Source organism: Pelophylax lessonae, assembly GCF_965119305.1.
Source record: "Pelophylax lessonae genome assembly, chromosome: 5".
Lineage (NCBI taxonomy): Eukaryota > Metazoa > Chordata > Amphibia > Anura > Ranidae > Pelophylax > Pelophylax lessonae.
Window position 1 is genome coordinate 394047866 of NC_138772.1, and position 144179 is coordinate 394192044.

General features: G+C 41.1%; 1 pseudogene across 1 annotated transcript; it reads left to right on the forward strand.

The window, feature by feature from the left end:
• Positions 1 to 29278: 29278 nt before the first annotated feature.
• On the forward strand, positions 29279 to 113805 carry LOC309556533 (annotated as a pseudogene). Its single transcript has 5 exons — positions 29279 to 29561; positions 84610 to 84795; positions 93842 to 93962; positions 110832 to 111014; positions 113202 to 113805. The product of its transcript is annotated as an uncharacterized misc_RNA (transcript).
• The last annotated feature ends 30374 nt before the right edge of the window (positions 113806 to 144179 follow it).

Sequence of the window (144179 nt, forward strand, 5' to 3'; positions counted from 1 at the left end):
GTTCCAAAAACATTTACTAATCTTTTCTGCAAAAAGAACATTTCTAAATATATTTTATTTTAAGACAGCATATAGTTTTTGTTTTTAGAAGCCTTTTTTTTCTAGGTTTTTGTACTCATAAAAAGTCTTTGCTTGTGAACTTGATAAATTCCAATAATGTAATTGAAAGTTTCTAACATCAGAATTTCACACATCAAAACAAAAATCTGTGTACCATAAAATACAATAAAATCCAGCACAGTCAATTGCGTAAAAGAAGTTTATTAAAGTTGAAGGCACTGTTTGCTGAAGTTATAACAATATTAGTTCTGAGCTGCCTAGCAGGGCAAATTCCCAGTTGTAATTATTTAAAATATCACATTCCAGTTGCTCGGACAATAATTGATTTATAGAAATGTGAGATCAGAGATCAAACTTAGGTTTGCTAGTAAATTAAGTTAAATCAATCATTGTGTTTTTAATAAATATTTATTTTTAGATGATTTAGAGAGAAAGGTTTGTCACTGGATTTATATTAAAATACATTTACCATGCATTGTACATTTCTTTCATTATGTATTAAAAATCATCTAATGCATGAAAGCATTTATGATATAACCTAATTTAAGGAAATGCCCAACTTATATGAACTGTCGATATCTATTAGTCATTTAAAGTGTTAATAAACCTAAGACCCTGCATTCACTATATCTGGTTTCTCACAGTACACAGAACATGGAAATGCAATATTTTTAGTAAATACAAACTGCCAAATACCTTTTCTCATCTGCAGTTAGAGCAGTCTTGTGACTTCTATCAGTGTCTGGTAAAAGCTTGTAGGAAGAGTTTTCATTCCCCCATGATTGTTCTATGAGGTTGCAGGACCCCTGACCCTCTGTCTGGACAGTGCTAATTGGCCCTGTGCTGATCACATGCACTCTCCCAAGGAAAAAAAAAATCTCTAGCAATAAACACCAAACTGAGCATGCGCAGCTTGTCACCCAGCCTCTGTACTATCCCAAGATGGTTTGGGGGCTGTGGAAGCAGGGGAGGATCAGACATCAGGGGGGACAGGATTAAACAGCCTTTTTGCACAATGCAGAGAATTAACCCCTTAGGTTCCACAGTGAGTATAACAAGCATGCTTTACTGCATATACAGACTGATTTTACTGTTGTGGGTTTAGTAACGCTTTAAGGAATTAATTTATTTTTCACCCCTTCAGGCCATAGGGTAAAGACAGAGCTCTGAATATAACCTACCAAAACTGTACAAAATCTGTGATTAAAGACAGATAAAACTGTAGATGAACATCAATTTACATGTGCTAGGACAGCATATCCATGTGGCCATGTGGTGAGTGAGCATTTTTATTATTTACTAAATATCACTATAGGTGCCATCCGCTTTGTTGGGGAAGGTGTAAGTAACTCCACTGTGACAGTATATTGTTACAATGGACATAAGGGGACACAATTATACATGTTGGAAGGATATAGTCACTGTGTTTTTGATCTTCACTGTATGCATATAGACATTGTATCTCTACACAAGTATCCATAATACACATATTTTTCACGTTTGTTTCAGCGCAGCATTTTTATTTTTCACAAATTGAGATAGCACTGACTGTTTTAACTGTATTTGATTTTTCTTTTAGAGCTCTGAATATGTTTTCTCTACTATTAATCTACCCAATTCAAGCTGCTTAATAGGCAGCTCAAAAAGGGGTATCTATCTATCTATCTATCTATCTATCTATCTATCTATCTATCTATCTATCTATCTATCTATCTATCTATCTATCTATCTATCTATCTATCTATCTATCTATCTATCTATCTATCTATCTATCTATCTATCTATCTGTCTGTCTGTCTGTCTGTCTGTCTGTCTGTCTGTCTGTCTGTCTGTCTGTCTGTCTGTCTGTCTGTCTGTCTGTCTATCTATCTGTCTGTCTGTCTGTCTGTCTATCTCTGGAATTTTCTTGCTTGTCTTGTCTGTAGTTATACCGTATTTACAATTTAGGATTATATTTGTTATAATCATCTTTATTGTTATATACTGTATATGACCCTACATTTGATTTGTTATATGTATTTCATATTTATTTTTGCTGTTGTAGCTTCATTTCATTTCTATATTATAATTATTATTATTGTTCAACTTTATAGGTTCTTCCTTTATGTTTTTTTGCTTCTAGCTATCTATCTTTTTCTGAAATTTTAAAGATTAGCTGGTGGCAGATGGCAGGTCTCCTTAACAGGAGAGAAGAGGAGACAGCACCGCACAACAAACCAATGTACCAATAGTCAGCTTAGGAAGAGAGTGACTAGGTTGTGCAGGTTCTGTGTGCACTTTCTGTAATGCCCACTTTCCTCCTGAGTTGTAAGTCAGAAATTCATCTCCTTTGATCAGTGTTATCAGATAGCTAGGTGGGTAAGCAGGGCTACCTATCTGACACCACTGCTCTGCAACCTCTTCATGGATTTAAATGGTGACAAGTGCTATGTGCACAGGATCCCCTGGGGGGTTAACACATTTTTTCATCTGGTGATACTTTATTTGACTGATTTGTATACATTATTTTTAAACAGTTAGGTTGGAGGTTTAAAACAGATCGATAAGGTAGAGGGATCAAACCTGTCTACTTGTGAAAATAAAATAAAAATATTGGTTCTATGACAAAAAATATGTTGTTGGGATATTTGCACTATTTATGGAAGATGCCCTCCCAGCTATTTATAGACCTGTGGTTGCCAGCCTTAAGCGTGTGAAGGAGGTAAAAAGACTTACTACACTGAAATCCTCCTCTGAACCACGCTTTCACTATTTTCTATTTTAAATTGCCAGAATATACCAGTTGATGAGAAACAATCAAACATCCAAAAGCGTATCTTTACAAATCTGGTCTGGGTATGATGGAGGTGGTTTTATTCATATATGTGTATATGTTTTGTGTAAATAAAGTGAAATGATATAATGATTTGGCTATATATATTTCTGTATATATTTTTGTATTACATGTATATGTTGATTTAGGACCCATCCTATATTTGTAGTCCACAACTAGTGAACGTTTGTTTTTTTTATGAGCAAGTTAGATGGTCTTCGACTCCCCTAATCTCCTCCTTAAGATCAGATACTGCCATTGAGAGGGCATTCTTTATACCCGAGGCTATAGATTGAAGATCAGTTATTTTCGGCATCTGGGGTATTCGTTCTACCATAGCTTCCCAGTGGGTGAAAGCCCAGAAGGTAACCCAGCCTGGGAGTTCAGCGGTTGTGTATGGAAGATCCCAGGCAAGTTACTTCCAAGTTGGGAATTGGGGGGTCCTGGAGGAATGAAGGTAACTTTTAATCTTCCCCATAGCTGAATATGAAGTGACAAAAAGCAAAAGGAATTTCCTGAGAACAGTAGAGCTCTTGCTTCAAGTGGCCATCTTGCTTTGGCAGCAAACCACGCCACTATGTCCTTCTCTTATCTCAGTGCTAATCCCTCTATCCCTAGCTGCTGCTTTAATGTGCTCCCCAAATTAGCACTAAACTTAATACAAACAGGAAAATGAAAAAGCAGCTCCAACAACAAAGTGTTGTACAATTAAACAGTTTACTCTTCATAAATATATCATAAGTGCCTTAAAGTGACATGTGCTCAGAGGGCTAAATGTGTTGATTATATATCATACAATAAAAATCACAGTCCACAAAACATAACTGGAAAAGTCTCACTACAATATTTTGGATTATGATATTGTAACGTAGATTTCGAGTTACTTGAACAAATGGCTGTTGTGGGTCCTATTCAAATTGGGACTTGGGTGCAAATAAATTAAAGTAGACTTCATCTTTAAAATATTTTTTAAGTCCTCTAGGGGACCAATTATATGGTCGAGTAGCACATGGGTCTATTCTTATCTGTTCTGTGATTGCTTAGCAGTGCGGTTAGATAGCTCAGCCCACCAACAGCTGTCCAACAACACTGCTAGCAAGGAGACAAATACTTACTGAGGGAGGATTGATAGCACTTATCTCTGGCATCAGACACCTACTGGAGTTGAACGCCATCATTTAGTACAGTGGGTGTTGGGTTCAGCTCCATTCACAATGCAAGGACTCAAAATGGCTGTGAATATTTAATTGCTGGTGGAGCTGTGTTGTTCATCAGCTAGATGACAGATCTACTGCTATTGTAAGCACAAAGACATGATACTGTGCAGTGACGTGTCAATATTCTGTCTCTGCCATCAGGCCAAATGCAGAGTAATCTAGACGGTCAGCTGCTAGTAAACATCTATGCATTGCCATGGCCCATGGGTTTGCAGCAAGAAGAAGAGGGGAGAAGCGCTCTAAGTGCAGACAATTTATTGCAGATAACAAGGCAGGTGATATACACTCACTAGACATGAAGACTGAAAAGCTGTATGTGTCAAAGCAATCCTGCAGCCATCCTCTGGAGGGTGTCCTCTGGTCACAGGAAGCCGTATGCAGTACTGTCACTGGCGGTGGGAGGGAAGAAAGCCGGCTGTCTCCCACAACATCAGCGGTGAGCGGTCAAGCGGCTCGGATCTGCGGTTCCGTGTTGCGAGTGATGGATGGATGGAGGCACTCTCACCCACAGGGATGGTGGGATCTGTCCCTGTGGGTGAGAGTGCCTCCATCCATCACTCGCAACACGGAACCGCAGATCCGAGCCGCTTGACCGCTCACCGCTGATGTTGTGGGAGACAGCCGGCTTTCTTCCCTCCCACCGCCAGTGACAGTACTGCATACGGCTTCCTGTGACCAGAGGACACCCTCCAGAGGATGGCTGCAGGATTGCTTTGACACATACAGCTTTTCAGTCTTCATGTCTAGTGAGTGTATATCACCTGCCTTGTTATCTGCAATAAATTGTCTGCACTTAGAGCGCTTCTCCCCTCTTCTTTTTGTCTATACAGATTCTTCCTCCTCATCTGTGGAAGAGCAGCTCAGTGCCCACGGACTTTATCCCTTTTAGGATCATCAACCTATTTATGCTATCCCATTGTCCCCTATTGTATGGTACCATTTTATGCCTATGTCTATTTGCAGCTACAACCTTTTTTATTGCCTGTGTTTTTTTTTTTTCTTTTTTTTTTTCCTTCCCTCCCCTCCCCCCCCTCCCTGGATTCAGCTGCTTATTAGTTCTGTTCATCCACCCTTCATATGCTGGAGGTCTTCGTAGCGCTCTGTGTTTTGTTTTTCATGGGTTTGCAGCAGTTCCTGTCACATGCTCCTCCCTTCAATAAAGAAGGCTCGCCCTTCCAAATGCATAGGATGGGATAATAACAGCACTGTAGTAGTGTGAGAATTAATAACCCCTGAATATGAGAGCCGACCTCCAGGGGATTCATACAGATGGAATATCTGTTCAAATATGCCTATAGTAAAGATTTGGCTGTAAGTACAATGATTTTTGTACAATAAAAATATCAGTGATACTATTCAAAGAAGGGTGCTCGTGTTTGCATTATAACACTATTTTAACTGGTGAAGAAGTGGCTAACCGTGTCCATCACAGAGTAGCATAGAAAGGAAGGCATGTAGTGTGAGTCCTCTATGGATATCCAGTGCTGACATCCAGGCTTGGAGAAAGGAATGAATGAAAATACTTTAAACTCTGGCTGTGAGTAAAGCAAAGCAGAAGAGGATAACATATGAATGACAGTGAAATATCTGCTGTGGATACAAAAGTATACTTTTTAATACAAGATTGCTCCCAACAAGAACTTTTAGAATTACTGATTAGATTAACTGATTCTGCCATTTTGTGGTTTTATACAGTATAGTTTAAGCCATGCCTTTGCACTTCCTGTTTGCAAGATTATTGTGCTCCCTCTGCTATCTGCAGCTGTTCTTATCTCCACTACCACTCATTACCAACCTTTGGCTTATTCTTTAGCTATGCTTCTGCTTGTTCCCAATCTGCAACCGCTTGTTACTCACCTTTGGCTTGTTTACTGATTATGGTTCTGCTTGATCCCTAACTTCTATATCTGCTTCTGGACCCCAGCTTGCTCACCTCTTGGTGAGGCATTCTTGACCTGGTCCTAACATGCAGCAAAACCCATCTCCACCATCAGGAGCTCTGGTGGATACCAAGGTACCAGGTCATCTGCCAGGGTGACCTGCTTGTGTACTTATCCAGCTGGTCGGTGGGAGCCTTTGTATTGCTATTGCTACCGGTTTCCAAGCCTGACCCCTGACTATGACACTCTGAGTGAGAGGGAGAGAACAATGTATTTTTCTCTATATCACTGCAGTGTTGATTTCCGGTTTTACAAATGGTTGTGGATGGTCCGATTCAAATTGGTTCTGGAGCACAAATAGATAATACTGAGAATGTGCTCACTACAATATTTGATGTGTTTTTCAAGAAATAAATAACACTGTAATATTGATTTTAAAATGTAAAAATAGCTGTTGAAGGTCCTATGCAAATTGGGGTTCTCCTTAGTCTGCCTGTAAAGTGGTGCACCGGTACCATGTATAGAATCGGCTGCAGCAAAACTGAAATTTAAATTTCAAGCAATACAAAATATTTTAAAAAATGGCAGCCCCCCATCCATACCATGCCAACATTTTAAAAAAAGGTATGGAGTCCCCCCAAAATCCATACCAGACCTTAATCTGAGCATGCAGCCCAACAAGTCAGGAAAGGGGCGAAAAGAGCAAGCGCCCCCCTCTCCTGAACCATACCAGGCCCCATATCCTCAACATGGGTGGGTACTTTGGGGTGGGGGGCAGATTGATGGAGATAAGGGCCTCTTCCCAGCAACCCTGGGCTGTTGTGGAGGTCTGGGGGCATGGAGCTTATCAGAATCTGGAAGCCCCCTATAACAAGGAGGCCCCCAGATCCTGTTTCCTCCCTGTGAATGAGTATAGGGTACATTGTAACCTTACTCATTCACCAAAAAGAAACAAAAACACACACACAGTTTTTGACAATTCTATTATTAAAAATAAAAAAACAATGTCCCCTGATATAGATCCATCATCAATCACGATGCCTGTTGCACCGCCGAACCCGAAAAAAGAAAAAAAAAAGAAATGCTCCACCCACAATAAAGGCTAACTGCCACGTGCCTGCTCTGCCATCTGACAGTTTTTAAAAAAGGAAAGGGCAGAGCCACCTATTGAGTTGTCCAGTCCGAACCACTGACCATAGTTAGCATAGTGTACTGTAATCTATGTTTCACTATAATTCATGCCTGTTCTTTACTTGTGAAATTGCAACCTATAAAATCGGCTTGGATAACATGTAATTATTTATAAAAGTACAGACTTTCTCATAATTTAGAGCAATTTGAACATTAGAATTCCATACTACACCATTAAAATCATCAAAAGTGATGGATCAAAGATGATGGTTTTAATGCTGTAGTATGGAATTCTAATGCTCTGGAGTAGCAATTCCTGTATGTTTTTGGGCTCTACAACAGTGGCGGCTGGTGCTCAAAATTTTTTTGGGGGGGGGGGGGCGCAAACAGAAAAAAGTAATAGGCATTGCTTCGCGGTAAAAAATTGCGTGACTTTGACAAGTGTGAAAGGGGCCTTCGGTAATCAAGGTATAAAAATATGTAGCAGAAAACAAATTGGCCTAACATGTTAAAAAAATTTAGATTTTTAATTTTTTTTGGGGGAATGTCATATAGCAGAAAGTGAAAAATATTGTTTTTTTTTTTTTTCAAAATTGTCGCTCTCTTTTTTGTTTATAGCGCAAAAATTAAAAATCACAAAGGTGATCAAATACCACCAGAAAGCTCTATTTGTGGGAAAAAAAGGACGTACATTTAATTTGGGTACAGCGTCACACGACCGTGCAATTGTCCGTTAAACTAACACAGTGCCGAATCGCAAAATAGGGCCTGGTCAGAAAAAGGGCAAATCTTTCCGGGCCTAAAGTGGTTAAAGTGTATTTAAACATTAACAATACATTTCTCTTATTTGCTCCTCTAAAAATACAATTAAAAGCATTTTATTTTGTTGGGCAAAAAATAATAATTAATAAACTGTTCATGCAGCCAGGAATCTTGTGAGCTGATAGCTTTATGACCTTTCTGGACTGTTATCAGTTAGTATTGTTCCCTGTTATCCCCATGAACGACAAAACACCTCCCCCTGTTATGAAGAAGAGAAGGAGGCCTTACCTCCACTCACATATTTTAAAGAAACAATTTTTTTTTTTTGTAAATGAGGTCCTATTAATTGGATGCATTTAAAATGTATGTGATTTTACCTTTTACATTCTCTTTAAATGCCTCCAAATAGTAAAAGAGGAAGTCTGATTTAGAAGGAGTTCTACTTTTTTTGTTTTGGGTAAAAAAAATAGTTTCATTAAAATATGTGAGTGGAGGTAAGGCCTGGGGGTGTAATAAAACTTTGGTGCTCAGTTAGATGGTGAAAAAAATTCTGATGCTCAGTTGGGGGTTGCTCCTTCTCTTCTTCATAACAGGGGGAGGTATTTTGTAGTTCATGGGGATTACAATGCTAACTGATAACAGACCAGAAATCTCATAGTCATGTAATGGCCCATACTGGAAGGATTGAGCAGGAGTGGTAAAAAACTCCTGCTAAATCCTTCCAGTATGGGCCATTACATGATCCATTCCCTCCCTTCCCTGGCAAACTGGTGATGGGGAGTTGCCAAGTTGCACTCACCTTTTGTTTGTGTTTGCAGAACTGGATCAACTGGGCTGAGGGCTCCCTCCTGCTCTCTTGCTGTCCTGGCTGGCTGGCTGCCCTGGCTGGTAGCGCTACATACAACCGCACTGTGGCTAAACCGCAGTGCACTGTTTATTAGGGATAGAAGAGTGAATAGGCAGGGGAAGGAGGGGGGTGGAGTCTGGGTAGTAAGAATATGTGTTAAAAAGCAAAGTGAATGACTGTAAGGAAAGTGTTTAGGCTGCATTTTAGGGACAGGACAGTTAGTAGAGGACTAAACTTGGATGGAAAGGGTGTCAGTCAAAGGCTGTGTGGAATGGCCAGAGCTGAGAGCAGAAGCTGCAGGACTGCAATGTAAATTTATGGAGGGGACAGCTAGAAGAAGGTGAAGAGTTAATGTGAACAGGAGAGAGGAGAACATCAATCATTGCTTACTTACGATTGTGCAGACTGCTGGAAGTGAGATGAGATGGACAAAGTGAAAGTGACCAACTACCAAGACTGAAGTGACCTGGTCAGGAAGGAGAACGAGCCGACAGGGGGGAGGGGAGCTTGAAAGGAGAGGAGTGAATAAGGGTGCAGAAGAGATAAGACAGAGTTGAAGTTGCTGGAACGAAGGAGCAGGGGAATTGATTCATTGTGCAGTAACAGGAGGGAGCATGACAGTCACTCCTGTCAGCAGAAGAAGCAGCAGAAGCTCCCAGTGCACCCCCCCCATCACAGATTTGGACACCGCCCAGGCTCTGGGGTGAGGCACAGTCAGGCGGCGAGAAGCAGAGAGAGTGACGCCCGGCCCAGGCTGGACCAATCACAGGATGGCAATCATGAGTGGGAGTGTTCAGGGGTGCATCGTTCTGCGCCCCAAGGACTCTCTAAAAGGCCGCCAATCACTGCAAAACCCCCACTCCTCCCATAGCCAGCAATGTGTCCGGTGCCCTGCTGGCAAATTAACCACTCTACAACCGCTCACAGTAATACTACTGCGGCAGAGTGGTTCGTTATCGTCCAGCCACGTAGTATTAACGTGATTGGACACTCCCCCTTCTGGGCGGCGCTTGCGCGCCGCCGGAGGCTCGCTCCCGCTGTTTTCATTCACAGCGGGAGTCGGGCCAGGGGAGGAGCAGCGGCGATCGCCGCTGCTCTTACCCGATCGTCGGGGATCGAGTCTGGAGATCCGCCCGCTGTGTGTAAACACAGCGGGCGGATCTCCATAGTGACAGGGAGTGACAGATCAGACTGTTCAGCATAGCTGGACATCCGATCTGTCCATGACTCACACAGTCACCTCCCCCACTACACGTCAGTAAGCACCAGGCATACATTAACCCCTCCCTCTCCAATAAAATTAACCCCTTCCCTGCCAGTGTCATTTTTACAGTAACAGTGCATATTTATAGCACTGATTACTGCAGTAATGTCACTGGTACCCCCAAAAGTGTCAAAAATGTCAGTCAGGGGTCCGGTCTGTCCGCCGCAATGTCGCAGTCCCGCAAAAAAAATCGCAGATCGCCGCCATTATGCGTTAAAAAAAAAACACCAAAAATGACAGAAATCTTTCCCTTTGTTAGTAAACGCAATAACTTTTGCGCAAACCAATCAAAATACGCTTATTGCGATTTTTTTTACCAAACATATGTAGCATAAAACAAATTGGCCAAAAATTTTTAAAAAAATTGGTTTTTACATCTTTTTTGGGGGGAATTTCATATAAAAAATGTTAAAAATATTGTTATTTTTTCAAAATAAACGCTATTTTTGTTTATAGCGCAAAAAGTAAAAATCGCACAGGTGATCAAATACCACCAGAAGAAAGCTCTGTTTGTGGGAAAAAAAGGACGTAAATTTCGTTTGGATACGGCGTCGCACGACCGCGCAATTGTCAGTTGAAGTCGCACAGCGCCGAATCGCAAAAAGTGGCCTGGACAGAAGACAGCAAAATCCTCCGGTGGTAAAGTGGTTAAAGATACACTTTTTTTATGCTGAATTTTACGGTGACTTACCTTGCGGGGGGGGTGGTGCCCCTGCGCCCCCTATTGACCAGCTGCCACTGCTCTACACATTTATGAAAACTTTGTTCTTTTATAAATAAATGCTATACTATATGCAACTTTTTGTGGCTCCATGTAGTTAGAGCTCTCCCCATACAGTGCTGAGGTGCTTAATGATTGCCCCTAATGGTGATGGTGGCTTGAAAGCATTGGAGGAGTAGTGGAGCTGAGTAATTATTTTTACATGTGTACTGTTTGCTACTTCATTATGAAGCCTAGAAGTTGGTAAGTGTTTAGCAGTGGCGGAACGGTGTCACACATGGTGTAACAGAATCCATGTTGGTGGAAGATATACATGGACATAGTTTTTGATTCAAAGTAGACTTTATTTTCACTACATATGCAAATGCTTAGTAACGCGTTTATTATATTACTTTGTTTTCCTCATTGCTACAAAGGTGTTTATTTACACTGCAAAAAGCATACTAATTATTGTTTAGGTTGCTTTCTTTCCTTGAGTCTGCACAATATTATTATTCTGATTGTTGAAATAATCAGCTGTAATTTGTATTTTTAGTTTGTAATTGATTTTGTTTTGTGCAAACAATGTTATTTACTTTTTTTTATTAATACATTTTAATTAAGTTTCATGTTTCCAACAATACAAAGAGAATATGGAGTTATAACAGAATAACTACTAGTCAGTGATATCCATAAGAGACAATACTGCCACACAGGACAGTAGATGATTCTCAGATAACAATACAAGTCTGTGTGGAGTAAATATAAAACACCATCTAGATAGTTATTCCCTAGAGCTAAAAATCAGACAATAACTCAATGACTACACCAGTCTGTCAACGGATTCCTTATTTTTGTCAAAAGGTTCACATTTACCAGCTCTGATGGATTAGAACCGCTTAAAGGAGTAATTCAATTTGGCTAAGGTTATAACTTCTGATTTATTAGGAGCTTAGGAAGCCTTCCAGTGTCTAGCTATCACTGTTCTCGCTGGCAAAAGAACATGGACAATCACTGTTCGAGATGGTGAGGGAATTTCATCAATTTGTAGATTCAAAATTGCTAGAGCAGGATTAGGCTGTAGAAAGACACGAGTAATGTCAGATATTAATTTGAATATTTCTCTCCAAAAACAAGAGAGATTTTTGCAGGCCCAAAAACTATGATATGGATTACCTATCGGTCCTCATCCACTCCAACAAAAGGTGAGAGAAATGGGGTGAGAATTTGGACAGTTGTTGAGGGGTGAGCCACTATCGCGTTACTAATTTTTTTAGCAATTCCCACTGATTTACGCAATGGGAGACTTTATATAATGTATGTACCCAAAGGCCATAAGCCATTGAGAGGGAGTAAAAGAGAGCTGAAGGTCTGTTTCCTATTTAAGGGGTGGGTTGGTTTTCACAAACACCATCCTCTGTTGAAGTTGTAAAAGAGGGTGATTCCTCTGGTTTTTGTAGAAGCAGAGGAAAAAAATGTCCCCTATAGGAAGAGGGTGCTTACATAAAAATGTTTCTATACGAATATATTTAAAGTCATCAGCTTTAGAAAACCCATATTCTTTTTGTGTCTTTTAACGTTGTGCCATTTAAAAGCTCATCTATTCACCTCACTCCAAGTTCTACAAGTATCAAAACACATACAGCGACAAAGAGCCCATATTCACCACAGAGTCCCCCCTATATATTTGGTACATTAGCATAATAGCCTGTCCATATGAGGCAGGCAATCCCAAAGAAGATAATCCCAAATATTCCCCTTAGCCAGCTAAGGGGAATATTACCTATGACACTTGTCTTATAAAGTACCCTGGATTCGCTTGGGATTGCCTGCCTCATATGGACAGCCTATTATGCAAAGGTAGCAAATATATAGGGGGAAACGCTGTGTTGACTATGGGCTCTTTGTTGCTGTATGTGTTTTAATACTGATGCCTTCCCTACTTTATTCTCCCCTTATATCCATCTATACTAGGCTCAATTACCATCGCTACAGAATGTGAGAGTAACGTCCCCACAATATGAATATATTGAGCTGTATGCTAGCTATTGATATCTAAAGGATTAATGGAATGCTATAGTGGATTCCTATCGGTATAGCTATTTCAGTCTGGAGCTGTTTCCATCTATTGGCCTCGGGTATCTGCTGTTCAACGCATGTGGTCGGTCTGGTCTCCGATGTAGTGGGGTCAGTGCATGTTAATAACATTTAGGATAAAAGGATGTAAAAATGTATGCTTGCACATACAGTATATGCATAATATTTGATTAATGTAATTTTTGGTTATGATTTGAATTTGTTTTTGTATATACTTTTGTAGAAATATCGGTCTGTTTTGGTCTCTCTGGCCCTGAGGAAGCCTTGCTGTGAAACGCGTCGGCTTGCTGGGGTCCCCTAGACCAGTGGTCCCCAACCCTGGCCCTCAGGGCCCACTAACAGGCCAGGTTTGCAAGATAACTGATATACATCCCAGGTGATATAATTTGCTGCTTAGTGATTGCAGTACTCTAGTCTGCATCTCTCCAAGGTAATACTTAAAATCTGGTCTGTTAGTGGGCCCTGAGGACCGGAGTTGAGGACCACTGCCCTAGACCATGCAATATAGAGACCACTACCATCTATTGATACAGTATCGGCACTCCCAATTCGGAGCATATTTGTACACATGCAGTTTTTTCTTGTGTGCTCTTTTTAACCACTTGCCCACTGGCCACTTAAACCCCCTTCCTAACCAGACCAATTTTCAGCTTTCAGTGCTCTCACATTTTGAATCACAATTACTCAGTCATGCAACACTGTCCCTATATGAAATTTTCGTCCTTTTTTTCACACAAACAGATATTTCTTTTGGTGGTATTTAATCATAATTGGGTTTTTTATTTTTTGCACTATAAATGAAAATTTTGTAAAAAAAATGTAATTTTCTTCATTTCGGTTTTAAATTTTGCAAATTTAGTCATTTTTCTTCATAAGTTTTGGCCAAAATTTATACTGCTACATATCTTTAGTAAAAATAACCCAAATAAGTATACATTTTTTGGTCTTTGTGAAGGCTATAGAGTCTACAAGCTATGGTACCAATCATTGAAAATTGATCACACCTGATGTACTGACGGCCTATCTCATTTCTTGAGACCCTAACAAGTCAGGACAGTACAAATAACCCCAAATGACCCCTTTTTGGAAAGTAGACATTCCAGGGTATTTAGTAAGAGGCATGATGAGTTTTTTGAAGTTGTAATTTTTTTCCCACAATTCTTTGCAAAATGAAGATTTAAAAAAATATATATATATATATTTTTCACAAAATGGTCATATTACTAAGTTATTTCTCACACACTGTACGGGCATACTTGCAACTACACCCCAAAATACATTCTGCTACTCCTCCTGAGTATGGCGATACCACATATGTGAGACTTTTCCACAGCCTGACCAAATACAGAGGCCCAACATGCAAGGAGCACCGTCATTTCCTGACTTCCCATTACAATTTTGTGAAGCACTGTTGGGCACTGATAAGCATTGTAGTGGCACTGATGTGGCATGGATGTGGCATGGATGTGGCCCAGATAAGCAGTGACGTGGCATGGATGTGGCACTGACGAGCACTGACGTGGCATGGATGTGGCACTGACGAGCACTGACGTGGCATGGATGGAGCACTGATGAGCACTGACGTGGGATGGATGTGGCACTGATGAGCACTGATGTGGCATGGATTAGCCCTGACATGGCATGGATGTGGCACAGTGGAGCACTGACGTGGCATGGGTGAGGCACAGATGAGCACCCTGACGGGGCATGGATGTGGCACAGATGAGCACTGACATGGCACAGATGTGGCATTGATGTGGCATGGGTGTGGCATGGATGAGCACTGACGTGGCATGGATGTGGCAAGGATGAGCACTGACGTGGCATTGATGTAGCACTGACGTGGCATGGGTGTGGCACAGATGAGCACTGACGTGGCATGGATGTGGCACTGATGAGCACTGATGTGGCATGGATTAGCCCTGACGTGGCATGGATGTGGCACGGATGAGCACTGACGTGGCATGGATGCGGCACAGATGAGCACCCTGACGTGGCATGGATGTGGCACAGATGAGCACTGACATTGCATGGATGTGGAACGGATGTGGCACTGACGTGGCATGGATGAGCACTGATGTGGCATGGATGTGGCATGGATGAGCACTGACATGGCATTGATGTGGTACTGACGTGGCATGGATGGGGCACTGACATGGCATGGATGTGGCACGGATGAGCACTGATGTGGCATGGATGAGCACTGATGTGGCATGGTTGTGGCGTGGATGAGCACTGACGTGGCATTGATGTGGCACTGATGACCACTGACGTGGCACGGATGAGCACTGAAGTGGCATTGGTGTGGCACGGATGAGCACTGACGTGGCATGGATGTGGCACGGATGAGCACTGACATGGCATGGATGTGGCACGGATGAGCACTGACATGGCACAGATGGGCACTGATGTAGGATGGATGAGCACTGAGGTGGCATGGGCGGGCACAGATGTGGCATGGATGTGGCACAGATGAGGCATGGATGAGCATAGATGTGGCATGGATGAGCACTGAGGTGGCATGGGTGGCACGGATGATGCATGTATGGGGCACAGATTAGGCATGGATGGGGCACAGATTAGGCATAGATGGGGCACGGATGAGGCACTGATGGGGCAAAGATGGGGCACAGGTGAGGCACTGATGGGGCACAGATGAGGCACTTATGTGGCACAGATGAGACACTTATGGGGCACAGATGAGGCACTGATGGGGCACTGATGAGGCACTGATGGGGCACTGATGAGGCACTGATGGGGCACTAATGGGGCACAGATGAGGCAGAGGAGGCGTGCAGCTGCAGTTTCTCTCCTCTCCTCGCACGCTGTACCGATTGCTGGGTACAGCGTGCGAGGAGAGGAGAGAAAGGAACCGGACATGAGCCGGTTTGTTGTGAAGTGATCGCTCTGTCATTGGACGGAGCGATCACGTGGTAAAGGACCGCTCTCATTGGCCCTTTACTACGATCTGCGATGCGTCGGGTCCCCGGGACCCAGCGAGCACGGACACTCGCATGTGCGCGCCTCAGGGGGCGCGCGGGAGCGCGATTCTGGGAGGACCTCCATGTACGCCCTCCCAGAACTAGAAGACCTTACTGCAGCCATATTTTTACAATGGGCCGGTCGGGGAGCGGTTAATATATGTCTATGTGATTTCTTTTTGTTTCAATAAAACATGTATTTTATGCAATAATTGCGTTAGAGTTGTGGTCCTCCCCTTCCCATTGGCCTCCATAAAGCCCCATCTTTTTCTTTCCTTTTTTTGATACAATATATGAATAGGGGTATGGGCCATCTATCACGGTAAATTTTTTTCTTAATTGGGGTTGATTCAACCCCTTTTCCCAACTACGGTGCATACAGACCAGGCCAGATTTGTTAAGGGAGAGAGAAGTGCAGGATAACACACTAACCACTTAAGCCCCGGAAGAAGCAAATATTCCAGCTTTCCTTTCTCTGTTGATGCGGAGAAGGCTTTTGATAGTGTTGGTTGACCAAACATTGGTGCAAATAGGGCTTAGTCCGATTTTGTTGCGTAAAATTCCAGCAAGAACCAAGTACCAAAATATGGATCAATGGTTCCCTTAACCCTGAGTTTTTCCATTCAAAATGATACCCATCAGGGACGTCCATTATCTCCCCTCCTGTTTATCCTAGTAATGGAACATCTATAGATGGACAAACAGGAGGTGAAACTTGCAGTATTTGCAGATAATCTGTTACTCTGTGTCACCAATCCAACCAAATATGTCTAGGCCTTCTATCTTGCTCGAGCTCCAGCATTATAGGTCCTTGAGCAATTTAAAGCTAAATTTATCTAAATCAGAAATTCTCAATTGTCTCTTTTACCACATCAAGTTTAGGTCCTTAGGAAACATTTCCTATTCAAGTTTTGCTCTTCTGCGCTCAAATATTTGGGCATAAGAATCCCATCTCAAAGAACTCAATTACACATGGAAAATGATTACCCTCTTACGCAGCACACATTACAAAACCTTAAAAAGTATGATCGTGTCCTATATTCTGGGTTTGGGAGGATTATTATCCTGGACATAGTAACTAGTTTTCTTTATCTCTTCCAAACTATACCTATTGTGGATCCCCCGTTCTTTTCTTTTTTGTTGTTACTTTTCAATCTTCTTTTACACAGTTTATTTGGGGTGGCAAAAGACATAGATTACATAGAATGATTTTAAATTTTCCTAAAGCAAAGGTAGGTGTAGGTGCACCAGATCTCTATTATTACCACACTGCAGCAATCTTAGCCAGGTTGGTGAACTGGTTCCATCACACCCATTTTAAGCAATGGGTTTCTATAGAGCAGTCAATTACTCCCCATGATCTTCAAGCACTTCCCTTGATAGATTCTTCTTTCTGTTCTGTGGCCCACCCTCATCTTTACCCTTCATTACATCTCATTATTATGCATCTGGGATAAATTGCATCATCACTGGGACTCTCTTCTAAAGTGGGCCTGATGACTCCCTTGTTTGGTAATCCACAGTTCCCTTCTGCGATGGTTTGGATACACTTTTTGTCTGTGTTAGAGTGTTTTGCGTACCTTTTAGATTAATTTAATAATCTTTATAATTCCTTTGTCCAGAATATAGGTTGCTGTATTACCTCCTTTTGCACTAAGTGCTCAATTTTTACTGTGTTATTATCTTCAGTAGAGTGCAGGATAGAGATAAGGGGTCTAACAGACCCCTGATTTCTCTTTGAAGAGAATCTGTCATTGTAAAAATATATCACATAGGAGGTAGGATAGCAATAAAGTTATTAAAAGTAATACATTTATGTAAAAAAAAATAATAATAATTAAAGTGACATGTAAAAAAAAAAAAAATCAAAAAGTCAGATGTGGACAAAATTGACTGTGCTACAAGCGTTCAAAGTCACTGTACATGCTAGGATGAGACCAATAATTTTAGGGCTGTAATTCAAGGTTATTCAAGGTTAACTATAAAATCTGAAGGGATTTTAAAGTGTCACCAATAGTTAAAGTGGTTCTAAAGGCTCAAGGTTTTTTGCCTTTATGCATTCTAAGCATTAAGGTAAAAAACCTTCTCTGTGCAGCAGCCCCCCCCACCCCCATAATACTAGCCTGGGCCCCATCTCGATCCAGCGATGTGCACATGAGCTTCAGCTCTTCGGGGACTGTCCCTCCTCATTGGTTGGAATAGCAGCTCGGGAATGAGCCTGCTTGGGTGCACCCATTGTAAGCTGCTTGCTCTGGGGACAATTGGCAGGAGGGAGGGGCCAAGAGCACCAGCGAGAGACCTGAGAAGAGGAGGATGACATGTTTGTTATTTGTTTTTTTTTCTAAAGAATGCCTTTAATATCACTTCAATTTTTGGGTACTAAAGTTTATTGCTGTATTAGTTTTAGGGTTTAGTGTGTTGGTATTTATTTAGTTAACACAACCTCATCTTTCATTATTTACCAAAAATGGGTAATTTATTGTGTCTGTGTGCACTAAAATGAACTTAGTGTATTTTTTTTACTGCTAATATGCAACTGTTTCATTAAAATCATGTGATATACAAAAATGGAATTACCACCATTTTATTTTTCAGGGTCTCCGCTTTTGGAAAATATAAAATGTTTGGGTATTAGACATTTCGTAATTCGTTTCGTCACAAATCGAAAACTCTGCCAAAATTTTCATTATTTGGAGATTCGGATGTATCCGAATCAAAATAGTAAGTCATTTTTAAGGAATCCCAAATAAATGATAGTGAAATATTAAATTAATTTGTATTCATTCATTTTTTTCTGACCTTTTGTTAACGCTTGAAGTATCTGAAATAACGTAACAACATAACAAATGATCCAAATTGATTTGTATCCATTTATTTTTTATGTTGCATTAACATTTTTTATTATTATAAAAAATGCACTACGTATGAAATGGAAACATATTGCAATAAATACAGTAAGGTATAACAGGGTAATAAGATGATGATTCCCACTTTTTGAGTTTGGGTTGGAGCAAGGTAAATAAGATAAAATAAGATAAAGATAAGATAAAATAAGAAATTAATCAGAAATCAATTTTATTCCATTCGTTGTGTTATGAGGCGGAGATTCTGATGGATCCACCTCCATCCAAACCAGAATGCATAAGTAATCCCCCGAAATAACAAATGAAATCCTTAAAACAAATATAGCCATATATATCTTCCAAAATAACTTCCAAAATACGAATCTATTTGATACAACAAATATACAAAACAAATCTGAATATACGAAAACAAATCCGAACATATACAAAACAGATTTTGAAAACAACTCATACTGGCCATACACTATGCAAAAAATTGTTCAAACGTATTTTCTAAAAACGAACACTCGCCCGTGAGAGCAAACGATTGTGCCATCATGTAATGACCGATAAATCATTTAATAAACATAAATTATTCCGTTTTTTGTTTGTTTTTTTCACATATACCCAGTGCAAACAGTTTGGACAAGAAACACATTAACCTTTCAGTTTATCATTAGTTCGGCAAAAATTTCCAAACTTCAAATTTCAAAGACGTCACAACGGATTACTGATTTGTGCCCATTAACTGGCCAAAAACCAACAAACTGCCCAAATGACCGAATTTCGGACAATTTTTTGCATAGCGTATGGCCAGCATTAAGCACTTTTCGAACAGCCGTCGCAGACGTAGCAGTCGTGTGTAACGCGTCTACTGTCCTACCTTGCTGTACCTTGTACCACTTATGTGAATAAAGAACTTTTCTTCATTGGATTCCGTGGTGGTGTGCAACCATTTTCTTCTTTCATATACAGTATATAATGTATACATTTGCCACAAAAGTTATATTGTATTTGAATTTTATTAAAAATGACCTTTCTGCAGTGCTGTCATTTTCTGTAAAATGCAAGATGGTGTCCACATGGTGTACAGAACTTCTCTCAGATATGTAATTTCCTGCTTGTGTGATTGGCTTACAAATTTTTCCAGAAGTCTGCACCAAGATCCAAAATCAAAAAACAATGTGAAACAGTACATTGAATATTGCAAAAAGTCCCAATAAAGTGCAAGAAAAAATGTGCAAATAATGCAAATCCAGTGCAATCCAAAAAAGTGCCCGTGCTGTAATAATCAATGAAGTGTCTGTGCTCGACTTTCACCAACTAATGGATGGCAGCTCACCTCAAGTTCTGACCCTTGTTTTAACAATGGGTCAGAACTAACAGTTCACTTACACGGGATAGATTCCAATAGACAATCAGCAATAAACACTCCAGATGATGACGTTCTCCCAGTCATGGCCTAATAAAGATCAATCCCAGGGAAAATATAAGAAGAGAGGGCACAATCTAATGTTCTCTGTATAAATATTTATTAACAACGATAGAAGGAAATAAACTCACATATGCTAGCACAATCAGCTTTGCAGACTGTGTCAGGTGATCTGTGTTGTGATAACCAACAGCAGAATTGCATACGGTAGCAGGCTCCACTCCTATACACATTGAGTCATCCTCAATCCTCAAGGGACCTTTATTGGGACTTTTTGCAATATTCAGTGTACTGTTTCACATTGTTTTTGGATTAATTGATATCATTTTATCACTTGTTGCACTTTAGATATAGATTTTATATAGGCGGCACAGCACTTTTTTTGTTATTATATTTGTTTAGTATATGTAATAAAAACATATTTGGTGATAGTAGCCACTTTTTCACATTTATTTTAGTACACACATCAATATTGATTGGAGTTTTCTTAATCACTAGAATAATTATTTGGTTGTGCTGATTTATATTTGCTATTTACAGTACAGCAGTAAAGCCAGTTCAGCAGCTTTCTGGATTCAAGGAGATACTTATAGGAACTGAAAGAGTACTTTCTATCAACATACCCAAAGGCTACAGATAGGAAAGTAAGGTGCAATACTTTACATCAGCTTAGAGTCAGCGCAAAGCAGCCAAGAGAACCCCAATATCTCTAGCTTGGGTCAAGAGCTTTTGTTGTTATTCTAACTGCACCATCCCTCCCATGGTTGGATAACGCAGTTGGAGCTAGTTCATAGGTCCTCAATTGTGTTTGTTTGAAGTTTTTAAGTTTGGGTATCTCATGTTACCCTAAACTCCATCAAAGTTCAACCTTTTTCAAATAAACAATCAAAACCAAATTGCCTAGACTAATTACGGTCCTGCTAAAGAGAGCATGACAAATTCCTGTTGCCTGGCTGTGTGGGGGAAAAGCCCAAAATCAAGTGGTCCTTCCAGGGGTCATGTTACATTTGCATCACCAACAAGCACCAGAGACCTCTGGATAGAATCTGGGGAGGATTTCTGGAGATTTCTACCATATGTTTAGGATTAGTCTTTTGGAATCGGGCTAATGGAATATTTTAAATAAAAATGTAGTATTTTATGTGAGTGGGTGAGTATAAGATCAAACTGTAAGTATTTTTACCATTGAGTGAGAAATGCCACTTTCTTGATGCTGGGATAGAGGGGTGTGGATGTTTATCAGAGTGTGTCGGAAAGTGGCTCTGGTCAATACACATTGTTTCAAAGGGTGAGAGTCTTTTGACCATGGCCATAGGGGTAAGCAAACATATCAAATAGGTTTGAACTTGTAGGGGTTTCCATAAGGTCAGTTGATGGAGGCCTGAATTTACCCTCAGGGAAGAGATTGAGGGCTAAAGACTGGACGTGAGGAAGTAAGAGGTCTGGAATAAATTGTTCTCCATTAGGGTTCAAATTGGGTCATCTAGGGAGCATAGAAGGAAGGCAGGGTTGACCAAAGTGGGGATCAAAGAAAAAGAGGATGGGGATATATTGTATGTCTAGAACACTTGGGAGCAGAGCAGTGCAAAAGGTTAAATAGTTAGATGACAGCCACAACTGACCAATGCGGTCTAATTAATGCAAAGCTAAAAGTTATATTTGAAAGTGTAATTAAAAGTTATGGAGAAGACTATAGAAAAATCATTTTAAAAAATTACAAATTATAAATAAAAATAAAAGTGTATTGTTTTCGAGAAGATAAGTAGAACTATTGTAAAGACTGGTTCCATTGTATGTAAACACTTTTACAAAGCCACAATTAGAAAGGGAGAGACCAGGCAGGCTTTTAATTAAGAAATCAAAATAATAGTGTATTTTATTGGTGACAAAATCCTGTCAATTCCCAGATGTGATGTGTACCATGTAAACATCTTTAGTAGTGTTAGTGAATAACACCGGATAGATTTTAGCTGCACGCTGAGTCAGTGCAATCAAAATTAGTGTATTATCTCACTGAAAAAGGACAGAATATGTTTATTACATGACCACTACTGGAACTGCCTTAGTAGGCTGTCATTTAATAGGTGTGACAGTACAAGGCTCTGTCATTGGGGAATTGATTAAAAATAAACAGGGTTTTGCAGAGTGCAGGACTAAGGAGCATTTATTTTGAGTGTCCAGGTTTTGGTATTCCTGGATGGGGCTCCATAGTTTGGAGATTCCATAGTGTCTTGGGCGGGACAGAATCTCCACCCAGTGTCCGAGCTTTGTGGAGGATCAACAGGGTGTGTGCCCAGATGCATACAGCACTTATAATGAAGGCTTGGGAATACCTTAGGGCTCCACTGGAGGTCTCATCCAGGAGTCAGAAAGGCTGCCTGGGGCAGCCAGAGCATGATTGTCTGAAAGATAATGGTCTGAGGACTAAGGCCAGAGGAGCTGTGTGCATTAGAGTGAAGAACTTGTGGTCTGGGGGACCAGTAAAAGGTACTGCTAAAGAGCGTAGCCAGGTTGGCTAGCATTTTTGTTTGTATTTTTGCTGGAGAAGAATCCCTGTGTGGGAAGCCTTATGTTTTATGGACTTACCATTTTCATTTTAATAAAAGTGGGTTACTAGGCCCTTAAAACACAGTTCTGTTTGACTTGGACTACACTAAACAACACATCTACCACTGAGCTAAACATCCTCCATATCACATAGGATATAATTATATATATATATATATATATATATATATATATATATATATATATATTATAATCAAGAAATCCAGAAGTAGTGCACATTTATGTAAACACTTTTACTAGACTACAGTTTTGTTTCAGTAGGCATGTTTATTCAATAAAAAAGTGTATTCTTTCAAATAAAAAAAAGACACACAAATAGTGTCTAGTCTCAATGCACACTGTGTAAGCAACTTAAGTAGATAACAGTTCAACACAACAGGCAAAAAATCAAAATATGAGTGTAATTATTCAAAGAAAAACAGAAATATTGTGTAGGCTTGATTCAGACAATTAAAACGGCTTTGTAGGCCACAGTTTGAGAGGGGTCTGGGAGTTTTAGACAATAAATCCAAATGATAGTTTATTATTTCACAAAAAAAGACTTACATATTGTGTATAGTGTTTAATCAGGAGAGGCAACAGACTGATTTTATTTCAAATACTTACAGTAGAGGGTATCTATTTAAATTTTAAAAAGTCAACAAAATATCTTTGCGATTCCATGCACAATATTTAGGCATTCTGAACAGGACACACGCAAACCAGCTTTAATCAAAGCATCAACACTATATTCTATTTATTTCAATGGCAGCAAGCCCCTAAACAGATGTAATGCCTATTTGCACACTACTGAAACACTTGCACTTGCAAGTTGAAAGATGCCCCCACCAGCCATTTTTTTATCAAGAAATCAATATTACAGTGCAAAAGTTGCAGAAAAAGCACCTAAACGATTGTCCTGTCTGTATGCCCAGTATTTATTCATTGTACTGGGCACCATTATAGACAAACCCCCCATATACCATTTTAAAATCAGGAATTCTGCATTAGAATTATAATTTATCTTCAGAAAACAGTCCCTAAAACATTAATGCCTATGTGCCCACAGTACTGAATCATTTGTACTAAGCCCTATTGTGAACAGATGCCCAAACATCAATTGTAATATCTAGAAACCAACATTAGAGTGTCATTTATTTATAGATACAAATATATATATATATATATATATATATTTCAATGTCTACTTAGGCAGTATTGAAACACTTATATTACACACAATTTAGAACAGAACCCACTACGGACATTTTTAAACATAGAAATCAAAATTACAATGCACACTATGTATGCAATTTTTGTAACCCATTTGCAAAGGTAGAGAGAAATCAGACGGCTTTTTATTAGAACTAAAAATGAAAGCAGAAAGTGAAAAGTATGGCCAGTAGTCCAAAATGGACACCCAATACTTGTGCTCATCATTTTGATGAAGTATTCATAAGGTTTTAGAACATACAAATACTAAAGTCTAAACAAACTGCCTGCAGGTGCATGGCCCACTCTCTAAAGACTCTTCATGCCATCCAGGCCGCGGTGACATTCCCCAGAGTGGCTGGGTCCCTGCTCTCAGCTAAAGGCTCCCAAGAGAAATAGCTCCTCCCCGTACCAGGCTATCTATGTCCTCACCCAGCATGCTTCTCTCTCCCAGCCAGTTGGAACTTGTAGTCTGCAGCAACACTGGCTCAGATGTAAATCCTGGCTCTCAGGACCCCATTTCCCATGATCCCCTGCTTTCAGTAGTGGACACTTTCTCTCTGCCTTCAGGAAATGATGACACAATGCCCAGGCTGAATACTAGAGCTAACCAAGCTCACTGAAGCCATTGTTAAACAATGTCCCATGATGACACAGGCAAGTTAGCCAGCTACTGGCTACAATCCTATATCCATCCAATAAGTCCATTAATCAAGGCAGATGGGATTTAACCGTTTAAATTTCGATGGAACCCAATAGAGTAATTATCATCTCACCAGAGAAGCAAAAAAGGCAAAAGTTGAAATACACTTTAACCTTTTCGCTGCCAGTCCTTGTGCTCCACTTTTAAACTTAGCCGGCCAGGCCATTTGTGCAATTTTGCCTCTGCTTTTTTAATTTTTCCCTTACAGCTTTCAAAGTTTGGTAAAGACCCCCCCCCCCCCAAACCATATATTTTATGAAAGCAAGCACATGACCAGTAGAATACAAATAAGGTACTACTGATTTTTAGGGCACAATGATATTTGGGCAAATGTTTATCAAAACAATATTTTTGCTAAAAATACACTAAAAGCATTATTAGAAGATAAAAACACAACACATTTTACACAATTCCTGCTAAATATAAAAGCTAACCTGTATTGAGTTAATAAATAACCCCTATTTGTAAATTTTAGATAGCTTTTTTTTGCGAAATGGTGAAAATCGAACATACGCAAAAATGGAAATATTCAAATTTCTCAAAAAATCTAGAGGTTTTCATTGTTCTCTTACAGCTTTCAGACTTTGTTTAGGACCCCCCCCCCCCCCCCAACCATATTTTTTCTAAAAGCACATGACCTGTACAGGAAAAAGAAGGTGCTACTGATGTTAACGCCCTGCGATATTTGTACAAGTGTTTATCAAAACGATATATTCGCTGAAAATTCTCTAAATTCAGTTTTAGCAGATATAAACACAGCAAATTTTACAAAATTCCTGCTAAAGTCCTACTAAATATAAAAGCTTAACCTGTATTGAGTTAATAAATACCAAATATTTGTATATTTTTAATTGTGCCTTTTTGAGAAATAGTGAAAATCGGACATACACAAAAAAATTCGCAAAAAATCTGGAGGTTTTCCTTTTTCACTTACAGCTTTCAAAGTTTATAAAAAACCACCAAACCATATATTTTCTGAAAGCACATGTCCAGTAGAATAAAAAGAAGGTGCTACTGATTTTTAAGGCACCGCAATGGTTTATCAAACCAATATTTTTGCTAAAAATACACTAAAATCCATGATAGTGGAGCCATACGTGGTGCGAATTCAGCCATACAGTTTGTATTGCCGAGTTTGATACACACAGACATTGTGTGTTGGTGCATGACCCCGAATGCAGACAGTGTGAGATCAGGGACATGCACTCAGGCCTACATGGATGTCAAATTGGGAGCAACGGCTCTGTTTGTGCAGTTGCTACATCCCAAATGACATCAAAGGGACTGCCTGCACAGGGATGCATGGAACACCTGTGCATTCCTGAAAAGGTACGCTGTGTATGCCTGGTGTGAACCAGGCCTTAGGCCCCTTTCACACAAGCAGACCGATTGGGTCTGCCTGTTGGTTTTTTTCAGACCACCCATTGTTTTCTATGGTGAGGATGATGTAAATGGACATGTGTCCATTTAAACCTGCCTGCATCTGATCTAGTCCACTAAAAACAGATGGATGGGGATCCCATGCCCCATCCATCTAGCAGATCAGATCGGATGGAAATTGACAGGTGACCCGTTTCCATCCGAAGGCCTTCGAGAGAACAGCGGTTGTGTCCGTGTCTGTTCTGCATCAGCGGAGTGGGCATGGACATGCCATCTGCCTTCACAGCGGGGATATATATTTTTTTGTGAGATATCAATGGTCTAAACCGACCCTCATATCAATTTTTTTTTAAACAGAGAAAGTGACTTAAGAAAGTCCCTTTCTCTGCAGCACTTTACATGAATGAATAAGGAGTCTGTACAGAGACTCCTTATCCATTCATAAACTGACAGTCTGACATAGTAAACTCTCGGTTTATGCTCAGAGCATATCAGCTGAGCTGTCAGTGGACACCGGTAACGATGGCTGCCTTGGTCCACTGCACTACAGGGGGGGGCTGGTAAACACATGTTTACCAAGCCCCCTCACATCCCAGCACCCCCCAGATAGCAGCTGGAGGGAAAGGGAGGGATGCCGCTGGGGGGATGGATGGATGGGGGGTGCAGGGGCTGGTAGGGGTGGATTGACCTGCCGGGGAGACATTCTGTGATCCCCCCAAGTCCCAGCAGCACCTGAAGCTGGCGGGAGTGGCTGAGGAGTAATGCCGGCTTCTAAAGGTAGCTGTAGAGGATCGGGTTTGGGGGAAGTGGATCGGGTATGGGTGGGGATGAAGGGGATAGGACAGAAGGGTAGAGGAGTAGTCTTAGGTGGCAGGGAGCGGAGGGGGGTGGAAAGGCAGGGGACAGGGAAGCGGGATTATAGAATTGTTCAGCAGAGTCTGGCCAGCAGCAAGCAGTACTGTAGGTCAGTACCCGTATGAACCTGGCAGTGAAAAGGTTAAGCCTAAATTTTCATAGGCACCCCCATTTTTAAATCTACAATTCAACAACACAAACATCAAGAGAAAAAGCAAACAAAAGATTGTTGTATCTATGTTCCTATAGTTATTACATTTTTACTTAAAGGGTAACTCCACTTTCGTGGGAAAAAAAAAGCAAATAAAGAAAAATAATATACCGTATACAATTGCGACACATCATGTTGTAATTGAATGTTATTAAACAATTATCTTTTCCTGGGAGGGGGGTGTGGTGACTGCCGTTCTGAATGGCCACTTAAAGCTCTATCTCCACAGTCTGCACAGGGAAAACGGCCCACACGACAATCCCAGCGAACCCTTGTTGCTACCACCATAACCCAGAACACCTAAGGGACAAACCAAAACTGAAGAAACTCTCCGGTTTCTTCACGCCAATCTGGAGGGGTCTTTAACAAAATGGCAGCTGGAGTCAATTACTTCTGCACGGTGACGGTCCTCTAGTGGCAGCCACCTTTTTATACCCCCAGACACCCGCAGACTGGACCCATGGAAAATGGTGGAGAATCCTGCATTGCCCTGTGCCAGCAGCCCAGTAAAATCAAAGCCTCGGTGAGATCCTCAGACAGAGGACAATGCTGAGCCATGCATGGAGGTGGGTGAAACATAAAATAGCACACCTACAAATGACCCAATTGCCTCATTCCCCACAGTAGGACAGCCCATGTCTGATATGCTAATGAAAGACATGCTATTGTCCCTACGCTCATTGCTACAAGCAGATATGCTCTCCTGCTTCCAAAAATGCAATGCTGACATCCAAGATTTAGGAAAAAGAGTAAACAATCTGGAAGATTTAATGGGAGCCTGTATAGATTCCTACAACAATACGGTTGATGCGCACATGTCTCTTTCAGATGACATCTCTTGGCTGAAATCAAATGTGGCACATTTGGAAGACCGCTCTAGATGCAACAATTTAAAACTTTGGTACAACCGACGCAGCTCCTCCTACACTACACCACGGTCTTGACTACAGACAGCCGCGGACAGCGGCATCTAGAGGCTATTGTGTACTCTACTAACTGTAAGCGCATTTACCTATAATAAAATCTTGGTTTTTGGGATAATGCACTATGTTTGGCTTCCTTTCTTGTTCCCCATGTGGATACACCTTGGATGCTGAATTGAGTACTTGTGCCAGGAGTCTCTTCTCACCACTGTTAGCACAGGATAATCAGAGAATATATATTCCAAAGCTCTACATATCCATCATCTGGTAAGAGGCTTCTGTGATATATATCAGGTGAAGATGGCTCACATATACCCTCACCTGTGGTGAATTAAGAGGCTTCATTTGGATTGATCGTTTTTCATGCCCTTAATACATTTAATTTTGGTAAGAAGTAAATCTGGAAAGGTGGTGGGAATTGTCACATCCCTTGCCAATATCACTTCATCATTATTGTCACCAGTTCACACTTCTTGGACACTCACCCATTAGAAATTTGAATTGAAATTTCGGAATTTTTTGTCACCATACACTTGATTGTGGACAATTTGATTGGAATTCCGGATTTTTTTTATTTTTTTTACCGTGCACCTGATTGTGGGCAACTGATTATATATGTCACCATAATTGATTTTTGCACCTTTGTACTATTTGTATTATTTGCATATATTTATGTTGATATATTTGCACATCACATCATTTTTGTAGCACACCAAACTTTTTTCATTAACACAAGGACTTACCTTTCATCTTCTCTGCTGAATTCTCCACAAAAAAGAGCCGTTCTAATCGCTTTCAAGAACTCAAATTTCAGCTTCACACATCTGTAACAGATGAAGGAGGCAGATACGTGATTCTGGTTTGCACGATTAATGCCGTCATCTACACTATCGTGGGAGTTTACGCCCCTAACTCCAAACAGGCTGAATTTTTTTCAAAAGTTCTTCAAATGCGTTTCCAATCATAAACAGGGCAACCTGATAACTTGTGGAGATATGAACTCAGTAGTTGGTCCCCTCTTAAGGGCCATACAGACTATAAGATTTTCTGAAGACTTTTTCCTTCAGATTTACCTTTTCTATGTAGTTCAAGGGCCTGCCAGATTGCATACAAATTGAAAGTGTTTAGGTTTGACCTCATATTATATGGTTTTGGTAAATCTAAAGGAAAAAGTCTTCAGAAAATCTTTTAGTGTGTATGGCCCATTAGACTCAACCTCTAACAGGGCACATTGTCCATCTCCCTTATCTAACCTTCTTTCAAGTGAAGATTCCTATGATACATGGAGATGCTTACCACACCTCCGAAAGAGACTATACATACCATTCTCCAAGGTTCAACTCATATTCACGTATTGACCTGTGTTTGGTAGACAAGCGGTTGCTACAACAGATCTCTTCTTCCGAAATTGCTGACATTACATGGACCATGCTCCTATCTCCGTCACAATTTTGGAATTAGATTTCCTGCTTCCTACATTGCTGTGGAGATGTAACAACAATCTTGTCAAAGATAAACCCACAAATGAGTTGCTCACTCAACATCTCCGCAATTATTTCCTTGTTAATTACACTCATGTCGCTAAAATTTTTACCCTTTGGAATGCACACAAAAGCGTATTTATGTGGCATCTTAACCTAAAAGGTGCCCAAGCCAAGCGAGCCCATTCTGCAAACTACATCGCTTGTTATCTGACTTTAGAAGGTAAGAACAAATCCCACCCTGACCCAAGTACTGCATCTATTCTCGCCAAGCTATGCTTGGAACTTCGCTCTCATTTACAAGAAAAACATGAGCATATACTTTAGCAACTTAAACTTCGCTTTTATTCCATGCATAACAAAGCAGGGAAATACTTAGCCCCCCGTCTGAAATCCCGCAGAAGAAAAAATCCCAAATTCCACACTTTTTCCATCCCTTCACACAACAGAAACGATCTAACCCCAAACACATAGAGGATGCGTTAGCAGACTATTAAATAAATAAGAGGATCAATGCGCTACCCAGAGGGGTTTGATAGGAGTAAATCAATTCCAAGATATCAAATAAATAAAAAAAAAAATGTAGAAAAAGCTGCCAATCTAAATCGGTGTCCCCACCGTGAATTGGTACGTGTATGGTGTGAAAAATCGGCGCTAATTCAAATCATAAATAAATGTGATACACTCTGTGACAATAACGATGTCCACCACTGTGGATAGTGCTCTATATGATAAAACCTGATGCAAAAATGTCGAAGTAAAATCAATCCTCAATGTAAAACTGTAAAAGCGAGCCTATACACAAAAGATCTTCAGTGGATGACTCTGAAAAGACTGTGCATAAATAAAGTCCTCAAAAAAATAGTGTGTCAATCCCAAGGAAATATATATATATATATATATATATATATATATATATATATATATATATAATGCAATCACAAAAGCAATGCAATAGATGAAAAAGGGTGATGATCAATATAATCGTTGATGACCGATATGTGATGAAAAAATTCCTAAAAATATTTCATAAAACAATTCATAAAAAAAGTTGTGTATAAAAATATAAGTGTCTGAGAAAATCCCACAGTGTCCAATATACAATCAAAGATGAATGAAATAAATCTTCAAAGGATCAACCAATCGTAAAATATAACATCAATAATCTGGATATCGATCCAATCTCCAACAAACAGGTGTGTAGTGGCCGCTTACCTCCCATACACACTATCTGCACATGTGTGTAATCCAAACAAGCCGATTGCTTTCCTTTGAACTGGGCTTCCGACCTCTCTCCTCTCTTGCAGGCATGTAATCACTGATGTTCACAGTACATCGATCTCCCAATCCAGTAACGATCTTCAGCTGCACAATATGCTCACTCCAAGCAGTTCCGCCTCATAGGATATAAAATGAGACGCTCATGGTGCAGTAACTTTAAAACCAGTTTAATTACAATAAAAGATACACTTACAATCAAATAGCAACAAACGAGCAAAAGCAATACACTGTAGAACCTCCGGCTACGGCCGTAAACACGGAGGTGACGTCACCCGGCTCTTCCCGACGCGTGTTGCGTCACTACCCACGTGACTTTATCAAGGGATATACCGGGGAATACCCCAATTATCCAACGCTGGTTACCCCTGCAGGGGTGCCGCTCTCCGGTGAGTGCGGGCTACTTAGGAAGGGGAGCACGGGATCCCCCCACCCAGCACCCACATCCTGATCCAACACTGGGAAGCACACCCTCCATTCATGAAATTTCCTTTGGCACTTTTTTACTATATTGCATGATTTTGGACTTTTTAATTGAGCATAATTTATGGACTTTTTTTCACTTATAATACGGACTATTTAAGTATTTATTCTACCACCAGAAATTAATTTATTTATTCCTGGGATCTCTATTATTGTATAATTCTGGATCTTCTTTATGTTGCACTTGGCACATTATATATATTTTATAACTAATTTTATTTTGACGTTGTTTACATATCATATTTCACTTGGATATCCATTATTGCACTGGATTGGGAGACTTCTCCACTTTTAGTATTGTATTTACTTTTGATGATAATCACAGCACTTTGCACTTGGTATCATTCATTACTTGTTTTACTTGGATATCCACACTTATTAATTTAATCACCACCGCCACCTAGTGTTCACACCATTTATTACCAAAGTCACTTTGTCTTAGTCTTAAGACATTGTTTACAGTTTTATTCATTCACACTTGTTCACTTTTTTTATTATTTTTTTTTTTTTTATTATTGTATTTATTAACCATTTATTAGTGCTATTAATTAATGAATTGTTGGTTAATTTATTGAGATTCACATTTCATACTGTGGCTTAATACCATTGGGTATATTTAAGGACCATTGCCTATATTATTTATATACTTATCATCTACATATACCTAGATTTGTGAGACACGCCATTGTATATATTTTCTATAGTTCTTATTTTTCTGGCAGCGCCAATTACCCTACCACTTTTCTCATTATCTTAATGCTGACATACCCCCAAACCTCGCTCCTAAAAACTCACTAAATCCTAACAGACTTTAGTAGAATATCTTATTATAAAGTCAACTATTCCAAATCTCTAATAATGAATCTAAACATCCCTAATGCCATTGTAACTACATTAAAAAGAGCTTGAAAGAAGAAAAACCCCAATAATGGGATTTATATAGTGCTTGCTAATACTACTCTGGGATAGGCAATTACTTGTCTATACCCTAGATAGTAAATATAGGTCATCAAAAGTGGTGTAGATAAATAAAATAAATAATGTGTATGCCAAGTGAATGTGTTAAATAATTTGCACAATAAATATAGTATAGATAAACTACACAAAAATATATTCCACAATATTATTCGCAGTAAAAGTTTGCACAAAATGTACACAGTAGATACTATTGTGTAATAAAGTGCATAATAGTGCCAATAGATAAATGAGGATTAAAAGATGTGCCAAGGAATGTCCAAATACAAAGTTCATAGGTGACTTTAGTGCATGTATAAAATTCGGTGCCAAATAAATAAAGTGCAGGTGCTTGGTGCGAATCCTCCAGTAGTCCAACTGCTGGTACTTGGGCATGATAGAATGGGATTAAAGGGGGTGTGCACTCACCAGATGTAGTGGGTCTTAACTACCATATGGCAAAAAGACCTTCAGGGCTTTATGGCCTCCTGCGCCTGGAAGAGGTATCTGCTGGGCCTTGTAGTCCCTCTGTGGTCCGGAATCCCTCTCCTGGATATCGATCCTCAGGGTCCGTTTTTAGGGAAAAATAAAGCGCTCCAGATAGTGCAGTACCATTAATAAGTAGCCTTTATTAAGTAAAACTTATCGCACAGTACAAAAAATGTAAAAATTAAAGGTTGCGCCTGCTGAGAATGGTGCCTATGAGTGGAGAGCGGTATCTACCGGCTTGCGTTCCACCAGGCTCCCAGAGCGTGCAGCGTGCGTTCCACCTGACGCACGTTTCGTCAGAGCGTGTGACGTCCCATTGCGTCGGCTATGATTGTTCCACCTTTTGCAGGCTTGGGGAAACAGGAGTTTTGGTTCCATTTCTTCCCCTGAGACAACACCCGCCCACAGGTGTCTGTCCATGTCTCTCATTAGCCGCCCCACGTGGCATTAGGCGTGGAGCTCACCCCACCTCCTTGGGGGTACATAGGGGAGGTTTTTGCACCAGGAATGGCAGACTCACTCAGTCACCTAGGAGAATCATCCCACACCACTGGCTTCACATTTGTATGCCTTGGGAGACTTCCACTCACTCTGGTATATTCGTTTATTCCCTATGGATTTCACACTTTACTACCCCTATATATCTCTCACTCTTTCTTGACTTTTTTTTGCCACACTCTCTATTGGTAATATGGTTTTGTTTTCCTCCACTTCCCTGGCCTCCATCTGTTTCACTATACATCTTTGATCTTTTTATCTCTTGCTCCATACTCCTGCTTGTGCTCTGCTATATGTATATTACACAATTACCTCCTTTACTCCATTACTATATATAGTAGATGACCTTATTTCATTATTTTTAAATATTCTTATATACGCATATACACCTATATTTGTTACAGCAAACCGCTATGGAGCACAAGGGATATCTTCCCACATTCGATATATCACACTTATCTGCCACATGTCCCCCCTTGGAGGCTGTCAGTTTGTTCCACTCCTTCAACTCCCGGATAAGGCGTTTGCGGCCGCTACCTGGGGGTTGCACGGGTCTCTCATCCCGGCTCAGCCTTTAGGCTACATTCACACCTGAGCGTAGCGTTTTTCGCGCGTTTTTTACCGCGATTTTACCGCGATTTTTGCGGCGATTTTTACCGCGATTTTACCGCGATTTTTACCGCGATTTTTGTGCAGGCGTTTTTAGATTGAATAGAGATCAATGGAAAACGCCTGTAATCTGCCCAAAAAGAAGCTCATGTACTTTTTTGAGCGTTGGGCGTTTTGTATACAGCTTCAAAACGCTCAGATGTGAACAGAGGCCATTGAAATGAATAGGATTTGTCTTGTTGGGCATTTTGAGAGCTGATCCTAGAGCAGAAAAACGCCCCAAAAACGCCCCAAAACGCCTACATGTGAACGGAGCCTTAGGTCCATTTTTAAATAAAATGTTATGATTACTGCATTGTATTTTGATACTATGTTGTATTAGATTTATAGACCAAATACGCATCTGCTTTTGAAGAAGTGAGTCAAATCTCACAAAATGCATTGAGCCTCAAGATGTTTATGTACCAATGTGCAATGTATACTGTTATGGACCTATATGTATACTTTTTTGTATTTTTGCTGTTTGATCCTGTCTACTGTGTATTGTATGACAAAATAAAATGCAGTATTTATGACCTATGGTACCCACCTTATTTTAAGTCCCTTGGGCGTTTTTCTTTTCTTTTTATGTACGAATAGGGATGGAGGTGTGTTACCTATAAAGCAGTCTCAGACCCTGCTCTCTTTTTCGCAGGGTGGTAATAGATCCAGTGGAGCTGAGTACAGAGTGGGCGAAGCTGAACTGACTGACCGGAGCAGCGAGAGCCGAACATCCCCTGTGACACAGGAGCAGGAGGGGGAGATACTTCGCCTGGGTGACCGGATAATCACAAGTGGACACTGCTGTGTGAAAGAGTGCCTGGTGACATCCAAAATCGCATGTATAAACCTGCATCCATTACACACTGACCGCAGATAGGATTTCATACACATCATTTCTATGGAATTACAAATATCACACTGAAGAGTGATAAGAGCTCCAACTGCCGGCGAAGATTCCGCAAGGCCTTGCTAGGACAGGAACTTGAGTACTCACAGTTCTTAAAGGGGACCTGTAATAATATTAGAAGCTTATTAAGTGAAGATAAGAAATTGCTAGTTCTGATTCTAGAAGAGATTCAGCAGTGTTCAAGGATAATATATATAGCAATAGCTTGACAGTTAGAGTTGATAATTCAGTCAGTCACCATTATTCATTGAATATAACACCTTTTTTGCTAAGCACCTATTTCCACAGTGTCAGTCCCTTGAACTCCATCGTGATTTCTGGGGTGCAACTGATTGACACTGCAATATTAGTTATTACTGAACCCTATTTGTTATTAATAAGTTTGATTGGTTTACCTTTTGCTTCAGTAAACAATAAGAATCGTATCTCCATTGTGTCAGTGTATTTTTGGAGATTACCACTGAAATGTCTGAACTTACAGTGCCCAGCGGGTCAGATACTTCTCAGGGTCAATGCAAAACCAAGAACGTGCTGCGCTAGACCATAAATACAGCCAGGTCCATAAATATTGGGACATCGACACAATTCTAATCTTTTTGGCTCTATACACCACCACAATAGATTTGAAATGAAACAAACAAGATGTGCTTTAATTGCAGACTTTCAGCTTTAATTTGAGGGTATTTACATCCAAATCAGGTGAAAGGTGTAGGAATTACAACAGTTTGTATATGTGCCTCCCACTTTTTAAGGGACCAAAAGTAATCAGACAATTGACTGCTCAGCTGTTCCATGGCCAGGTGTGTGTTCTTCCCAAATGATCCCATTTACAAGGAGCAGATAAAAGATCCAGAGTTAATTTCAAGTGTGCTATTTGTATTTGGAATATGTTGCTGTCAACTCTCAATATGAGATCCAAAGAGCTGTCACTATCAGTGAAGCAAGCCATCATGAGGCTGGAAAAAACAAAGCAAACCCATGAGAGAGATAGCAAAAACATTAGGTGTGGCCAAATCAAGTGTTTGGAACATCCTTAAAAAGAAAGAACGCACCGGTGAGCTCAGCAACACCAAAAGACCCAGAAGACCACGGAAAACAACTGTGGTGGATGACTGAAGTATGTGTAAGTGTGTCAAAGTCAACAATCAAGAGAAGACTTCACCAGAGTGAATACAGAGGGTTCACCACAAGATGTAAATCATTGGTAAACCTTAAAAACAGCAAGGCCAGATTAGAGTTTGCCAAACAACGGCAAAAAAGCCTTCACAGTTCTGGAACAACATCCTATGGACAGATGAGACCAAGATCAACTTGTACCAGAGTGATGGGAAGATAAGAGTATGGAGAAGGAAAGGAACTGCTCATGATCCAAAGCAAACCACCTGATCAGTGAAGCATGGTGGGGGGTAGTGTCATGGCGTGGGTGGGCATGTATGGCTGCCAATGGAACTGGTTCTCTTGTATTTTTTGATGATGTGACTGCTGACAAAAGCAGCAGAATGAATTATGAAGTGTTTCGGGCAATATTATCTGCTAATATTCAGCCAAATGCTTCAGAACTCATTGGACGGCGCTTTACAGTACAGATGGACAATGACCCGAAGCATACTGCGAAAGCAACCAAAGAGTTTTTTAAGGGAAAGAAGTGGAATGTTATGCAATGGCCAAGTCAATCACCTGACCTGAATCTGATTGAGCATGCATTTCACTTGCTGAAGACAAAACTGAAGGGAAAATGCCCCAAGAACAAGCTGGAACTGAAGACAGTTGCAGTAGAGGCCTGGCAGAGCATCACTAGGGAGGAAACCCAGCATCTGGTGATTTCTATGCGTTCTAGACTTCAGGCTGTAATTGGCTGCAAAGGATTTGCAACCAAGTGTTAAAAAGTGAAAGTTTGATTTATGATTGTTAATCTGTCCCATTACTTTTGGTCCCTTAAAAAGTGGGAGGCACATATACAAACTGTCTGCAGTTAAAGCACATCTTGTTTGTTTCATTTCAAATCCATTGTGGTGGTGTATAGAGCCAAAAAGATTAGAATTGTGTTGATGTCCCAATATTTATGGACCTGAGTGTAAGTGCCAAATAAATTCACAAATCAAATCTGAGAGTACAAAACTGAAATGCTGAAATCCCAATACGCCAATCACCTCTGTGAGGGTGCTCCAATCCACCACCACTAAATTAAAGCCTCTCACCTTAATTTCTGACCCAGGAATAACCCAGGGTCAAATGTAGTAGTCCCCCACAGGGGTTTAATGGATGGTCGGCAGGGTCTCACAAGGGGACATCCGGGATCCAATGGCACTTACACCCACACATAAATGACCAGGTAGGGAGAAAAGGAAGAAAGATCTAATGCTCTCCGCTGGGTTAATATTAAGCAATTTATTATAGCAAATACACTTACAAGAAGAGCACTCAATAGTGCAAATACAACAGCGGTTTCCGTGGATAGGGAGAGGATGTGACGTCGGCAGCTAGGCTCCGCCCCCCTGTACGCATTACGTCGGCGCTCAGGGCGATGACTTCTTGTTGGGATTCCGTTGAACCCGTGACCAGTCACATCCCAGGCGGTAGCCCTGCTTACTAGGCTACCGTCCTTTCTGGACATTACTCCCTGAAGCCTATTATTCAACCCTAGTCTTGCAAGCCTTGCACATCACCCTTGATTCCCCACACCTGGTACTTCCCTATATAAGTCCAGCCCCTTGCACTCCAGCTTGCTGATTATTGAGCTCCTGAGCCAGGTCATTTTGCCATCAAATGTCCCAATAAGATTCTAAGAACTATTGCCGTCACGGAGCTAAAGGAGCAATCACAGACTCCAACCCGCCAGCAGCCCCTGAAGATAACAACACGGCGGCTCATGGATCCCACTTCATCGTCCCCATCCTCATCGACATCGAGGGGCGACAACTCCCCTGTTCTGCTATGTTAGACTCCGGGGCGGGAGGCAACTTCATGTACCTAATCTTCGCCCGCGAAAAGAACATTCCACTGACAATCAAGGCAGCCCCCCTTGATCTGGAAACCGTCGACGGATCCCCACTCTCCTAAGGGCCGGCCACTCACGAGACCATCGAACTACAACTCCTTATAGAACCCGTTCACCACGAGAAGATCCACTTCTCGCTGATCACCTCCCCGAAGTTCCCGGTGATCTTGGGCATCCCATGGTTGGCCACCCACAACCCCTCGCTGGACTGGGAAACCCGCTGCATACGGTTTCCGTCCGAGTTCTGCTCGCTAAATTGCTCCCACAAATCCGTCCTTCCACCCGAAGACACCACCATCTTCAAACTAACCATCAAGGATCTGCTACCCCCTCAATACCGCGAGTTTTCAGGATGTCTGCGACAAGAAAAACGCAGACAAGCTGCCACCACACCGCCCCCACGACTGCCCTATAGAGCTGTTGCCCGTGGCCGAAATACCCTTTGGCAGTATCTACCCCCTCTCAGAGCCTGAACTCAAGGCCTTGAAAGAGTACCCGGACAAGGACCTAAGGAAGAGGTTCATCTGGCCCTCTACCTCCCCCGCAGGAGCCCCCTTTTTCTTCGTAGAAAAAAAAGACTCCTCCCTGCATTGACTACAGGAAACTTAACGACATAACCGTAAAGAACCGGTACCCACTCCCAATGATTTCAGAACTCCTCGAGAGACTCCGGGCAGCGAAGATTTTCACTAAACTCGACCTCCGAGGGGCCTACAACCCCATCTGAATCCGCCCTGGGGAGGAATGGAAGACCGCCTTTCGGACACATTATGGTCACTTTGAGTACCTAGTCATGCCTTTCGGACTCTGCAATGCTCCCGCCACCTTCCAGCACTTCATTAACGACGTCCTCAGGGACATGCTCGATCTGTTTGTAGTCGTTTACCTGGATGACATCTTGATCTTCTCTGAAGACCTCGAGCAGCACCTCGAACACATCTGCAGGGTACTGCAGAGACTCTGACAGAACTCTCTCTATATCAAGCTAGAGAAATATGAGTTTGAGCTAACCACCACTCAGTTCCTTGGATACATCTTCTCCCCAGAGGGCCTAAGTATGGACCCGGGGAAGGTCCAAGCCGTGATGAACTGGCCCATTCTGAGAAACGAGAAGGAGATACAAAGATTCATTGGCTTCGCCAACTTCTATCGGAAGTTTTTCCGGAACTTCCCCAAGGTCATAGCACCAATCACCCAATTCACTAAGAAAGCAGTCCTCCTTCTCCTGGACACCCGAGGCACAAGAGGCCTTCACCACGTTGAAACTCCTCTTCACTTCTGCTCCAATCCCAATCCACCCGAATCCCAAGCTGCCATTTACAGTCAAAGTGGATGCATCTGACTCCGCGGTGGGGGCTGTTCTGTCACAACGGACAGGGGAGAAGATGCTACTACACCCGTGCACATATTTCTCCCGCCAGATGTCCCCCTCCGAGAAGAATTATGACATCTGGAACAAGGAACTACTGGCGATCAAGGATGCCTTCTACGAGTGGAGACACCTGCTGGAGGGAGCCACCAACCCCATAATCGTACTAACTGACCACAAGAACCTCGAGTTCATCCGCAGCGCTAAGAGACTCTCAGCCAGACAGGCCAGATGGAGCCTATTGTTTTCCCGCTTCAACTTTCTCATCACCTATCGCCCCGAATCAAAGAACAGTAAGGCTGACGCCCTCTCCAGAATGTTTTCCGAGCCCTTGCAGAGTAACATGGGCCAAAACAAGGGCAGAGAGAAGGGTCGTAGGGGCCACCTACTCTAAAGAACTCCTGGGCACAATCAAAGAAGGATACGAAAATGACCCCTTCCTAGCCCACCCCACAAGGAATGTCAGCCTTACGTTTAAGAATGGTCATTGGTTTCATCAGGACCTACAGTTATATGTACCAGAAATCGCACGGCTCGAAGTACTCAAACTCAACCATGACTTCAAGCTGGCCGGCCATCCAGGCACAAGAAAGACCCAGGAGCTTCTCTCCCGCTCCTTCTGGTGGCCAACATACAAGGAGGACATCAAGAGGTACATCTCCTCGTGCACGGTCTGTGCCCGCAATAAGACTCCTCGTTCCTCTCCCGTGGGTCTGTTACAACCTCTCCTAATTCCCTCCCGCCCCTGGGGCTCGATCTCCATGGACTTTGTGGTGGACCTTGCTCCTTCAAAAGGGATGAACACTATCCTGGTCGTAGTCGACCTCCTCACCAAGATGGCCCATTTCATCCTCTACAAAGGCCTACCCACCGCCAAACAGACGGCCGATCTTATTCTCAGAGAAGTCTTCAGGCTGCATGGGATGCCGGACGACGTGGTCTCCAATTTGCCTCTAAGTTCTGGAAGAACTTATGCCTGGCGCTCGGGGGTTAAAGTGAACCTGTCCTCCGCCTTCCACCCTCAGTCAAACAGGCAGACAGAGAGGACAAATCAGACCCTAGAGCAGTACCTACGCTGTTTCAGGTCCCACCTGCAGGATGACTGGCTTGACCATCTCCCCACGGCCGAGTTTGCCTACAACAATGCTGAGCACAGCTCAACCAAGCAGAGCCCCTTCTTTGCCAACACAGGCTTGCACCCGGTGTTCATACCCCACCTACCCGTCGCCTCCGACCTCCCAGCAGTGGCTAAACCCCTAACAACCCTACAGGAGGCACAAAAGAACATTATAAACAACCTCCAGCTCACCCAGAGGCGCTTTAAACAGGGAGCAGACAGACGCCGCAAACCCACCCCGGGCTTCCATGTGGGAGACAAGGTGTGGCTGTCCACCAGGAACCTCAGATTGAAGGTTCCCTCCAAAAAGTTGGCCCAAAAATACATTGGTCCGTTCCGGATCTCTGCTCATATTAACGAGGTCACGTTCCAGCTCGATCTTCCAGACTCCATTAGGGTGCACCCTGTCTTCCATTGCTCCCTCCTCAAGCCATACGTTGAGAACACCTTCACAGGCCGCCACTCACCCCCTCCACCACCCGTGAGGGTACAGGGTGAATAAGAATACGCTGTCGCAAAGATCCTCGACTCCAGGATCCACCGGGGAAGACTACAATACCTAATTGGGTGGGAGGGCTACCCTCCTGAGGATAACTCCTGGGAACCAAAAGAAAACGTCCACACCCCCAGACTGGTAAAAGAGTTCCACCAACGGCACCCCGGTAAGCCTGCCCCTGTGGTGCCCGGAGGTCACCTTGGAAGGGGGGGGGTACTGTCAGGATTCGAACCCGTGACCAGCCACATCCCAGGCGCTAGCCCTGCTTACTAGGCTACCGTCCTTTCTGGACATTCCTCCCTGAAGCCTATTATTCAACCCTAGTCTTGCCAAGCCTTGCTCATCACCCTTGATTCCCCACACCTGGTACTTCCCTATATAAGTCCAGCCCTTGCACTCCAGCTTGCTGATTATTGAGCTCCTGAGCCTTGATCAAGCTTCTCCTAACCTGCTGCTCTTGCCTACTACCACAAATCCACTGCTGACAAGGAATTGACTACCGATTACTCTTCTGCTTTGTCCCTACCTACTGAACTGCTACCTCCGTTGCCGATCCAGATTGTCTGACCACGCTTACTGCTGCCTGCCCCGACCTTTGGCTCGTCTGACTTCTCTCTGGTTATCCCTTGTCTGCTCCTCCGCCTCCAGACCAAACCTGCACTCTGCCTGGCTGGGTGATCCTGGGGACCGCGACCTGTTGTTAGCTTGCAGCGCAGTCTATCCCCACAATCAGGGGCTCTAGTGAAAACCAGCTAGCACTTAGTTTCCACACCTCAGGTGAACCCGTGTCCTCATCAGAGTACTACCTGGTGTCCATCCGGTATCCAGCACTGCTACCACCGTAGCCAACCCGGATTGTCTGACCACGCCTCTGCCAGACTTCCTGCACCTACTTCCTGCCTGGGGTCCTTGCCACTGGGCTCCACTCCTACCTCCGGCCAGCAGTCCTCTGACTCAGGTGAGCCTGTAGGATTGTTACATTTCTTCAGCAAGGGGTGGAGACTACACATACGTACCACAATTTAACGGCCGAGCTGGCCCACGGCTCTGAACTCCAATTGGCTACAATTCTCTAGTCCCCGCCCATCAGAGAAACGCTGGAGCATGGACCGCTGCATTCCCAGAACTGATCACATAACAAACAGGATACTATAGCGTCCTAGTCTATCACCACTCTAGCTAAGGGGACCGTATATCCAAAATAGCCACAGATTACTCAAAATAAATAATGGAGTCGTCTGCCAGACCTCACATATACCCCTCTAGAATCACCTATTGAGGATATTAAACCAATGTACATATGGGCTTCTACATAGACCATACAGAAAAAGGATATATAAAAATACAATAAAAATATATATAAAATCCCGGACAATATATAGTCATATAAATACATAAAGATTACTATTAAATCCTGCCCATTATTAGAACTATAAAAATATAAATATATAGTTATAAAAAGATAAAAAATATGTATTTATTTAAAAAAAAAAACACATAAACCTCTATGGCGCTTCCCTCAACCATATCAATGGCCTACACTTTACTTGTCAGTTATAAAGCAATTCAGGTCAAAGTCCACATTCAGACCCCTAGGCGATAGGACTTTAGTTTTGAAAATCCAAAAGGATTCTCTCCTACTTAGTTGGAGGATATAATTGCCACCCCTCCAATGCCTTTTAACTTGCTCTATGCCCCAAAAACGCAGAGATGCAGGTTTCCTGTCATGGACCTCCCTAAAATGTCTTGACACATTGTGCGAGACTTCTCCCTTTTTGATGTTTTTAATATGTTCTGCTTGCACATTTAAACATCTTGATGTAAGTCCTATATATTGGATATACTTCTCAGGGTCAGGTGAGTGCAGAGGAACTTCACCTAACCAGCAGCCCTCAAGGGGTCGTGCTACAAAAAAATTACCTTTCCTTTTCAATCTGCAGCTGCTGTAATTTTCTGAAAATGCAATGCAATATGGCTACCTGGAGTTGTTCTGTACACAGAAACAGAATGTCCTGCTTGTGTGATTGGCTCACCAATTTTCCCAGAAGTCTGCCTATAATACAAGTCAAATTTCAGGCATCCCCTGCAACAAAAATGTCATTTTTGGTGAGATACTCCCAATAGGAACAGGTCTAAAGGGATGCAGGCTGCACATCTGATTGATAATTATAAAACCACTCCCATTAGACCCACTCAGCACAGAGGCACAGAGGAACAAACAGCGATTTCTTCAGAATAACAAAAGGTAGAAATCTGCAACAAAGGTTGTTATAATCCTTGCAATGTACATAAATCACCCAGAGGGGTATGTTTTTATCCTCAACAAAAGTGGAGTAACACTTAAACATTAGACCTAGAAATCTAATTTGAAGTATCAATCATTTGCAGAGAAAACATCCCTAAAAATTGTAGTATTCCTAGTAATTCATTATTTGGAAAAGGTGCCTCTTTAAATCATAGATCCCCAACAGCCGTTTATAAATCAAAATTAGAGTGTAATTTATTTCAAGAAAATATTCCGCAAAAAAATAGTTTTCCTTACATTACCAGTATTAAGTTATTTCCACATAAGCAAGATTCAAACAGGCCCCCAACAGCCCATTTTAAATCTAGAAATCACATTTAGAATGTAATTTATCCACAGAAAGAACACGTTTAAAGACTGTAGTTTGCTCTAGACCCCAAATTGAACAGGATCTCCAACAGGCATTTTTAAATTAAGAAATGATCAATACAGTGCCATTTATACCCAGAACAAAGGGTATTGCTGTGCCTCCATTCCCAGTAATAATTTATCTGGACTTGAGCTCCAACTTACACAGGATCCCCAACAGTCATTTTTAAATCTAGAGATGAAATTTTGAGTGATGTCTACTCACAGAAAAACAGCTAAAACCTGGCATAGTAAGTCAGTGTGTTAGAAGTCCTTTGTAAAACTGTCAAAATGCCACTTAGAATTAAAGGGATATCTACTTTCAGCAGTGCCTAAGCACAGTGTGGAAGTAGTGAGGTGTGGTAGTGGCTGCTACTGAAAGTTTCCCTTGCTGACTTGTACTCTTTTCCTTACCAGCTTCTGACAGTGATCCCTGTAGGCTTATCCAGGTCTGCCGCAGGCGACAGAGAGTGGTGGATTGATGCATATAATTTTCGGACTGAACTTCACCCAGTTCAATTTCAGTCGTAAGTGGCATTTTGACAGTTTTGTGAAATATTTCTAATACACTGAGCTACTGCACCACGTTTTAGCTGTTTTGAATGACTATGCCATATATTACTTTACCTATGTCCCCTATTTAAACCTTTGGCTGCAAAATTGGTGTGCAGTTTTTAACCATATTAACACTTCACATCAGCAATCATCCTGAAAACACCAGTACATCTGTTTTTTTATGTCTGCAGAAAGTACACCTCAAAAGATTTCAGTACATTTCAAATACAGAATGAAATAATTAGCATTTGCCCCAGTGTGAACAGAACTCCCAACAGCCATTTTTAATTCTATAAATTATAATGTAATTTATTTGCAAAGAAAACCTCCTAGTAATTATTTATTTATTTGCACTTAAGCCTCAATTTGAATAGGGCCCCCAGCAGCCATTTTAAATCTAGAAGACCTCTCTCACATTGATTTGGGGCCCCTGGTAGTGTAAACAGGAGGCACAGGAGTGCAGAGGAGTATGAGTGCCTGTAAGCCTTGCTAGCAGCAGGGCAGGTGTCCACGCTGGGCAGGTGAAGTTGTCAGAAGGCTGGTGGGCAGCCAGTAGCCAGTAGGCAGCAGGCTGAGGCAGGCTGGTACTGGTGATGCCGGGCAGCTGAGTCGATTGCTGGTAGCAGACTGTAGGTCAGCCAGAGCAGCAGGGTGGTAGTCAGGTACTGGTGACAGAAAGCAGAATAGCAGAGTCAGGCAGGCCAGGTCATACACAGACAGAATGGATCGGGTACAGGGCACAAGCAGGAGCGTGGTCAGGAAATAAGCTGGGTCTGAGACCAATCAGTGAAGCAGGTGCCAATGAGAACAGACAGAAGCAGAGGTCAGGTGACAAGGCAAGTGCACAGGTGCGCATGGGTATGCACATTAGCATTAGTGCCCAAAGTGAACATGTATAAGCCTGTGCACAGAAGTTTGTCCAGAGGAGTCATGCCCTTCCTTACAATGATGTTCTTATTTCACTGTAAAAAATATATATATACAGTATAAATATTGTAGTAAGAATGTGTATTGCCTTTGAAAAAAAAACTAAGCCACTTTCTTATCAGGACTCACACCAGCAAGATTCATAGAAAAGAAACATTTCAGTGTATTTAACCCCTTCAATACCAAGCACTTTCACCCCCTTCCTTCCCAGGCCAATTTTCAGCTTTAAGTGCTGTTGCAATTTGAATGACAATTGCGCTGTCATACAACACTGTACCCATATCTTTTTTTTTTTTTTCATTCTTTTCACACAAATAGAGCTTTCTTTTGAAAGTTTTTACAACCACTGGGTTTTTTCTTTTTGCTAAATACATTTAAAAATTACAGAGAATCTTGAAAAAATGCATTTTTCTTAATTTCTGTTATAAAATTTTGCAAATAAACGTTCTTCATAAATTTAGACCAAACTGTATTCTGCTACATTTCTTTGGTGAAAACAACCCAAATCAGTGTTTATTATTGAATCTGTAGGAAAATCCACAAACTATGGTATACCGTATATACTATATTGCAAAAAGGTGACCAGGTGCGCTTCGCGATAAACAATCAGCCATCATCATGAACTACATAGCCATTACATAATTGGTTTAAAGCAAAACAACTTGAAAATTGAACCTTAATCACAAATAAAAAATCTGCATGGTTCTCCCAGAGAAAACAGAAGTGAAAACAGGCAACACATATAGTGATAGAGTTCTGTGACAGATCCCTCTCCACCAATAAAACTAGCCTCTTACCAGAGACTCTGGGTCTCAAATGATAGAGAGCAAAAGCGCTTTGTTCTCCACTCTTCTGTATATCATTTAAGAAGAAAGACTTGTCATCAGCTAAGATGGTTCAGCATATAACTTGCGATATCCGATTATCACCCAGATAATTCAATGCGTGACCAACAGTACCAACACTAATACTAAAAGATACATTTTGTTATCAGCAAACTTAAGATTATACAGTATCTCACAAAAGTCTGTACACCCCTTACATTTTTGTAAATATTTTATTATATCTTTTCATGTGACAACAATGAAGAAATTGCTACAATGTAAAGTAGTGAGTGTACAGCTTGTATAACAGTGTAAATTTGCTGTCAGCCATTAATGTCTAAATCACTGGCAACAAAAGTGAGTACACCCCTAAGTAAAAATGTTCAAATTGGGCCCAATTAGCCATTTTCCCTCCCGTTGTCATGTGATTCATTAGTGTGATTCATTGGTGTTATCGCACCCACTCATACTGGTCACTGGAAGTTCAACATGGCACTTCATGGCAAAGAACTCTCTGAGGATCTGAAAAAAATAATTGTTGCTCTACATAAAGATGGCCTAGTCTATAGGAAAATTACCAAGACCCTGAAACTGAGCTGCAGCACGGGGGCCAAGACCATACAGCAGTTTAACAGGACAGGTTCCACTCAGAACAGGTGCCGCCATGGTCGACCAAAGGAGATGAGTTCATGTGCTCAGCATCATATTCAGAGGTTGTCTTTGGGAAATAGACATGTGAGTGCTGCCAGCATTGCTGCAGAGGTTGATGGGATCGGGGGTCAGCCTGTCAGTGCTCAGACCAAAAGCCGCACATTGCATCAAATTGGTCTGCATGGCTGTCGTCCCCGCAGGAAGCCTCTTCTAAAGATAATGCAAAAGAAAGCCTGCAAACAGTTTGCTGAAGACAAGCAGACTAAGAACATAAATGACTGCAATGTCCTGTGGTCTGATGAGACCAAGATAAACTTATTTGGTTCAGATGGTGTCAAGCGTGTGTGGCGGCAACCAGGTGAGAAGTACAAAGACAAGTGTGTCTTGCCTACAGTCAAGCATGGTGGTGGGAGTGTCATGGTCTGGGGCTGCATGAGTGCTGCCAGCACTGGGGAGCTACAGTTCATTGAGGGAACCATGAATGCCAACATGTACTGTGAAATACCGTACCAGAGCATGATCCCCTCCCTTTGGAGACTGGGTCGAGGGAAGGATTCTAACATGATAACGACCCCAAACACACCTCCAAGACCACTGCCTTGCTAAAGATGCTGAGGGTAATGGAGATAAACTGGCCAAGCATGACTCCAGACCTAAACCCTATTGAGCATCTTTAGGGGATCCTCAAACAGAAGGCGGAGGAGTGCAAGGTCTCTAAGATGCACCAGCTCTGTGACGTCATCCTGGAGGAGTGGAAGAGGACTCCAGTGGCAACCTGTGAAGCTCTGGTGAACTCCATGCCCAATAGAGCTGAGGCAGTGCTGGAAAATAATGGTGGCCACGCAAAATATTGACACTTTTGGACCATTTTAGACATAATCACTTAGGGTGTACTCACTTTTGTTGCCAGTGGTTTAGACTTTATTGGCTGTGTTGAGATATTTTGAGGGGACAGCACATTTACACTGTTATACAAGATGTACACTCACTACTTTACATTGTAGCAAAGGATCATTTCTTCAGTGTTATCACATGAAAAGTTATAATAAAATATTTACAAAAATGTCATGGGTGTACTCAATTTTGTGAGATACTGTCTGCAGTCTCATACATTGATTGCATTGCTGTCAGGTTAGCAGAAAAGTTTCCTAAGCAGCTTGGCACATTTGTTTTAGCTGAAATGTTTTTTTTTATCCTGTGCTATCAGACTAGGCCACCTGGAGGCGTTGTGGCACTGCCCCCTTGTGACATCACTGACTGGTGCATCATGGGTTGGTGACATCAAAAGGGGGCTCTGCACCCCCACCCAAAGCACCTTGGACCCATGTTGATGGGGACAAGGGCCTCTTCCAGACAACCCTGGGCTGTGGTTGTGGGGGTGTGGGGGAAGGGGTTTTAGAGGAATCTGAAAGCCCCCTTTAAAAGGGGACCCCCAGACCCCAGCCCCCCTATGTGAATAAATAGGGGGTACATTGTAGATAAGGGGCTGGGCCACCTGGTGATGTCACCTGGTGACACCGCCCCTTGTGACTTCACTGACCCATCATGCACCAGTCAGTGATGTCACAAGGGAGAAGTGCCACCAGTTGACATCACCAGATGGCCTCCCCTCTTCCCTTTTAAAAAACTGTGAAATGGCAGAGCAGGCCTTTAGTGGTTAGCCTTCATCGTGGGCGGAGCATTTTGTTTTCTTTTTTCCTTTTTCGGGTCCGGCGGTGCAGCGGACATTATGATTGATTATGGTTTGGGGGACATTGCTTTTTTTATTTTTTAATAAAGGAATTGTCAAAAACTGCCTCCTGTCTTCATTTTTGACACTTTTTTTGGTGAATGGGTAGGGGTACACTATACCCCATACTCACATGAGGGGCAGGATCTGGGAGCCCCCTTGTTAAAGGAGGCCTCCATATTTTGATAAGCTCTCTGCCCGAAACCCCACAACCACCACCCAGGGATGTCAGGAAGAGGCACTTGTCCCCATCAACATGGGGACAAGGTGCTTTGGGGTGGGGGGCAGAGCCCCCAAAAAAGAAAAAACATGCCACCCACGATAAAGACTTAGTATCGAATGCCTGCTCTGCCATTTGACAGTTCTTAAATAGGTAAGGGGCGGGGCCAACTGGTGACATCACCTGGTGGCTCTGCCCCCTTGTGATGTCAATGACCAGGGCATGCACCTACAATGTACCCCATACTTCTTCACATGGGGGGCTGGGATGTGGGGGCCCCTTGTTAAAGTGGGATTCCAGATTCAGATAAGCCCCCTGACCACAGACCCCCCTCAACCACAGTCCAGGGTTGTCAGGAAGAGGCTGCTGTCACCCATGGCACCCCCCTATGTTGATGGCATGTGGCCTGGAAGGGTTCAGGAGGGGGTGGAGCTCACTCGTCCCCCCCCCCTTTTTCTGACCTGCCTGGCTGCATGCTCGAATAAGGGTCTGGTGTCGATTATTGGGGCCCTACACTGTTGTTTTTTTTTAATTTTGGCATGGGGTTCCCCTTAAAATCCATAATTGACCCGAAATGCCTAGTATTGATTAGGCAGGAACCCCCACACTATTTTTTTTTTTATTTTTACATTTTTGTTTTTTCAGTAATTTAAATGTCATTTTTTTTTCTTTATAAATGTCGGTTTTGCTGCAGCAGGTTCTACACACAGCACAGATGCACCATTTTACAGGAAGACTAAGGGGACCCCCTAGGCACTATATTTAAAGGAATTTTTCATTTTTATTGTTTCACTTTAGGCATCATTAAAATCACTGCTCCTGTAAAAAGATTGCTTTTAAAAAAAATTTGCATTGATACATGTCCCCCAGGGCAGTACCGGGGCCCCCGTTCCCATTTTATGGCCAATAACTTGAATATAAGCCTTTAAAACTGGGACTTTTGATTTTTCAAGTTCATGTCCCATAGACTTAGAGTTCAGGTTTACGAACCGGGAGTTGTTCAGTCCAACTCTTCCTTTCAAATCTGACTACAGTTCAGAGACCAAAAAGTGCATGCTTGATAATGGTTGCTATTGCAGCAAACATTAATCCCATCAGTTCACCATTTTTTTACAAACTGTGAATAGCTAGATTTCAGGTTGAATTCATGGTTGATTTGAACCAAAAACTCATCCCCAGCCAGTACCAACACTAATACTAAAAGATTCATTTTGTTATGAGCAACCTTAAGATTATATATCTTGCCATACGTCTGCAGTCTCATACATTGACAGCATTGCTGTCATGTTAGAAGAAAAATACCTTAAGCAGCTTGACACTTTTGTCTTAGCTGATTTTTTTTTATCCTGTGCTATCAGGCAAACTGGCTTCTGCTTTTGCTACAATAGAAACCAGGTATAATGCAAGAGGATGATGGATGATGTTGTTGGCAGTGAGTCATGACAAGGTGGAGGGCAATGATAAATAAATAAAACATAACAATGATTGATTAGGAGGAAGCCAATTTCCATGAATAAGTGCCACTGGGTATTTTTATTCAAAGCATTACGTATGTTGTGACTAACATACTGAGCTATAAAATACCTTCAAACCTAAACATGCACTTGCACAGCTGAATAGCTTTTAATGGAATAAACAAATAAAATGCAAAAGGTAAATCTTGTTACTTTTTTTCTGGCATTTTTATATGGGTAATTTGCATTCTATTGTTAAAAAAGTGCAACTGGTCACTGCAATGAGGGACATACTTTTAGAAATTCTGTTTAGAAGATAGAGAGTTTTTATTAATGTGGCTTAACATTAAAATTACACACATCTCAATGACATGCTTGGGGGTGCCTTAAAGTATATTTCCATATTTACAGCAACATTAGGATAAAATCGACTTTATATTTACATGTTCTCTTTCAAATAGATTATCTTAACCCTCCTCTTTTGTTAGCTTTCTGTTACTATCCATGATGTTAACGGGTCGGTTTTGAACCGTGTCTTAAATCAGCCATAAAATACCCTCTGAATAATTATTTATCATCCGATTTGTTTCTTACCTCTTGGTTACCTTGTTAGGCTTCTTTATCCTTGAAAAGATTGGTTTTAATATTTTTGGTGTGACCCCTTAGACCTTTCTTTTGATAGCATACCTCTCATTTTCAAATTTAAAAAATGGTAATATAAAGTCAGCAACTCTGAAATGTATTGGTCCTATGTTTCTTCACTTTATTTAGAGAAGCAGACAAGCAGGCAAAAAGATAGGCCCCTTCCTAACTACAGCTCACAGGGTTGATAGGTGATTGGCTGTCAGTGTTACTAAGCAGAGAGAGTGTTTATGATTTCAGTTTTGGCACTTATTAGTGTCCTAAAATCCTATATTATAACTGGGTCAGAATTGACCCTAACACCATAACGTCTTAATTTTCAGCACAGTATTTTATAATTTAGTGAAAAGGATTCTTTTTCTATTACATTGTTTAAATAGAGGTTCCTGACAAAGTAAAAAAATCTTGATGCAATAAACAAATTTATGTGATACTTATAGACATTCAAAACCTGAAAACGGGTCGGTTCTGACCCTAACATAAGAGGAGGGTTAAAAAAGTTTAAAAAATTCTGCTTACATCTATTTTAAGGAGGGGGCTATGGGAATGTATGTTTACCATAATTAGCTCTGCATGTACTGTGCTTGCTGATTTTTTTAACAGTTGTGAACTAGATTGGAACACAGTCTGTAATAAAGGGTTAAGCCTAGTACACACTGCTATTTTTTTTTTAATCCGATCCAGCGGGCTAAAAGAAAACAAACTGACAGCTCAGGTTGGAGCTGCTGTACTAATAATCCCATGTTAGTACAGCCATCTCCCTTGCTGTTCTATTGTGATCTGACAGGGGGATGGAGAGTGAGAGTGCTGATTAGGAGCTGGTTGGCAGACCTTTTTTTGGTCATGCCCCTTCGACAGAAGCTACCTTCTGTTTAACCAGCTGCAGCACACATGGGCCAAATGTCGTATGGTTTCTATTGAAGAGGCCGATGCTGTCCAACATTCTGCCCATGTGTATTTCTGCATTCATAGGCGGCTCTCTAATTAGGCAAATTAGGCGGTCGCCTAAGGCCTCGCACCTACAGGGGCCTCACGGCCAGTGGCGGAGCGACAATATTTAGAAGGGTGCAGTCAGGGGAATCTCCCAAGTAAAAGATTGCTTTAAATCCTCAGTGTGCTGCAGTCCCTTTACTGCAGCTGCCAGGTGTCTGTTGTCCGCTGACACTTACCCCGCCTTCTCTGCCTGGGGATTGACCATCTGATCATGTAATCCTAAAATGTGGAGGAATCGGTGGGCATGTACCTGCATCAGTAGGAAGTGACTGCCCAGTCAGCTCACTCTGCTATTGGTTGTTGCTCTGGGAGGAGAGCTCTGCCCTGGCCTGGGAACATAGAGGTAACCAGGCCCCAACTTGTCACTCTGCAGGCTGGTCATAGATTTGTGGTGTCTACTATGCAAAGGGTGGTGAGTAGCCCCAGGGAAGTTGGAAGGGTCTTAGAATGGTTGGTGGAGGAGGAGGAGAAGAAGAAGGCGGCCCTGGGTGGCTGGGGGAGGAGAGGGTCTCTGGGTGGCTAGGGGAAAAGGAGAGGGCCCCTGGGTGGCTAGGGCAAAAGAAGAGGGCCCCTGGGTGGCTAGGGGAAGAGGAGAGGGCCCCTGAGTGGCTGAAGGAAAAGGAGAGGGTACCTGGGTGGCTAAGGGAGGAGAGGGCCCCTGGGTGGCTGAAGGAGAAGGAGAGGGCCCATGGGTGGCTGAGGGAGAAGGAGAGGGCCCCTGAGTGGCTGAGGGAGGATGAGAGGGCCCCTGGGTGGCTGGGGGAGAAGGAGAGGGTCCCTGGGTGACTGGGGGAGAAGGAGAGGGCCCCTGGGTGGCTGGGGGAGAAGGAGAGGGCCCCTGGGTGGCTGTGGGAGAAGGAGATGGCCCCTGGATGACTGGGGAAGAAGGAGAGGGCCCCTGGGTGGCAGGGGAAGAAGGAGAGGGCCCCTGGGTGGCAGGGGAAGAAGGAGAGGGCCCCTGGGTGGCTGGAGGAGAAGGAGGAGAGGGACCCTGGGTGGCTGGAGGAGGAGAGGGCCCCTAGGTGGCTGGGGGAGAAGGAGAGGGCCACTGGGTGGCTGGAGAAGAAGAAGGAGAGGGCCCCTGGGTGGCTGGAGGAGAAGAAGGAGAGGGCCCCTGGGTGGCTGGAGGAGAAGAAGGAGACGGACCCTGGGCGGCTGGAGGAGAAGAAGGAGAGGGCCCCTGGGTGGCTGGAGGAGGAGAGGGCTACTGGGTGGTTGGAGAAAAAGGAGAGGGGCCCTTGGGTGGCTGGGGGAGAAGGAGAGTGCCCATGGGTGGCTGGGGGAGGAGGAGAGGCCCTCCGTGATGCCAGAGTCAGTTGCCAGGGAAGAGAGTGGAGCTGTGCCAGTCCTGCATGTCTGACATCAAAGCCAAACATGGTGGAAGTGGAGCCCTTTGCCCTACACAATGACAGCACCCGAGGTCGTGGTTGAAGGATATAGACTGTGTACATTATTGGTAGTTTTGGTTCGAGTGCTCCTTTAGATGTTTAACTCTGTGTTGTTTTCCCCCCAGCTGTGAGGGACTGAGGAATGACAGCCCACTATGCTGGGACTTATAGTGCCCTAGAATGTGGAGGACTGAGGAATCCTCAGTCCCTCACAGAGGGCACTACAAGTTCCAGAATAGCAGGCTGTCATGCCTTAGTCCCCACAGAGGGCACTACAAGTCTTAGCATAGCAGGCAGTAGTTCCTCAGTCCCCTACAGAGAGCAGTACAAGCCCAAGCATAGCAGGCTTCCATTCCTCAGGGAGGAATGGCAGTGTACTATGCTGGAATTCACAGTGCCCTCTGTGGGGACTCAGGTATGGCAGCCTTCTGCAGTGGGACTTGTCGTGCCCTAGACTGTGGCGGACTGAGGAAGGGAAGTGTAAGGGGGACTCTGGAAACTCTGATGCAAGGGGGAGCTTTGATGACCACAGAGTTCTCTTTTACACCAGAGTCCCCAGCTTTCCCCCTCAAATCAGGGTTCCCAGAACTCTACTTACATCAGAGTCTCCAGCATTCCCCCTAAATCAGGGTTCCCAGAACTCCTCTTACATCAGAGTCTTCAGAGTTCCCTCTTACAGTGTAAGGGGGAAACTCTGGAGACTCTGATGTAAAGGGGGCTCTGTGAAATTCGATTTAATAGGGGGACTCTAATGTAAAGAGGAATTCTGTGGAGGAGATGCTGGGGAGAATCTGACTTAAAGGAGAGCTCTTATGTAAGGGGGGACACTGAACTCTGATGTAAGAAGGGACTCAGGGAATCATGACTTATAGGGAAATGCTGGGGACTGTGATGTATATATATATATATATATATATATATATATATATACATGCATACATACCCGATGTTTAATGATCTTTGATTAAAGAAGAATTGGTTAGAGAAAATTCTAGAAACTGTGAATTCATAGTACAAAGGTTAATGCTCTTAATATATGCAATTTATTCAGTTAATTTTTATCGCTTGAATTATTTTTCCCATTATGGGCGTAAGTGGGGCCTCATGTCCAGGTTTTTTGCCTTAGGCCTCACAGAGCCTAGAGCCGCCTCTGTCTGCATTGTATGCTAATGCACTTTAAAAAAAAAAAAAAACTGTTCCTGTCTGTCTGTCTATTATCTGCACATTTCCATCTATTCAAGGCAATGTATGCTTGCCTCATTATTTTTACGTATACAGTGTTAATCGTAACAAATATATTGTGGAGGCTTCTCAAACTTGACTGCAAAAATGAAAATACACTTTTAAGCTGTACATGAAGTTACAGAACAGTACATTTAACAGTTTCACAAGTGACAATAAGACTACCACTTTTAGGATTTGGTCACCCCAGCTGGTGAGACCTGCATTTTTTATGCGCTAGGAAAGCACAGGTCTTTGCAAGACACATAGAAAACAATTGTTTTCTATGTGTCTCATTCACACAAAAATGCAGGTGTGATGTGTGTGGTGCAAAGCTATGCTGATTTATGCAGCATGAACCGCTTTGCACTTCATATGACAGGTTGTGTAGAGAAGAGCAGAGTGGTGCTGTGTGTCCCATTTGCAGTGCTGCAGGTAAAAGGGGGCAGCAAGGGGAATCAAAAGGTGGACAGGAGGGGGTGATCAGGGAACAAAGGACAAGAACCAATCCACTGAGTGTCTCTACCAGACCCCCCCCCCCCTGCTGCACCAATCATCTCCCTGCCCACCCTCTGATTCTTCCTGTTGCCTGGGTCCCCTGGGTGCTCCTTTCCCCCGCAGCTCTACTACTGGATTCCCTCCTCTCCTCTACCAACGGCTTCTTCAGGGGGATCAGTTACAGTATTTGCCCCTTGTTGTTCCAATCACCATGCCTGTTGATCTTCTTTACCCTGCTGCCTGGGCTGCCCTGTGTCCCCTGCCCCCTTACCTACAGCCCTTCCATCTTCCCTCCTCCCCTTCCCCGCCAGCTGCTACAGACGAACAGGGGGAAGTTTCGGGATGGAGAGCAGTGGAAGGGGGCAGTAAATATATCATATTTACCATCCCCTTCCTTTCTTGAATGAACATAGAGAGTGATTGGTACTGAACATTATTTGCTATGCTTCAGTTTATGAATGAACAGGAACCTTTGCAGAGTTCCTCCTGCTCATACATTCTGCTGTGCAGCTGAGGCTGCAGAGAAAGGGATTGAGAAATGCTTTCAATCCATTCCTCTGTTTAGACCCCTTATATTTTTCAACAGCTCCCCACAAAAGTATTGAGAAAAAATTGTAAAAAAAAAAAAACAATAAAAAATTGTAAAGAATAATTTAAAAATAATAAAAAAAAGGTCTCATTCACACAGGTTCTCTGGTCCACACAGCGTGAATGAGCAGTTTATGCGGATGGAGATGCCTGTTACTCTATGGGGATGCAGCGGCTGAAGGAACACTCTCCACTTCTCTCTCCATAAATAGGAAGAGAAAGTGATGACTCAGGATGTGGTGTGAATTTGTGCATAAAAATTACAGTACACATTAAAAAAATGTACACTTGCATAAAAACTCACTTAAACACGCATAAAAACGGATGTAAACTCATATCTCTGCAAGTGAAATCTGCACGTTTTTTTACATCAGTCTTTCTGCGCATATGGTGTGAACAAAGCCCTAACGACAAATGTCTAGCTGGGTTCTGTTTGTAAATAAACTGCTCAGAGACCTTGAATGAGATAATTTTTTTTTTTTTTTACCTTAAGCTGGATACACACTATACAACTTTTGTTGTTAGATTTTACCTCATATTATACGGTTTTAGTAAATCTAAAGGAAAAAATCTAAAGACAATTGTATAATTTGTATGTAGCAGAATTCCCAGCCGTTTCGCTGGATATGGGTCCGCCAGGGTTACCGCTAACAACAACAGCACATTGAAGCATGTTCTCCAAGTGTGAGCACTGAGACAAGGAACAGTCCGGTATCTCTGGGTTTTTTATGTTTATTGTGAACTTGGATGGGAGAAGGGATGAGTGGGATACTCCTCTGGCTCAACTATGCACAATTTTAGGGGGACAACTGATAAATGCCTGTTAGCGCTGACTTGACGCTGGCTGGATGCCGATCAACGCCGGTTGATGCTGACTTTGTCTGTTAACGTTGAACTGACTTCTGACACTTTCATGTGGCACAAAGTCCTAGATAAAGCATAATTTAGCCCTCTTCACTGAGGTAGCTACTTATAAGACTGCTGCATGGCTTAACACTTCAGGGCCCACTCCGGCACCCTCTTTCACACACACTTATCTTCAGGGCTTAAGCTCTGGCACCCCCTTTCGCCGCCCCCTCTACTGGTTAGCTGGCTCCTGGATCCCTCGGACCTTCTGGAGTGGTCCCCTATCCTAGGCAAACCCCTGGGCAGTTTACAGTACTCACAACACTGCTTTCCTGGAAACTTCTGCCCCAGCAGCTCCACTCGGTTCACAGCACTCTGGATCCCTCTCTGCAGCCCAGCTCAACCTTGTGTCCTTCAGGCCAACTGCCAAGGACACCTTCACTAGCGCTGACAGGAGGAGAGACAGCCATCACCCTTCTCCTGGGACTCTGCTTCCCACCAAAGACACCCTGTCATGTGCTCCCCTCAGACTTATACCCCTTCCCAGGATGCATTGTGGCAGATTCTGCCCTCTGGGATAGATACAAGCCCTGGTGTGCTATTGGCCAGGTTTCCTCCACCGTCCAATGAGAGCCCCCATTGGATACAGTATGGAGACTTCCCAAGCTCAACAGGCACACCTGGAAACACATGACAGCCTAGCTCAGGGGTCTTCAAACTTTCTAAGCAAAGGGCCAGTTTACTGTCCTTCAGACTTTAGAGGGGCCGGACTGTGGCCATTGGGATTAGAATATGCCATAGCATTAGTGGAAGGAAACAATGACCTTTTCTTGGTATCAGTTGGAGGAATAGTGCCCCATTATTGGTATCAGTAGGAGGCATGGTGCCCCATTCCTTGTATCAATGGAAGGAATAGTGCCCATCATTGGTATTAGTGGGAGAAATAGTGTCCCGTTCTTCATATCAGTGGGAAGAATAGTGCCCCATTAATGGAGGAAAAGTATCCAAAGGGCCGGATAAAGGCAAGCAAAGGGCCGCATCTTGCCCCGGGGCCACAGTTTGGAGACCACTGGCCTAGCTGAACAATCAGGCCCCCCTGATAAGAAGGCAGGGCCCCCTTTATAGGTTTTCCTAGCACCTACCTAGGAGGGTGCTACATGTATGGCCCATTACTCAGGATCCCTGCCATGTTTGTTTACAAACAGAAGCCAGCCTGGGATCTGTAATTTAACCCCTTGCCCCACCTGTATACATATATGGGCCTCACTGTAGTGGATAGTCTTCTGTGAGGACACATACTGTATATGCGTGTGTTTTTGTGATGGGAGCACGTTGCACTGAAAGTCCTGGGTCTTGTACTAATGGTTGGTCCAGTTCCCAATCGCCTGATTTTTGGGATAGCCTCTGATCTAACATAGTGATTCGTCATGGTTCAGTTCACCCATGTGCTTTTTTATCCTCTGAGAAAATGGAGAGACAGATACATCCCGTATCTATTTATCCTTGCAAGTGGAGAAACAAACAAAATGTAAATGGAATATAAATAAATAAATATAAAAAAAAACACTAAAAACAATATAGCCTATTCTGGTAACCGTGGCTGAATGAACCGTGCTGGTAGGCCTTTTAGAGAAAAGGTTTATTCTATTTTTTTTTTATATTTATGCTGCCTGTGTGGAGGCTTAATTCCATAGCCCTATAGGCCTACCTAACATATAAAATATGCCGGGTTGTGCTGTGCAATGTCACAGATAGTGATAGTGGTAGCGCAATGGACACTCACACCTCTGACCACTAGAGGTCTCCTAGTGTTGATACGGCCGTAGTGTGTTCCATAGTGGAGCGCGTCAAGTGATGGGTCATGGGGGGCATGATGTGACCAACTAGGTCAGCCGACAGCAGTAGTCTACAGTGGCTGGAATGCCAGGACAGTCATATTTCCTGAATGGTGGTGATGGCGTACGTTCCAGGAGAAGGAAGAACCGATTTGTGGCTAGTGAGCACAGAGCGTGGTGTGGCGTGCGTTCCAACGGTACGATGAGGAACAAAAAGCGTGTCCCAGGAAGGCAAGGAGCACCAATAATTTTTTTAATCAAGTAGAATTTTTATTGAGATGTCACTTCCAGTTACAAAGAATTTACATATTCACAGCAATATAGAAAGCACCATTGAACAAACATTATACATAAAAAAGAACAAACATAGAAAACAAAATACAGACCAATATTCCTCCTCCACCCAAAAAAGGAAAGCCCTCTAAGTAAGTGTGACCATACTACCAAAGTGCAAGTATATCCATTAAGCATATGGCTCAGTGGATTAGTCTCTCCAGTACCATTTTCGTTGGTGCCAGACCCAGGGTATCCAACCATCTGCCCCATATCTTTTCAAATTTAGCCCCTGTGCGGGTATATACATTTTTCAAAATGTATTGTTTTGCCCATCTGGTCAAGCCGTGCCTTAAATGTGGGCGGGTCAGGTGAGATCCAATGCCTAAGTATAAGTCTACATGCCTGAAATTGGGCCCTTGCTGCTGCTTCCCTCAGGAACTTATTTTAGTTAATGGGATCAAGTATGCCTAATACACATTGTTTAGGTTCCATTGGAATAGTTATTGGAATAGTTATCCGTAATGCTGTATTAATTGTAGTAACTACTGTGCTCCAATAACGGTGGAGCTTCGGACATCTCCACAACAGATGAATCAGATCCCCACATCTCACCCATAGAGTGGAGCCTAAGTGGAGTACGGTAGACCCTGAGAAGTATGTATAGCTGTGATACCTGCTGCGAGACATTTAATGAACACAACCAAATGGATTCTAATGCTTCTTCACATTACTCTCCGGTATCTCACCAAAATCCTTCTCCCATTTATAACAATCCATATTAGGGAACTTCTCCAACTATACTCCCAATAAGGTAATGTAACAGCTATATATAAAACCCTTAGTAGAACTAAATTGTTGCATGAGAGAGAAGACCAGAGTAGGTGAGAGTTCCATGTGCTTCATTGACTTCTGAGCCAGTATAGCATGTTTCAGCTGCAGATAATAAAATAGCATGTTCATGGGATACCAAATGTGGCTTGTAATTGTTTAATGGATAATAAAACACCATTATCAAAAATATGAGAAAATGTAAGAATGGAATATGATCCGCGCTTAGGATAGGAGAAAATCAAAGTGCAGGCTGTAGCCTACCTCCTAACTATAATCCAAGGATATATAGTAAAAAATAAAATGGTTAAAAGAGAGGTAAATGGCGCTGCCTAGTATAACCGGTAAATATGGCAGGTATAATATAGGTATAGGGGGATGGCTCAACCCTACTAGTTCAGCAGGTGTAATCACAGAGTTAAAAATTAGACTCTATAAAACATGCCAGAAATGCCAGAAAATACAGTCAGGTCCATAAATATTGGGACATGGACACAAAATCTTTTTGGCTCTATACACCACCACAATAGATTTGAAATGAAACAAACAAGATGTGCTTTAACTGCAGACTTTCAGCCTTAATTTGAGGGTATTTACATCCAAATCAGGTGAACGGTGTTGGAATTACAACAGTTTGTATGTGTGCCTCCCACTTTTTAAGGGACCAAAAATAATGGGATAATTGGCTGCTCAGCTGTTACATGCCTAGGTGTGTGTTATTCCCTCATTATCCCATTTACGAGGAACAGATAAAAGGTCCAGAGTTCATTTTAAGTGTGTTGTTTGCATTTGGAATCTGTTGCTGTCAACTCTCAATATGAAATCCAAAGAGCTACTCACTAACCCATCAGAGAGATAGCAAAAACATTAGGTGTGGCCAAATCAACTGTTTGGAACATCCTTAAAAAGAAAGAACGCACCGGTGAGCTCAGCAACACCAAAAGACCCGGAAGACCACGAAAAACAACTGTGGTGGATGACCAAAGAATTATTTCCCCGGTGAAGAAAACACCCTTCACAACAGTTGGCCAGATCAAGAACACTCTCCAGGAGGTAGGTGTATGTGTGTCAAAGTCAACAATCAAGAGAAGACTTCACCAGAGTGAATACAGAGGGTTCACCACAAGATGTAAACCATTGGTGAGCCTCAAAAACAGGAAGGCCAGATTAAAGTTTGCCAAACAACATCTAAAAAAGCCTTCACAGTTCTGGAACAACATCCTATGGACAGATGAGACCAAGATCAACTTGTACCAGATTGATGGGAAGAGAAGAGTATGGAGAAGGAAAGGAACTGCTCATGATCCAAAGCATACCATTTCATCAGTGAAGCATGGTGGTGGTAGTGTCATGGCATGGGCATGTATGGCTGCCAATGGAACTGGTTCTCTTGTATTTATTGATGATGTGACTGCTGACAAAAGCAGCAGGATGAATTCTGAAGTGTTTCGGGCACTATTATCTGCTCATATTCAGCCAAATGCTTCAGAACTCATTGGACGGCGCTTCACAGTGCAGATGGACAATGACCCGAAGCAAACTGCAAAAGCAACCAAAGAGACTTTTAAGGGAAAGAAGTGGAATGTTATGCAATGGCCAAGTCAATCACCTGACCTGAATCCGATTGAGCATGCATTTCACTTGCTGAAGACAAAACTGCAGGAACAAGCAGGAACTGAAGACAGTTGCAGTAGAGGCCTGACACAACGTCTGGTGATGTCTTTGAGTTCCAGACTTCAGGCTGTAATTGACTGCAAAGGATTTGCAACCAAGTATTAAAAAGGGAAAGTTTGATTTATGATTGTTAATCTGTCCCATTACTTTTGGTCTCTTAACCACTTGTCGACCGCCGCACGACTATTTACTGCGGCGGTCAGCCCCTCACAGGCAGAGTGACGTGGGTCTACGTCGCTAGCCTGTGAGGGTCTAGGGAGCGAACGCACGCCCCCGGAGGCGCGCTCCCGCTCCTGAGTGGTCACGGACACCCCCCCACGCGTGTGACCGGCGGACCCGATCGTCCGCCGGTCACTCGCGATCGTCGGTGGAGAGGGAGAAAGGCATGCGGCTAGTGTAAACAAGCCACCTGTCATTCTCCCCGGTGTATGAATGATGATCATACGGTTCTACTATGTAGAACCATTGATCACTGTTCATACATCTGAAGCCACAGCCAATCACAGTTAGAATCACGCCCCCAGGGACACACATAGCCCCTCCCTCTCAAAAAAGTTAACCCCTTCACTGCCAGTGTAATTTTACAGTAACAGTGCATATATATAGCACTGATTACTGTAGAAATGTCACTGGTAACCCCAAAAGTGTCAAAAATGTCAGTCAAGGGTCCGATCTGTCCGCCTCAATGTCGCAGTACCGCAAAAAAAAATCGCAGATCGCCGCCATTACGCGTTAAAAAAAAAACAACAAAAATGACAAAAATCTTTCCCTTTGTTAATAAACGCAATAACTTTTGCGCAAACCAATCAAAATACGCTTTTTGCGTTTTTTTTTTTACCAAACATATGTAGCATAAAACAAATTGGCCGGAAATGTTAAAACATTTTGATTTTTATATTTTTTGGGGGGGAATTTCATATAAAAAAAATGTGAAAAATATTGTTATTTTTGCAAAAATGTCACTCTTTTTTTGTTTATAGCGCATGATCAAAAAATCGCACAGGTGATCAAATACCACCAAAAGAAAGCTCTGTTTGTGGGAAAAAAAGGATGTCAAATTCGTTTGGGTACAGCGTTGCACGTCCGCGCAATTGTCCGTTAATGTCACGCAGTGCCGAATCGCAAAATACCCCCTGGTCAGGAAGGGGGTAAAATCTTCTGGGGCTTAAGTGGTTAAAAAGTGTGAGGCACATATACAAACTGTTGTAAACCCTACACCTTTCACCTGATTTGGATGTAAATACCCTCAAATTAAAGCTGAAAGTCTGCAGTTAAAGCGCATCTTGTTTGTTTCACTTCAAATCCATTGTGTTGGTGTATAGAGCCAAAATGATTAGAATTGTGTCCATGTCCCAATATTTATGGACCTGACTGTATGAATAAACCCCCAAAGAAATGTGTGGGGTAAAATAAATGTAAAGTGCTGAATAAAAGGCAGGTGATCAATAAACAATTAATAGTTGCAGAATAATTTTTTGCGATTATACCAAAAACGCATCAGCAAAAAATGAAATAAAGCAAATGCAAATTGCACATAAAAAGTGCTAAAACGGGACTATAACCGATAAATAAGCCCAAATTGGGCGTGAGAAATAAGGTGCTGAAGGTAGAGGTAGATATAGAGTGCTTATTGGAAAAAAAACATAAATTATAATATGGACACGTCCATAAGCAATTAAGTGCTGCAAGAAATTGACCTGTCTCAGTGGCAGACGGCATTCTCGTGCCATATGTCTAGGCTTGCAACAATTGTAATAGGTTGGGCTGGAGAACCGTTTCCTCTCTCCCCCTCCCCAGGTCCCTTAGTGACCTCACTGCCCAACATCACCCTTTGTGGCTTCCTTGCCTCCATACCATCCATATTCTTTTGTATATTGGATGCTACAGTGGTCAGAGCTTGCAGACTCATGGTTTTCCACTCCGGATAGCTTATGGTTAGCTTATTCTGAATAGTTTTCCTGAGTCCTGTTCCCCACATTGTGACTAACATGGGAGCCAAGGCAGCAGAATCCAGGTCCTACCCTGTCTCTGTAACAGCCATTTTAAATTTGTCAGTATATTCATGTACTTCTTTCTTAATGCCCTGTGACATTGTACTTACCTTAGTCCAGGAAGCAGAAGGGAATATTTTCCCTACTGCCCCCTTCATCTTAGTACACTGACTTATAGCAACTTCTGGTGAATCATCCGGGATTGGGGCCTTACCTAGATCTTCCATCCTATATTACTCTGCTTCTATATGTTATTAACTCATAATCACTTGCTCCAGCCTTGATTACGTAGGAATCGCACTTCGGATTTAGAACTTCAAACACCAATCAGATTTACTACAAGAAAGATTACTGGCACAAGGATATTCTAGAACTCTCCTCCGACGAGCCTTTAACAAAGCTAAAAACAAATCTAGAAGATCGCTTCTGCATAATACATCAACTAAATCAACAAGGGCCGCAGTTGGCCTCATAACAAGATACTCCTCTAATGAATCCCAATTGCGTTCTATCATCGCCAAGAATTGGCATTTCTTGGCTGATGATCAAATTATTTCTAATTATGTCAGACCAACTCCAGAATTAATTTTCAGACATGCTCACTCCCTGGAGCAAAAGTTAACAGCCAGTTGTCATGTTCCTCAGGTTGTGAGTATTCCTTGCACCCCCGTGGCACTTTTCGATGTGGCAATTTTCCACAATGCCCCTGGGTCCATGAGGGGCCAGGTATTAGACTACCCAATGGCGAATGGCACAAATCCAGAGCCATTTCTGACTGTCGTACAGAGGGAGTCATTTATATTATGACATGTCGATGTGGAGCATTCTATATTGGCAAGACAAAGCAAAAATTTGGCCAAAGAATTGGGGATCATACCTACTACTCTGAAATGGTTTCCTTTTTTGTCCTAGAAGTGATCCCTCAAGATCAGAGGGGTGGGTATTTTGCAGAGCAACGCTCTGGATTGAACGTCTAAATGCCACGAATAATCCAGGACTGAATGAAGTTAATTCCTATAAATCTTTTTTATAATGCCTAATGCTTTCATTCTGATACTCTGCAAGGCTTATGATGTTCCTTCTCTTTCTTCTCATTTCATTCCCTTTCCTTCCCCCCTTCTAGGCCTAGGATGCCACTACTGTCCAATTCACCCATTAATGTGTATATGTACATATATAACCACTACCAACATGAGACTGATTTATCTATATATTTTCCATTTTTGTTTTGAAAAAATGGGATTTGAAAATATTCCTAATCTGTGTCTTTTATGTATATTGTGCCAACATATGGATCTACTTTAAATGTTTGACTACATGCTGTGCATTTATGATGTAGCCTGTGCATGGTCCCTATTAGATTCCTTGCTGCCTTTTGGCTATTGCTGTTTGGGGTTCCACCTGGGGGTTATCCTCCTTGCTGACTTTCCCTTCTTCATTGCCAAGTTCCAGCATGACCGTCACGGCCTCATCTGGCAAACAGTTGATCATCGCAGTGCTGGGGATGGACTCCTCCCCAAGCGGATGTGCGGCCTCATGGTGAGGGGTGGACCTACCACTGGGTCCTTCCCCTCGACTGGTTATCTATAGAAAGCCGTCTCTCGGCTTTGGATGCCGCAAATGGCACTGCGCATGCGCCATTTGATGCATGCGCACCATGGGACCGGGCCCTTCCATGTCACACGCCAAATCAGCGTGGTTACGGTGGCAGGGCAGGAGCCCTATATAAAGGGAACTATCCTTACAGCAATTCTTGGCCACGACTACAGAGCAGGAACAGATGATTTTTGGTCTCACAGATTTATTCGTTTTGGGTAAGAGCCTTTATGGATTTTTATATCTGCTTTTTGACCCGGTTAAGAGATCAACTTTCCTGATCCCACCTGCCTGTGTTTAATGTCCCTGATAATGCTCCAATTTTTCCATCAATGGTTGGAAGTCAGGGCATACATTTATCCCAATCTACTAGGAGGATTCTGAGGTCATTTATCACCTGTACTTCAGGATTAACTGATACTCAGGGTTTACTTAACTATTAAAGTGCCACAGTCTTCAGTGTGGTGAGTCATTTTTATTTGCAGGTCATTTGACCTATTCCCCCCCCCCCCCCCCCCCAGATTCTGGAGTGTAGTCTTGTTTTTTCTTTACATTCGATATGGTATTTTCTTCACACATGAAGTTTTCTTTCTTGCTGACTGTGGCTGTATCGTGGCCTTAATTTTAGGCAGCATTGACAATCTTCTAGCTTTCCTATACGGTATGCCTCTTCAATATTCGTCTATTTTGTTGTTTATTTTTTTTCTAATGCACTATCAGGCTTTATAGTTCTGTTTTTTCAATATTTTAGGGGACAGGGCCCCCATATTCGCCGGGGGAGGCGTTTGTTTGATGTCCGCCCATCCGTACCTGCTTTGTATTTCACCCTGCTTTTGGTAAGGTTTCCATGGGGACCATGCACATTTGGGATATTTACTCTTATCATACCATACATTGTTGCCATTGTACTTAATCATTGCATGTATTTATTTATGTTTCTTTTTGTTTCTAAAACTAGTTGTGGAATTGAGCTTACTATATAGAAACAGATAAAAAGTCCTTAAAGCCCCTGAAGAAGCAGTTACATCCCGCGAAACATTTTGGGCATTATTCACGAGGATGTTTTCTATTAGTCCACTCGTGGTATCCAGAGCATTTGCAAATGTGATGTATTTTAATAGGAACTGTTTATGTGTATTTCTTGTTCATTGGTGATTTTATAATGATGTAATAAATGTATACATTTTATTGATATCTTTAGTATACGTCCAGTGTTTATGGTACCATCAAAGTCCATTATGCCTCTAAATTTTTTTCTATACGCCCTTGATTATATGTAAAATATCTTCCCAGTTCGCTCTATAACTTGTAGCAACAATGTTACATATTTGTTGAGCGAACAGGTGAGGGCTGTGCCTTGGTTTTGGAATTGTATTTAAAAATGTATTCATTTCCCCAGGAGTCCAGGGAACATGATGGGTTATTACCCTTGTCAAATGCTGGTTTTGATCATATGATCTCTGTTCCCTTACTGGATATAGTCTCTCCTTTAACTTTATTTCCTTTATAAGCTTGTAATGAGGTTCCCTATTGGCCTCTCCAGTGGTATCAGGTGTGTTCTCCTGATCCCACTCCTTACTGGACAGCCATCATGACCAGCTACCTCCCTAACACTGCTTGATACCTCCTCTGCAGCTGGCCTGCTGGGGTCCCTTATGAGAGTATTAGCCAATAAATGGGGGCTCCTAACCATCTCTTCTGATATGTCCCCCTCCTCCTCTAACTCCTTTGGCAATACTGCAAACAGGATTTTTTGAGGTTTTTGAATAAGCTTCATTCATCCACCTACCCCAGGCCATCAGTTCATTTGGGCCTGTCATTTTACTTTTAAAATTGTGGTGCAAATCAGTCCAGATCCTGATATCATAAGTCACCTATATGCTGTAGGTACAGGGTAGACTGTGATCTGTGTCAATCTGTGCCATTTCTTTAAATACCTAATCACCCACTTGCCATAGCGTGCTTTCAATTCCCGGCAAGGAGTGAAAGGTGCTCCCTTAATTTTTGCACCTCCGCCCAACTGATTTCTCATCCTGGAAAACCCCTGGATACCTTACTTATCTCTTTTCTCCAAGAATTGAGTAGGCAAAAGCTTGGCCAAAGTTTCCCCTTTTTAACAGAAGGTGTCTCTGCCCCCCAGGACAGGACATTTAATTCTCTTGCACCTTCTTCACAACCTAATTGAAGAAGGCACTCTACACCCCCGGATGGTTAAACTAAAAGGGTTGGCTATTTAGATTACATGGATATTACTCGCTCACCTAAAAGGTGGCTATATTCAACAGAAATCTCAATCTTCCCTTGCTGCTGCCTCTTCCTTGGGCAGTCTTATGCATTTACAGTTACCCCTTCTAGTGTACTGTGATTATCACACAGAATAAGGAGGTAGCCCTCTTTACTACTGAGACACCTGCACTTTAAATCCCTTAACTCGGCACAGTTTTACCCTTCACACCTATATGAGAAATTTGAGATCACAGATAACAAGCCATCTCTGCCTATTACTCGAAATTTTGTAACGCCACAATTAAAACAAATAAAATGCAATAACATATAAGGACAGTGTCAATTATTACTCCCAATCTATCACATGTATTGTGGATTGTTAGTGGGTCACACCTCTGGGTCACATTGGCTAGATTCGTAGACAATGTTCCTCAATGCTACGTATTTCCCACATTCTGGCTCAATGACCTCTTGAGGATCAGATATGCGGATACAAAGAAGATAGTTCGGGTTCAGCGGTTCTCCTGGGAATTGCCAGCATCCCTATTACAATAGACCAAAAAACAGTTCCCCTAGAGGGTGGAACTTTAAATGGCAACGACCAGGACTTGAGTAGTACGTGTATTTAAATATTTATTAAACAAGTATAATACAAAATTATATGACAAGAAAACATGATGTAATGAACAAAACACTTAAAAAGCTACATATACGGATAGGTGTCAATTTTTGTTTAAATACAACTATTGTCAATAGAATCCAGGCAATACCCCCAACACCACTACCAAAATGTCAAAGACAAACAAAGGTATATGGCGTTTACCTAATGTATTATTCATTTAAACCTTTTTACCAGGTTATACCTTTCACTACTTACCTTCCCTATTAATAGAACATATACAGTACATGTTGAGACAAGGGTCATTAGTATTGGTGGTTAGTATCAGTATTGGTAGGTGGAATGGGGAAAGATGGGGGGAGGGTTATGGCAGAGGATAAGAAGGTTCCCATGTTTCAAACAACCATTGGAAATGGTACTATTTGTACCACAATAAGTGTGCAAAATGTGACAATGAATTCAAGTGTTTGTTCACCAATGCCAGAAGTCTGCCAAGCAAAATAGGTGATTTGGAAGCTCTAGTGCAAGAGGAGAATTATGCTTTAATTGGTATTGCTGAATCTTGGCTTCATTCTTCACATGACTGGGCTATTAATATTCCTGGCTATGCTCTTTTTGGGAAATGCAGGGTAAAACGGATGGGTGGTGGTTCTGTCTCTATGTGAGAAGTGATCTCAAAGTGAGTGTGAAAGAGGACCTATTTGATGGAGAGTGTGATGAGTCTGAAGCAGTATGGGTTGAAATGTACATTATCATTGGAGTTTGTTATAGACCTCCCAGTATTAATGAGGAGGTGGATACTCAGCTCCTGGCACAGATAGAAAGGGCTGCAAGGGCTGGGACAGTGTTAATAATGGCGGATTTGAACTACCCAGACATTGACTGGAGTAATGGCACTGCTAAATCAGTTAAAGAGCAAAAATGTATAAACCTATTACAAGACACTTTTATGGTGCAGTTTATTGATTCCCCCAATAGAAATGATTCTCTGTTGGACCTGGTAATCTCAAACCGTGCAGAGCTTAATAATAATATTCATATAAAAGAACATCTGGGTAGCAGTGACCATATTATGATTTCATTTAATGTTACCTGTAAGCAAAAAACGCATTCAGGAAATACAAAAACACTTAACTTTAAGGCCCCTTTCACACATATGGTCCGTTTATCTGTTTTTCATCCATCCGTTGATTGCTATATAAAAGCGGATGACAACAGATGATCATACGTTAACATCCGTTTTCATCCGCTTCTGTCAATGTCCGTTTTTTGGAATGGATAAATGCCCTGTTTTTTATCCGTCAAAAAAACAGATTGGACGAAAAACGGATGTAAACGGACAAACAGTCAGTTTTTCATTAGTTTTTGCATTGGTAGTGCATATAAAAAAAAAATGGATAAAAAAACAGATGCAAAAACGAATGAAAAAAAGGATGATAAACGGATGAAAATGGATGCAAAAACGGATGCAAAAACGGATGAAAAACTGATACATTTTGACTTGACTGAACTAATGAACTGAACGGACCGTAAGTGTGAAAGGGGCCTAAGAGAGTAAATTTTCCAAGGATGAGGGCTGCTCTCCAGGATTTAGACTGGGAGGGAATATTGGCATTGATGAGCACAGAATAGAAATGGGAAATTTTCAAAAAGACTTTAAGGAAACTCACTGCAAAGTATATTCCCATGGGTAATAAGTTTAAAAGGCTAAAAATAAAAACTATGTGGCTCATGGCCAAAGTTAAAAAAGCTATAAATAAAAAGAAAGGAGCTTTTAAAAAATATAAAAATGAAGGAACACTATCATTGTTTAATTGTTACAAAGAATGTAACAGAATATGTAAAAAGGAAATCAAGGACGCAAAAATTCAAAATGAACGACAGATTGCAAAAGATAGTAGGGCACACCCAAATAATTCTTCAAATATATTAATAGTAAAAAGGTTAGGTCTAAGCATGTAGGCCCTTTACAAAATAATCAGGAGTGGGTGACTGGGGACAAAGAGAAGGCACATTTATGAAATACCTTCTACAGCTCTGTGTATACAAAGGAGCATGGGGGAGCTCATGACCATAATGAGGATGGTATTGACACAGCCCAAAATGATCCACAATGGCTCAAAATTGATATGGTACAGAAATATTTAGACAGAATAAGGGTGGATAAAGCGTCTGGACCAGATGGCATCCACCCACGCATCCTAAAATAATTGAGCGCTGTAATTTCAAAGCCTTTGTTTCTTATTTTTAGGGATTCGTTAAGGACTGGAATAGTACCACTGGGTGGACGTAGGGCCAATGTGGTGCCTATGTTTAAAAAGGGATCAAAGTCTTTGCCAAGTAACTATAGACCTGTTAGTTTAACTTCTATAGTCGGGAAGATACTGGAGAGTTTAATAAAAGACCACATAGATGAGTTCTTGCTGGAAAAAAATATTTTAAGCAACAGACAGCATGGATTCATGAAAGACAGACGTTGTCAAACAAACCTGATTTCTTTTTATGAGGAGGTAAGTAAAACCTTGGACAGAGGGGTGGCTGTGGACATAGTATACTTGAATTTTGCAAAAGCATTTGACACAGTTCCCCACACGCTGCTAATGTGTAAGGTAAAGTATGCAGGCTTGGAAAGGTCAGTTTGTAAATGGATAGAAAGTTGGCCTAAAAGACAGAATTCAGAGAGTAGTGGTTAATGATTCTTACTCTGAATGGTCTAAGGTTAACAGTGGTGTAGCCCAAGGTTCAGTGTTGGGACCCTTACTTTATAATATCTTTATAAATTATAAAGGGTCTGGGATTAAAAGAACCATTTCAGTCTTTGCAGATGACACCAAGCTTTGCAGTGGAATAACTTATTTACAGGATGTCTCCAACTTACAAGCTGACCTCAATGCACTGTTTCATTGGGCAACTAGGTGGGAAATGAGGTTTAATGTTGATAAATGTAAAGTTATGCACTTGGGGGCTAAGAATATGCATGCATCATACATACTAGGTGGAGTAGAACTGGGGGAATGCATAGCGGAGAAGGACCTGGATGTTCTGGTAGATCATAAGCTTAATAATAGCATCCAATGCCAAGCTGCAGTTTCCAAAGCAAGCAAAGTCCTTTCTTGTATTAACAGAGCTATGGACTCCAGAGAGAGAGATATCATTTTGCCCCTGTGCAAATCATTAGTAAGACCTCATCTGGAATATGCAGTTCAGTTTTGGACACCAGATCTTAAAAAGTAAATCGGGGAACTGGAGAAAGTGCAGAGAAAGGCAACCAAACTGATAAGAGGCATGGAGGAGCTCAGCTATGAGAAAAGATTAGAGGACCTGAATTTATTCTCTCTTGAGAAGAAGAGATTAAGGGGGATAGGATCAACATGTATAAATATAGTGAACTTGGTGTTGAGTTGTTCACTTTAAGGTCAACACAGAGGACAAGGGGGTACTCTTTACGTCTAGAGGAAAACAGATTTTGTCTCCTAATACGGAAAGGTTTCTTCACCGTAAGAGCTGTGAATTAGACTCCCTCCAGAGGTAATTCTGGCTAGCTCACTAGATTGCTTTAAAAAAGGCCTGTGTAACGCTCCTGCGTTTTACGTATGATGTGGATTTTCAGCTGCAGAAATATTCCACTTCAGTAGTCATGTAGAGAAACGCTGAGACACCATTCCCAACTCTCAATGACTCATCATGTGTGGATGATCTCAATTCAGCAAGTAAATACACACACTCAATAAGATGTTTCCTAGAGTGACTTATGTATATAGTAACACAGTGATGATAGGCTGAAGACACAGGTTGGGTAGAGATGGTAGATGACAGACACTTGAAAGGAAATGTTCTTGAAAGTAAGATAGTAGCAGATGGGATGCAGATAGGTTTAGCAATCATGTATGGTAGTAGATGACAGAGTAGCAGGTGGACATACAAGAGAGATCAACCCCTGTGCAAGAACAGGTGGTAGTAGGCTCAAGAGCTAGCAATCTTAGATAATGCAGATGTAGCAATAGTCCTTAGTATGCAGAGCTAGATAGTGTAAGCTTTAGTATAAAGGTTATAGAGGTTTCCCCTGTGGGGTACTTATCACTAATAGCAATGTAGCAGAGGAGAGGTTCGGCAAGAGCGGATGATCCGGTAACTGGGATACAGGGATCAGCGCAGCGTGGTTCCGACAGCGAGGTATGCTTGCAAGCATGTGAGCTTCAAGACAGGTTAGCATCAAGGCACAAAGCAGTTTGAACGAACACATGTGAGTGAGAGCCGGCGATCTAAATAGCCATCCAGTCCGGCGCTCAGTGATGACAGCATCAGTCTTAAAGGTGTATGCGCACCTTACCAAAAGAGAATGGTGGGGCGCATACACTTATGAAAGAGTAATTAGGGTACCCAAAGGTACCAGAACATTACAGTACCCCCCCTTAAGGCCGGCTCCTGAAGGCCTCTGGAGCTGGTTTGTCTGGGTACTTCGCATGAAAATTGCGGATTAATCTAGAGGCATGTATGTCAGAGGTGTTTAGCCAGGTGTCGTCTTGGGGCCCATAGTTCTTCCATCGAACCAAGTACTGAAGTCTTCCTCTGTGGATATGAGAATCCAGAATCTCTTTTATCTTATATTCTTCTCCACCTTCAACTTGTACAGGAGGAGGAGGAGGGATAGTAGGCCTTATTCCTTGGTCAGGAACATGGGGCTTCAGTAGCGACACATGGAAAATGGGATGTATTTTAAGGTCTATTGGCAATGTAAGCTGTACTGCAGCTTTTCCAATAAGTTTCTTGATTGGGAAAGGTCCCAAGAACAGAGGTCCAAGCTTTTTGCTAGGGATTTTCAGTCTTAAATTTTTTGTTGAGAGCCAAACGAGGTCCCCGATAGCGTACTGAGGAGAAGGTCTTCTGCGAAGATCATAGTACTTCTTTTGTTGACTATGAGCGTGTGCAATGGTAGTATTAAGCAAACCCAGAGAGTCCTTTATTTGGGTAAGATAGTCTGAAGCTACTGGGTTATTTGATAGAAAGGATGCGTGGTGGAAGAATAGAGGGATGAAACCCATAGTTCAAGTAGAACGGACTCTGCTTGGTCGTACTGTGGGTTGCGTTGTTGTAGGCAAATTCTGCCAGAGGGAGAAGATCTACCCAATCATCCTGTTGGTAAGAAGTGTAACAACGTAAATATTGCTCGATGCATTGGTTGACTCTTTCAGTCTGTCCGTTGGTCTGTGGATGGTAAGGAGAAGTGAGCTTCCGCTCGATCCGTAGTATGTGACATAGTTCTTGCCAGAATTTGGAAATAAATTGTGATCCACGGTCAGACAGAAGAGTTTTTGGGATACCATGTAACTTAAAGACATGTTTCATCAGGAGTTCTGCTGTTTGTTTGGACGAAGGTAGTCTGCGAATAGCAATGAAATGTGCCATTTTTGTCAGATGGTCCACTGACACTAAGATGGTATTAAATCCTTTGGAAGGAGGCAATTCCACTATAAAGTCCAAGGACACAACTTCCCATGGAGTTTGGGGTATTGGTAGACTGCATAGTAGACCGGATGGTCTCGTAGTGTCAATTTTGGACCTGGCACAGACATTGCATGAAGAGACGAATTTTTGTATAGATGTTTTCATGTCAGGCCACCAGAATTGCCTGGTAATCAGATTAAGAGTCTTTGTCATACCCATATGTCCTGCCATAGGCACATCATGCGATAATTCCAAGATCTTGGTGCGTATGGTAGGTGGTATGTAAAGTTTGTCGTTGTAGTAGAGGAAGCCTTCTGCATCAGTATTTAGTTGTGGTGGGGGTGAATCCAAACTTATACCATGCAAAACCTCTTCCTTCAAGGAACGGACAACTCCAATAATGCGTTTGTGAGGTATTATAGGAACGGAAGGGATTTCGAAGTAGTTTTCTTCAGTTAGTCGTGATAGTGCATCCGCCTTTTTGTTCTTATCTGCAGGTGTGTAGGTCACTAGGAAGTTAAACCTTAGAAAGAATAGTGACCATCGTACCTGTCGGTGCGAGAGAGTTTTGTTAGTCTGAAGATATTGGAGATTTTTATGGTCCATGTATATAAGTATTGGTAATTGGGTGCCTTCGAGTAGATGTCGCCAATTCTCCAGAGCCAATTTTATAGCAAGCAGTTCCTTTTCACCCACGGGGTAATTTATCTCTGGACTGCTTAGGGATTTAGAAAAAAAGGCGACTGGATGAAGTGGTGAAGTGTGAGTTGGTCGTTGGGAGAGTATTGCTCCTACTGCCATGTTTGACGCATCTACTTCCAGAATGTATTGGAGGGATGGGTCTGGATCGCGTAGTATGGGAGCAGAAGTAAACCTTGTCTTTAACAGGTGAAAAGCTTTATTTGCTTCATCTGACCATTTGAATGGTTTTTTAATGCTAGTGAGCTGTGTGAGGGGTCTCACAATGGCAGAGAAGTTTCTAATGAACTTCCTGTAGAAATTCGAAAATCCAAGGAATCGCTGTAGCGCCTTGCGTGTGGTTGGTGTAGGCCAATCCTGAATGCAGGATATCTTACTCATGTCCATCTCGATTCCTGTTTTGGATATGATGTAGCCTAGAAACAGTACCTCTTCTTTATGAAACAAGCATTTTTTCAGTTCCACATAAAGGTTGTGTGCAAGCAATCTCGATAATACTAGTCTTACATGTCTTATGTGTTCAGACAGGGATTGTGAATATATAAGTATATCGTCCAGATATACCACAACACAGACATCTAGTAAGTCTCTGAAAATATCGTTTATAAATCGTTGAAAAACTGCAGGGGCGTTGCATAGCCCGAATGGCATTACAAGATATTCGAACAATCCGTATCTGGTTCTGAATGCAGTCTTCCACTCGTGTCCATCATGGATTCGAATGAGATTGTATGCTCCTTTCAGGTCCAATTTTGAAAAATAGGTAGCTCCACGCACCTGCTCAATGAGCTCAGGGATAAGCGGTAGAGGATAGCGATATTTTATTGTAATAGCATTCAATTGCCTATAGTCGATGATAGGCCTGAGACTTGAGTCCTTATTGCGGACAAAAAAGAGTCCTGCTGCTGTGGAAGAAGTGGAAGGTCTAATAAAACCTTTTTCCAAATTCTCATCCAAATAGTCTTTGAGATGGGAAAGTTCATCCTGTGAAAGAGGATAAATATGACCGAACGGCAATTTGCTATTTGGGAGTAGATCAATGCTACAATCATAGTCTCGATGGGGAGGTAGTGCTTGAGCATTTTTCTCAAGAAAAACCTCAGAGAGATCCTGATAACATAGTGGTGCAATCTCATCTGTCACCACAGACAGGATCTTCCCGAAAGACGGGAGGTTACACGTACCCTCGCAATAGCAAGAGAGGAAGGTCAGGGTCCGTTCCTTCCAATCTATGGTTGGTTGATGTGTGTGCAACCAGGGAAGTCCCAAAACAATGGGAAAGTGGGGTGAAGGTATTAGATCGAAGGTAGTGGTCTCCATATGAGACCCGTTAGTAGTGACTAGGAGTGCCTGTGTCTGATCAGTGATCGGACCAGAGGATAAAGGAACACCGTTAATAAGACTCACTGAGACAGGTTTAAGTTTAGAAATAATAGGAACTTTATTTAAAGCAGCAAAACGTATGTCAATATAATTTCCACAAGATCCTGTGTCAATCATGGCCTTAGTAGTAATCCTGTTCTGGTCCCACTGTAATGTTAAGCAAACAGAAAGGTAAGGGTTAGTGATTGAAGTTGTCAATCCCCCTAGGAGGACATGTGAACACTCACCCTTCTTTTTGTAGACTAGGGGACAGACGTTTATCTTGTGATCCGGGGATGCACAGTACAAGCAGAGATTACCAGATCGTCTTCTGGCTCTTTCCATAGTTGATAGAGGTGGGCGTATGGTTCCTACCTCCATAGGAACGGGGTCAACGGCCGAAATCCGAGAAGAACTGGATAATGGCATTCCCATTTTCTCAGCCTTTCTTTCTCGTAGTCTTCTATCTATGGTGATACTGAGTTGTATCAATGCATCCAGGGTTTTTGGCAGATCCGTTCGGGCGAGCTCGTCTTTAACGGCCTCTGATAGGCCAAGCCTAAATTGGGATTTCAGAGATGCATCATTCCATTCTAAATAAAGGGTCCATCTCTTGAATTCTGCGACAAAATCTTCTACAGGTCTCCCACCTTGTTTCAAGGATCTTAATTGAAGATCGGCAGTACTCTGCCTATTGGGATCATCATATAGGCTAGTGAGTTCTGCTAGGAACAAGGCATAGGAGTTGAGAAGCTGGTCGCTTTTCTCAAAAAGAGAGTCTGCCCAGGCCCGAGGATCGCCTGTTAGGTAAGAAATAATAGTACAAACCTTAATGTGATCAGTAAGGTAGGTACAGGGTTTTAGCAAGAAAAGTAACTCACATGCGTTTTTAAATTCGCGAAATTTTTTGCAATCGCCTGTAAATACCAAAGGAGGATTTATTTTGGGTTCAGGGGACTGAGCAGTGGTAAGTTGTGTCAGTCTAATTACCTGCTGCGACAGAGCCTGATTGTCTTCTTTTAATTCAGCAAGTGCGTGTATTAACGCAGGTACTTGCTGTTTTAATTGTGTCATCTGAGTGGTTATTTCTGCTGAATCCATTTGTGGTTCGTTCAATCTGTAACGCTCCTGCGTTTTACGTATGATGTGGATTTTCAGCTGCAGAAATATTCCACTTCAGTAGTCATGTAGAGAAACGCTGAGACACCATTCCCAACTCTCAATGACTCATCATGTGTGGATGATCTCAATTCAGCAAGTAAATACACACACTCAATAAGATGTTTCCTAGAGTGACTTATGTATATAGTAACACAGTGATGATAGGCTGAAGAGACAGGTTGGGTAGAGATGGTAGATGACAGACACTTGAAAGGAAATGTTCTTGAAAGTAAGATAGTAGCAGATGGGATGCAGATAGGTTTAGCAATCATGTATGGTAGTAGATGACAGAGTAGCAGGTGGACATACAAGAGAGATCAACCCAGTGCAAGAACAGGTGGTAGTAGGCTCAAGAGCTAGCAATCTTAGATAATGCAGATGTAGTAATAGTCCTTAGTATGCAGAGCTAGATAGTGTAAGCTTTAGTATAAAGGTTATAGAGGTTTCCCCTGTGGGGTACTTATCACTAATAGCAATGTAGCAGAGGAGAGGTTCGGCAAGAGCGGATGATCCGGTAGCGGGATACAGGGATCAGCGCAGCGTGGTTCCGACAGCGAGGTATGCTTGCAAGCATGTGAGCTTCAAGACAGGTTAGCATCAAGGCACAAAGCAGTTTGAACGAACACATGTGAGTGAGAGCCGGCGATCTAAATAGCCATCCAGTCCGGCGCTCAGTGATGACAGCATCAGTCTTAAAGGTGTATGCGCACCTTACCAAAAGAGAATGGTGGGGCGCATACACTTATGAAAGAGTAATTAGGGTACCCAAAGGTACCAGAACATTACAGCCTGGAATCTATCCTGGGTGTACTTATTATAAGTGGGTACTAATATTTATAGGTAAAGTTGATCCAGGGAATATCCGATTGCCTCTCGGGGGACCAGGAAGGAATTTTTCCCCCTGCTATAGCAAATTGGATCATGCTTTGCTGGTTTTTTTCGCCTTCCTCTAGATCAACTGTGGGTATAGGATTGTGTATATAGAATTGTATGGTTGGGTTTTCTTTTTTTTTTTTTTTTTTAATGGTTGAGCCAGATGGACTTGTGTCTTTTTTCAACCTCTTATATCAATTTTAGCACATTCAAAAGTCTTAGTTAAGCCTTGTCAGTAAATTGCTTCTACTATCTATGCAAGCAGGCAGCATTCCTCATATTAGCACGGTACAGATATTTGACCTCCACCTGGTTCTGGGCCAGACACACCCAACAAGGAGATGCTTAGCGCTGTTAAGTTGTCAACACTGAGGAAACAGAATAGGAATGGAAGTTTACAAAAAGTTTTTAGATAGAAACAGACTAGCTCAGGCTTAAGATAGTATCCTTGCTGACATTGATCAGTCTCAGAGTCTCCATGCCTCCTTGCACTGTATTATTCCAGACGTTCTCGAGAGAGGACGTATCCATTTTCTTAACTTAGAATAACTTCCAAGGTAAATTAATTGGTGGTCAGCAGTCCCTCCCTGTTCAGCCTCCTTAAGCTGAAACCATGCACACCCACTGCCTCCTTTTGAGGATTTTATCCCGAGACCTTCCAGGACAGGATGTGCTATCACATGCATACTGGATCCTCGAAGACCCAGCAGAGACCAAAGGATCAATGTGGAAAATGAAAGTGAATCAACAGGGCAGTAGGAAAGAGAGAGAGATCAAGGGAGAAGTTTTTTTTTCAGTTAGTACTCTGCTTATAACTAAATTTACTTTTAATTACACACACTCACAATTTCACACACTCAGCAAGGGGTTTCACTTAACACAAAACCGCACCTGCCTCCACCCTGTCACACTCTCATAACCCCTCCGTTGGACTGGCCAGATGTTAAGGCAGCATAGCCTTAATTCTTCTTTAGCCCCTAAGGACTAATAGCCAGCAACCCTCGTGGCTACGGCTCTGGAACCCATTCATACCGTATAGTTAGTATGAGATATAAGATCTCAGAGAAGCAGCACCTGACATGCACAAATAGACAAGATGCAGACAAAGCCAATTAACAATTGCAATTTAAACTTAATTAAACACTCTCTTGTCCGGGTTCTTTATAATGTGTGTTTTAGGCAAGTACCACATCACTATATCCTCCTCAACCCCCCAAGCACAGGCAAACTTATTTTGTGAGCTAAAATGCACTCACCTGGGGCCCAGTTGTCTGTTGTTAAAAATCATGGAAGGTACAGTGGCAGGCAGAAGCCAGTTGCATATCTGAGCCACGGCACCAAAATGAATAGTGAATTTAATACCCATTCCCCCAACGACACATTGCATTTGAAGCTGACCTCATTACTAAGGATTGGAGTTCTTAAGAGTGGAGGGTTTCCATATCCCCATGTTCTGTCATGTACCTGTTGGATCAGCTCTGGTTTGCGGTTTGAACCTGGGTCTCTGGTGTGAAAGTGCACAGGCCTAGCCATTCAGCCTCTACTGTGCAACTCTTCTTATGAATACTTTAGCTCCACCTGCCAACCAGCTGTAGACGATCTGCAATTATTTCAGGCTTTAAATACTGGACACTTCCTGTGCTCTGGGCCCGTTGAATTGGGTTAGTTCCTGTCTGATCTACCGCTGTGGTATGGGCTGGATTTACACTGTGATTCTTGCCTGTTTCCTAACCATCTTCTGCCTGCCGATTTTTTACCTTGCTGCCCTTTTGTGTCTTGACCTCTGCCTGCCTCCTTACTACTCTCCCTGATCCCGACTTTGTACCCTGCATCTAGATCTCAGCCGGCCTGCCTGACCACGTCTTCGCTTAATCCTCAGTCTAAGATCCCCTTTGAACTCAGCCTATTACAGGTGCATCACACATTCTGTATTATCCCTAAAACACAAAGATGAATCCAATCCCCCCCGGGGAGGCCAATTGTGTCAGCAATAAGAGGCCCCATTGTAAGAGTGGGGAAGTATATTAACTCCCTCATCAAAGAATTTGTATGTGATTTGCCATCTTTAATTTATTATATAGTCCTGCGAGCAAACAAGATGTGTGAAAATTAATGCTGCTGGCACTCCACTATCTCATAAGTGTAAGCAAATATTCCCATTACCGGCATTAATTGGGAAGATTTAGCATCTTATGTTAGAGACACTGGTGATGTCCTAAATGCAATTGCTGACTTGACCTTCCTGGGGGATATGTTCTTTGTGGGGATAGACGTGGAGTCGCTCCACCCTTCTCATACCCACTTCAAATGTTTATCTTATAATAAATATAATTTTATTTTGTCCTTGAAAAGCTTTGCATTTGATGTTATTCTGCATGCAATGACAATCTTACAGTAACCTGTGTAAATGACAATAACTATGCCACTTAGACAAATTTTTGTGATGTATATGATGAGTCACCCCATGAGCAAATATCCTGCTATTATTGATGCATCTAATAGGTGAGTGTTCAGTCCTAAACAAAGTACAAGCATGTACTGTCACTTTGTGAATGATTGATCACCTGCTTTGAGCTAATGATATCTAATACTAGTATACATCCCTTTGGGAAAAAAACATATTTAATTACATGACATGGAATATAAAGTCTTTACTGCAGTTACCCAAAAAGAAAACTCATGATAATATGGCATTTTTTTTTTTAATTATGAACTTAAGGGAAAATAATTGAGAATATGTGTTTTTTTCCTTTTTTGTTATGATCCTATATCTGTATTTATTATTATTATTATTATTATTTTCATGTTGTAGCTTAGATTAATCATAAAGTTGTACAAAACTTGTCTTTAGGCCAACATGTAGATTACATTTCTGAGGTCATCCAGTGGCTAGCATGGGTGTTGTACTCTACTGTCACTCCCTGTCTTTATGCATGACCTGTGAAGTTTGGTTAGTTTACACTCAGCAGCTTTTACACCTATTCTGCATGAACTAGGGATAATTTATTATGAGATATACATCTGCATTCAGTTTAATCATTGAATTGCGTGCAGAAAAGCTTCCAGTTTTCTTTTAATTTCCCCTATACATTACATATTGGGTATTTGATAAAAGCACAGGCAAACACAAAGTTACTCCCTTAATTTATCCATGTCACTTTCAAAGACTAATAGCAATAATAAGAAAAACAATCTGTTGTATTACAAATACTTATTTTTAACATGCTATACTTATACAATAATAATAAGCAGACCTATGCTTAACATTCAAAATGTGCTTGTTAAACAAGAATTAAATAACACAGGTTGATGTGACAAAGCAAATCACTAAAAATGTGTAGATTTATCATGCGTGTATGAAAGCAGCAAAGCAATACATACATGTGACAATGCCTAGGCATGTTCTTTATTCTGTTCTCACAGAAGCCTATCAGCATACTCTGCCTAGGACCAGGACGAACTGTTCCACATCAACACATCAACATATGTATAAAAAGTTTATCTTTAAGTAATTTGTTGAGGCCCCGGTCAATCAGAGGAAGCCTTGTATTCATTTATAAAAAAAACAAGGCTAAGAATGGCTGAGAAGCTTTCAGGTTGACTCAAATTATTTCAGGTAGCAGATGGGAAGTCACCAATGCTGTTGCAGAACACAGTGTCGCATACTGTATGTAGCTGATGCTATAGTGCAGCACACATAGCAGTTGCATTAGTTGGTGGGAAAAATAGTTCATTTAGGCCACCTTGACCCAAAACAAACTGTTTAAAGTCATAGTAAACATGGAATTCTACTTTAAGCAAGTGAGAGGAAATCCCTGTAAATTAAGGGAATCCCTTGGGGACCCCCAGGTCACCATTGGAAGATTTCCCCTCTATCCTTTTTCTGGGGACAACACAAAATTTGGAATTTTCTTTTACTTTCACTTTCATAGATAATGATAAACAGGAAAAATTGAGAGGGTGAATCTCTCTAATGGGGACAAAGACAGCAATAAAAATGAAAAGAAAAGTTTTGCCTTTAGTTGTACTTTAAGTATGGATAGCTTGTGAGATAAGGGAGGGAGGGGGCTGTTGCTTAGTACAATGAGAAAATCAGATGAAAAATACCACTTTTTAAGCAACCGTACAATATTATGATTGTTGGTACACAGCTTTCAAAAAGCTGATCACGACAGTTCATGTAAAATTATCTAAAGGGACATGCATAAAAATATTTCTCATATGGTACCAGAACAAAAAATTTTGTTTATTCAGTACAGTATTCGTCCAAAAAAAAAACAGGAGACCAAGACCGCACATGCTCGAAAATGAAAGAATACATTACAGTACAATACAACACATTACATCACTTCCGAAGTTGTATTCTGTCTTATGAGAGTTTTATTAACTTTAATAACCTATTGGTTTTTGATATGAGACTAGCATACAAAAGAAAGGATGATAATTCATCCATTATTTTCATCATGTGTACGAGGCTTAAGGAATTGAAGAGGGGGGGGGGGGGGGGTTGAAGTTACAGAGGTTGTAAAAGTCCCAAACATGTTGAATAGTGATTTAGGAAGGTGAGGTTCACATTTAGACCAATATTTTATGTGTCAAATAGAATTAGCATTCTTAGTTCAAATGTTTTCCTGAATAGTTTTAAAATTCTCTTTAAGAAACAAAACATTCAAGTCTCCCATATTGTGGTATGGTTGTGAGAAATGATGTCCCACAGGTGTGCAGAAATCGTCTTTCTTATGCTCTTTAATAGCGTGACTGTGCAAATTAATTTGTGCTTGCAAGTATTGTTCGAGTTGCACCAATGTAAGATCCTTGGCTACATTTTTTGTATTGGATGAGATACACAACATTGCTGGAGGTGCAACTGTATGATCCTGGAGGAGGATCCTTGGAGGATTGGAGATGTTCTGTTTGGAGTTTTTTAATTAAATGTTTATGCTAATATTTAAGGTTTTGTCCGCGAACCCTTACTTATAGAAGGAGTCTGCTAGTTTTCTAAAATGTTTATCTCTGTCTTCTGGGTCTGAGCATATACGGTGGTATCTGATGGCCTGGCTCTGTATGGTGGCTTGTTTAATGTTCTAGGAACGGGAGCTGGAATTGTGGAGATAATTGCATCTGTCAGTGGGTTTCCTGTATATTAAGGTGTGCAGCTTGTCATCTCTGATGGATACTGTGGTGTCTATGATATTGACATGTATGGTTGAATAGTCTATTTTAGTTTGATTGATGGGTACAGTACAGAGATTCTACATCCATGGTGACTAGAAGTGGGTTTGGTGGTAATTGCTGTATATTGAGTTTGTTCAGAATATCAGTTGTATCTTGTAGGAAAATAGCAGTATTTAGGACTAATGGGTTTAACTTTTTTTTTCCTACCCGTTATAAGGGGTCTACATGGATATCCTGGCTTTTGGATCTTGGGCAGCATGTAGAAGTCCACCATTTCTGGATTATCTGTAAATGCACTAATACATTCTGAATGTCAGTGTGTTGGTAGGATTTTGAGACCTTTTAATTGTTGAGTAAAATCATGGGTCGGATCATAATCCAGTTTTTTTTTTTATAGTAAGTGACATTTGCCAGTTGTTTCTGGCCCTCTTGTATGTATTTATTTGTATCGATCACAACCACTGCTCCCCCTTTAATGCTGGTTTGATGGTGATAGCCCGGTTGTTGAGTAAATCGTGTATAGCCTTTCGCTCCAGTTGTGACAGATTGTATAAAGTTTTCTTTTGCTGGGTGGATTTCAAGGATGTAACTTGCAGTCTAAAGTTGTTAATATGGGAGTCCAGTTTGGGGTTAAGATCTTATGAAGGTGTGAAGTTGTTCTTTTTCACAATCTATTGTCATTGAATTGCTATAATTTCTGTTAAAGTATTTTTTGAGCCTCAGTCTTTTGAAGAATTCTACCATTTCTGAGAATACCTTTTAATTATCCAGTTTGGTGTTCACATGATATATCTAGAGAAACTGAATTGGATTCCAGGTCACTGATAGAAGGAAGAGTAGATGTTGTGTGGTATTCTCGCAAACATGCGATTTCCCAGCACACTTACCAACCAGCCTGCAAAACAACCTAACTGATCCTGTCTAACAGTTTACCTTAAAAACAGAGGGTTTGATTTGCTTACATTTGCAAATACACACATAAGCCTCAGTGCCCATGGCAAAATACCTTTGTTTATACTGCGGTCCTAACTCTAAAATTTCCAGAGTTTCCATAGTAGGAGCACATATAACAATGGATAGGTTAAGGGCAGGTGTCTGGAGGCAAGCCACCTCTCCTTAAAGACACAGGGATGCACATAAGGCCCAGCAAAAGCACAATGGCAGTTAAGACATCCAGTGTGCACCTGCACCTTGTTGCAAAGGCTAGTTATAGGGTGAAGTGGTTGCTATTTTTTGTACAATTGTGGTGCTTTTATGTTATTTTCAAAGAGCCTGCCCTTTGTATAGTTTCTGGAGTTTTTTTTGCTTCTTATTTATGACATGTATTTGCAGGCGCCTTTGTATAGTTTCCATTTTATTTTTAATTTTGCAAATGTTGGTAGGACCCATCCACGATTTCCTTTCCTCACTTCAGCAGGGGCTCCGCACTTCTCGCTTGACTTGTCTCTCAGTACAGGGAAGGGGCAGCTCTCGCGAGGTTTGCTCGGATGTGGATGCGGTTAGGGCCGGAGCTGTGTGGGTCTATCGGTGGAAGTGGAGAGTGAGGAGAAGCGGGGAGGATATCGAGCGTCACTACGTCACATCCGCCTTTGTGGAACGCACTTCCGGACGCGTGGAATGCATCGCGTTCCGGAAGAGCACCATCACTACAGCACTCGTTTACATTGCCTTCTATTCAGCCTGTATATGTGAGTACTTTTCCTAATAAAATGATACTTGTTCATTACGGTACTACACTATACAAGCCCTTTTTCCCATATGTGTACCCGGAGCGTTCTTAGAGTCTGATTGGCCACGCTATCTAAGGAGATAGGACCCTTGCTGGCAATAACAATTCTACCTAAGGAGTTAGGACCCTTACTGACCATACCATTCATAGGAGCCAAGGGATAGGATTTGAGGGCCATAGAAGCTATACAGAGCCCGGATTACAGGCCTGCTACCCCTGTAGGGGTTTTCACTTCTGGTAAGTGCGGTCCTGGGAGTGAGGGGAGCACCGTTGACCCATCACACCGGCCACACTTGGAGAGTCACAAGATTCCTTTAAACAGCACTAGAGTCAGTTTCAGATGAGATACAAAATCGACTTGCACTCATTTATCCCTGCACTGGAGCACTTTCACGTGCGATTTGGACTATTGTAGGACTTATTTACTTTACCATATGTGTGATTTGGACACTTGATTTGTAGCACTTTTTTGGGTGCGATTTTGCTTATATAAATAAAATCGCTTTTTTTTGGTTGCAATTTTGTTTATTTTTGCCTATGCGTTTTTAAAAATCGCACAATTGTTTGCAACACTAAGCTGGCTGCTGTATAATTTATATATAATTTGATTTTGACAGCATTTTATGTCTCACTTTCTTTTTGATACCTATTCACTTATATAGTTTTACCCCACACGTTTGTTGTGCTTATTCATTGGTTGGCATCACCCACACACAGTCACTCCAGCACTTTATATTTGACCCTGATTGGGTTTTGCACTTTAATAATTATAAATGGGGATATTTATCACATTTTAGAACTTAGTCACTTAGCCACTTTATATAGGTCCCGTGTGATCTGCAATAAAAATATAATATTTATGAATTTTGATGTCCAGTAAAGTTTTGTTTTATGCGTTTTATCAAAACTGCTCTTGGTGTGTCTGTTCATTTTAAATATTCACTAAATATTTCAGTGGCTGTCCATTATAAATGTTGTTGTTCCCACCTTTGATACAACTGGTGTAGTTTGGCAGGATACTGCATGGTCACCAAAACTAGAATATTTGGATGAAATATTGTGTTTACAGGGGGTGTATGAGTATTATTCATTGAATTGCTGCTAGAGTCAGCAGTTTAGTGAATAAGCACAGTCACTTTAAGCCAGGACAATACATAAAGTTTGTGATTGTTGTTTTTGTGTTTGCGTTCCCTCTGAGAGTAGAGATGCATACTCTGTTTAAACAAAAAAGGAAGAGAGCGTGAGGGAAGGAATCCGCTTCTAAGTATGGAGTGATTCCAACATGGGTCTGTTCTGGGTACTGGAAACCCATTGCAGAGGAATTGATTAAATATGCTGCTCCAATCTATCCAGACCTTGGTACTCAGGTTTTACGTTTAGATTTGAGTGTATATTCTAAGAAGGAGCGCAAAGCCGCTGCCACTACTGAGTGGTTAGTTGTGCAGGAACTTTGCCGTGAGGTGCAGAAGAATGAAGCGCTTGAGAAAGAGTTGCAGGAATTGAAAGATGTTGGTTATATGACCAAAGAATATTTGCAAAGTAATGCATGTTGAGTAGATTGCTTAGAGAAGTGTAAAGTGAGAGCGATGATTGCAGATCCCACATGGAATCCTGAAGACACGCTCTAGTCTTCAGATGATGAGTATGTGTCCTATTCTTATGATAGTGATGATCTGGATGAGTGTCAGGCATGTCCAATAATTACACATCAGAGAAAAAGGAAAATAAATTGTGAGCATGGTGGAGAAAATGGTTTATGGGATACTGCTCATGATGAACTGAATCAAGGGGTATACCCAAAATGAGCTCAAGGAGCAGCTTGCAGTGGTGACCTAGTGTTTGGAAGACACTGCAAGCAAGGCAAGTGGTTTAGGAAACAGGGCACTCAAAGTTAAACCTGCAGTGGCTTCAAAGTGTCCAAACCCCTGTAGGCAGAGCTGAAGATTTGAATAAACAAGTCTAATGACGCCCTAACAAAGGACAAAGGCCCTAAGCCTGTGAGCAAAAGTAGGAGATGTGGCACTGTTATTTCCAATAAGCGGGCAGTTGAGTATCTGATCAGCTATGGCTAAATTGAGTCAGGTACAAGGAAGGCAAGGCCTGTGGTCTCCAGGGGACACATGTGGACTGATTTACTTAACCATCCTCTTATGTTAGAATTCCGTTACTATCCATGATGTTAGGGTCAGTTTTGACCGTGTTTTAAATCAGCCATAAAATACCCTCTGAATAATTATTTATCATCAAATTTGTTTCTTACCTCTTGGTTACCTTGTTAGGCTTCTTTATCCTTGAAAAGATTGGTTTTAATATTTTTGGTGTGACCCCTAGACCTTTCTTTTGATAGCATACCTCTCATTGTCAAATTGAAAAAATGGTAAAATAAAGTCAGCCACTCTGAAATGAATTTGTCCTATGTTTCTTCACTTTATTTAGAGAAGCAGACAAGCAGGAAAAGAGATAGGCCCCTCCCTAACTATAGCTCACAGGGTTGAGAGGGGATTGGCTGTCACTGTTACTAAGCAGAGAGAGTGTTTATGATTTCAGTTTTGGCACTTATTAGTGTCCTAAAATCCTATATTATAACTGGGTCAGAATCGACCCTAACACCATGAACGTCTTCATTTTCACCACAGTATTTTATAATTTAGTGAAAAGGATTATTTTTCTATTACATTGTTTAAATAGAGGTTCCTGACAAAGTAAAAAAATCTTGATGCAATAAACAAATTTATGTGATACTTATAGACATTCAAAACCTGAAAACGGGTCAGTTTTGACCCTAACACAAGAGGAGGGTTAAGGTGGGGGTCCCTAGAGAGGAAATAGATGGGATTTCTACACCAGCTTTGTTTAAGAGGTGGATGCAAGGGGTTGGGAATGGTAGATTCAGACACATTAAGTTTTTTTGTTGTCATAGAATGGGGCACATTGCTATAGAGTGCCATGCTTTAAAGAATGGACAACAACAGCTTTCCCAGGACGGCACGGAGAGACATGCAAGTTTATTCTTTTCATTTGAAGTCAATTCCTTTCCGTGAAAGACTGAAAGTGTTACAAGGCAACAGTGGGCACCCTACAACAGTTTTGCAGTTAAAAATGGGCAGATTGAGAAATGCAAACAGTTAGCTATGTATTTTGGCACATGTGGAAGGAACATATAATCTGCTTTGTCTCTTACTCTTTTAAGGTACTGAGCATGGAGAGGTGGAGCAGGCAGAGCAGATGACCAAGCTAGATGGGATGAGGCAGACCAGAAGATCAGATGGAAGCCTGAGAAAGATGTGGAGGATTTCCTGATGATGGCTGAATTAGAGTAGACTTTCATCTGAGCATTTCCTTATTACCAGGAGGACATGGGACTCTCCTCATCTGGCATTTTCTTTCCACAGACTGCCAAGGACATTGCAAACCCTGCTCAAAGGAATATTGGAGTTTTCCAGGGACTTTGTCTGATTGCCCAGAAAATACGGGAATCAAAAGGGAATTTTTTCCTCCCAATTACAATACGGGGGGGGGGGGTTATTTCACCCTTTCCTGGAGAAAGGCTTTAAGAGCTATAAGAACTCTATAAAAATCAACAGGTGGATTGTATCAGTTGTGGACATGCTAATACTCATGCGAATGCTCGCAAGCACCCATGACATATACTGGCCCCAAATGGGCAATTTAAACTGAGTCAGTGCTCAATTTCAGTGCTGCTTTGTCTTCAGCCTTCTGTGTCCTGAGAACCTGTGAGCCTGTATCCCGACTCCAGTTACTGACCTGGCTTGTCTGACTACTCCCTGAACTGCCTGTACTGTAATGTTATAACTGCCTGTACTGTAATGTTATAAGAATAAAGATCCATATAACATAAAAGTGCTAATATATGCAACAGTGTAAACATAATAAGCATAAAAAATGCACATATAATAAGAAAAAAATAGTGAATACCACTTTACAAATCTCCACAATATGAAATAGTATCAAAGTTCAGTGTAAAACAGTTTATATATATAGAGTGCTGTGATCCATTGATATTCAAAACAGTTGTAAAAAGCCAGTCCTAAGGACAATCCACCACTATGTGCAATGGCCGCTCACCTTAAAACAAAGGATAACGTGTTTCAATAGAGTCAACCAATCCTCATATGGTGAATGTTACTCTGTAGCAGGTGATTTTCAGCTCACACATGGAATTAAAGGAAGGATCTTCATAGTGTAGTATGACAAACAATGTCATTAAAAGTTAAAATTATGGCAATGCGTGCAGCAGATCGTGACCAAGGGTTCACACGATGATACAGCGTTAAATCCCAAAACTTGCACTGAACCAAATGCTGAGGTGGATCTAAAATGACCTAGGCTATAGGTCTTCACCTCTCGAATATGGAACAAAAGAACACTGCATATGCTGATCCACTTTTCTGCCTTGCAGAGCCTGAGTCCTCCCTGTCAGCACTACTAAACTTGTTTACCCAGTATGGGGAACTTTCAAACGTGTCCATCAATTATTCAAAATTTGAGGCTCTGATCATCTTTCTCAGTATAGAGTGGGCAATTTAAAGCAAGCGTACTCATCCATTGTGCCCTGTCAGCTATGAGGTATCTTGGCACCGACATTACTCAGAATCCATCAACATTATATGCCTTGTTGGCAAAGATCCACTCAGATCTTTGAAACTGCAGGAATTACCCCTCACATGGCTTGGTCGATGTAACACCTACAAAACGACATCTCTGTCCCAGATTTTTTATAATCCAAGTGTTAGCCATTAAATTATCTCAATTTATTTTTTGTGCACTATGTTAATCATTTGATGAGGGGATACAAAGTAGCTCTTCTCACTCTCCCCAAAATAAGAAGACGTATTAGCCTCCCTGACTTGGTTTTATATAACAAAGCCTTATATCTTTCCAGGGTTGTGATGTAGTGCAACTCACCACAGTATAAATTATTGGCACATATTGAACAACATTCCCCCCAGTGGCCCTATCTGACCTTCCGTAGGCACCAGTCAAACATTACCAATCACTTGAAGGACACCACACTATTGAAATCACTATATCAGTTATCTGCCAAACTTTCCTCCAAAATGGGCTCCTTACCCCAAGTTCTTCCCAGGCACTAAAACATTTTTACACCTGGCAGGGATGGGCTGGACTAGATGCATGCACTAAGCAACCTAGCAGGGGTTTTTGTCACTGCAGGATGTTATTGCACAGCCTTTACTGAGCTCATGGCCAGCCTATAAGTTGTGCCATTTCCTGCAATCGATCCCAGACCTGGGTCTTTATACCAGATCACTGATCCCTTTTGAACTCTTGTGTAACAAAAACAAGTTTCTACCCCATCTTCTGTCAACAACATAAAATTTACTAAATGCACCTACAGAGGACTTTTTACACCACATATCTGCAAATGACAGTTGGACTTTTTTTCCTTAACAAAGCACAAATTGATAAAGACATTCAACTGGCCCATAAATCCTTGATCGCACACAGTTTTCAAAAAGAGGGATACAAATTACTGTCCAGGTGGTATAAGGTCCCAGTGGTACGTAATAAATTCTATCCCAGCGTCTCCAAGATGTGCTGGAGATGCCATAAAGAGCCAGCAACTCCCCCGCATATTTTCTGGCAATGTCCCCTGTTATGTAATGTCTGGACAAGATTTAAGAATGGGATTGACATCCAGAGATCTAGACATTTGTTTACTTATCAACTCACTGCCCCTACAATGTAAAAATGTCACTGACTTTCCACTTGCTGAATGTTGCCTAAGCATGCATTCCTGATCTTTGGAAGCAAACATTTTTGCTGATGCCAAGCCACTGGTTTGCTAGGCTCAATAAAATTAAATCAATGGGGAGTTTGACAGTCATGCTTTGTAACAGGGAAGACATATGTAGGGACAGCTGGCTGTCATGGATGGCCTACGCATGCTCCTCCCAGTAGCTTGCTTTAATTCCCAGAAACCCCAAGCTCCAGGTAACAATTTTTCTGCATCAACAGCCGAGAACTGACCCCTGACATACCTACTTCTCTTCTTGCTGGTCTCCTGTGAGAGGGAGCTGAAGAAGAGGATAACTTTTTCTTTCTCTGCCCTTCCCACCCTCTCAGATTTATATTTCGTTTTTTCACACACCCCCTCTCCCCTCTTTTTTTTCCTGAACCGCAGTTTCTATTGATCCTGCCTTGTGGTGTTCAAGATATTTTTATTTCATTTGTGCCTAGACTGAAGGCACTGTGTTCAATTTATTATTTATATGAGGCATCTGTAACACTTTTATGGAAGCTTGCAAGGTACTGTGACTTGGTGTACCTCTGACCATATGTGTTTTTGTTTGTTCCTAATGTTTTGACTACTTAAAATGTAACTCTGCTTTTGTTGAGAAAAAACATTAATCTCTGGATGATCTCTGTACATTGCAGGGCTTTTAACAAACTTTGTTGCAGATTCCTACCTTTTGTTATTCTGAAGAAATCATTTTTTGTTCCTCTGTGTCTCTGTGCTGAGTGGGTCAAATGGGAGTGGTTTATTAATTATCTACCAACTGTGGCAGCTGCAGGGCTCTAATGAGGAAAGCTGCTGGACCTGCATACCTTTAGAAGTGTTCCTATTGGGAGTATCTCACAAAAAATGGCATTTTTGTTGCAGGGGATGCCAGAAATCTGATTTGTATCTTAGGCAGACTTCAGGGAAAATTGGTGAGCAATCACACAAGCAGGAAAATATGTTTCTGGGGTGTGGTCAGTACACATTCTGTGTACGGGACCACTCCAGGTAGCCATATTGCATTGCATTTTCAGAAAATTACAACAGCTGCAGATTAAAAAGGAAAGGCAATTTTAAATAACAATTTAATTACAATATGATTTGTGTCACAATTATATACGCTATATTGCTTTTTTCTTTATTTGCTGTTTTTATTCCCCACAAAAGTGGAGTTACCCTTTAAATGTTATGGGGAAACACTGTTTGTGTGCAAGCCTATATGACTGTGACAGTATTATGTAGTTGTGATCCTTCTACATGATCTGTACTACTGATTTGAAATACCTTGTGTAACGGCACAACGTATAAATAATGAATGCAAAAAATTACCTAGGTTCAGAGCCTATGGGTTGAATGATGCTGGCCATCAGTCTGAGGACATTTAGTGGCAGAAAAAAGTTTAATAGGAGAAATCTCCAGACTAAAAGTGAAAGGCTTGTTTTAGTTTATCTTTTCATTTTTTTTCTTTTAATTCAATGTCTCTTGTTATTTTTGGCTACATAAAAACAATATAAAACAAATTTTATAGTAACAGTTAAACATAAGCACTTGGAAAGTACATGGCCATTTCCCTCAAACCATACAGTACATAAGTAAATTAATTGAGTTGTCTAAACAAATAATTATCTTATAATGCTAGCTTCTTCAAATACAACCCGCAGCATGCATGAGGAGAGGACTGAAGGACCGTAGTTTTAGGATGTTTTCACACAACAGAAGAATGTTCAAACCGTGCATGAAATACATTTTTACCATCTTGCAGTTAATACAGTAGGATTACACATTTCTGTGGGCATGTATTCAACAATCTTCCTACGCATCCACATTATGCTAAAATATAAGTCCTCAGCAAATATGGAATATCCTTTTGATGTAACCTAAATTAAACTGCAGGAAGGAAGAAAGAAAAAACAGCTGCACAAAATTAAACAAATATATCCACAGATGATAAAACCCACATAACTTAATTAAGTGGGATGATTATTTATTTAACGCATATAGAAAACATATTGCTTTATTTCTTTTTTTTTTTTTTTTTTCTTATCAATGTCATGTTTGCACTTGAAACATATTGGAGCTGAGCATATGTAATCAACGTAATAAAAAAAAAAAAAAAAAAAAAAAAACGAATTGCTATAATAAAGAGAGGAGCCCATAAACAAGATCTAATGCTTAATTTTTTTTCTCCAAAAGACACAGAGAGCATAAGGTTGTCTCACCTTGTGCAAAAATAAAGCCTTACTTTAAAAGGTTTCAGCAGTCAACAAGAGGTGTTCTGCTATGCACATAAGCACACACACTATAATGGAGGGGGGCACATTTTTAATGGGGTGAAGAAACACTTACAGTAGTACAGGCTGTTATCAAGCAGCTGCAGCAAAAATCTGAAATCAGCCATTACAATTAAAGGCATAATGGAGGAGCAAACAACAACAGTTTTCTACACCTAAGAAACCAAAAATCTTTATTAAATCAGAAAATTTGTCAAAACCCTGTCAGATGCCCCCATAGCAGCTTACTATGGGGGCACCAGAGCCAGTCTGCAGCTCTGTCTGTCCATGCAGACATGGAGCTGCTATTCAGCCCCGCCCCCCCTCTCTCTCCTGATTAGCTGACTGCATTTGATTGACAGCTGAGGGAGCCAACGGCGTCACTGCTGTGTCTCAGCCAATCAGGAGGGAGAGTCCCGGGCTGACGAGGGACTCGTGGACATCGCTTGACAGGGATCCGGTTCAGGTAAGTATTAGGGGGTGCTGGGGAAGCTGCTACACACAGAAGGTTTTTTTTTTTATCTTAATGCATAGAATGCATTATGATAAAAAAAACCTTCTAACTTTACAACTCCTTTAAGCCACAACTTTCTTTACATTGTGGATACAGTATGGTAGAATAAAAAATACTTTAGTATTTATTTTTGCCATGTGTGCCACGGTAATTTCCCTTTGCTTCCTTTTTCTGTACATTCAACAGGAATAGGAGGATATCTTTCCAATGAGATGGGAATCCCCTCTTATATGAACAATTATCCCCACAGGAATATTTCCACTTTTAACTGCTCTAATAGCAACTCAAAATGTTGGATTCACTTTAATTTCCTGTAATATTAGTGATCAGGGACAGAGACAGAAATCAGAGCAATTGAGATTGGTTCTAACTTCTCACCCCTCCATGCACGTCTAAAATATAATTTGTTTTTATTTATAGTCAAAGGTTTATTTCATTTAAAGATCCTGGATTTCACAAAACATTTGGTGGAACACTTGATTTTACATATCTCTATATAAAACATATACCGCTTAGGGGCATACAACTGAGATCCTGAGGTTGCAATTTTTGCCTTCATTTTTTATTTAAAAAAAAAAAAAGACCTGTGTATTGACAAAATACAGTATGTTCAATTTTGGGTCAGGGTTTTGGTCATTAAAATGAGAGTTTATAAAAGCACAGATAGAATGCTTCCATTCAAGTCTACATAGCTTATAAGGCTAAAAAAAAGGCACAGGCTCATCTAGTTCAACCTATGTTTGTATTATTCTCACCCAATACCCATAGCCCTGTACATTCTTCCGGAGGATTACATTTAAAAGTATATTGAAGCAGTTACTACTCTTGGCTAGTACCTATTTCTGGAGAAGGAGTTCCACATACATACTGCTCTAACTCTTTTTTTTTTCAATCTAAGGTTAAACCTCTCTTCTTCTGACCTCAAATTGTGGCCATGTGTTCACCGACAGTGACCTTACAGACAGTAACTCGGTAATCACAGTTATTGAATTCACCTTTGATATATTTGTACAATGTAATCCTATCTCCTCCTAAGCACCTCTTCTCCAGGGTGAGTAACTGTAATAAACTGTCTTTGTAATCAATCCTCATAGCTGAGGTCCTACATCACCCGTAATCATTTTGCTGCCTTTCACTGAAGTCTTTCTAATTCAGCAACATATTTCCCAAAGACTAATGCCCAAAACTAACCTGCATATCCGAGATGAGGCTTAACTAGTGTTTTTTTATTTTTTGGTTTAATAATTTGTCTCTTGCATGTATGCCATTTTTAATTCACGGCAGTATTTTGCTAGCTTTGTTAGCTGAGGCTTGGCATTGCAATATATTGCTAAGTCTGTGATCCTTTTCTATTATTAACTCTCCCAGAAGAGCCCCATGATATTGTGTAATTTGCATGTGTATTTTTGGCACACAAGTGCAAAACTCTACATTTCTCAGTATTGAACCTCATCTGCCAGGTAGCTGCCCTCAGCCCTCACTAAGTTCCATTTGTGGGCCCCTGTTCTTTCACTTCCCTGATTCTAATTGACTCACTTGCCAAAGGTATAGGAAAAGGTCTGACTGCAAAAACGGTGAGCCTTGTTTAGTGTGCATCAAGCCTGCACCTATCCCTCATGAACATTTGTCTTTATCTCTGATTGAACCCCTTTTTTTTACACTGGCAATGTTTGACAATCCTTTGTAAACTTCTGCTCTTGCCTGGCATACTTCTTGATACTGTTTTTGACCACAGCCTTTTATTTTTATTTTTTTTATTTTTTAGATGTCTTGGATCCATGTCACATCTTTGCGATCCTGTTTCTAGCTATTACTCACCAGCAACATGATTGCTATAAAAGACAAGAAAATATTTTGGAAAAAAAAAAAGAAAACAAATCACTTATTTCAAGGAAATGGCTCCCTTACTTGATAAAGGGGGCGGGGCCCCTGAAACGGGTTGTGTCTGCCCACATCTGCCCCCCTACATCATCTCAGCATTCTGACAGCTGGTGGCTTAATGTGCAGCTGTCCATACCGCTTCTTCCCTCTGTCCAACAGGCTTGCTTGATGCCTTGGTTACACCTTGCTGCTGCATCCCAAGCTACCCTGTGGATGTCCCACGCTGTGCTGCCACTGCTGTTGATGTTCCATCCTATGATACTTTCCCCTCGCTGGCTAGGTGAATTTTAGAGAATCTTGCATTTAAGTATGCTGCCTTTAATAAATAGTGTGTTATCATGTCGTTAGCCCCAGCACCCTGTTTTCTAATTTCTCTTTACAGGCAGAGGTCTGACCGCAAATGGTAGAAGCAGGGGCCTAACTACAGGGGTTGCAGGGGTTGCAATTGCAACCAGGCCCCATGCTCCAGGCCTTTGCGTCTCCCCTGTACACCTGAATAGGAGGGGCGGCGGGGGCAGCATGTAGAGAGATCACTGTCCTCCTATTTTCCTCTTGTAGCTGCAGGAGGAAAATTGAGGAGATTGGTTCCTCTGTATGCTGCCCCTGCCACTCCTCCTATCCAGTTCACTTGTGTTCTGCTGTCTCTGGGCCCCGTGTGTGCCCCTGCTCCCTCCCACCAACTGTGCTCCCTCCCCTCTCCTGCCAGCTGCTGCAGGGGATGTGTCACAAAAGAGTACCAGGAAGTGGTCGGTAAATATGTAATTTACCAGCTCCTTCCTTTTCTGAATAGACAGAGTCATAGTCAGTGACATTGTAAAAAAATAAAAATAAAATGATAAAAAATATTACAATTCAAATACCAAAAAATAAAAAATACTGACACCAGTGGATGAACTTCCAGGATTGCAAAGGTCACACTTGCGACCGGGCCCTGACATTCCACCACTGTGGGGAGGCCCCAAGATGGCAGAAAGGGGGCTCACTGCAGAACTTGTGAAAGGGTCCCGCTGCGGGACCGTAATAAAGGGCCATGCAATGAGAGTAAAGGGCCCCAGGATCAGTGGGAAGAGCCCCAGGCTTGAAGGGAAGGGCCCCGTCCAGGGGTCCGGGGGCCCTTCATGGTTTGTTGCACCGGGGCCCTAAAGGTTCTAGTTACGCCTCTGGGTAGAAGAGTTTCCCAAACCAGTGAGCCTCATTAAGTGGGGATCGTGTCTGTACCTATCCATCATTAACTTTTGTCTTTATCTCTAAATGAACCCCTTTTATCTACCCTTGCAATGTTTGACAATCCTCTGTAATGTTACGCTCTTTCCTGGCATACTTCTTGATACAGTTTTTGATTATTATTATTTTTTTTTTCTTTTGACATGTCTTAGGTCCATGTCCCATCTATGTGATCCTGTTGCTGGTTATAACTTACCAGCAACAAGATGGCAAGTTAATGAATTACGTATCTCAAGGTCCCGGCTCTCTCACTGGCCAATTCAATGAGGCAATGTTCCCTCAATGGCAGAAACACTGTAGAGGGAGTGATGCCTCCCTGAGCCAGTCAGTAGGGATGAGTCAAGCGAGAGATTGAAAGAGAGTGCTTACCTATGCACTGCTATAGGGGACATATAAAAAACTTTTTAAAGTAACCTGCAGGATTCTAAGCCAGGCATACAGTTTGAGTGGCCAGGAGTGTGCTGCCCTATTCCTTGAAGCACACAAGGCCATATACCTTTGAACATTAGGAAGCTACCTTGCAAGGGGGTTGGCAAAGCTTCCCCACCTCCCTTTACAAGGCACATTCTCCCCATTTTTAGGGGACAAGAGCCTCATCCCCACATCCTCTCCCCCAAAAAGGCATGTGGGGGTTTGCAGATATCTGCTCCCCAAAGGGAATGGGTAAAAGATACATTACATTACATACATTAAGAACCTGCCAACCAAAGATGTTGCCCCACTGCCTGTTGACCCACCAACCAATGATCTTGACTTGCCACACTACCACTGTAAAATGGCAGATTCTCCTCCAGCTGCTGTTTGGCTTGCTGCTAGTTTCCTTATACACAGGGATCTTTCAGTTGGTGGTAGTAGCACTAAAAAATAGATTTTCTGTCAGCTTATTTAGAAACAGCAAACAGGGATTCATTATCTTTGTGCGATCTGGATACAAGGTATTGGATGCTGACTTCCACGCTACTCTGTTTAGTGTTTGGTATAACAGTATGAATACTTTAGACTCACTACTTTGATCTCTTTCTTTTGTTCCCTTTTTTAGTTTCTCTATTGAGAGTCTGTGATTTGGACATAATCGGTTACATCCTTTACTGAGATTCATCTGGTGACAATCTCTGCTAACATGGGTTTTTACTTGTGTCCAATTATATAGTCTGCCGACCGCACATTCTGGCCCCCTGATTATCTTTAAGACCATATTTATGGTATGAACACATCTGATATTATATATATCTCTGTGTGGTGCTATATTCAGCCAGTCAAAAATATTGTCACTATAATCTTTACCCTTAATATGTTTTTCTCTCAGGTGTGGGATTCAATGGATCATACCATCATACTATGATATGGGTCATCCCTTGATCTTATTTTAAACCTCAGAGGACTTAAGGATATATAAGAGGCATTTATTCTGCCTACCGAAGTATAGGTGGGCTCCCTCTTTTAAGTATACCTGTAATCTGTTCCTCCTCTCTTTCTATGACTATTTTTCTTCTATTCACCTTTTCTACTGCAGGGCTAGCGTCTTTTTGCATGCCACCGCACCCGCCCAGGGGACCTTCTGATGTGGCTGGGTGTTTACCTCCAATCACCTTTTCATCTGTGCCTTTGTGGCTTCGGTGGGGGAGACACACACTGGTGCCGGTCATGGGGTACAATCAATGAGCTGTTGTATTGTAATATGTATTTATGAAATGTTTGTTACTGACGCTGTTTCTCTGTTCTATTTATTTTGTACTAGAGTATCTATATCAATTTGTATAATAAACTTCTGAAGAAGCGGTTTAAACACTGCAAAACATGTAAAGTATTTCGGATGGACATGGACCCCTTACACCAATTTGCCAGATGTTCTGGTTCTTTGATAAATTTGTATTTTTCCATGTCCTACTAGTCATAATATCCATCTACTTGTTATATCATGTGTCCTTTGAATGGGTACATTTATCCTGTTCTTTGTATTTTTAAAGGTATGTTTGTCTTGATGTAATAAAACTTTTCAATTTTTATTCATCTGTCTTTACAATTTTTTGTATGACACCATAAAAATCCTGTTAGGCCCCCCCCCCTTTCCATTTGTTCCTCAGGATTTTCCACGTCGCAGATGCAATAGCCCACTCACCATAGGGCGGATTGGCGTCTTCCACCATTGGAATTGGGTCATTTTTTCTGCATCCGCCTCATGGCAATTCTTTGAAACATTTTTTACATGTTCAATTTGGGATGAAGGTGTCTTTATGTATGGAGTTATATATGGCCATATAGCAGTTTTTCACTAATGTTTTTATTGCTGTTGTTAACTGCACATGAGGTTATCTTACGTTTCTTCTAATTAGCTACTTGGGCACTAATCCAAGCTACTGGAGGTCTACAACATCACTGAGTAGATTGCAGAATACATTCAATTAATGAGAAAGTAGGAATTTGTTTATGATAGATAGCAGAAATGTTTAACTACCTGAAACACCTGTATTAATTTTATACATTCTGATTGACTTCAGCACCATCTTACACATTAGCACTTACCTCAATAATATACATAATATTCACCCACTTATCTCCTATGTGTGTTGTGGTTCCCTGACAGGGGGTCTCACATGTGGCATCCCCACCTGCCCTTCCCTATTCCTTCCTTTCTTATTCTACTCCTATTCTTTTTTCTTTCTCTTCTTCTCCCCTAGTCGGATATGGATTATTCTTTAACAGAGTCTCTTGAGTCTATGGTTATGCATAGGGTTTATCAAATAGAGGACTTTATATCCTGCTCTACCAAATGTATTGTGTATCTCCTCCAGTGCCCAAGCAGTATTATACAGCGCTGGTGGTGAGAATAAGGTTTTAGGGGCCATAATTTTTCCAGACATTAATATTTATGCCATAATAAAGAACCTTCTTTTTTCCAGTTGGTGAGTATTCACAAATTTTCCTTTCCATTTTCAATTATCTTGTGTTTTTATGTATATGGTAAGGGAATCATGATTTTATAATTATTTTAATACAATATATATAACTGTAGTATTCAATGATCTTAAGTGTAAACAGCTCTGAATTGGAGAACTGTGGTAATTGCATTAACTGTTATGTGTGGTGTAATTATCTTATTTGACCACAAGATGGCGATATGTTAATTATTACTGTTTTTTTTAATTAATATTTTTTCTTTTATTTTGAGAATTTCAGTGGTCTGTTATTTGTTTTTTAAGGAACTTAGTTTTGTCAATTACATTTTTGCTATTTTTGGTGGTTTTTCTTGCTGAAATATCCTCCTTCCAAACTGTATTTAAGTTATGCCATACATGTCCCATGTCAGTCTCTTTTCCCTTAGAATGCTTGTTACAGAGAAACACGTTGGGAGGGCCACAAGCATGACATCAACACGCTTGCAAGTGGGAGACAGGGGAGGCATTTGTTTCATTTCAAGCTGCTGTTTTACTAAAACCATGTGTTATTACTTAATGAGCTAAGTGTTTTTAGAAGATACTGCACTATGGTGGTCCCTTCTGTTTTTTTTAACCTTTTATACTGAGTGCATCCACCCAGGACTTGTAAGGTGCATTTTCTATGACCAGAGTGTCTTATGATTCGTGCCAGCAAGGCGCTTTATGACGCTCTATAGGATCCATCGTTCTGGTAAGAAGCCAATTAACTCTTTTGGTGGAGCGGTTTAGGGGAACACTTTCTCTCTTGCATGGCACTCCATTGTGTGTACTATTTCCAGAAACTGGTCATTTCTGGGAACTTTTTGACATAGATCTGGATTTCTTTCATGGATTTGGACTTTTACTTTATGTATGGCATGCATCTCTAATGTATATTGATGAAATTACATAGTTACATAGTAGGTGAGGTTAAATAAAGACAATAGTCCATCCAGTTCAACCTGTATAGGTGTATGTGGCTGTAATCATCTTACATAGCCCTGAATGTTCTGATCCTTGAGATGTACATCTAAGAGTCTTTTGAAAGCCACCGTACTTCCCGCAGAAACCACCTCTTGTGGTAGAGAATTCCACAATCTTGTAGCCCTAACAGTAAAGAACCCCCCACGTTGCCTGAGGTTAAAAATTATAGTCTTATCTCTGGAATACATCCCTTTCTTTATGCATGCTAATATTCTGCTGGCTTTGGCAGCTGCCGCTTGACATTGCATGCTATTGCCTAATCTATCATCAACCAAGACTCCCAGATCTTTCTCCATTTTTGATTCCCCCAAGGGTTCCCCCCCTAACGTGTATTGTGCTTTTATGTTTTTAGTCCCCAAGTGCAAAACCTTACACTTCTCCACATTAAACCTCATTTGCCATGTCGTTGCCCACTCCGTTATTTTGTCCAGGTCATTCTGTAGGATATCTGCTTCATGCTGAGCAGTTATAGGCCTGCCCAATTTTGTGTCATCTGCAAAAATTGATATCGAACTACTGATCCCGTCCTCAATGCTGTTTATGAAAAAATTGAACAAGGTTGGTCCCAGGACTGAGCCTTGGGGGACCCCGCTTACCACCTCAGACCAGTCTGAGTATGCGCTGTTTATTACCAGCCTTTGGACACGTCCTTTTAGCCAGTTCCGTATCCAAGAGCAAAAACCCTGCTGTCGATACCTGCAGACCTTATTTTGTAGATTAAGCGCTTGTGGGGAACTGTATCAAACGCCTTAGCGAAATCCAGGTACACCACATCCACTGGTCTGCCCCTATCTAACTCACAGCTCACCTCCTCGTAGAATGTTAAGAGATTGGTTTGACAAGAATGCCCATTTGTAAACCCGTGCTGATTACTGCTGATGATGTTGTTGTCTTTAGCAAACTCTACGATATAGTCCCTTATCATCCCCTCCAGAAGTTTACATACTATCGATGTCAAACTGACAGGCCTATAATTTCCCGGGATATGCCTCTGCCCCTTTTTGAATATTGGAATCACGTTAGCTTTCCTCCAATCCCCTGGTACATTTCCTGTCCTAATACTGTCAGCAAAGATCAGGAACAGTGGTCTAGATATAACCTTACTGAGTTCCTTGAGAACTCTCAGGTGTACGCCATCCGGGCCTGGTGATTTGTTTGTGTTAAGTTTATCCAGCCTTTCCCTGATTACACCCTATGTTAGCCATAGTGGCAAGTCCTGTGTATTACTACTAGCCATACAGTCATGGTCAGTGTACCCCTCCTTTTCTTGTGTTAAGACTGACGAGAAAAAAGCATTCAGCACGGTTGCCTTTTCAGTGTCCTCTGTAACCATCCTCCCATCATCGTTAATTATGTGCGCAATATGCTCTGCCCTAGTTTTTTTGCTGTTGATATATTTAAAGAATTTCTTTGTTTTTTTTTTTTACTATCCTCCGCTATTTGTCTCTCAAAGTTGATTTTAGCCATTTTGATTTCGTATTTACTTTTCTTATTTGCCTCCTTGTATTGCTCGAAAGCCGATACTGTGCCCTCTGATTTATATTTCTTGAAGGCCATTTTTTTTCCCCTAATAAGTTTTTTAATGCTACGGTTTAGCCAGCCAGGTTTGGCTTTGTCTCTTCTAAATTTATTTCCCATAGGAATGCACTGCAAGATGCATTTGCTTAATATGTTCCTAAAGCATTCCCATTTTTCCTCCGTGATCAGTGATCCCAGGGTTTGGTCCCAGTTTACCCTTTCCATCAATGAGTACAATTTTGGAAAGTTTGCCCTTCTGAAGTTTAGGGTTCCTATGTTCCCCTCTTGCCTTGTTATATTGTTATTTACTCTAAATGTGATCATCCTGTGATCGCTAGAGCCCAGGTTGTCCTGGACGCCTACCTCCGAGATTAGGTCTGGGTCATTAGTGATCAATAGATCCAGGACTGCGTTTTCTCTAGTAGGAGAATCCACTATTGGGTAAAGTGGCAAAAACTGGGATCAGTCATCATATTGGGGGACTTCAATTATCCTGACATTGACTGGGAAGAGGGGACTGCGCACTCACAAAAGGCCCGCCTATTCACGGAAACCTTACAGGATAACTACATGTCGCAGTTGGTGGTCATTGCACCTTTCAGTTAAATTTGTATTGCACTTTTTGAATCTGCTCATTCTGCACTTTATTGTGCAGAACAATGTAATATCTGGGACTGTTGCATAACTTCTGAAGGCAGTAATACCACTGGTATTCAATACTAGTTATGCAGTGAGAAGTGATATTACACTTCCAAAAAAGAAAATCCTTTTTGCATTGTAATGCTAGAATGGCATTGTGACCTTGATATATGGCAAGATGCAAGCAGCATGGAAGCATGACATATAAAAGACAATCCTCATAAAGGCAAAGCTGTTCCAAGATTTTCTCTGTTAATACCACATGTCTAAGTATAAGTGATTATGGACTTCTCTAGTGCAGTTATCTCCTGCCCAACAGTAGTGGAACTTCCCTTTATGAATGGTGGATCTACATGACACAGGACAGTGCATTTGGACAGTTGATATTATTCATTTGTGCTTGGTGTATATGGCCCATACCCATAATAAGACCAGTCACTTTGATGTGATGTGTCACAGTCCTAACATCTTAAACCTCATCTTATAGACTTATGAATTAAGCTTTCCTGTAGTTGCAGTTTGGATCAATGTTGGAGTAAAATATATTGCAGGGATCTCTAAACTATGGCCCAAGGGCCAGATGTGGCCCTTTGCTAGCCTTAATCTGGCCCTTTTTCTCCTACTGACACCAACAATGGGCACTATTTCTTCCACTGATACCAGTGACGGGGCACTATTCCTCCTACTGACACCAACAATGGGGCACCATTTCTTCCACTGAGACCAATGATGGGGTACTATACCAATGATGGGGAGCCCCATGTTTTAATCTCACTGATGCTGGGCTCAGGACATTTTCTACCCCCACTGACCACAACCTGCCGCCCCCCCCCCCTAAAGTCTGAAGGACAGTAAACTGGCCCTTTGTTTGAAAAGTTTGGAAACCCTGGGTATATTGCATTATTATATGAACAGTACAAGCTGGATTGCCTTTGGATGTACAAGTAAACTTTTACTTTAACTGACCTGGTTGTTTGTTCACTATAGGTGGTAATTTGCATTACAAGGAAATGTGATCAAATAGAGCATGGAGAAATCCTAGTATGTGGAAAGTAAGTCAATTCAAATGCACTAACCTGTGCAAAGGAATAACTCACGCTGCTTAATGTCAATATAAAGGCCTAATATAAGCCATATAAGCAAGCCCTGCAGAATTTGTTTTAAGTAGTTTTAAATGTTTGTTATACAACAATATTTGTGCTGAGATGAATGTGAGCAAATAAATATATTGTTTGTATGATGTAAAGAGTATATATTTATTTACTCAGATGTAGACAATGCCACTCTGGGACTATTAAAGGTACACATATTTCAAAAAGAGATTCTCCCCTCCCCCAGGCCTTCATGTTTGTTATTTGATTTTGTATAATTGCAGGATACCAGTTCCCAGTTTGCTTTCTTGGATTTCCCTATCCTGGTCAGCAACTTCCAAATAACTGATACTATGGCTTTTCTGGTCATTTTGTAGGGATGGGGCTGGCTTATCCAAAAGCTAAATAATTGGCCCTTTTAAACATGGTGGCAAAATTCTAAAGACCATATGGTATATTATGGTTTTATGGTGTGGTCCTCATTCTTAGTCTCAGCTATCCACAGGCCTTCATATATGCAAGCTAATTGCTGTTCTAGGCTCTATCTCTCTCGCTGCTGTGGGGGCCTATGTGGGAGCTGCTACATAAAATGGTTGGATGCTGGCAGAATACCATAAAACGGTATATATGCTGCCTGTTTGGGGAACCCATTAGGGGGCAGGAACTGGCCTGGGTTTATAAGTACAAGCTCGGATGAGCAGATGTTTTTCTTGCTTTATGCTATGGACTTGCTGTACAAATCTTTCTGAACTAAAACATGTTTGTCTACTGCCTTGATGAATTAGGGCTTGTTCACACTAGGTGTTGTGACCCGTGTTTTTCCACACTGAACAAAATTTAGGTCACTGCTAGGGCACATAGAATTTTTTTTTTTTTTTTAATGTACCCCATTTACACCACAATGCTGGTATGATGTGCAGTGTGGTGCAATGCAGGAGAAAAAGCATGTCTTCATTTTTTGCAGCACACCATGCTGCTAACAGAAGACATATATAAAGTGTCACCATTTAACACTTTAAATGAAGATAACAAAAGAAGAAAAAAACAGCAGTGTGACGTGTTGAAATGTGCATCACACTGGCAGCTACATGCATGGTAAAATGCTGCATTTTACCAAGTGGTCTGGTGTTAACCAGACCTAAAGGCACAAGACAGACCTGTCAGGTGTCCCTGTCTTGTGCAGGTTTTGAAATGTATAGTCGTGTTAATCTTTTTAGATATGCCCAAAAAAGATCTCCTAACTGTATATTATCTAGTTAGTGTATGTTAATTTTTATTACTTTTTTTCTATTCAAAGTTTGAAATAATATACTTTATGTGAAACATTCACATTTGTTCATTATTAATACAGGCACAGCTTCCTGTTTTGCAGTGCTACACAAGGGTTGTGCTTTACTGCTTCCTCTAACAATGCTGCTTTATCCTTTGCTCATCGCCTTCATGGCAATGCGTGTGATGTGTGGCTGATATACTACAGCAATTAAGAAACTGGGCAGATTAATTCTAGTAGCTTATCTACCTTTGCAATACTAGTTAGGGTAGAATAGTAATGTAAAATATTGTAGAAATCTTCACATTTAAAAAAGTAAAACTTCAGAAGAGCAATCCTGAAAAAATGTTAAACTCACAAAAAAAAAAAAAACATTTATTACAATACACACTGCAATGATACCAAAAAATATGTGGACGCTGATAACACATTATACTTTTTTCTTTGGTAACATGTTCTTATTATCACAATAAAAAGAAGTGAATGTTTATAGCCCCACAAAGCTTTGAAATAATGGTGTAAAAAAATCCTGTATGTGTAAAGTATTTCAATCCATATAGGTAGATTCACCACTAGCATTTTGATTTGATGTGATCAATTTAAAAACATTTAGATAAATTAAAAGTAACAAATAAATGTATTATGTTTTAAACATATTCTTGCATTTCCAGTGCAAAATTACAAAAATGACTTACTGCACTCGTACAGTATATTATATTTTAATTTTAGTTAGGTTGGGCACCAAGCTGTCACATACCAAAAATCCTTTATATTGCCTGTATAAAGCAGTGCTACATAAAAGGCCAAATGCTTCAAGTCAGACATACATGGATCAAAATTCGGCTGGTTCAGCAGGGACCTGATGAATTTCAATCCATGTATGAGCAGGGTGGTTGTAAAGAAGTCTCCCCGCTGTCAGAAAACAAAAAGCTCAGCGGGGAGGATTTCCCTGTCCACCTTGAATGTGTGGATAGGGGAATCAAGTATTTTCTTTTTTTTTTGATGAACCCGATGGCTGAACAGAAAGAAAATTAAACATTAATGAGCTGCCGAAGTTGACCTAGCAAATGTCTGACCAGCTGCTCATTTTCAATAGCTATTGTTATCCCTTAGATAATAAAAAATCTCAGAACATATCCCAACTTATTTCCATTTCTTTCTCACTTCATTCTGTTTTATTTCTCATGCATGTATTATTTTGTTCCTAAAGACTTTATTCCATTAAAAATTGCATTTCTTTAGCAGGATAATGTTCTAGCACAGATTCTGACGTCAATCATTTTTTTTTTTTTTTCACTTTTGGTCTTACTTTTTTTTTTTGTTTATTCTTAAAATAGGATTTTCAATTTTTTAAACTACTGTTTGAAATCCTAGTCACTTCAGCTTTTTTTTGTATTGCTATATTCATTCTGCATGTGAATTGTTATTTATAAACAATTACTATTGTGCGTGTTAACAAAAAGTATTATCTTCTATTTACATGCATCTGAAACAATATCTTTCTGCTTTTCACAGTATGTACATAGTTTGGTATATACAGAGAACTGCAAAAAAAGATCACAAAAGTTTTTTTTTTTAACTTATCTCAACAAACGTTGAGATGAACTGTAGATCTCTGCAGTTCATCCAGAGTGATCATGGACCTCTTGGCTGCATCTCAGATCAGTCTTCTCCTTGTATGAGCTGAAAATTTAGAGGGATGGCCAGGTCTTCGTAGATTTGCAGTGGTCTGATATTCCTTCCATTTCAATATTATCGCTTGCACAGTGCTCCTTGGGATGTTTAAAGCTTGGGGAATCTTTTTGTATCCAAATCCGGCTTTAAACTTCTCCACAACAGTATCTCGGACCTGCCTGGTGTGTTCCTTGTTCTTCATGGTGCTCTCTGCGCTTTAAACGGACCTCTGAGACTATCACAGTGCAGGTGCATTTATACGGAGACTTGATTACACACAGGTGGATTCTATTTATCATCATTAGTCATTTAGGTCAACATTGGATCATTCAGAGATCCTCACTGAATTTCTGGAGAGTTTGCTGCACTGAAAGTAAAGGGGGTGAATAATTTTGCACACCCAATTTTTCAGTTTTGTTATTTGTTAAAAAAGTTTGAAATATCCAATAAATTTCGTTTCACTTCATGATTGTGTCCCACTTGTTGTTGATTCTTCACAAAAAATTACAGTTTTATATCTTTATGTTTGAAGCCTGAAATGTGGCAAAAGTTTGAAAAGTTCAAGGGGGGCGAATATTTTCGCAAGGCACTGTATATAGAAGAAAATGTGATAAATGGCAGCCTTCGTGTTTCTTCCATGACTTATTATTTATTTTAGAACTCTTCTCCACTTAGTGGATTGATGGCACTGTTTGACATTTACAGATGTACAATTGAATCAGGTAAACAACAGAAAAGGATATCATGACAAGAGAATAACAATAGAGATGGCAGAACTGTAATTAAACACTTAGCATGCATGTGGTTGGGGAAAATTAATATAAATATTACCCGCTTCTTTTTCTTTCCAACAGTAGTCCTAGATCTGGGCACTTGTATTTTCTACAAAGAGCATAGGATGCATATACTGAAAGCAAATTTCCCAAACGAGGTTTTTTTTTTCATAGTCATTTCAAAGTCATATTTACCACTGGAAACTTGCTTCCACATAAACTGGGCGATGTCTTGTTGTCTTGTGATTTGTGTGCTTTTACCTATTTACGATCTTCAAAGAAAAAAAGCACCTGTACTACTCATGGCAATCAAACAGAATATTACAATTAGAACTTATTTGGCATGACCCATGACACATTGGGGGCTATTTACTAAAGGGGAATGAGCTGTTAAATTTGCAAGGGAATTTGTATTTTGCAGAGGAATTTTCCCCAGAGCTTAGTGAATGTGGTGAAATTTCATTTTGCAATTGAGGTGGCAAGATGGCTTCTCTGCTTGTACAAAATGGCTGCAAATGTATTAATCTCTTGTCTCTCTTGATTTTTATTTCATATTTCATGAGCTTTCAAAAGCTAAAAATATATCTGATAAGCTGAGATAGTCTGCAACTTCCAAAATTCCCTAGCTCTCATAAAGAGGAACTCCGTCTGGACATCTTGACCACAGAACAATTTATATCTGAATCAAAAGTCCCCGGAAAATTCCCTGATGGAAATCACAGACATCGCAATATAGACTATTAACCCTTTGCTTACCATAATAAATTGCTAACCTTGATTGGACAAAAAGATCTTAATATCAACCTACTTTTTATACATCAGATGATAATACAACCTACTTTTTATACGTCATATGGTATATTTAAACTCAGACACGGAATAATAAATCGGGTCATTTTGATTCAACCATCTTGAGTCTTATCTGATCTCACTATATATATATATATATATATATATATATATATATATATATATATATATATATATATATAGCTATATATTTCTGATTTGGTATCACTGACTAACAGGTAACAGGTATTTTGTACCTGAGGAAAATTCCACGACACAATGAATATTCAATCATGTGCAAGGAAAATTGAAAAAAAAAAAAAAAAACAGCATTTTATGTGCACATGATTGTATAATAGAAGTCAGCAGAATTTCATCGCATTCACTAAACTCTGCAGACAATTCCTTTGTAAAGTGAAAAGTCTATTTGCCTTTATTAAATCAACTCCTTTCTGCCTGTATATACTCTTACTCACATCTATGAAGTGATTGCCTCTATCGGCCAGTTTAATGCTAGGACACTAATTCCAATGGTGTAACAAGGGTGAAGATTTGTCCTGAGAGTCCATTCCTCAGTATGAGCTCCTACCACTACCTGATACTATAATAATTGCATAAACAATAAAGTGGGTCTATAAAACTGAACTGCAAGTTCCACTCTGCATATTTTTTTTGTAATAACTTTGCTGTGTATGAAACTTACACAACTGTAAGGAGAACCAGCATCTGAAGTTCTAGAGATTTTATGGTTAGGTTTTTTGGGGGTCATTTCCATAAACCTTACTTACCATTCTTGCAAAATGGGTATTGAGATTTTTTTTTTTTTTTGGTGCCTTACATCAAACGACACTGAATTATATTAAAAATTCATCATTTATTTTAACATCAATAAAAACATGTATTTAACTCCAATAAAAAACCATTTGCACTTAGGGTTTATTTCATATCGGTCTTGCTTTACATTTTATGTTTCTCCTGTTCTACATAAATATACTTTGATGGCAAAATCCTGACATGTTTCGCCCACTGGGTTTCTTCAGGGGATATTTTGTCTGCAATATGTTCCCACGCAGATAATTATGCTACTTGGACAAATTGATTAGATAGTTCAAGCAAAAGACTTCTACTCCCATCCAACCAGGTAGGGTAGTATATGACCACAGGAGATATATAAGGACCCAGTAAATGTAGTGCAATTACAGGTCATATGAGGGAGAGCAATCCTCACACATGGTTTGGACTTGGTATGCCACAAACATATCTTGTTAGAGATTATGCGTGCATCCGTGTGTCTGCAGCTGCAAGCACAATCCCTAACAAGACATGCATTTACTGGGTATTTATATATCTCCTGTGTTCATATACTACCCTACCTGGTTGGATGGGAGTAGAAGACTTTAGTTTGAACTATGTAGTCAATTTGCCAAAGTAGCATATTAAAACTGCATGGGAACATTATGCAAACAAAATATCCCGCGAAGAATCCCAGTGGGCGAAACATGTCAGGATTTTTTCATCAAAGTATAATTATGCAGAACAAGACCAACATGAACTTAACCCTATTTGCAAATGGTTTTTATTTATTTATTAAATACATGTTTTTATTGATGTTGAAATACATGATCATTTTTTTATATAATTCAGTGTCATTTGATGTAAAGCACATAAAAAATATATCCTACTATCCATTTTCCAAATTTGGCTCAAATATATGGGATGTGGTGCATTTTCTACTTACCAATATTCTAGTTTAATTCCGTAGTCCCCCTGTAACCGTAACCCCAATCTGCCTCAGGCCCACCCAGTGGACTGGTGGTCCCACCCAGTCTCTGCTCACTTCCTGGAGAAGCCCACTTGTGGCCCTCAATCACTATAATGAGTGTCTTTTTGAGTAACTGCATCATCAGGGTTAAGGTCAATGATGCGGGACTGTCCTGGCAAATCCGACATCTCTGTGGGCATAAACAAAAATAGCCTATGGTGCGCCATTACCGTCCAACAGACAATAATGAAGACATCCCCTATATTGAATGATGGAATCTCATTTTGGTTGAATGGATCATTTTTTGAACATTTATTTTTGACAGAATAAAGCCACAGTGTCTTACATTTATATCAAGACCGTGCATAAATAAACGTTTATAATGTTACTCAAAATATATGGTAAAAATAGAACTCTGTCTTGTAACATTTATTAAAATAGATGAATATGTGCTAAGCTGAACCTACAACATAGACTCATGTTTCTCATTACCCTTTTGAAATAATGCATTAAATCCTGATGATTTCAAAAGGGCATCATTGTCATTTAAGTAAGATGGTATCTGTCATTTTATGTACAAGTCCTCAATCACTGTTTTCAGTCTTATCCTCTATACAGAGAGCAAATATCAGACCTCAGTCTTCAGAGAAAGACGATACAGGATTAGTAGAGCGATTTATATTGGTGATGCCAGAGAGCTTTCTAAACATAGCAAGTGTAAAATGCTTATGCACGAGCAATAATCTTCTAATGTTAGATTAAACTATTTATTCACATTTTAATTAATGCATTTTCAGACTAGCTGAGCTTCAAGCAAATAGCAGAGGTGTCTTACTTGCTGAAGAGTTTGAAATTTTGTCCAACAAGTCCTAAGATTTACACATTACTGGCAGAGAGCACAGCAAGGTTGGTAGCCTGATTTTATTTTTATGATGCACACACATAGCAAGATCACCTGCACCCTGACTGATCAGTGAAGGATCAAAAGCTAATGGACAAGGTCATCACTTTCCTATCTCCTCTTATTAGTAGGTTCCATGTCAAAAAAATAAATATGCAGCAAAACTCAACTGGGTTGGCTGATCCTCACACTCATGTGAGTGTCACTGTACAGGGAATACCTTTAAATATTCTGGCATTTATATTAGTTGTGTTTAAAAACAATAAAATATTTATTTATTGATTAGATCACTGCATTCAGTGATATTTTTAGTGTTTTGTCTGGAGTTCATTTTGAGTGACCGAATGACTGATACCAAATACTAAACATAGTGCTGAACCTCACTGAAGACTATAGGAGCTGAATCTTCTTTTGTTTTTTGTTTTTTTGCTTTTTATTTATTTATTTGTTTTTCTGGCCATTTTTAGGCTAGTTTTCAATTTTTTATAAAATAAATGGTACATGTGACTGAGCACTGCCATGGGGGGCATGCAAAAAACAATTTTTAAAAATACTATTTAGCAGGGAAGGGGGTCTGTAGCTTCAAAGGACAACATTAATCATACACTTGTCTTTTTAATAACATGTTTTGTGAATGCCCTAAACCTGCATATAATTCTGGACCAGAAGGTTTTACCCCCTTAATGACCATGGCCAGTTTTTGCGATACGGCACTGCGTTACTTTAACTGACAATTGCGCGGTCCTGCAACGCTGTACCCAAATAAAATGAATGTCCTTTTTTGTGGTATTTGATCACTTCTGGGATTTTTATTTTTTGCTCTATAAACAAAGAAAGAGCAACAGCTTTGAAAAATATATATATATATTTTTTTTACTTTCTGCTATATAACATTCCCAATAAAAAAACGAAACGCGTCAGCTTGCTGGGGACCCTTAGACCGTGCTCCATCTGAGACCCTAACATCATCTTCTGATATTAAATTATTGGCACTCCCTTTTGGGAAGTATTTCTACATTGCAATTCTATTATGGTTGTTGATTTGAGTTATGTCAGACATGGGTAGCCATTCCTATGTATTGTACCAATTTTAATATGTACAATAAAGTTATATTTTAGACAATTACATGTGGTATATGATCCTCCTCCTTCCATTGGCCCGTAAAGACCCATCTTATCTAACTTGGTTGTATGTGGAAGAAAAATGTACGACTATGCATTTTTGGCGCAGTTAAAAACGCATCAAAGGGTTAGCCCTGAGAGAGACTGGTTTCAAGGGCAAACATACTTCCTTCTGTGGACTAACCCCACTAATCTTCCAATTTTAATTAGAGAGCACCCGCTTATTAAAACCACTGTGCTGCCACGCAGCTTTAACTGTCTAGCAGTTGTTATTACATGTTATGTTATGCTATGTTAATGGCATCTTCCTTACACCCCTGCTGTTTCTGGCTAGTTGGTTGCTCCCACCTCCATTTTCCTGCTGTAACTCCCATTTTGTTTAGTTGTTATGAGGAGACTGCAGAGTGTGGAAGCTGTGTAACTTCATTGGAAATTTACCTATGGAAAAGTCTCTATGTTTATGCCTTTGCTAACTTGAAGCATAAAGAAGCATTGGAGAACACCTCTGGAGTCTTTATTCATTGAGTAAACTATCTGTTAAAGCCATCATTCAACCTGCTGCACACACTTACAGACTGGGTCTACAAGGAGGTCACAGGTACAATCGATGCTGAGACAGAACAGTAAATTTCTATGGTTCATCACACAGTTATCTCTGCAGCTTCAGAAAGTAAATTTCCAGGAATATACAGCTTCAGAAAGTAAATTTCCAGGAAGAATCCATCACAGGTATCTCTGCAGCTTCAGAATAGTAAATTTCCATCTTCAGAAACGTGAGTACCCACTTGCCTGTGTGTTAACTGCAGTCATCAGAAGCATTACTCTGCATATGAAACCAGACACCTACTGAATGCTTCATTACTATTACAGCCTTCTGTGCTGAGCTTCCAGTCTGAACTAGTTCCAGCACTAGCCAACTATTGTAACAAAAAATACCTCAGCCCAGCCTGCTTACTAACAGAAGTCACTACTTACAGAGCTGAGCTCTGGCAGATTTCTAACAAGACACCAAAATACAGTACTTATTATGTCTGACAGAGATCTCACAGAATTACCTGCATTTAGTCAAGATAAAGCAGACTCCTTACTTCATTCTGCTCGTCCTGTCAGAGCCCCTCATCCATCCTTGAAGGCAAGGAAGGTTTATGAAGCAAGTAAGGAAGAAACATCTAGTAACCTGACTGCATTGTGGGAAAAGACTTTAAGTTGTATAACAGCCACTAATGAAACTAGCAACAATTCTGAGCAATTGAACACTGCTCTCTCAAGGGTTAAGAAGGTATTTGAGAATTATAAAAGACTTTCTGAGAAGTACTATTCCCTATTGTCACATTCCAACATAGAGGAAGCTGCATTGGGATTAAAGGACTTTACTTCTAATGACCAGCAGAGGCATAGCACATATCTTGAAGCAAAAGCACAGATAGAAGGTAGATTGGCACAGCTACATGAAACTACATCCTGTAACTCTGCTTCTTCCAGACACTCAGGAAAATCTTCTAGGTCTGCCCGCTCATATCATAAATCTTCTTCTAAGTCATTGCGGTCCTGCTCTATAAGGTCAATACTGAGCGACCAAATACTCAAAGCTCGCCAAAAGGTTGCAGTAGCCCAGGTTCAAGCCGCCTGCTCTGAAAAAGAAGCAGCCTTCAAAGCAGAAGCTAAACGCATTCAAGCAAGGATACAAGCAGAAACAGAGGCTCAGCTAGAAATTCTTCAGAAGAACAGAGAAAAGGAAGTAGCTTTAGCAGAGTTATCTGTCTTGGAACAAGCCCTATTGGAAGAAGAAGGAGCAGCTTGTACCAGCTTGCCTGCTTGTCAAGACCCTGTTGAAAGGACCCTACAATTTGTCCTAACTCAGAACCACGACAATACAGTCCCACCTACAGTTGGAGATTCTTCTCATAATCATCCAGCAAGTGGATCAGAAGGCAATGTGTCGCCAAAGCAAGCTGGTCAACTAGATGCACCTACTAACAGAGACCCTCCACAACTGCCGCACGTCACAAAATCAAGTGAATCAACCTACGCAGCTCATGTGCCACCACAACCCTATGTGCATAGAGATTACAAGGGCACAGCAGAAAACTACAGAATGAACTCTATACCCCCTTTGATACAGCTCTCTTTGACTTCAAATGCTCAGAGACCTTCAGACGACAGACCCTTACCTAAATTAAACCCATCTGCAACACCTTTCTCTCTACCTACCAGCCAACATCAGATACCAACCATGGTCCAAGACGGCGCACCATCAGTAGACCCTGTGGCTATAAAAACTGAAAGCACTGACATTGCAGAGTTCAGCAAGTATATGATTTGACGAGAGTTGATTACAACTGGACTGTCTGGATTTGATGACCGCCCAGAAAACTACAGGAGTTGGAGATCTACATTTAAGGCGGTAACCAAGAACTTGGACATTGATCCTCAAGCAGAACTTGACTTACTAATAAAGTGGTTGGGGCGTCAATCTTCAGAACAAGTAAAGAGACTTAAATCTGTCTACATTTATAACTTTAAAGCAGGCCTTGATGCTGCCTGGGAACGTCTAGAACAAGACTATGGGAGCCCCGAAGTCATTGAATCTGCCTTATTCCAGAGACTTAACGACTTTCCTAAAATCTCTGTTAAGGACAATCATAAGCTTAGAGAGTTAGGTGACCTCCTTCATGAACTTGAAATTGCTAAGTTAGATCCTAGTTTACCAGGTCTTAGCTATTTAGACACTGCTCAGGGCGTAAATCCTATTGTAGCAAAGTTGCCTAGTCATCTTCAGGTAAAGTGGACTAGTGTAGGATCAAAGTATAAGTATGAGCATCGTGTTTCCTTCCCTCCCTTTTCTTATTTTTCAGAGTTCGTGCGGAAGGTTGCAAGATCCAAGAATGACCCAAGCTTCTTCTATCCAGATACAACCACCATTCCTTTAAGTACTTCAAGGGGTATTGCCACCAACAGTAAATTCAAGGATTTAAGGCATCCTATTGCCGTGAGGAAGACTGCAATAGCATCCAACGTCTTAGCTACAGACATTAAAGCTAGCAATCTTAATCAACAGTGTCCTATTCATAATGCTCCACACTCTCTCTCCAAATGTCGTGCATTTAAGGACAAGCCTATTGAAGAACGCAAGTCATTTCTCAAAGAGCATAATATCTGTTTTAAGTGTTGTGCATCCTCCGATCATTTAGCTAGAGACTGTAAGATCGCCATCAGATGTTCTCTCTGCAACAGTGCCAAACATGTGGACGCTCTTCATTCAAACCTGTTCAAAAGGAAACCTTCACCTGGCAGCAACCCCAAGACTACATCAGATGATGGCGGGGAGAGAACTGAGCAATATGCCGACCCCGTAACCACAAGGTGTACAGAGGTATGTGGAGAAGGGCTTCATAGCAAGTCTTGTAGCAAGATATGTCTTGTAAGAGTTTTTCCTGAAGGATGTCCACAAAAATCCATAAAAATGTATGCCATACTCGATGATCAGAGCAATCGCTCATTGGCCAGTACAGAATTCTTTGACCTATTCAACATTCAAGGAGAGACCTGGTCTTATACCTTGCAGACATGTGCAGGAAAGGTCAATACTTCTGGAAGAAGAGCCCATGGCTTCGTAGTTGCATCAGAATATGAGGACACAGAGTTTCCTCTTCCAACTCTAATCGAATGTGATCAGCTACCGAACATCAGAGAAGAAATCCCCACACCAGAGGTTGCACGTCATCACCCTCATTTGAGTCACATTGCTAACTACATTCCACCACTTAACAAGGATGTTAAGATTTTGATTCTACTAGGGAGAGACATTCCTAGAGTTCATAAAATAAGAGAGTTATGTAACGGTCCAGATGATGCTCCTCAGGCCCAGAAACTTGATCTTGCATGGGTGATAATAGGAGAAGTCTGTTTAGACCAATCTCACAAGCTCTTGGATGTAGCTTCCTACAAAACTTATGTTACCTGTCAATTAATGAAATGTCCATCGCACTATTATGTGAAGGAAAGACTTGATTTAAAAAATGAAGTTCCATATCAAGCACTTCAAAGTATTAACTGCAAGCTCACTTCTCAAAAGGACTTTGGGGATTCAGTGTACCAGACTACTCGTGATGACAACAAGATTGCCCCTTCAGTCGAAGACAAGGAGTTCATCAAGATTATGGATGAAGAGTTCTTCAAGGACAATTCCAACAGTTGGGTAGCTCCATTACCCTTCCGAGTGCCAAGCCTTACTCTCCCTAACAATCGAGAACAAGCTTTAACCAGATTTGCTGCACTTAAGAAAACTCTCCATAACAAACCTGAGAAGCAAGAGCACTTTCTAGCATTCATGCAGAAGATTTTAGTGCCAGCAGTTGTCCTCACACAAACCATTTGGTTTTCAGGACCCAAGTTTTAATGGAACAGTCTTCTACAAACTCAGAAGAAGATATCGATTTCCACCTGGAGGATCCAGATACTGATCTGGAAATCCGGCCTGAAGTTGTAGCATTGAGTTCCAACATCTGCTCAAAAAGAAATTTGGAGGATGAAGATGACTCCACAGATATTGGGGATGGAGCTGATGAATGGATGCAGGCCAAGACTCTGGTTAAGCCTCCGGACCAACTGGAACTCAGCGAGGCTGAACTTAAGGAGGAATTCACTCGTATCCTGACTGCAAACAACCCTCATGCCACCCAGAACATTGTGAGGTACAGTTTTAAGGAACGGGCCTACAAACCCATTAGCATCGTGGACCAGCTGGCCATACATTTCTCCCTGGATGGAAACATGTCACACAAAGACTCTGATGAAGCGCGGCGACGGGGGGCGAAGTTGGGAGTCATTGAAGAGACTCAGACCAACGACTCCACAGAGCCGGGAGACAAAGATACAGATGGCAAGTCTGACGCTCAGGCTAGTGAAGAATGGACAGAAGGTGAGGAAATACCATCCAGGAACAAGAAGGAGAGAAAACTGACCAACCAGTTCAATTATAGCGAGAGAGTGTCCCAGAGCATTTACAAACCCCTGCGGGAGCGAGCTTCTCAGACAGAGCCACCTCCAAGGACCACCTTCTCCGCCACTGCAAATCAGTGGAAATTCAACCCACCACACGCTTCACACATGGGCGGAGCATGGGAACGTATGATTGGGATGGCAAGGCGCATACTGGATTCTATGTTGCTTGATGTGAGTTCTTCACGTCTTACCCATGAAGTACTTACTACATTCCTTGCTGAGGTCGCAGCAATAATCAACTCAAGACCGTTGACCGCTGTATCCACAGACCCAGAATGTCCGACTGTTTTAACTCCAGCTGCATTATTGAGCCGGAAAATTGGACAGATCCCAGCACCAAAGAGCATCTTTGATGAAAAGGACATATATAAACGTCAATGGAGAGACGCTCAATACCTTGCAGATTGTTTCTGGGACAGATGGAGGAGGGAATAACTCACACTTCTCCAAGGACGTAAAAAGTGGCAAACCCAGAAGCCTAACTTAAAGGAAGGGGACCTGGTTCTTCTAAAAGACAAGCAAACCAATCGGATCCAGTGGCCAGTTGGAGTTATTACAAAGGCCATTGCTAGTGATGATGGAAAGGTCCGAAGTGTGGAAGTCAGGATTGTAAAGGACGGGAGCCCAAAAACCTTCCTGAGACCAGTCACTGAGACAGTCCTAATTATGCCTGCTTCCAAAAATTCTGATTCAGTGTTATGTGTAGGAGTCACTTAGACCTCTAGCATAGTTAGCTTAGAGGAGAGGGCTTCATAGCATTCTACTGTATGCAATGTTAATTGTATGTTTATGGAAAATAATTGTGTAGTGGTATCTCACGATACCAGGCGGGAGTGTGCTGCCACGCAGCTTTAACTGTCTAGCAGTTGTTATTACATGTTATGTTATGCTATGTTATTGGTATCTTCCTTACACCCCTGCTGTTTCTGGCTAGTTGGTTGCTCCCACCTCCATTTTCCTGCTGTAACTCCCATTTTGTTTAGTTGTTATGAGGAGACTGCAGAGTGTGGAAGCTGTGTAACTTCATTGGAAATTTACCTATGGAAAAGTCTCTATGTTTATGCCTTTGCTAACTTGAAGCATAAAAAAGCATCGGAGAACACCTCTGGAGTCTTTATTCATTGAGTAAACTATCTGTTAAAGCCATCATTCAACCTGCTGCACACACTTACAGACTGGGTCTACAAGGAGGTCACAGGTACAATCGATGCTGAGACAGAACAACCACCATAAAAAATTTTAATACAATAGCTCACACTTTCAACTTATCCTCCAACCCCAGCCCACTATCCTCAATGGCCAATAATCCATACTTTCCACCTGGACTAGACAATTCACTTTTCAAACATAAAGAGCAAGAAGGTTGCAGACCACTACTTGTTGTGCAATGTACAACGAGGTCAACAATAAAATCTTTTTCAACAATTACAAATTAAATGCCAAATTTACGCCTATCCTTTTGGTCTTACCTTCAAATGCATGACTTCATCATAAACAATAGACACAAGGACTCTCTTTGCAGACCCCTTCACCAAGTTTGAAAAAATGTGCCTTAAACAAGAACCTATTAAAGGTGGTACTTCTCTGGCATACAGTATCCTTTCACAACCAACATCTGAAGCAACAGACAAATATAAGCTGATCTGGGAAAATGACCTAGGGAAAAAACATTTCTGATCAACACTGGGAGAAGGCTTGTATTTTCTCCCACAAATGCTCCATAAGCACTAAACTCCAATCTTGATGTGGCCTGCTGTCTTCTGCACTTAAATGGTCATTCTTATAAAATATACAAGAAATCCTTGGTCAGACATATGCTGAATGCAGCTAAATCTCTTATAGCATCACACTGGCACTCCAAACATATACCAACTATCCAAATCTGGCTTTTAAAACTAAAAGGTATAGATGAAATGGAAGAGACTCTCACCATTAAAAAAGAAAACTCATCCACATTCCATGATCTTTGGAACCCATGGGCAATGTTCACTTTGTCCACCTCTTACAAAACCCTTTTGAATCCCAAGATTACTTGAAGGCTCATTATTCTCATTTTCTCAAACACACAATATAGATTAAGAAATAACGGCGGACATTCAGTACCATCCAACCCCCCCCCCCCCCCCATACCTGTCCCGTTCCTTGTCCTTCTTTCCTATCTTTATACATCCCATCCTCTTTAACTCTTCACTTCTACTATCCTAACACTTACTCTCCTATGACATCACTCCAGTCTCTCACCACTGAAGCCTGACATCGAGATTACACTTTATTAAGACTACTTATGACCTGGCTCGTATTATACTACTGATCTTTTATCTAGTTGTAAGATACTACTCTTGAAACTGTTATACTCCTTTTGAACTGGAGTCGCTGTATTTACATGTTAATAACCTTTCCATGTTAATATAATTTGACTGTTTTTGTTAATCTGCTTCTTTTTCAAATAAACTTTTATTGTGAAAAAAAAAACGCATCAAAACGTACCTTCCCTCTGAAATAAATGGAAAATGCATAAAAATCAAGGCAAAAACACACCAAAAATGCACACGCACTTGCGTTTTTGGAGCCTTATTGAGTCACATGTCCTATTTTACAGGTGAAAAAATAACCAGAAACACAGCAAAACCGTGACAAAAATGCATATGAGTTTTTTCCGTGTTTTTGCAATGGAGCAGTGTAAAGAAGCCTTAGGCATGGGAGCACTACTGCCACAAATACTTGGTGGGCTTCTGTTTGTAAACAAAGAGGTCAGAGATCCTGGGTAACATCATTGGCTAATTATGGGTGCTAAATATACAACCAAGCATTGAGACCCTATTTTCTACCTAGAAAGGATAAAGATCAATGCATTGGGATCTCTTAAAACAATAACTCTTAAGACACCAGCCTCCATTTCTACCTGATATATACTGTATATAATGGTGAGTGTCGCACAGGAAAATCTTTTTGTTGTATATTCAATGAACATATTTGGCTAATGTAATTTTCCTGCATCTCTGGACCATTTGTTAACAAACAGAAACAAGCTGGAGATGTGTAATTTGTGATGGGAATAGTGGCAGGTAAACAGTAAGACAGGTCGTTGTGTAGGTGGGTTGATATCATTGGATTGTGGAATATTGTGAATGACATGGATCTAATGTACATCATAGGACAATGAGATTTCAGGGATCATTGTTTGTTTAATCTAATAAAGGACTTTTTCACAGTGTGCATGCCTGGGAATGGGCCTTAAAGATTCAGTAAAATTAAAATTAATCAAAAACTCTTTTTTAGACATGCAACCTATGTGGCCAAGAAAGGTGGAGTGAGCTTTCCCTCCTTCTCTTCAACAATGCAAAAAAAAAAAAAAATATATATATATATATATATATATATATATATATATATATCAAATAAAAATTTCCACTCTGTGAAAAATTCCATCGTTTGAAATAAATGTGAAATATGTAAATCAAAATGTTAATCAAATTTTCTATCAATGTAGATCCATGTCAGACGCTGCCCAACAATGCTTACTCACAGACACAACAAACTTTACCTGTCACTACACTCATCCATGACAGATCCCCGGTCAGCTTCTGCATGTAAACAATTGGGGCAGGGATGCTTAGTGACATCATATTTAGTCAACAATGTCACCCAGGATCAATTCCACATGGTGTTAATTTTAACAGGAAGAAGCTAATGGGGAACTGTCATTTGTTGGCAGTAGTGCTATCAAATGACATTTTTCTGGCTAGCTTTTCAAAGACCAGTAATATTAAAATAAAATGGTGTAAAAGACCCTTAAACAATACTGCAGCCTGGGATTTGCGAGGGCAAACACATTTTTTATGTCTGTTCACTAAACTGTGAAAAGGCTGGGTTCAGGTTGAATGAATGTTTAACCCAAACCTAAAGCTCATTCCTAGTTATAACTAGTTAAATATAATTTTCCATTCCCCTTGCTGCCTTTCTGTTGTAGAATTGAAAGTGGTATTAAACCCAAAACCAAAAATGTAATATATAGCAGCTTACCAATTAGATGTGGTGACTGCATTTGTTTTCTTTTTTTTTTTTAGGTTTTTTTCTTCCAGTTTTTACCTGGTGATCTGGGCAGCAACACACCTCTTCTATTAGAATGCCCCCCCTCTGGAAGAAAGAGCACAGCAACACCTTTGGACAGCAGCATTATTAATCTGGGGGAGGGCCATGTTAGATGCACTAGCAAATTTAGATACACTAAGAAATTTAAGTCAAACTCCAGCTCACACTTAAGAAGCAGGTATAGCAACAGTTTTTACTTTTAGCATAAACTCTTTACATAAATAAATAAAATCTGATCATCATAAGCACCCCTGTCAGTGGTAAATGGTTTGTCCCGTCCCTCTAACTGACACATCTGCAGCAGAGCTTGTTCTTTTTAAAAACAACAGACTTACTGGTCAGATCACCAGGTGAAAACAAGGATAAAAAATCTAAAAAATAAAACTAATGCAGCCTCCATTGTTTGATTTTGGGTTTAATACCACTTTATTATATTTAAACTTGAACAAAATTCTAATAGTCAACTTTCAATGCCACTGGCTTCTCCCAAATTGATGCAACCACCATTCTGTTTATTGTTTCTGACAGCATTGCTGTGAAACATCAGTCCACCCACTGCCTTCTGTTAGTAATCAGATGATCTGGGAATCATTGTCACTTAATGTACCTTTTTCTAACACAGACTTATTCTGTCACTGTAGAGTTTCATGCTGTTTGTCCCATACAGAAATGCAGATGTATCCAAATTTAATTTGCAAGTTTAGTGGAGGTATTTCCCCTTTATAAGTTGTCACTGGAACAGCTGTTCTGGTGTGCTAGGAAATTTGTTTCTGTGCACTTAATGATATTGTCTATTTCATGTGGGATTTGATCCCTTCCAAGTACCTAACATTGGATTTGGCAGTTAGGCTTAATGCCTTTGTCCATTTCTTTCACCATTATGTCCAATTACTTTATCAGAGCATTCCATTATTTAAAAGAAGATTAGCAATACCATATTTCTCACATTACAGATATTTAGGCTGGAAACATACCTATTTGTTTTGCTGGATGCATGTCCCATTTACATCTATTCCTTAAAGGGGTGGAAACCCTCTTTTTTTAAAATAACAAACATGCCTATACATACCTGCTCTGTGCACAGAGCAGCCCTGATCCTTTTCTTCAGGGGTGCCCTGCCGCTGCTCCAGGCCCCTCCTCTTCATCAGGTTCCCCCACAGAATGCCACTTTCCCTGGGGGGGCACCCATGTGGGCTCATTCCTGAGTCCTGCTGCTGCGTCCATTGATACAGACAGCATGACTTGGCATTGTCACCGTGCCCATGGATTTTAATAACAGCAATGGCAGCCAATGGCTCCGGCTGCTATCAATCTGTCTAGTAAGGAGAGAGACTGCAGCTGGAGCCGCTGCACTCATGCATATCGCTGGATCAGATCAGGCTCAGGTAAGAAAAATGGGGGGTCTAGGAGGAGCTGCAGCACAGAAGGTTTTTACCTTAATGCATAGAACGCATTAAGATGAAAAACCTTAAGGCCTTACAACCATTTTGATGCATTTTCTTGAAATGAATAATGTGATAGCCTGTTTAGGCCTTCTGGAAAATCCGTCTTGAAAGAAACACATAGCCTGTCATGGCTGGTCTTACTCTGAAAAAATATTCAAAAAGCTAAAGGCATATTCAACAAACGGATTTAAACACAACATGTAACTCTATGAACTATGTTTTCCACATGTCACTTTGTCACTTTTGAAGCTAGTTCCCCTCTCCTCTGATGCCCATTGGCTATTGGATCCTGGCAAATTTCCCTTTAGAATGTTGCTCTTGGCCAACACAACTGTGTACAGTAGAAATGCTACACAACTGCACTAAAACTGCAAAAAGAGCTTGACATGTCTAGCTGCTGTTAAGGCATGTGATCAGGAGCCTGGAATGAAGCACACACAAGTAGAGTTGAGCGAACAGCTGGATATCCGTGTTCAGTGGGTTCGGCCGAACTTGAAAAAAAAAAATCCGGGTTCGTGAACCAGACTTAACTCAAACTTTGTCCCGATCCCGAACCCCATTGAAGTCAATGGAGACCCGAACTTTTGAGCACTAAAATGCCTCTAAAACAAACATGGAAAGAGCTAGAGGGCTGCAAATGGCAGAAAAATCATCTTAAGAGCATGGCAAGTGCTCTGCAAACAAATGTTGATAGGGAAATAACTTAAAATAACATAAAAAACAGAAAACCAAAAAATAATCATCTTGAATGATGTAGGAGGAGGACGAGGCCCATATGGAGTAGGAGGTTGAGGCTGCGGTGGATATGGCGGTGTAGGTGGAAGCGGCGGCGGTGGCGGTGGAGGAGGGGGATGAGGCCCATTTGGAGTAGGAGGATGAGGTGGCGGTGGATGTGGAGGTGTAGGTGGAAGCAGCGGTGGAGAAGGACGAGGTAGCCAACACTGGTTTGATTTTTAATTTTATTTCTTTTTATATTTTTTTATCACTTTAACTCCGCTCACATTGCTGCTACTGCAGCAATGTGGCTCGTTATCATCCAGCGACGTAGACCTACGACGCTGGACCCCGCCCCTTGTGGGCGGCTCGCGCGCCGCCGGAGGCTCGCTCCCGCTGTGTTCAGTCACAGCGGTAGTTGGGCCAGGGGAGGAGCGGCTCTTCCCCGATCGTCGGGGAATCTAGTTTGGAGATCCGCCCGCTTGTGTAAACAGAGCGGGCGGATCTCCTGAGTGACAGATCGCAGTGTTTAGCATAGCTGAACATATGCGATCTGTCCCTGTGTCACACAGTCACCTCCCCCCCACACATTAGTAAGCACCAGGCATACATTAACCCCTCCCTCTCCAATAAAATTAACCCCTTCCCTGCCAGTCTCATTTTTACAGTAACAGTGCATATATATAGCACTGATTACTGCAGTAATGTCACTGGTACCCCCAAAAGTGTCAAAAATGTTAGTTAGGGGTCCGATCTGTCCGCCGCAATGTCGCAGTCCCTCAAAAAAAAAAAACGCAGATCGCCGCCATTACGCGTTAAAAAAAAACCCACCAAAAATGACAGAAATCTTTCCCTTAGTTAGTAAACGCAATAACTTTTGCGCAAACCAATCAAAATACGCTTATTGTGATTTTTGTTTACCAAACATAGGTAGCAGAAAACAAATTGGCCAAAAATTTTAAAAACATTTTGATTTTTCCTTTTTTTGGGGGGGGGGAATTTCATATAAAAAAATGTTAAAAATATTGTTATTTTTTCAAAATAAACGCTCTTTTTTTGTTTATAGCGCAAAAAGTAAGAATCGTACAGGTGATCAAATACCACCAAAAGAAAGCTCTGTTTGTGGGAAAAAAAGGACGTAAATTCCGTTTGGGTACGGTATCGCACGACCGCGCAATTGTCAGTTAAAGTCGCACAGCGCCGAGTCGCAAAAAGTGGCCTGGACGTAAAACAGCAAAATTCTCCGGTGGTAAAGTGGTTAAATGCAAGGCGCAATACAACAGTATGCAATGGGTGTATCTCACTGTAACATATGTAGACAGGGCCGCAATAAACTCTTTTGTCCCCTAAATGTTTTTTTTATTGCAATGCACAATACAACAGTATGCAATGGGTGTATCTCACTGTAACATATGCAGACAGGGCCGCAATCAACTTTTTTTGCCCCTAAATGTTTTTTTTTATTGCAATGCGCAATACAACAGTATGCTATGGGTGTATCGCACTGTAACATATGAATGAAAAATTGAAAAATAATTGTCCCATTAATTGGTGCTTGTTGAATAGCAGATTTGAAATGCAGTGTCTGTCTAAACGCTGTAAGTCACAGTACAATATGAAGGAAAAAAGTTTTTTTCTTTTTAAAATGCAGATTAAGCAGACACATATGCACTGAGGTTGCAGGAAATGCCCGCTACACACCGCACGCCTAACAGGTTGGATACTGTTGTTGTTCTATTCCGCTATTGAATACAAAAAAAACCCATTTGAATGAAAAACTGAATAATCTTTTTTGCCCTAAATACTGAAAAATAATTATTTTCCCCTTACATTGGTGCTTTTTGAAGAGCAGGTTAGAAAAGCAGTGTCTGTCTAAAGACTGTATGTCAAAGTTAAATATGAAGGAAAAAATCTTTTTTCTTTTTTAAATGCAGATTAAGCAGACACATATGCACTGAGCTTGCTTCACTTGGCTCAGGTCAGGGCATAAAGATCGTGCACTGCACCCCCACACAATACAATCAATGTAGATCGCTGGCTGATTAAAGCAGATTGTTCCTATCCTATGCTTTCCCTAAAAGCAATCTCCAGCCTGGCCCTACAGTAAACTCCTATCTCTCCCTCCGGGCAAAAAGATCGTGCACTGCACCCCCACACAACCTAATCAATGTAGTTCGCTGTCTGATTAAAGCAGATTGATCCTATCCTATGCTTTCCCTACAAGCAATCTCTCCAGCCTCGCCCTACAGTAAACTCCTATCTCTCCCTCAGCAGTATCAGGAGCCTCTCCCTAGTATAGTTATAGCAGAGTGACGTGCGTCGCTGTGTGACTCTAGCTTACATAGAGTCTGGGTCACATGCTGCACTGGCCAATCACAGCCATGCCTATAGTAGGCATGGCTGTGATGGCTTCTAGGGCACACTAGTTAAACGCTTGCTGATTGGCTGCCTTGCACCTGTTGAAACCGTGCCATTAAAACCACGCCAAAACATCAAATAACATTACCGAACAACGGACAGTACCCGGACATACAGTGAAATGTTCAGGTCCGGGTACCGAATACCCAAAAGTCCAGTACGAACGCGAACAATACAGTCCATGTTCGCTGAACCCTACACACAAGGTAAAAATGCCAGTATGAGGACCAAATGAGAAAGAAGAAAGAAAATAGTTTTTAATGTATTATTCTAATTCTGTAAAAGCAAAAGTCACAGATCCATATCAACATTATTTCTACTTATAAAAACAGATATTGCAACACACAGAGCTTGCAAACACTGTGCCCACAGGCACTTGCAATATTAGATCTTTCGTCATTCGTGGTTCTATGTAGGCGAGTCATATGATCTTAATGACAAATGATATATGCAACAAGGCCAATATGTATTGTAGAATTAGATTGCCATTTTTATACTTCTGAAATTGTATTATATTCTACAGATTAGTCACAGAAGTAATTTAATGAAATAAATGTTACCTATAAATCTTATTACCTGAAATACAGTTTTATTCTCTTTTTCAATTAAACTAAACAAAATCACAAAAATCAGAGCTATATGTCAAACCATAAGAAAATATGTTGGTTATTTTTTATATTATTATGATTTTGTTAATTTACAAATTAACATCTAAAATGATAAACAAATGTACATGTTATTGTCTTTATCTTTTACTATTCATTGATGTAAGCAGGCAATAGAAACTGTCTCCAGTCCTAATCCTGAAGACCATTTAATTATATGTCACTACATTTGTGAGAGGGTTGAAAGTATTCCAGACATTTAAAAGTATTTCATTTAGAGATATGATCACACAATTGAAATGCCTTTCCATTTACATGACAGACATATAACCCTGTTTATCTGTTTAATATTCGTGTTCAATTACAGCAACTCCAAAAATCCTAATCCTCAACCTTAAAATGGCCCTTTCACATAAGAAAAATGTTTAAAGCAAAAGCATATTTGTAAAGAACAGAATATTTAACTTACTTGCGCATTTGACCTTTTCTCTGTTCTTTTGCTTAGAAATGGTCCTCCCAGAGAAAACCAACACTTCCAACAGTGTCAATCTCATAGGTTTCCCACAGCTCTCCTGGCTCTCTTGCTGATCTCCATGTTACTAAAGTATACAATAGGTCAGCATGAGGAACTGGTGACAGCTGCGAAGAAAACAACCACAGAGCAACATTCATAAATGCAGACAGCAGGAATGGTAAGTATTCTGTTTCTTCATTTCAGGTATGTTTCATTTGCTTCAGATATGATAAGTAAATGGATGTTGATTGATGCTGATTGTCCTCCACTCTCCTTACTGACACTTACCATGGTTATCCCATGGGTGGGGTCAGACAGGCAACTTTTGCAGGTCATACACGCTATTGAGTCTAAATCACTAGTAACATTCCAACAGCCTGCAGAAGGAATGTAAACATATTTCCAGTTGCTAGGACACAAGTGGCCACCTGCCTCTTAGCAACCGAGGATGCTGTGCAGGCTTGCTGAACATGTCTTGAAAATTGATGATATAGTTGGTTTCTAGGGCATAGAAACCATAACATTCAACTACTTCATCAGCAACCAATAATAATTGCACCATAACAAGCAATAACCAGACCCTTATCCTAAATGAGGCCCAGCATAGATTTTAAGTTAGGATCCTATTAGAAAAAAAACAAACAAAAAAAAAAGCTTGGTCTGCTCCCCAAAATAACAGAACCTTTTCCAAGCATGCAGCCTGTATGACCAGGAGAGGACAAGGGCCTCTTTCCCACAACCCTGGCCTGGTGTTTGCAGGAGTCTGCAGGAAGAATCTGGAATCCCCCTATAAAAAAGTTTCTGGTATAGAATTTGGGGGAACCCAGCATCAGTTTAGGGTTTTGGAGGCATGGGCCCCCTTAAAATGCATATTGGACCCTCGTCATGGATAAGTATCTGGTATGGATTTTTAGAAGGAACCCCACACCTTTTTTGTTTTCTTTTTGTGGGGTCCCCCCTTAAGCCAGCCATTCGGCCAGTTCAGCAAGAACAAGTCAAATTTCTATTCATCGAGGGGGGCGTGGCTCCGAGTTCTGTGATGGACGTCTAGTCACAGAGCTCCGCCAGACCGCTGGGATACCCGCCGCACTGAGGGCTCCAGACCGCTCATAAACCAGCACAAACTTGACAGTGAGTCTCCTACATCCCCTAATATGCCACAGAGGAAAAAAGGGGACAAATTCAACCTCCCAAACTGCCGACATTTAAGGGCGCAGCACCGCACAATAGGCCTCAAAATGGCGGAGGCCCCTGAGGCAACACCTGCACTGGGGGCTAACACCTCTCCCACCTCACATTGTGAGGAAGGCTCCCACTCAGGGACCAACTCGCCATCTGTTAGAAGCCCCGCAAGGTCCCGCCAGCGCTTAGACTCTACCGCAGGGGACACTTGGGATCCTGACATCGACATTGGCAGCATTTCACCTCAAAAACAACAAGCGACCACCATCATTGACCCTATTGCTGGATTCCCTACAACAGGCCAGCCGGTCTCAGACATAGTGCTGAAAGACATGTTAATGTCCCTCAGGGACTCAATTCATAATGACCTCACAGCCTCAGTCCCAAGATGTCGCAAAGAGGTATATGCATTAGGAGACAGGGTGGACCAAATAGAACAGGCCATGGGCAAATATTCAACCTCATATAATACATTAGTTGATGCCCATAGCGCCCAATCGGAAGACATCTTATGGATCAAAGATAAATTGGCAGACCTCGAGGACCAGTCCCGTAGGAACAATTTAAAACTCAGAGGAGTCGCCCTCCACATAGGATGAGACATGAAAGGGACCCCCCCTTCTACCTCTCGACATCTAACTTAATCCCAGCGGATCTTAGTGTTTTTTTCCACCATACCCCATATGTCTAAGAATATCACTTAGTATATCCATGGGTCTGTTTCCGGTTCCTCTTTTTGCCTTTACGCTTTTTTTGCTTGTTTTATTTTTGTTTATCTTTTTAACACAGGATACTTTACACGGAGCATCTGAGATACCTTATGGTCAACGTTTATCTACTATGTTACCGACTCTGAAGCCCAGTCATGATCTTATCACATTGCTGCATTGGAGAGGTCCTCCATCGCGAACCTTTATTCCAAGTAAGTCCGCAATGTCTTTCGCACAAACCTTCACGTCATCTTTCCCACGACGATCACATGTTAACACTTTAAGGACTGAATCATCCCGCTAAATGCTGCTCCATGTGGCAGGAAGCCCTCACACATAAAGTGGATATTTTATGTGTTCAAGAAACACACTTTGAAGCCTCTAAAACTCCCACGTGCTCAAATCACAATTTCCCCCACGTTTTCCTCTCTTGCGCAAGTAATAAAACAAAAGTAGTCCTGATTGCTGTACGGGATACAGTTAGCTTTCAACTCCATAGTTCCACGATAGATGAAAATGGAAGATTCATCATACTAACATGTGACATCAATTCCAAGTCATATACTATTGTATCCCTCTACGCCCCCAACGTTCACCAGATCCCATTTCTAAAAAAGCTCTTCAAAAAAATACAACGTATCAAATATGGCAACATCCTCGTTTGCAGGGATTTCAATGCTGTACCTGACCCAATCCTGGACGCTTCCAAAGGTCCTTCCAAGGGACGCCATGAACTCGGTAGTCTGATCCACAAAGAAGATTTCTTTGATGTCTGGCGATGTCACCATTCCAACGAGAGAGACTACACCTTCTTTTCTCCCAGACACAACTCGTACTCTCGAATTGATCTGTTCCTAACGGACAAATGGCTGCTTCAGAAGATTTCACAGCCACAGATTTTTGATATCTCTTGGTCCGACCATGCACCCATCCTGATATCCATCTCTGATGGTCCAGAAGGTGGCAACCCCAACCTAGTGTGGCGATGCAATACAAAATTGTTACAAAATCCTGAATGTATCACAAAGTTATCTACTAATCTTACTGAATATTTTAGTTTCAATGCCCCCTCCACTTCTGATGTTTTTAATTTATGAAATTTATGTTGCAACAGCCAGACTAAGGAGACGCAATAACTCTCGGCTTGAATCACTCTTAAGCGACATTCATGATCTAGATCCGGGGTCCTCAATAGGCGGACTCCGGGGCGCGTCCGGACCCACATGCGTTTAAATCTGGACTGCCAAAGCAGTCTCCTTCCTTCTGTCATCAGAGGAGAGCAGAATGGAGAGGATCGGAGTGGCTGTGTCTTACACTGGCAGCACCGCATGATTACAAAAAGCCAAGTTCTTCTGCTTACCCAGCGGAGAGGCTGTCATACGAAGTCCTGCCTCCTTGACCAACTCCTACCTATGATAGACAGAACACTGGTGACATTTATCATAGGAGCTGGTCCAGGAGGTGGGACTTTGTATGACAGCCTCTCCGCTGGGTAAGCAGAAGAACTTGGCTTTTCGTAATCATGCAGCGCTGCCAGTGTAAGACACAGCTACTCCGATCCTCTCCATTCTGCCCCCCGCTGATGACTTGGCTTTTTGTAATCATGTGACGCTCTAATCCGCACTGGTCACTCTGCATTAATGGGGGCACACTGGTCACTCTGCATTAATGGGGGCACACTGGTCACTCTGCATTAATGGGGGCACACTGGTCACTCTGCATTAATGGGGGCACACTGGTCACTCTGCATTGGATGGGGGCAAGTTTTGGGGAATGCCTTTTTTTGTTGTTGGCGTTCTGTATTTGGAATTTGACGGTCACTTTTCCAGACCTCGGACTGAATGGAAAATTGGTAATTGGACCTTTCAAGTTTACATTTGAGTACCCCTGATCTAGATCAACAAAATAAATTGTCACCTTCTATGGCGCATGCACAAACTCTTCTGCAATTGAGGGTAGAACTTCATCTCCATCTTATGCAGAATTATGGCATGCACATTAGACTGTTAAAGCTCACAACGTATGCTAATGCCAACAGAGCCGGCAAATATTTGGCTAACCGTTTAAAATCTGTTAGAACAAAAAGCAGAATCGCATACCTCATACACCCTTTATCTAAACAAAAAATTCACAATCCCCAAGACATTGCGGACCACTTTGCTTTTTATTATAGTGCCCTCTATAATTTTAAAGATGACACCACCATCTCTCATCCTGTTGAATCTAAAAGTTTCGTTTTTCTGGCTAAACTTAATCTCCCTTCCTTGACTCTGCATCAATTACAAGCATTGAATGACCCTATTTCCGAGCAAGAAATTTGTAGAGTTATAGCGTCTCTCCCACAGGGTAAGTCCCCAGGTTCTGACGGACTACCCAATGAGTACTATAAATCTTTTTCCATGCTCCTTGCCCCTCATTTGTCTTCGGTGTTTGCCCGAGCGGTTGCCTCTTCCGCTTTCTCTGAAGAAATGTTACAAGCCTATGTGATAACTATTCCCAAACCAGGGAAGGACCCCACCACACAGGCTAATTTCAGGCCTGTATCCCTCTTAAACTCAGACGTCAAAATCTATGCAAAAATTATTGCCCTTAGATTATCAGACATTATCCCTTCTTTGATTAAAAATGACCAACAAGGTTTTGTTAAGGGGAGGCAGCCCTCGGATGCAACAAGAAGAATTCTGAATGTAATACATTGTGCAGAAACCTGTCGAACGCCTTCTCTGTTGTTATCCCTTGGCGCAGAGAAGGCGTTTGACAGAGTGGAATGGCAATACATGAACATGGTGTTGTCTCGTTTTGGGTTTTGTGGGGGGATTAAGTCCGCCATCATGGCCTTGTATTCCTGCCCGTCTGCCAGAGTGTACATATCTGGCCTACTTTCTAAATATTTCCTGATTTCCAATGGCACCCGTCAGGGATGCCCGCTTTCACCTACCATATTTGACCTTATGATTGAGCCACTGGCAGAGTCCATTCGCCAACATTCTTTGATATCTGGGTTCGAGGTCGGGGATGAGGATCATGTGGTCAGCCTTTTTGCTGACGATGTGATACTCCTCCTGACCGAACCAGAAAAGTCCCTACCTGCAGTGACTAGTCTGCTAAATTCCTTTAGCCTTATATCTTACTACAAAATCAATTACTCTAAATCTCTCATTCTCGACCTGGGTATAGATCCTCGACTCAAACTAAAGCTTCAGTCTTCCTACCCATTCAAGTGGGCGAAAGACGGTATCCCCTACTTAGGAATCACATTGACCCCCAAATTACGTTTAATGGCCCGTGCAAATTATGAGCCATTGATAAATAACATTCACTCACAACTGAACAACATTGCACGTTCTGCCATCTCATGGGTAGGTAGAATTGCGGCTTACAATATGTCTATTCTTCCGCAGATTTTATATTTCTTTAGAGTTCTCCCTCTTCCCATTCCAAAAAAATATATTAAGGCCCTCACTAAATCACTGACCCAGTTTGTTTGGTTACACAAAAAACCAAGGTGCTCAAGGAAAAACCTCATCGCCCACAAAAAAGTGGGTGGTATGGGACTTCCAGATCTTAATGACTACCGGTTAGCGGCCATCATAGACCAATTGGGGTACTGGTTTCAAACTTCCGATAGACCTCGTTGGGTGGAGATGGAGAGGTCACTATGTAATGCTCCGGACCTGGCTTCCATACGGTATATGGATTGTCTGGTCTCTGGTAAAGCTCCCTCTCCCTCTATTCAAGATTTCTATGCCAATGATGTTCCCTGCAAGTGGCCAGACATGCAACGCTGTTTCTCCTTTCCTCCCAAACTATACTTTCTTTGCTTTCGCATTTCACAATATCTGTCAAAATACCCCTTGCCTTTCTTATACGTCTTTCATTCTATCTGGGCTTTCCTCATGGCTCAATAAACCAAAAATAATGATGCGCCAGTCAAGTGCACAAATGGTGATTAACATACTCCAAAGTCTGTGTTCATAAATAAAGCTAACATCCAAGTGTCCATAAAAATCAATCAGAAAGGTAAATCCACTCCCATGTGTCCAAGAGAATAATCTTGTGCAAAACTTAATTAGGTGCTTCTGTGAACAGTGCAATCCCACCACCAGGTGAATTGGTCTCTCACCTCCACTATGGACCCAATGCTGGGTCAGTACCAGCATTAGTAAAACACAGAGATCTTAAGATCACATAGGCTATGGGAAGCCTGTCGCCTCCAGAGGGATTACCATTGATTAACATATGAAGGGAACAAAGTAAAAAATCTAGTGTTCTCTGTATTACTGCAACAAACTGCTTTATTGAATAGGAAGAATATTACTCACAAGGGTGGAGCTTCCACAGCGCATAGCAGTCAGCATAAAACATATACAGGAAGAGACGGCTTCCAGCACGCAGGCTCCGCCCCCTATACACGTGACGTTGACGCCCAACCGTAGGCGTTGACTTCTTCAGTAGGGGTCAACTCATGGCTCCAACACACAGGAAAGGTGGAATATCTCTTATTTATAGTGCTCTCCAATATAAATCAGAATTCCAATTATCCGTAGCCATTCAGAAGTGGAACACAGACTTAGTTACGCCACATTCACTGACAGATTGGCAATGGGCTATTCGATCCAACTATCGCTTTTCTAAATGTACGGGACACTGGGAAACAATGCTTAAATTGCTCCACAGATGGCACTATACGCCATACAAACTTTCTAAGTTCTCGCCCCATCACTCTGACCAATGTTGGAGACAATGTGGACAGGTGGGCAATCTGACTCATATTATGTGGGATTGCCCATGTTTAACGGGATATTGGAAGTTAGTCTTTTAAATGATTTCCTCCCTAACAGGGATCCTACAAAAACCCTCCACGGGTTTGGCTCTTCTTAATCTTGGGATTGACACGTTGCCATTATCTATGCGACAAGTCGTATGCCACATTTTATTAGCAGCACGCCAAAACATATTAGTCAATTGGGGTAAAATTAGCGGTCAATCGTAATCACTTGTTTGAGCGATTACTTGCAATTAACCAGGGCTCGTGTGTGGCTTTTGATGACAAATGGAAGATCTGGGTCACCTTTAAAGGGTAAATTAACTGATTGCTTGATTCATCATCCTTAAGAGCGTATCTCATCATGGTGTGATTTGGTTGGGAGCTCGCTTCTCCCTCCCTTCCCGTACAGTTAGTGCCCATTGGGGTGCGGGGAGGGACAGAACAGTGATGGACCGACCAGAGCATCAACTGCCCTTCCAATGGTCCAATTTATATCAACGGGGTGATACTGTCACGTTCTTCATTCTTACATTTAACTCAGACAAGTATACAGACTGTAAGGAAATAATATATTGTATTTGATAACCTTATCCTGTGTATTTTTTTTGTGTGTATTTTTGTCAAAATCTATGCCTGTTGCATTACAATGACATTGTCCTTTTGACTATGTTTGTATAAGTTAAAATCAATAAAAATGTATTGTTGAAAAAAAAATTCTATTCATCTATGGGCAGGCTGGTTGTACTGAAGTCAATCTATTGATCGTCTTCAGTACAACCAGCCTGTCATTTTCTTTTCATGTGATCACTACCAGCAGCTATAGCTGCCAGCAGTACATCGTATACCCCTGTATGTTGTGGTTGTTAAGGTGCCCATCTAATAGTTTTTTGAAACTATCGATGCTCCTGGCTGATACCACTGCTTATGGAAGAGAATTCCCCATCCTTACCACTCTGACAGTATAGAACCCTTTACGCAGTTTAAGGTTAAACCGCTTATCTTCTAATTTTAGCAAGTGGACGCGAGTCCTTATATTCCTTTTCACTGAATAGTTTGTTCCCTATGCTAGGGTCACCAGTACGGTATTTGTACATTGATATCATATCTCCTCTCAAGCATCTCTTTTCCAGAGAGAATAAGTTCAATGCTTGCAGGCTTTCCTCATAGCTGACACCCTCCAGTCCCTTTACTAGCTTTGTTGCCCTTCTCTGGACTCCCTCCAGTTCCAACACATCCTTCCTGAGGACTGGTGCCCAGAACTGGATGGCATAGTCCAAATGCGGCCGGACCAGAGTCTTTTAGAGTGGGAGAATTATTGTTTTATCTCTGGAGGTAATCCCCTTTTGAACACAAGCCAATATCCTGTTGGCTTTGCTTGCAGCAGCTTGACATTACATGCCATTGCTGAGCTTGTCGTCTACTAGGACCCCCAGGTCCTTTTCCATCTTAGATTTCCCTAAAGGTTCTCCTCCTAGTGAGTAACTTGCAATCGTATTTCTGGCATCCAAATGCATTACCTTACATTTTTCAACATTAAACCTCATTTGCCATGTAGATGCCCACCCCATTATTTTGTTCAGGTCTTCTTGTAAGATTTCCACGTCCTGGGTAGAAGTTTCTGCCCTGTTTTATTTAGTATTGTCCGCAAATAAGGAGATTGTGCTGTTTATTCCTACCTCTAGGTCGTTTATGAATAAATAAAATAGGATTGGTCCCAGGACAGATCCTTTGGGGACCACACTTTCCACACCAGACCATTCTGAGTACTCCTCATTTATCACCACCCTTTGGAGTTGCCCCTAAAGCCAGCTTTTAATCCAGGTACTCCCTCTGGTCCATACCTACGTACCTTAGTTTGTACAGTAAACGTTTGTGGGGAACTGTATCAAATGCCTTTGCAAAATCCAGATACACCACATCCACAGGCCTTCCTTTATCTAGATGGCAGCTCACTTCTTCATAGAAGGTTAATAGATTGGTCTGGCAAGAGCGATTTTTCATGAATCCATGCTGATTTCCACGTATGTACCGTTTTCATTGCTAAAGTCTTGTATATAGTCCCTTATCATCCCTTCCAATATCTTACAGACTATTGATGTTAGGCTAACTGGCCTGTAGTTCCCAGGGATATCACTCGACCCTTTTTTAAATATTGGTACCACATTGGCTTTTTTTTTTCAATCGGCTGGTACCATTCCCATCAGTACACTATCCATAAAAAATAGGAACAATGGTCTGGCTATCACCTGGCTGAGTTCTTTAAGGACCCTCGGGTGTAAGCCATCTGGTCCTGGTGATTTTTTTATGTTAGGTTTTTCAAGTCTAGTTCTGAGTCTGTCTTCTGTTAACCATGAGGGTGCTTCCTGTGACATGTTATTACATTAACATTACAAGATGGGTTAATGTTGCCCCCCAATTCTTTTGTGAAGACTGGGGAGAAGAATTTATTTAGCACCTTCGCACTCCCACTGTCAGTATACAATAGCACAGTGGGTGGAATTCCATGCATGAGGGAATCAAGAGAGTTTCTTTCCTTCCTTGGCCTTGCAGTAAAACAATTTAATTAAATGTACCTGTCAAACAGGTGTGGAAAAATTGGTTCTTGGGTGTTAATTGTGCCCATGAAACTTATACTAAAAAAACGACTTTAAAATAAAATCAACACCCACAAAGTTAGGCAGCCTAGACAGTCTTGCAGAGATTACAGATCCAAATAAAATTTAATTAGTGACATCAGCAAGGTTAAGGTTGCCAGAAGAATTGAAATTGTTCTGTAATAGACTGGATTTACGAACCCCAGAACTACCTGGATGGGTTGAAGAAGGGACAAAGAAGAACCTGGAGAGATGGCAAAAGGCCCCTTCTAAAACCCAAAATAAGAAATGAAAGGGAATAAATGGATACTTTGTTTTGAATGGACAATGATATCTGAAGAAGCTGAGATGGAGGGGGAGGGGGAGGGGGAGGGGGAGGAGGGGAGGTATTAAACAGTATTGTATGACTGAACAGGAAAACTTGAGGAATGGAGAAAAGATAAGGAAGAGAAATAGGTGAAATAGTAAAGAGGAGGGCAGAAATAAAGTATAAGGAAGAAGAGGGGAAAGGAAAGAAAGAGAAGGGAAAAAGGATAGAAAGAGAAAAGAAGTTGAAAGAGTCTGTCAAGCCACTCACATCTCAGCGGTGCCATTGGTCCCATACCCTAAGTGGGAGGGAGGGAACTTGGTGGGTGTACGTGATCAGAGTTGGACCCTAGGAATATGGAGTCATTGGGAGAAGGATGCCAGAGGGCTCCCCCGTCGACTTCAAGGTCAGTTAAGGTCCAATTTTTCGGGGAGGTGGGGGTATGGGTTTTTCTTTTGATAGATTTAGATGAGTCCCTATCCTTTTTTAAAGGTTCCCTTTCTCTCTTCCATTAAGAAGGAAAAAGCCCTTGAGATAAGTTCTCGAGAAAGATGTTTTGATGTTAAAGTAAAGGGAGGCAGAGAGAAAAGAGGAGCAAAGAAGAATAAAAGGGAAAAATGGATGTGAATAAAATTAAACTTTTATCATATAATGTGAAAGGTCTAAACACCCCAGTTAAAAGACATAATATACTTAGAGAAATTCAATATTATTTAGCCGGGATTGTTTTCTTAAAAAAAACCCATCTTTCTCTTGATTCCAAAATTAAATAATATTCCAAAAAAATTATCCGACATGGTACTACGCAGATTCAACATCCAGAGTAGCAATTGGATTAGCAAATTATGTAAGATTCAAGATAGGAGATAGAATGACAGATCCAGAAGGTCGATTTATGTTTTGAAAGGAGAATTATTTAATATGAAAATGACATTGGTAAATATCTACTGCCTTAATAAGAACCCTATGCGGTATCTAAAGCAGATTTTAGGGAAACTTAATGAATATAAAGAAGGTAAAATAATAGTAGCAGGTGATTTCAATTTTGCTTTAGATCCTTATCTGGACGTTTCATCCCATGTGGAGAGAAGGGAAGCTGAACATCTAGAGTAATAAAAAAAAATTTGTATCAACATCAATCAATTGCTATCTGGAGAATTCAACATCCTAAAGAAAGGGATTACTTCTTTTACTCCTCCGCATATGGAACTTATTTGAGGTTGGATTATATTCTGGTGGAACACAGGTTATTCGAAAAAATGGGAAAAACAACAATTGAAACTTTAACTCTGTCAGACCATGCCTCTGTAACGGCGGAAATAAAAAGGATCAATGCAGTGGACAGGGTCAATAACTGGAGATTAAATGATTCATTAACCACTTGCCGACCGCCGCACGACTATCTACGTCGGCGGTCAGCCCCTCACAGGCAAAGTGACGTAGGGCTACGTCACTAGCTTGTGAGGGTCTAGGGAGCGAGCGCGCGCCCCCGGAGGCGCGCTCCCGCTCCCGAGTGGTCACGGACCCCCCCGCGCGTGTGACCGGCGGACCCGATGTCCGCCGGCCACTCTGCGATCGGCGGGGGAGAGGGAGAAAGTCAGGCAGCTTGTGTAAACAAGCTGCCTGTCATTCTCCTCGCTGTATGAGAGCTGATCATCTGGATCTACTATGTAGATCCGTTGATCACTCTGCATACAGCTGAAGCCCCAGCCTATCACAGTTAGAATCACGCCCCTAGGGACACACACAGCCCCTCCCTCTCAAATAAAGTTAACCCCTTCACTACCAGTGTATTTTTACAGTAACAGTGCATATGTATAGCACTGATTACTGTAGAAATGTCACTGGTAACCCCAAAAGTGTCAAAAATGTCAGTCAAGGGTCCGATCTGTCCGCCGCAATGTCGCAGTACCGCAAAAAAAATCGCAGATCGCCGCCATTACGCGTTAAAAAAAAAACAACAAAAATGACAAAAATCTTTCCCTTAGTTAGTAAACGCAATAACTTTTGCGCAAACCAATCAAAATACGCTTTTTGCGATTTTTTTTACCAAACATAGGTAGCATAAAACAAATTGGCCAAAAATTTTAAAAAATTTTGATTTTTACATTTTTTTTTGGGGGAATTTCATATAAAAAAAAGGGAAAAATATTGCTATTTTTGCAAAATGGACGCTCTTTTTTTGTTTATAGCGCGTGATCAAAAAATCGCACAGGTGATCAAATACCGCCAAAAGAAAGCTCTGTTTGTGGGAAAAAAAAGGACGCCAAATTCGTTTAGGTACAGCGTCGCACGACCGCGCAATTCTCCGTTAAAGTCACGCAGTGCCGAATCGCAAAATACCCCCTGGTCGGAATGGGGGTAAAATCTTCCGGGGCTTAAGTGGTTAATACAGGAATGGCAAACCACAGAAAAAATTAAGTAAGAACTAGAGTTTTATTTTAAGACAAATGTGACGTAAGAGGTATCAATGGCTATGATTTTGGAAGTGCACAAAGCTTATATAAGAGGGATATTAATATCAATTTGAGCTTAGAAAAAGAAAGATAGGTGGATTGAGACAAATAAAATCTTAAAAGAATTAACTGAGCTCGAACAAAGTCATAAGAAGGGAAATATTTATCAAATATAATAAGGAAAAAGAAATCTAGGGGATATATAGAGAGAATAAAAAATAGATCAGGTGGTTTAGTATATTCAACTAAGGAAATTGCTGAGGAATTTCAGAAGTACTATAGTGAGTTATATATGGTAAGACCGGTAGGAGAAAAGAAGGACTCAGAAAGAGAGGTAAAAATTCAGGAGTTCCTAAAAGAAGCTAGGTTGCCAAAGCTAAAGGAAAAAGATCTGTTAGATTTAGAAAGAGATATATCTCAAGAAGAAATTTCAAATGCCATTAAAGAATTAGTTATAGGAAAGAGCCCAGGACCGGATGGATATTCAGCAATCTATTATAAAAAAAATGTAAAGATATACTTGTCCCTCAATTAGAGATATACTGGAATTTATTGAAAGATGAGGTAGAGATGAGGAAGGAAGCTGCATTAGCCCACATTAATTAATTACAGGAATTCCCAAAGAAGATAAGGACTCAAGTTATAGACTGATATCTTTATTACATATTGACATAAAGCTATATGCACAAGTAATAACCACTAGGCTGATGGATCTAATATCAGAATTGATACTGAGGTTTGTGCCAGGGAGAGAAGGGAGGGACAATGGGATAAGATCTTTTTACTTATCCAAAATACAAAAAAAAAGAAGCCTTACCTGCTCTTCTCTTGTCAGTAGATGCAGAAAAGGGCTTTGATAGAGTGGATTGGAGGTTTAGGATGGCAACTTTGGAAGATACTGCATAGGCATTGGAAAGAGAATAATCCAATGGATTACAATTTTGTAAAGAAGGCTAAGAGCAGCAGTTAAAATAAATTGGACTCTCTCAGAGGCCTTTGAGCTGAAAAATGGCATGAGACAGGGGTGTCCCCTATCTCCCCTATTCTTCATTCTGACATTAGAGCCCTTATTGGCAACAATAAGGAATTGTATATATATAAAAGGTTTGAGAATAGGAGACGTCGAACATAAAGTGGCTGCATACGCAGATGACATATTGTTTTTATGTCTCTAGCCCTAGAATAACTTTACTTAATATAAGCAAAATCGTGAAACACTATGGGGATTTATCTAATTTTAAAATAAATCCTCAGAAATCAGACATTTTAAACATAAACATAGACAAGAAAGAAAGAAAAAATTTTCCAAGAAGAATTCCTATAAAAAAGGCAAGAAAATGTAACATACCTGGGGGTAAAACTAACAGCAAAGGGGAAAGAGCTATACCGTATAAATTTTATACCGTTATTAAATGAAATAAAAACAGAGTTAAAGAAAAACTCATATAAGCCATTATCCTGGTTGGGTCATATTAATATGGTTAAAATTGTAAATTTTACCAAATGTACTATATAAATGTAATATGGTCCCAATTCATATACCACAGAATTATTTTAGTATATTAAGAAAAATAATAGGAGGATATATCTGGCAGTATAAGAAACCCAGAATAAAGTACGATGTTTTAGGCAAAGATAAAACACAAGGAGGCTTAGCAGTACCAGATTTTAAAAGATACTATAAAGCAGTTTTATTAATAAAAGTTATAGACTGAACATTCAATGCACAGGGGAAAAGTTGGGTAAAAATAGAAAACACAATAAGTGAAACACTTTTGAATAAAATCATTTGGATCCCAAAAAAGCACAGACGCTTTTCTGAGCATATTAGCACATTAACACAAGAAGTATTTAAAGAATGGGACTTATTACATAAACAAAAGAATGGGACTACAATTCACCATTAACTCCACTAGCAGGGACAGATTACGTTCCATCGGGAAATGAGACACAGGGTGGGATGGATAAAAGATACAAAAGCACAGTTAAAAGATATAATGAAAAAAGGGGAACTATGCCCAATAGAGGAATCGAGACAATAAAAAACATTTTGTTAATAGATGTTTGGAGATATCATCAATTGAAACACTTTATAAAAACTTTACCACACCAAATAAGATCAGGAGAAGATTTAAAACCTCTTGAAAAAATAATAAGTTCAAAAACGATTCCAAAGAAATGTACAGCACAGATATGTAAGATCCTTACAAGAACCAGTAAGCCCGCCATTCCTGGGAAAATGGGAAGCAGAACTTAAGGTAAAATGGAATAAGGAGGAAAAAGAAAAAATAATGAGCTTAGCTCAAAGAACAGCTCAAAGGAAATTAATTTTAAGTGTTTATCAAGATGGCATATCACACCTAGTAAAGCAAATAAACTACAACCTGAAAAATCACCATTATGTTGGAGAGGATGTGTGATGTGGGGAAATATGATACGCATATGGTGGGAATGTTAAATTAATTATACAGTATATAAATTCTGGGAAGAAATAATACAGCTCATCCAGTAAATAATGGGAAAAAAATGTCTAAAACCCCTAAAATGTATTTAGTCCATAATACTAAATTTACTATAAAACAATATAAAAGGTCATTGATACCTCACCTAATAAATGCTGAGAAACATCTAATCCCAAAGTTCTGGTATATACCCGAAAGCCCAATGGTTAGAGATTGGGTAAGGAAGGTAGACAACATCTATAACCTGGAAGAGCTGTATTATAGAGGTAAAAATGAATTAGAAACATTTTGAGAATATGTAGAGTTTGTAAACGAAGAAAGGTATATGGAAGTTGGAGGTGTGTGAAAGGGGAAGGAAAGGGAAGAGAGAAGGGAAGAGAAGGGGAAGGAGTAGAAACTAAGAATAAAGAAAAATAAACTAGAAATTGGAGGATAAGGAGGAGGGAGGGTATTTGTTATACTTGATAAAGAATGAATGTTTTTTAAATGGGTTTTGACAACCAATAATGATCCTTCTCCTTGATGCCACAAATTCTCAGGTCCTTTCTCAGGCTTTGAAGAATAAGGGAGTGCATGCAAGTTTTCCAAGGCATTGGAAGCAAAGTCCTCGAGGTCACTGAGGATTACACTACCTGGAACTGCCTCCTCCCAGCCACATACTACTTCCAAGGTTTCTGGGGACTGAAAACCATCTCTTCAGATTTGATGTATGTCTTCCTCTGCTTCAATGCCTCCAAAGCTACCAGAATAATATTCCTCCTCCCTCTCCTCTTGTGTGTTCTGTGGCGTCACAAGAATGGTGTCTGCAAAAAGTGGGCCTTGAGAGGAAAGAAAGTCCTCCTCTTCCTCCGGCTGCTCTGCCTTGAGTGTCCTGTCCATTATGCCATGCAGAGCATACTCTAGCAAGAACACAAGAGGGATAGTGTCACGGATGCATGCATTGTAACGTCTCACCATCCTTGTCGCCCCCTCAAATGGTGAAAGTACAGTCCTTGCATCTTTTATTGACAACCATTGGCGTTGGGATAAAAAGCCAACCCTGAGCCTGTCCTTGTGCCATACACACACAGGTATTCATTGATGGCCCTCTGCTGCATGTGCAGAAGCTGCAGCATTGCCAAAGTTGAGTAGCACCTGGCAGTACTACAGGCAGGTGGAATTCCCGCTGAATTTCAGCCAACCAAGCACTGGCTGTGTATGACCTCCTACAATAGATACAGACTCTTCTGGTCTGCCTTTGAAGATCTTGCAACCCTGGATACCTGTTTTAGAAACACTGCACCACTAAACAGAGGACATGTGCAAGGCATGGTACATTGTCAACTTTCCCTGTCGAAGGGTGGAGAGAAGGATAGTGCCATTATCACACACCACCATTTCTGGCTCAAACTGCAGTTGCGTGAACCACCTCAGGGCCTTCCCCTGCTGAACTGAAAGAATCTCTGCTAAGGTGTGGCTCCTGTCCCCTAGACAGATTAGCCGAAGCATGGAATATTTAAGCTTGACTTGTTGAATAGCCCCTTGTATCCTTAGGGGGTACTGGTGGTTCATAGGACAATTCAATAGAGGAGGGCATAGAGGAGGAGGGGTTGGTGGAGCTCACAGATCTCAAATCTTAATCACTACCACCAGCTGTTTGGAGACGAAGCGGTAAAAAAAGCTCCAGCACTGTGTGTGTATATATATATATATATATATATATATATATATATATATATAATATGTATATCTATATATCTATATATGAATACACACGTATATATATATATATATATATATATATATATATATATATATACTGAATATATATACTTTAACTTATTTATGGTTATTTATTATATTATAATTTATGATTTTGTGTTTCAAACTTTATCATACCCGAGATGTTATAAAGTAGAACGCACAGTAAAAAAAAATCATATGTAACTAGTTGGTTTGGGCTGCTCGTCCTTAAGAATTACTAGCAAAATAATGGTACCGCTTTAAGCACCTAAAATCGGAAACAATCATACCGCCAGGGAGGTTAAGTGTATGAGTTTAAATCTTTTATTTATGCTGAATTGGGCTTTCTTAGGTTTAGGCCCGTGTAGGCCAATATGTTACATTTTTTATTATAATTATGAATTCTTCACTTTTTAACTTTTGTAATAAAATATTACGGGTTGAAAGATTTTAATATAAAGAAAAATCTCCAACTCCCTAAAATCTCAGATGTCTTCCCATCTGCCGTAGTCATAGCCTCCAATGGGATCGCTAATCTTTATCCACGGACACACTTGGGAAGCATATCATTGCAGTGTAACCATCATCCAGCACCATTTCCATCTGGACCAGCCTTTCCAGCTCCGTAAGCAATTCTTCTGGAAGATGCAGATGCTCTTCTAGGAAAGGTATACCCAATCCAGTTGCAGCCAGTTCTGACCCATGAATGTAGGGAGGACCTTTCCATAATAGTCTTGCTCTACTTGGAGAGCCTCCATCCAGAGCTGCCTGGCGGATCGCATCTTTCAATTCCAGTATGTCCTGAGCAGAACCAGCCTCTCAGTACTCGGTGATTACCCTTTGCATTCGCCATTGGAACTCTGCTTCCATGGCAACCAGCTCCTGGAACACTTCTTTGATATCACCCTAATACTGGGTCCCGTTGGGGGTTTGGACTTCCTGTAGGGAGGAAGCAGATCCCACCGCTGCCAACCAAATGTGACAGAACCGTCCCGCATCCCACTTTGGTGCTTTCATCAGTATACGGCTTCCTCCAGTCTGGACATAGGAACCATATATTATAGCAGACCATACAAGACTAGCCGACAAATAGCTTGTTTGAGAACTGGAACCCTTTATTGAAAACTCACACAGAATTTATAGTACACCAAGTCAGGTGGGCCTGATCACAGTATCGTATGCAAAGGAAATTGTATATAGAAATGTAATTAACATGACTAAGGAACAACCAATATATACTGTATGGTAATCCACCTCTAGCAACTAATAGCTGACAGTAATATAATTAGCATTAGCTAATTAATTAGTCACTTAAACCAGCCTAGGTGACCAGACTATTCGGGACCTACAACCCTGAATACAATACTGTACAATACACCTTATTATAAGCATAAAACACAACATCTCACAATAGTTCCATAACAAGGTAAAGTGGTGACAATATTAATCATCTGTTCAAGAGATGAGCAGACTGACAAAAATTATAGAGGTCTTATTTAACACAATAACAATGGGACTGCACCCTAGGAGGCATACAATGGGAGAGACGCACATTTGTGTATTCTGTCCACTAGAAAAGTTCTTAGAAGACAAACCATGTCCCAGCAGTCTGATAAAGTTTAATAATGTATCTTCATTTCTTAAGGGATATTGTTGATACATATTTCTGTCCCATTGGAAGTAATCCAAGCCATGCTCTCAGCGTCCATTAAGTAGCTGTCCATCCTTTTCTCAGTCTCTCTGTGCCCTTAATAGACACATGGTGGCTTAAACATAAGAGGAGCCTAAGGAGCTGAAAAAGGAGTTTCCCGACCTCTCTAGGGTAAGCTGGATTCCACAGGCCCCCTGCCCAAAGTGACTCCAGTCACAGTTAGATTGCTTGAGAGGTCTAATTTAAGCATGTTGATATCTTGTTCATAGGAGTCTACAACAGTTATTGTATCATCCATCTTATGTTTGAGCTAACTGGTGCAAGAACCTAAGTCTTCAATTCCTCTAGTCAGCTTGGTGGTGAGTTTTCCAGTTATTGAGCTCTTTTTGTAGGAAGAATTCAGATTTTCCCAAGAGCACCAATTTACAGTATCTCACCTAAGGTAACCATTTGGATATCAGTAGATCTATCATTTAACAAATCCAGATTACCTACTAGCCCTTGGGAAGAGTGTTTGTTTTCCATTGAGAGTTGTGAGGCCATTTTGCTGGAGTGGCATGTGGTTGGAGTACAAACTGGGTTGCTCATTTTGTGGGAGGAACCAGAGGATTTTTATCCCATATTGAAGTTATAAAAGTGGAGACTGAGAGGAGAGACAAATAGGGCTTTGTAAAAGGGACACTGGATTGTTGCTATGGAATCTGTGTTCTCCAGGTATTCTCTGGGAATTATGGGTATACCCTCACTATGGTGCTATATAAAAAAAAGTGCTTGTTATGCCTATTAGTTCTGTGAACCAAAATAAAATAATAATGTTTAAACTGTGAAAAAAGATAATATAATATTTTTTTGAAGCTGATGCTGCTAAAGTGAAAGGTGTAATACCTCATGTGTTAATGACAGAAATTAAGCTAGTGCTGCTTCCACATATAAATCACATATAATGGATAATACATGAATAGTAAAACATAAAAAGTGCCCATGCATAAATATAGTCCGTTAGTGCAAACAAAGTGTCAGTGCTGATTAAATCTTCTGGTGAAATCCAAGGTGCCACTCCGTGCTCCCCTCCTGATATCCCCACTCACCAACAGTAATATTCAAGCAGGCAGGGAATACTTCCTTAGGCAAAGTGTGTAGATATGACTCCTCTCCTCTCTTTCGCTAATAGGACTCTCAGCAAGGTTGTGT